This window comes from Mirounga angustirostris, unplaced genomic scaffold (genome assembly GCF_029215605.1).
Source record: "Mirounga angustirostris isolate CCGP_5_RB_7025 unplaced genomic scaffold, mMirAng1.0.hap1 SCAF_3, whole genome shotgun sequence".
Classification (NCBI taxonomy): domain Eukaryota; kingdom Metazoa; phylum Chordata; class Mammalia; order Carnivora; family Phocidae; genus Mirounga; species Mirounga angustirostris.
The window spans coordinates 173,950,528-174,067,990 of NW_026991711.1; the positions used below are offsets into that span (position 1 = coordinate 173,950,528).

Here is a 117,463-nt window from a genome sequence, read left to right on the forward strand (position 1 = left end):
CATTTTTGTCCCGTGTTCATAACTGTCTGTAGGAGGGTTAGTCCAATACATTCTCCTCTATCCTTAAGAGACTCAGGAACACATGAATATCATAGGAAAATTTCTAGTCACTGTTTCCTAAAAGTGTACTTACTTTTTGAAACATATAATCATGCCTACCTGCTGAGAGAGCCAAGAAATAATGATACCTCGATAGCAGTGAGCATACCTAGGGCCAGGTTCTTGGTTTCTAATGCCACTCCAGTAAAAGGATTCAGGACTCCTTGGAGGCATAGCTGATTCTAGGACTGGGGTAGGAAATAATATGAGATGAGATGCCTGGAGCACCTTACAGTGCCAGACAGTAAGGAAGGACTTTAAAAACAAGCACATGATGGGAGTATGTCAAAGGACATGGGAGCCATCTAAAAGGATTCCCAATAGCCAAAGCTGGAATCATTTGAGCAACAAAGTAATGTAACCCAATCTATGAAATATCTGAGGTCATGGCTGACCTAATAAAGGACTGAATAAATAAATGGAGACTCAATCTGTGCAGAATTTTAAGTATATGGATATTTCACTTTCAAGAAGATGAGCATAACTCCCCACCCCTTAAGTGTAGGCTGTGCATAGTGACTTCTTTCCAAGGTGTGTAGCATTGAAAGGGGGATAAAGGAGTAGCTGCAGTGGAGAGACCTGACCGATAGCATCTCAGCCAGGTGATGAGGGTTTAAGAAGCATGTCATGTTGATAGTATGTACCTCCAAAGGGGAATGGCACTTGACCTCTTTGGTCTTCTTTCCAAAAATCTACAACCCCAGTTTAGTCATAGGAGAAGCATCAGGCAACTCCCAGTTGAAGGACATTCTATAAAATACCAGTACTAAAAACTGTCAAGATCATGAAAAACAAGGAAGGTCTGAGAACATCAATGTAGAGGAGACTAAGGATACATGTCGACTAAACGTAATGTCTCCAGGATAGACCTCTTGAACAGAAAAAGGATGCCAGGTAAAAAGTCCCAATGAAGTATGTACTTTAGTTATTATGGATCAATGTTGATTCATTAATGGTAACAAATGATGATCACAAATTTTTTCTGTAAATCCCAAGTATTAGAAAATAAAAAGTTTATTTAAAAAAATACATAATCATACTTCAAGTATCACACTGAAAGGCATAACAGTTATTAATATCAAATACCCAGTCACTGTCCAGATCTTCCACATTGGCTTTCTTTTTTTTCCCCCAGAGTTTGTTGGTAATAAGATCCAAGCCTGAGACACACATTGCATTTGCCTGGTGCATCTCAAGTCACTTAGTTGACTGATTCCTCCTTTATTATTGATTGATTGATTGATTGCAGTCAATTATTGAAGATACCAGGTTTTTGGTTCCATAGAGTTTCCAATATTCTGAATTTTGTTACTGCATTCCTGTAATGTCATTTTATTTCATTTGTGGCTCTGTTCCTTTATTTCTTTTAAACTGATAGTTGTAGCTTAATGATTTAAGTTTGACCTATCAACAGTAGAGAAAGATGGATTGAAACCTCCCTCTGTGAAGATGAGTTTACGAGTTTCTCCCTGCAGATTTATAAATGTGCTTCATGTATATTTGAAGCTAAAAAAGTACTTTTCATAGTGATTTTATGTACTCCAATCCTACTAACAATTTTTGTCTTAGATAAAATAAGTTATTTAATATGAACATAGCTAGACTAGCTCTTTTTTGGTTTATATTATGTCTAATACCGCTTTTCATTCTTTGGTGCTCTTATGCTTTAGATGCAGATATATCTGGAATCTGTTTTTGTTTTTAATGTAACTTGCCAACTCGGCTTATTTATATTCATTTCAATTATTGATATATTTGGACCCTATTTCTACCATCCTATAGTTTGAACCACTTTTTATTCCTTTTATACCATTGCTTTAAATTGATAGCTGTATTTCTCCTGTAATAGGAACTTCACCTGCTTAATGAACATTTCCCCATTCCTACCCTTCAAAGCCCCCATAATGTCGATTCCTAGACTTTTCAGTTCTGTGTTAGAGACATTTTCTCTTAGGCTTTGTTGTTTTTTAAGACACGCTTTCCAAGGTTTCTGTTAACCTTTACTTCACATACCTCTTGCCATTTCTCCTGAGTTTATCTCTCCTCAGGTAGAAGCTGTATGCAATGTGGTCTGCTAAGAACAAATTCATTTTTAAAAATAAATTATAAGTCATGCCTGTGGAAAGTGCATAAAACACCTACAGTTTAAAGAATAATTTGTAGGGGCGCCTGAGTGGCTCAGTCATTGGGCATCTGCCTTCGGCTCAGGTCATGATCCCGGGGTCCTGGGATTGAGCCCCGCATTGGGCTCCCTGCTCCACAGGAAGCCTGCTTCTCTCTCTCCCACTCCCTCTGCTTGTGTTCCCTCTCTCGCTGTGTCTCTGTCAAATAAAGTCTTAAAAAAATAATAATTTGTAAACAAACACCTACGTCGCCTCTAGCCAGGCCAAGAAAGATAACTTTGCCAGTAGCTCCCATGGCCATTGATACGCCTCTTCCAGATTATTTTCCCATTTTTCCCTCCAGAAAACAACCTTGTGCCTTTTATGATAATCACTAACTTGTGTTGCCTCTCATTGGTTGGGTGATCTTGGGCATGTTGTTTGACCTCTTGCAGTTTGTTTCCTCACCTATAAAATAGGGATGGATTTGCTCCTGGAGAGGGTGAGTAGCTCTCAGTTAAAAGGACTTATGGTTAAAACCACAGGAAACTAGTTTGTCAGGTTCAAGTCCCAACTCTGCTACGTAGGAGCTGCGTGATGTTAGGTTGTTCACTCAGCATTTCCCTTACTTTCTGTTTGTAAACTGATGATGATAACAGTACCCACCTTGAAGGGTTGGTATGAGTAGATGAGACAAAGTTTGTAAGAACACTTAGGACACCATCCGGAACAAAAAATACCATTTGTAAAAAATGCTAGGGTCGCCTGGCTGGCACAGTTGGGTTAGGCGTCTGACTCTTGGTTTTGGCTCAGATCGTGGTCTCATGGTTGTGAGATCGAGCCCTGTGTCAGGCTTCATGCTCAGCGCAGAATCTGCTTGAGATTCTCTCTCCCTCTCCCTGCCCCTTCTGCTTGTGCTCTCTCTCTTTCAAATAAATCTTTTAAAAAATGCTAGTCATTATTCATAATGCTTTGGTGTATATGGAAGCATGGGAGGTAGTGGAGGAGGATACTAATGCGTGGAAATGGCTTAAAAAATAGTAAATGTATATTTATGGGAGTTTTTTTTCAGTTTCTGAATAGGTAGCCAAGAGATTTCTGAGTTCTTTCAACCTTTCATCTATTCTGTTTCCCCACACCTCACTTCTTACCATTAAACAAAAGGATATTACAGAGACTTCCTATAAGTAAAGTGCATTTTCTTTTTTATTGAAATAAGATTCACATAACAAAATTGACCATTTTAACAATTTCAAAGCGTACAAGTCAGTGATTTTAAGTGCTATATATTCACAAATTTATATCACCATCACCACTGCCTAATTCTGGAACATTTTCATCACCCCAAAACAAAGCCCATCCCCATGAGCAGTTATTCTCTGTTCCTCCCTTCCCCGCCGCCCCTAGTAACCATTAATCTACTTTCTCTGTTGGTTTGCCTATTCTGGACACTTCATATAAATGGACTCATGATATGTGGCCTTTTGTGCCTGACTTCATTCACTTAGTGTTTTCAAGGTTTATGTTGTAGCATGTTTCAGAACTTCATTCCTTTTAACAGTCAAATAGTATTCCATTGTATGGATATATCACATTTTGTTTATCTAGTCATCAGTTTGTAAACATTCGGGTTGTTTCCACCTTTTGGCTATTATGAATAATGGTGTGATGAACGTGTGTGTACAAGTTTTTTATGTGAACATATGTTTTCAGTTCTCCAGGATATATACCTAGGAGTGGAATTGCTGGGTACTGTGGCAGTTCTGGGGTTAACTTTTTGTAGAACCACCAAACTGTTTTCCACAGCAGCTGGACCATTTTACTTTTCCACCAGAATGTATGAGGGTTTCAATTTCTCCACCAAGGCGGCATGTTTTTGAGTCAAATACAGCTTTCAGCACTTGGCTCAGCATCTTATGACTAATGCTGAATTATACAGATCAGTAGATTTCATTGTAAACTCCTGTCCGGTGGTTTGCTGGCAGAGACCATGTTTCCTTCTGGAACAAAATGGCAGTTTCCAAAGTACCGTAATGTGAGGAGAGAAAAGAGAAGGCCAAGGGAGAATCGTTGGCCTTCGCTGTATTTTATGTAAGAGGAGCCTGCTGTGGTGGGCAGCGTGCAGGACATGGGATTCCAGCACCAGTGAGCCCAGGATGCAGTCGATAAGCCTCCCACAGCCTCCAAGCAGTACTACTTGGGAGTCTTCGGGGGCTCCACACCAGAGCTATTTTAGAGAGAGATTTGGCTCCCAAGATTGTTGAAACCCACATGTCTCTAAAGAGTAAGTAAAAAGGAATTCAAGGAAATGTAAAACATGCTTTAATATCTCATACCTGACTGTACTGAGGAATGTTAAAAAAGGAGTTTCCGTTTTTGGCTTTCAGCTGAAGCACCATTTCTCTGCTCTTTTATTGCGGTATTTTCTTCCCTTCCTTTGTAATTTATATAGATTTTTGTTTGCAATTCAAATTAATCTTTTATTTTAATAAAGCTACAGAGTGAGACAATGTGGCAAACTTTCATTTAAAATAGCACCATATACTCTTCAAAAAGAATTTTCTTAGTCTGAAAAACCCATGATAGTGCATGGTCATCTTTGTGCTGCTTCTGCTTTATCAGCTCTTATGGTTATCTTTAAATGTTCCCAAACATAAGAAGTCCCAAGAGTGGTCGTCTTCTTTTTCTTTTTAATGGTTGAAATGTATTTCCTGAAAATGGGATTTTTTAATTGTAGCCTGCCACTTTCCCTACCACAGTAATGGGAAGTTACTGAATAGGAAGCAATTTCAGCATTTAAATGTGCTGATGTGATGTTTCTTAATCACCTTAATGAGTTTCATGCAACTAGAAATGGAATAGAATTTTCAGTGGAACTATAATTAAATAGAAAAGTCATTTCCTATGCTTGTAATTTCCACCTGATCATTTCTTTATTCACCGCCTTAGAAAGTGTGCCTCAGAGACTTATAGTGATATTATTATACACACAAATTTGCATTATTCACTTAGGTCATCAGCACTGAAAACAATATAAAAACACAAATTTTGTTACAAATCGAATGCAGCAAGGCAAAGTAAAGCTTCAAGTCAACAATTTTTAAAATCTGATATATTTACTAGTTTTACCTAATTTTTTCTTGAATTGGCAATTTCTTGACTGAATCGAGATTGGTCTTTTAATTATGCCTTTTCAATTTGGCCTGTTTAAGAATTCTCAGGGGAAAAAGTATCACGAGTCAGTAAAAACTGTAAAAGAACTTTGGAAATCCTCTTGGTTCTCATGTTTGAATGATTTTACTGAGAAATGGTAAAAAAAGAAAGTTCTACCATTCTTGCATTTTGATGCCAAAACATAAAAGACCGTTTAAATTTGTTTAATTTGTTCTTACTATTTAAATATAGTTACTGGTCCACTATTGAAAGTTTAATTTGTAAGATTAATACACTGCTTTTGAGAATCTAGCAGACATGCTGGAAAAAGTGTATTTTAAAATCTTAAATGTGGAGCCTGTATCTTCTACATTTCATTTATAAATTGTCAGAAGCGCTTGCTATCCATTTAATTAATACAGTCCAAGTGGATTTACTTAAACGCACATTTGGGAAGACAGGTCTAGGTTTGCAGATAGGCAAGTGGTTCGAAGCACATTCTCAACTGATGGCTGTTCTTTCCTTATGTTTTAAAATACAAAGACTTTTAGGCAAGATGGAGTTGAGGTATAGACCTTCACCTGCATGTTACCTGGGCCTCCGCTTCACATATGAAGACGGGGGGACCAGCCTGCTTTCTCTCAGGCCTGCATCTTCAGTGGTACTTCCCACTGCATGGTGTGTAGATTTATGTTGAATCACATTTTCTCTTAAGTGATTAGTGATGACACATGTGAGACGGTCATATAATATCACCACGATCTGTTTCTTCTGTGATTTTTTTTTTTTTTAAACATATACAGAGCTGCTGCTGTCTTGGTCAATACTGGCCTAATGAAGCTGAATGATTAGGAAAGTTAAACAGAAATCTGGGCTTTGGGTCTGTGTCTTGCTAAGGAAAACTAATCTGAGCTGCATTCTTTATAAAATTAGACTGCAAAACCTCCTCCCAATGAGATACTAAATGTTAGGGCATTTTGTAAACTGTAAATCAATTCAAATGTGAGATTTCTTTTTTTTTTTAAACAAATGAATCCTGAGGAAATCTCTTTTTGAAGTTAGTCTTAATATTCATTGACAGGTGTTTATTGAAATATTTTTTTCCATTACACAATAATGTATAAAAATATTGTATATTATGAATTACTAATTTTTTACTAATTAAAAATCAGCTACCTCCAGTGCCATTATGTTCTAGATGCCAGATTTAATCTCAAAGTTTTGTCGTTTCCCCAAAGTTAAATTGAAAAGGAGGTGTCCTTTGTAGATCAGGAGTTTTGCAAACTCTGTCCTGCTGGGGCACCCTGAAAGTGTCAGCTGGCAGGCATCAAGAGGACCTGGGGTTGAGGTTCTTGTATCACACCACTGCCCTAAGACAAAGCTCCTCTAGGATGTGCTATTCAAGTCGTTTTAACATCTCATCTTTTTTTCTTCCTAGAAGGTAACCTCTTTGAATAGGTGTTTATTCAGTGAGGGGAAGAAGGGAAGGAGGGGGAATGATATTTGGAATAGAACAAAAAAAGATTCTTTCAGTCCCACTTCTGAAGAGCTGGCTAGCAAGTTCAACAATATTTGAGTCCACTAAAATCCGGGAAAACAGAGATATGAAACTAGCCCTATTACTGAAGAGATGAAATACCAAGAATGAATCTGTTCTTATAGTGACAGACTTGGAAAATTTTGTACTTAAATCTCCCAAGGAGAGAGCTATACACATCATAAGTTTTCAAATGTTTGCTGAATTGAAAAGGAACATTCATGGGGAATCTTCTTTTCCCCCAAATTTCTTTATGCAAAAAAGAAGCCACGACATTCAAGTTGTGGAATGTAAATCTTTTATTAAACGGTTGTCTTTCCACAGTAGTAAAGCTTTGGCACATACAGTATAAAAAATAATCACCAACCATAATTATACCAAATTCCTCTTATCAACTGCATACTAAATGTCTTCAATACAATTTTTTCCATATAAAAATACTGGGAAAAATTGATAAATAACAGATAAGAGAAAGATATTACTAGAATCATTTGAAAAAGGTGAATACTGTGGATATTTTAAATATCACAGTAACAAGGACATGCCGTTCTTACAATATCGCAGGCCAGTGAAGTGGAAGCAGAAGTGTTTGGGTAACTTTCCTACTTAAAATTTCAGAGGATACAATTTCAATGCATCTTTATGTTGGTTGGCGCCTGTGCTCCCTGCTGATCCCAAACCAAATCACAAGTGAGAATCATTTCATTTAAAATACTGAGCGGTATTGAATACTTCAGAGCAGAACGGGCAATGTACGGCCCCCACTTACGAGAAAAGTCTCAAAACACTCCCAGGGGTGATGCTTGGAGAAGCTGTGAGTTGAGCTGAAGCTGGAGAAGTTACTCCAGAGCAAAAGGGCTTAAGAGAGAAACACTCTAAGATGGGGTCTGCTAACATCACTCCAGTTTGGATGGACCTTGACAGAGATCCATGCTTGTTCCTCTGGGTCCGAAATACTACTCTCGGGAATCTTCTCTGTCAGCCTGTACATCTATAGGCATGAAGCATTCAATGGGGCAGTTGACGTTCTGTTAAAACAGAAAAAGGAAAAAAAAAGACAGCCTTCTGTTAAAATAGAAGAAAAATTCACCAAAAAAAAAAAAAAAAAATCCTGTGAGGCGTACGGAATAAAAGCGGAGAGGCTTTGATGACAACTGCTTACAGACAGGAGAATGTTTCTGGCTTCGGGAACTTAGCAATGTACTGGGCAATAGGCAATGTACTGGGCAATAGGAGATCTTTAAACGTTTTGATAAATTTGAACCTAAATTGTGTTACAGGGTACAGTCTTCTACTCAAGGCATTTAAAAGATGTTTTTAACAATAAGGAACACTTGGCTCATTCAGAAGAAAGGTACCTACAGAAAGAGACTCCCTACTAGGTATCTAACTGCGTTTAGGGGAGAAACACTCAAGGTGCAGGTGCACGTACAGTGTTAGTTCTCTGATGGTATCTTTGCGAGTACTGGTTGTAGTGGCCGGTGGAGCCTTCCTGACCGGGTTCAGCCCCTGGTCTGCGGCAGTTGTCACAGCGCCAGCCCTGAGAGAACACAGGCATGAAGTCAAACGGGGTTTACGATCACCCAAGAACATCACCATTAGTGCCTTCATTAAAGAAGAATTTCAGGTCTTAGCTCTTGGCAATGTATGAGCAGTTAATCTCTCTGATGCTGATTTTAGGCATTTATAACTTTTAGAATACATTTTGGCTTATTACTCATATCTTCTGATCACTCCTGTCTATTTATGATTTTCCTGAAATGTCCTCCCTTCTCTTCCCATTCAAACCCCATCCATCTGCTAAGGCTCGTTCCAGTCCCAACTTCCTAAGTACGCTTTCTGTACTAGAAGACACAGAGAAGTTTTCCCAGAATCCTAGAGCTTTCTACAAGGGAGTGGAGATCACAGGACAAACACCCTCATTTTATAGGAAATGCAGCCCCAAAGACTGCCCTGCTCGGAGCAAGTGGGAGGAGATCCACACAGTGAAGTGCTCTTGATTTGGGACTGCCCCCCAGTTGAGTGATGCCTGGCCATGCTCCTTCTGCTGTCCCTTCCTTCCTGCATTGCCATGGCCAGTGGACGCTATAGCTTTTCATCTGGCCACACCTGGGATAAGAGATGGGAACAGGACTGAGCTGAGCCACTAAGACTTCTCCCTGAGATTATTTCTAGAAATGTGAGACGTGTTCTCCTTCACTGTTGCTCCTAAGCCTGTAGGGGATAAACACAGAGCTAATAGAGGTCATCTTTTTCACTATCAGCAGGGGCTTCTGGAAAACAAAGCCAATACAAAGGAACAAAGCAGGGGCGCCTGGGTGGCTCAGTTGGTTAAGCAACTGCCTTCGGCTCAGGTCATGATCCTGGAGACCAGGGATCGAGTCCCACATCGGGCTCCCTGCTCAGCGGGGAATCTGCTTCTCCCTCTGACCCTCCCCCCTCTCATGCTCTCTCTCTGTCTCATTCGTTCTCTCTCAAGTAACTAAAATCTTAACAAAAAAAAAACAAAGGAACAAAGCATATGAGAGAGTGAGAGAGTGAGTGACACTCTGAATACCACTGTCGGACTGGTCCTGAAGCGGGTAGATCCTGGACTCTTGTTACGTCTTTCTTTTGCCTTAATCAACCTGAGCTGACCTTTCCTCTTACAACCAAAAGAACCTTAAATAATACAATCACTTTCTTCCTTATACTGTCACTTAAATATTCCAGACATATTTCTCCATTTAAAAGCATATTCCCCATAACACCTAATACAATACAGGTAAATACCTACTTACAGAGTCACTGAATCTTGCTTTCACATAAAAATTTAACAGTTTCCACTGCTGTCTTAAGTGTTTCATTTAGCACTTTCTTTAGAACAGAATAGGTGTCACAAATGAAAGGTCTCATGTGCATAAATACTGAGGAGATGCTGAAGTGAGACCACATCCTACAAATTCACTTTCCATCACACATTTCTATACCAGCCACTTACCAGAAAAGGTCCACCATCACAGTCTTCATAGGTGTTAATGAGAGAGCACCTCCACAGCTTTTCTCTATCAGAATGGGGAGCCTCTCCCTCCCCACCTAACCACTACGGGTGGAAGGAGATCAGAGTAGTTTCCATGGGCTGCCCCAGGTCCTCAGGTGGGGCAGAGCCAGACCCCTGAAGACCCTTTCCTGCTGCAGGACTAATTTTCCTAAAAACCACTTTCCATCATGCTCCCTTTCTTCTTGGGTACCTACAATTGGCTAATGCAATAGGCTTCAGCCAGTGAATCTTACCCTGGCGGGGGGAGCATGGTCTTCATGTATCAGAATGTGAGGAGCAGTTAGAGACGGTATGTTTTCATTGGAAACAAAGGAATGTTAAATTCCTTTGCTTTTGAGTTACATGAAATTTTATTTTGAAATTTCAAATAACATTAGAGGAAAGCATAGCATTTTTTTTTATTATTATTATAGTGAAGTAGGGCACAGATGAGAAATGGTTGAGAACTTCTCGCTTAAACAGTGGACTTCCGGGCCCTTCCATAAGTGCCCCCCCACCTTCTTCTCATCTGATTTGTTACAAGACACTGGGCAGTGGGTTGGCTCACTGGAACCCACATATAACAGCTCCTTCCCATCCCAGGTGGTACACTTACTCCGGTCTTTCTGCTTCCTCCTCTTCCCTCAACCTATTTTAAACATCCGAAACCCCAGCCAGTGTATGTTTCTCTTTTCCATGGAACCTCTCTTGCTGATTCCAGCCTACCTGGAAACTATTTGTCAGACCCACGAAGAAACTCACTTAATTAGCTTGACTCTCAATGTATGCTAACTTAATGCCTCCAATTATATCCTTAAGAGCCAGGACCATTCCACATTCCCTCTGTCCCATATTCCTTAGCACAGTGCTAGATCTGTCGCAGGAATCTATTATTGGCTTGAGAGAGGGTATTTTCTTAGACCCTTTCTTAGATCTTAACAACATTGCCATGTGGACATCTATCCATCAGCATGGATCTAGAGGCCCAATGCTACCCAGCATTTGACACTTCAGTTGCTGAAGAACAGAGACAGCCTGGGAATAGTAGGTTTGAGGGGGGCTGAGGCTGCCATGGAGTGGAGAACTGGGAAGGGGTGTAGAGTAGCCTCATGTTGGCAGCTCTGTGCCAACAGGAAAGGAGGTATTTCCACTTTCATAAGGGGCATTACCACACCTTTGTGTACAGCATACACACAGCAAGCTGACTTCTCAATCACCAGTGCAGGAGCCTCCCCTTTATCTTATCTCAATTACAGGGAGGCCGGCCTTACCTGCTGGCCTCCAAAGCACGTGCAAGAACAAATGGCACCAAGATATTCCTTCTGCCACTGTTCTCCCACGTGGTATGTCTTCCCATCATCATAACACGTGGCCTCATCTACATGGAGATACAAGTCAGAAGGTCACGTAAGACTGAGAACAAGACAGACTTCACCTTTATATGTAGGAGTGGGTTCTGGTTCTCTCCAAAATGTGCATCCTCACAGCCCAAATCCCACATGTTTATGGGAACCATTGGTAACAGAGGTACTGCTGTATAGAGCTTAGGGCAGCACTTCCAAAAACTAAATCTGATAACCTGAAGAGTTTAATGTTTTAAAAGTTGAATCTGAAGACCCATAAAGCTTTCTTGTAATATTTCACTGCAGATTATGGTCAAAATACTCAGGTCAGAAAAGTGCTAACCTGTCCTATAATAACGTTAAATCATGGCTCATTTTTGAAGCTTGTCTCCACTTTCCCAAATCAAAAGATTAACAAACCCACTGTTCACTCCTCAAGGAGACCTAAAGTCTCCAGTCATTTCTGTGAATGAGAGTTACAGCTCAGTAATAAAAGTGGGAGTGCTTAAGGCACTAAAGATGATCTATGGCAACGAACGTACGAGGATCACACTTGAATTCTCCTTTTCCATTTCCAAGACATGTGCAGCTCATCATCTGGCCATTTTCCCCCTGACGATCCCACTTCTCTCCAATCTTGTAGTTCACACCATTATCATGGCACCATTCTGGGGGGGGGGGGGAATCAGAGGCAAAGAGTTATCAGTGTGTTCTGACTCACAAGACAGTGCTCTGGGACATGTCATGGGATTTTAAAAGCCAGGTACCTGGAAGGAGTGGCAAGAAAAGCTGAGGGTCATGATCTCCATGACAGACTACTTTGTGGTTGGATTTAAAAATATTATCTTTATCACTTAACATTTTCCAGGACATTTTAAGATGCAATTCATTTCCCCATAATCATGTCACAAGAATAGTCGGGGACCTTCATTTGCATTCTCACTATTAAGGTTTAACATTATTGAAAACCAAAGTAGGATTTAAATAGTCTTTTGAGAATGGATCATAGACAAAAAGTCACTTTTTGGATTTGCAGAGAACCTGGATACGATGTAGTTCTATTAACCAAAAAACAAAGCTCAGCTGGCTTATACATGCCCTAACCTGTTTCTTGTAAATGTGAAAGAGTAAAAGAATAAACCTGTGTATCAAAATAAAGCAAAAACCAACAAAATGATAAGTCACTGGTTATTATTCCAACAGATAAGACTTGTTCTGAAGAATATCTAAAAGTCACAGTTGCATATCTTTAACTGCTGTCCATAAAAGATGACATTTTAATCTCTAAGGTTTTTACTAAAACAAAACACACTTCAGAAGTTTGTATAACAAGTCAGCCATTCATTAAACTTTTTTTTCATTCCTAAACTTTAAAAGTTATTTGACAATTATCATATCTAAGCAAAGAATATGTCAGTTGAGCCAGAGAATCACATAAATCACCTTACAGCTCTGTTCCCGCATTGTGCCTAAGTACTTACCTAGGTAATAAATACACAAACTTAAAATAGTTCAGTTTCAGAAATGAAAAACCACCTAACTGATGCCAAATTTTCAAACTTCCAACTCCCACATGGCATAGGACACATCTGTTCCATCTTTCCATTTTTAGATGGTCAAGCACAGTAGTCTACATTTGAAAAAATTACTTGTCTCCATATTTCAGATGGTCAAGCACAGCAGTCTACATTTGAAAAAATTACTTGTCTCCATATTTTAGTCTGAATTAAACCATTTCATATTTTAGTGTGAAAATCTTTAAAAAATCTGTTATGTTGGATTTCCCCAAATATAATTTCGGGGTATGTCTGTAGGCGGCTTGTTTATAAGCCATAATGGGTAACACCTATAAAAATAAACCAATTGTCAATAATAATCACATCCCCTAAAAAAGCATAAATGAAAGTTTTATAAATTCTAATATTAAATCTCAAAGCATAATAAGTTATCCTTAGGATTATTTTAACTGAAAATACCATTAAAAATGTTAAAATCTTTTTATAGTTTGAAAATCAAATATTTTTCCATTGAAGTTGATTCTTAATTATCTATAGATGATTATCAGTACTCTCTACATTACTTGGCAAGATTCAAGCTACCTGATATGTGTATGTGTACGTGTGATATGACAGTGTGTATATGTTATGATATGTGTATGTTTGGTTTGTACTGAAAGAGTGTGAGTATAAATGTTTACCTCCGAACTCACTCAACATTAAAGATTAAGAGCGATTTGGGATTCCTTTGTGTCTCTGATACTTACTCTTCATTAGACTTAGCTCCAGAGAGTTTGACTTTATTATCTTAACAGAAAATTTAAAAAAATCATTACCATCACAAATGTATTTTTAATTAATAGTCATATTGACAAAGAACCCCTGAAATGAAGCAATATTCAACAAGTAAAATTTCCCATCATTCTTTATGATGCAAAATGTTACTTTGAGTCAAGCAGTCTCCCCTCTTTTGCTTCATGTTTGGAAGAGCCTGTGTCTGCCAAACATGCTTCCTTGACACATTGTGCAAATGCATGAAACTGGAGGAGACAGACAAAGCAAGCTACTCACTAGATGAATCACATCTGAAATGACCACTGCCAAAGCCTAAGCACTGGCACGAGAGCTTAAAGCCAGATTCAGACAACCGTTCCCACTCCTCTCCAACGGCATAATGGGAAACTGTGTAGGGGTCGAAGCATGAGTCATCTGTAGGTTGGTTTAGGCCTTGATTGACTACATGAAAAAAGGAGGAAAAGAAAAAAAAAAAGACATCTTAATGGTGATTTTAGACCATAAGAAGAAAACTGAATTATTGTTATAATGACCTAGTCTAAAACAGAAATCCCAGCAGCATTAAGAAACATTCATTTGTTTTACCAATGCATCAGTTGCTCTAATAAACAATGCTTAGATGTTGCCAGAGGACACTTACCACGAGCACTTTAAAAGGACTCTAACTTCCATTTTTGCCATCAGTACTAAAAAAATCACCATTTCAGGTAAAACTAGTCTATAGCACCTGAAACATATCTTGAGGCATTTTTAAGCTAGTTAAGAACTCCAGTGGGATGCAAAGGCTGAAATGTCTCTCCATCACTACCTGAGTGACCTTAAGCTAGTTATTTTGCATTTCTCTGCCTTACTTCCCTCATCTGTAATATGGGGTTAATCATAAAAATATATCTGCTCAGGATCTTGTAAAGATTACGTGGATATCATGAATTCAAAGCACTGGTCCATTGCCAGCACTTAGAAAGTGCTCACCAAGTAAAGAAAATTATTAGAGAGCATCCTTTGGTTTTAATGCAAAAGTCTTAGCCATTTTTATATACTATTATAATGCAATATTCACTTTTATTATTGCATTTTTTGCATCATAGCTAGAGTTTATACATTAGTATGCTAGTAATAGGAGAGCTTTACTTTATCATTAAAATCAACTGTTCCAAATAAGAGAAAGCAAGTGATATGAATGACTTAAGAATACGTAATGTAGTCTCTTCGTGTTGTCTAGTATATCGGTTTTTATGTTTTGAGAAAACTTAAGTAATCTGTGAAACCAAAGTATGCTTCCAATGATTCTCTAAAAATTACATAAACTAATTTCTGTGACTTTGAATCCCACTGTGTGTATTTCTTTTTACAGTGCAAAAATCAAAAGCTCGAAAGCAATAGATATTTGAAGTGTGTAATGTTTAAAAGGCATCGACCTGGAAGAAAATAGAGTTTAGGAGAAACTAAGAAGTCTGACATGTCTGAAAGGCCAGAGAACCTGGCTAGAATGCAGAATATTGCTGCTGGGGATACGGGGTTGGAAAGGAAAATGAAAGGAACCTAAAGTGTTACTAGGGGTTTCAGTAACCCTCCTAAAAATAGCCACCAGTTAAAATTCCACCTGACTTAAGTTATGGAGATGGAATCTTTAAAAAAAAATGATGTGGAAAAGCACAAAGACTTTTGTGCTTTTGAAAATTCCTTTCCCGTGGCTTTCCACTAGTAAAACCACACAAGGCAGAAGGCATGCATCACCATGGATACATAATAAACAAGTACTATATGATCCCCCCACCAAACAGTCAACTGCTTAAATTCACAGATATTTATACATATAAAATATCACAGTCATCTGCAACCCTAGGAAAAAAGCCTGTCATTTGACAGAGACAGAATTCAGCACTCCCTGCTGCTGTGGGATAGAGAACCCTCTGGTGGGAAGACTGAAGATTCATGGTTTTGAGGATTCCCTATCTCATGTTCCTTGGTCAATCTTCAGCTGATGCAGGTTAAAAAGCCAGGTGATTCACTACTGATTTAAAAGGACTTTGCAGGTGCTACAAAGAGGGGTCCGTGATCATTTAACTTCTTTTTTGGCTTTGGGGTTATATAATTAGAAAAAGAAATTGAAATAACATTGAAAGAAGGTAGCTCTTTGAACAGAAATGGAGTATGTTTGTAGCATTTTACATCAGGAACAAAAACCAGCAGTCACTAAGGTCTGCAGATAGGGAATTTCCTTTATAGATAATCCGTTTCGGTACTTAGAGATCATGCAAGAGGATAGCAATGTGGTGAGGAGCAGAGGGTCTGGGGGACCAGTGCCCTGTATCAACTCAGACACTCGCTAGCAGGGAGTCAGAATGTTGGACTAAATCACGCTTGAGGTCCCTTCCAGGTCTATTATCATATCACTGAGACTACTTTACAAAGAAACTAGGATACTATGAGGGAAGAATAATTGAATGTAAAGTTGCTCATTTACTTCATGGCATCACTTCCCAAAGTTAAAAGGCAACAACAACAAAGGAACAGTGGAGAGAAAAAGTGTCTTTGGAGTAGTCCAGAGGGGAGCCTGCGCCTGAGTAACCAGGCATTCACATACCAGAGTTGCCAACAGTAATAACCTCCTCCCGAACCTTGTGCCTCTTCTGGTCTTTCAGGGCCTCCACTATGATGTTGTAAGTGGCCCCTCTGGTAAGGCCTGTCAGTGTGGCGCTAGCAGAGGTCCCAGGAACTCGGAACTGCAATCATTGGCACATCCAAAGTGAGGGAGAAACGTTATACTGAAGAATTGACGTGACTCTTTCCCTATTCTCTTATCAACAACCTGCACTATGTAAGTAAAGCAAAGGAAGACAAAGAAGGAGGGTATGTATAAACGTCCCAGACCAGCCCGTGGAGAGAAACGGAACTTGGGTGAGGGGCCATCTTTTCAATCTGCCAAATTTTCCTGTCAAAAATCTACCCTATGTGCTCCATAGTTACCAGGAGCCCTCAGTAATTCAACAGCCTCCTGTTCATCCTGCTGTGACTGCAGGCCTGTGCAAGCCCACTGGACTCCCCTGGCCATGCCCTTTTCACATAAAACGTGGACACTGCGCTGTGTGGGAGATATACTCATATCTGCAAGGTGGCATGTGACCCCGACATGGGGTCCTTAAAGCATTTGGGCAAATCCTCAAACTCATGTTTCTAAGCTCATAAATCTTTCACAGTGTAGTCAGTTTTTTTTTTTTTTTAATTCTGCCACTTTCTAAAAATAAGAAGCCACTAAAAATTGGTACCAGCAAGACAAATTAAAGAATAAAAGTTTTAAAGAGTCAGTCACTTATAACAGCTGATGTGCACAACTTCATGTAAATTCTTTTTCCTGGGACATACTGTAGATAATGGGATTCTTCAAGGACAAACTATAAGGATGGCATTTTATTTCATTTATTTATTTTTAAAGATTTCATTTTTAAGCAATCTCTATACCCAACCTGAAGCTCGAACTCACAACCCTGAGATCAAGAGTCACATGCCCTTCTAACTAAGCCAGCCAGGAGCCCCAAGGATGGCATTTTAGCCCTTCCTGCACAAATGTAAGTTCAGGCAGAATATTTATCTCTCTTTTCTCAGATCATTTCTTTGTCCATATTACTAAGGAGCCTCAAATGTGTGAGAATAATAGAAATTATTTTATTCTCTCTACGAAACAAAAGCTGATGCTACTCTTTGGTACATCCCCCAAAGCTCAGCCATACTGAGATCTAAAAAAGAGAAACCAGGGCTTAAGCATGCTAACTTTCTTTCTTTTTTTTTTTTTTTAAAGATTTTATTTATTTATTTGACAGCGAGAAAGACAGCGAGAGAGGGAACACAAGCAGGGGGAGTGGGTGAGGGAGAAGCAGGCTTCCCGCTGAGCAGGGAGCCCAATGCGGGGCTCAATCCCACGACCCTGGGATCATGACCTGAGCTGAAGGCATCCACTTAACTGACTGACCACCCAGGCATCCCAAGCGTGCTACCTTTCTAAGAGGCCCTAGAATGTTTATATTAGAGCTCTGGTCACTTCAGTTACCTAGCTTACTTATTTCTAGGCTGCCCAGAGTAAAGAGAAAAATCAATTACCTGCAAAGGTTCTTCATCAATGTCAACCGGATGACATGAAATGATATACTCAGAGCTTTCTTGGAATGGGGTCCAAGAGATGGTTGTCTGAGAAAGAGCTTCTTGTCCTGTAGAGGCATTTGGATTGAGTCCCATAACATGAGGGTAGAGGTGATGGTCAACGTCTCCCCTGGGGACATGACCAACTTGGATCTCCTCATTTACATTCGGCGGATATGGTCTTGGCCTATGCCTTACAGGGGAGGCCATTGTGGGCGGTGTGGTGCGCCTAAAGCCATGCTCCTCAAAGATCATTTGTTGCCCAACACTGGGCTGCTGACCAGAAGTGCCAGGAAGCTGAATACCGTTTCCAGTGTCATACCCAGGGTTGGTGATGAAAGGGGTCTTTTGAACTGTGGAGGGAACATCCAAGATCTCTGGTCCGTGAAGATTTGGGTGTGGAAGGGTTACCAGTTGGGGAAGCTCATCTAGCCAAGAGAGGTTAGAGCCAAAAAAGCAAAGCGTGTTAAGCTCCCAAAAGTAGCAGCAGTGGTCATTACCAATTCAGGCAACAATGACAGCTTATCGATCTAATCAAAGACTCTAGAACATTAGCAGCTCTTAGATCACAAGACACTTTTTCCAAAAAAGAAATCTTTATGATTTTTCTCAAAGGTTTCTTTATAGTTTAGAGTGAAAAAAGCGTTAGTATGAATTTATCATACACACAAAGCTTTGAACCGCTAAGCCCCACGGAAGCTACTTCTGCTCAAATTAAGCCTAATGGAACTGAAATGTGCAGGCTTTTCTCTTCTTTTCTTCATTTGAGAATCATGTTATAAGGACTAGAATCCAGACTAATTATTTCAGCATCTGAAGTATGAGAATTCCAGTTTTTCATGAATTGAAATGGTAAAAATAGATAAAAATACATACATGTTTATTTCAAAAATTCTATTAGTATAAATAACGAATTTTCTTCAAGTTAAACTGAAATTGGATGAAAAAGTATGATTATTTAGTTCAAGTTTCAGAAACCGGATGATAAATAAAGAGAACGGGAAGGATTATTTTCCCTACTATTTTTTTTTTTTTTTAACATTAACTTCAACAGAAGGTATAGAAGAATAGCAAAAACAGCAACCTGGTTTCTACATTTTAATATCTGGCTTAGATTTTTTAAAGGTGACTAGAAGGCTTTATATTGATTGGCGAAGAGAAAAATAAAACGGAAAGCTGCAGATTATGTTAGGTTATTGTGCTGTCAAAGAGCACAACATATATATGCTAAGCTGATTAAGAAAAAATTTCCATGAGAAAGTTATCAAAATCTGGAGAGCCTTTTCACTGCAAAATTGATCACTTCTAATTAGTTTTGTCTTCATTATCTTCCTATTACCCAGAAGGTGCCCTTTACCTGTCTTTTTCCTTCCAATCAGGGGCTCACTCTTCTGGTTATTCTTGAGGGCAATGACTTGGATGGTGTACTCGGTGCCCGGTTCCAGACCTGATGGAAGGACAGATCATCACGTTATGTCTGTGGGCTCAGCTAGTCAAATGGGAGTTGACCTTACCAGGAGATACAATTGGGAAGCAAGCGTCTTCTCTCTGGCTGGCCTTTTTGGCCTCCTGAAAGGTAAAATCGACTTCATTTTTTTTCCACAAAACCCAAATACTCCACATATTGTGGCCACTTGGTAAATTAATAACTTTCCTATCAAATCTGACACCTGAAAAAGCACTTTTATGCTAACATCTTGTGGGTATTCTTTTACCATGTCGTCTTATTCGCCCTTTTGAATTCAAGAAAATCTATCAGCACCGTACACCACCAGTGGGATATACATTTGGGAGAGATCATTGCAGATTGTATACATGAATCTACTTAGGGCCTAATAACGAGATGGTCCTCAGTGGCAGGATCAATGAAAAGGTAGACAAAGGTAAGTACTCTGTAGGAGAGGGTGGCCAATCTCTGTGTGGCCCCTGTAGGAAGCCAATTCAACTCCTTCCATGAGTGATTCTATTTTCCTGTCCCCAAAGTTTCTAAAAAAGCAGTGTCTCTTTCTGGCATCTCTGTGTTCTATAAGATTTTCAAGTCCAGATGATATCCTGAAGAGAGTTTAAAAATTAAATCTCCTGGACAAAAATAATACCAAAGGCTTATGATCTTTCCCACCGAAATGGACAACCCTGATTCCCCATTCCAGGCATGCTTTCCAGTATGGGTGGTTGGGAATCCCTTTGTCTCAAGACCCATTCTGTGAACCTGGGTAATGAAGGCAGTGGCAGGTGGCACTCTGGCAAGGCCTATTAGATCATCAGATCTTTAGAGAGCTAGTGGGGAAGACAGGATCTCAATTAGCTAGTTTGTTTTGAAAAATGTCTTTTTTCTAGGACAGGACTTTACAATTATCTGGCAAACATACAGCCAATAAAAAGATTCTAGTTATGCCATTAGACAGTATTAGAATTATTGTATTTTCATGAATCCATGTCTTTTGAGATGTACTGAGCTCTACAGCTCCTTGATAGAAGATGCTTTTTGAAGTTATCAGAAATGGGGCTTCTTATTCTCATGATACAACATCAAAGACACAGTTGGAATCTGCTAAGCACTTTGTGTGTCCTAGGGAGTCCGGCGGAAAATGGCAACAGGGAAGCAGCAATACCAGTGACAGTAGCCTCTGTGACACCAGGGCGGGGACGAGGGACCACTTCTCTGGGAGGGGACCCAGGCTTCTCATACTTGATGATGTAACCAGTAATCTTGGCACGGGGCGGTTGCCACGAGACCAGCAGGGAGTTGGGTGTGGTGGCCAGGAAGTGCAGGTTGGATGGTGCATCGATGGCTAAAAGAAAACAAGGTTAAGTCTCTAAGAAAGTGAATAACCAGGGAAATTATTCCCACACTCTTTTTCCACCCTTAGAAACAGACTTGAGAGAATCTGAGAGTTCTAATAACTATAAAAATGATTCACTGTCAGCCTTTTTGTTTCTTAAGTTCACATGACCCATCACGTTTAAGTCAGTGGCATTTCTCCAGTAAAAAAGTGGTTACCAGTGGAGGCGTCGATGACCACAGGGGAGCTCCGGGCGTTGTCATTCAGGGTGTACAAGTAGATCTTGTAGTCAGTGCCGGGTTGTAAACCTGCGATTTGTGAAGAGATGCTTTTTATCTGATTTTAATTTATCTGGAAAATTTTCAAACTCATCTGCAATTTTCATGGTTCCTCTATCATCCCATACGTATACAGACCACAGAAGTGGTCCACATTTGAGCGATAAATTAGAGCCTGGCATGGTTGTTAACTGTTAATGAGAAACATTATCTCAAAAGGAAATCACTGACGCATACAAAGATACTGGCTAAAGTAAATTTTAAAATTAAAGAATGCTATGTTAAAAGTAGCTATCTCAGAGAAGGGCCTGGGTGGTACAGTCGGTTGAGCGTCCGACTCTTGGTTTTGGCTCGGGTCATGATAGGGTTGTGAGATGGAGCCCCACGTCGGGCTCTGCGCTCAGCGTGGAGTCTGCTTGGGATTCTCTCCCTCTCCTTCTGCCCCTCTCCCGCTCTCTCTCTTTTTCTCTCTAAAATAAATAAGTAAATCTTAAAAAAAAAAAAAAAAAGAAGAAGTAGCCGTCTTGGAGAATGAGGGGCAAGCACCTACTGAGTGTGTTTTCCCTTTATTGTCATCAGTCACTGGTAACTGGAATCAGAATTTTAAATCACAAAAAGACCTAAATTGAGCCAGATATTGAATATTCTCTGACTACAACTTGGATCTTTATTTTATTTTAAAATTTAATTATGTTTTATAATAGAGGTTAATGTTAAGAACTGTATGCCACTATTGAGTTTCTTTTGGTTTTAAGCATTGTTAGATTTTTTTGATAAGAAAGGGTACATTGGGGCGCCTGGGTGGCTCAGTTGGTTGAGCGACTGCCTTCGGCTCAGGTCATGATCCTGGAGTCCCTGGATCAAGTCCCGCATCGGGCTCCCTGCTCAGCGGGGAGCCTGCTTCTCCCTCTGACCCTCCCCCCTCTCATGTGCTCTCTGTCTCTCTCATTCTCTCTGTCTCAAATAAATAAATAAAATCTTTAAAAAAAAAAAAAGAAAGGGTACATTGATAAAAGATTAAATTTAATAAATGGAACTCATGCCATGTCTCTGGCAAACATTAGACAAAATCAGGCATTCACAGAATACAACTATTTCTAATCATAGTATGAAAGTAGGTTTTTAAAAATTATAGCTGGGATTATTGTAAAACATTGGCAATAAATTTAATCAGTGTAAGTGGTAGAGTAACTGATAAGCTAATATATGTTGGGAATAGCAATCAACAAACACAGTCAGTACAGTGAATTCCCTGACCTGTGATGGTGTAGCTCCGGACATCTGGCTTGATGGTTCTCTGAATTGGAGTCTGGCCGTTTGCTGGGATGGCATCAACTTGGAAGCCAGTGATTGTCTCAGTCTTGGTTCTCCAGCTAATGGTGAGGGTGGTCTCGGTAGCATCTGTCACACGGGCCCTTCTTGGAGGGCTGACATCTGCACAAATCACAACCAGAGATCAATGCCTGGATGACTCCTTTAGGGAAAGTTTTGATATTTTAAAATGTGTTTTTATTATATACTAAATATATCCATTTCTACACATAACTAATAACATATAGATTTTCTCCTGTGGCATCTAGAAAGAAAGGTTGATAGTAATTAAAAAATATGAAAAGACTCACCTTGCATATCTTTTTTTTTTTTTAACTAAAAATCTTTACAGATGCTACCAGTGGTTCCCAAGTCTGGCTTTATACTCTCTACCAGTACCCCAATAAGTATTAAAATTATTAATATATTGGGCGCCTGGGTGGCTCAGTTGGTTAAGCGACTGCGTTCAGCTCAGGTCATGATCCCAGGGTCCTGGGATCGAGTCCCGCATCAGGCTCCCTGCTCTGCGGGGAGCCTGCTTCTCCCTCTCCCACTCCCCCTGCTTGTGTTCCCTCTCTCGTTGTGTCTCTGTCAAATAAATAAAATAAAATCTTTAAAAAAAAATTATTAATATATTTAACATAAAATAAGTGTAGTGGGAGTTACAATGATATGGCCAGCCAGCAATAATATATGTATGTATTGTTAGTACTTTGGTACAGAAATTGGGCCCAATTTCGCCCAATACTTTCTGTACCATTAAGGTACAGCAGAAGCCAGTGTGTCCTCCCCAGACATTATGAAAACAAATTCCAACAAGTAGAGCATAAACTAGGTATCAGTCCTAGTTCCGAACACTAACATGATAACGTTTGGAGTGATTCTATTTACGTGCCCGTGTACCACTTTCTGTCGGGAGGGGCATAAACGCTGACAGCAGCAATTCAGAGAGAGATGGGCAAGCAAATCGGTTTCCGAGCTGGGATTCCTTCTATGAACTTGGTGATCTAGAAAATCATTTACCACTTATGGAGAATGTTTGTTGATACCGAAAAGCTTGATTACTCACTCTCCAGAGTGGTGACGATTCCCTGAGCTGGTCTGCTTGTCAGAGTGTCCTTCAGGGCATAGACGCTCACTTCGTATTTGGTAGCCACCTAGAAAGGAGGACACAGTAAACTTTAGCAGAGTGACCTTCTAAAGCACAGGTGTTTTCACTACCGCATTAGAAAGACACAACGGTTGTAGAAGAAAAAATAAACCAGCAAACCCACAGCACTATAAATTCCTAGATGAATTTCATTCCTACACTGCAGATGACCAACAACACATGTAAATTATATGAATTTAAAAATGTGCTTAGGGACTTTTGGCTGCACTGGGCTGGTTGGCTCTTACTGTTGCAGTGGTGACCCACTTCATCCTGTCTTTCTGACTCTTAGCATCTGGAGGTCTTCCTACTCCTCGCGGCTCTTCCACCTAGATCCATAAGCCTGGGCCTTTCTTACAATCTCACTCTTTTTTTTTTTTTTTCCCGTCTACCCTCAACTCACCAACATGAGTGCACATCCAGCTCTGCCCCAATGCCCGCCTGGCCCCGAAGCACCCAGTTCTAGGGACTCTTCTCCAATGCCTGAGATTTATGGGCCTGAAGAAAATTATGCGTTCCTGCAAATGTCATCTGCTGAGACAACCCACGCGGAGACCGTCTCTCCTCTTCCTTCCTCCGTGGATCTGCTTGTTCAGGACAGCCCCGACTCCTCCACCAGTCCCAGGGTAAAACTACCACCCACTTCTGGAGAGGAGAGAACAGTGAGGAAGGAAGCTATGGCCCAGGGCAAGAAACAGAAGATCAGAACCGTATTCTCTCAGACCCAACTCTATCTCCTCAATGATTGATTTCAGAGACAGAAATACCTCAGTCTCCAGCAGATGCAAGAACTTTCCAACATTCTGAACCTTAGCTATAAGCAGGTGAAGACCTGGTTCCAGAACCAGAGAATGAAATGTAAGAGGTGGCAGAAAAACCATTGGCCAAAGGAGAACAAGAGTGTGACTCAGCACAGCAACCGCAGAACACCCAGGCTTCTATTCCTACCACCAGGGATACCTGAGGAACACTTCCGGAAACTTCCAATATGGAGCAACCAGACCTGGAATAACCCGAATTGGAGCAACCAGACCTGGAACAGCCAGTCTTGGAGCAACCACTCCTGGACCAGTCAGACCTGGTGCCCCCAAGCCTGGAACAATCAGCTCCAGAACTATGGAGAAGAATCCCTGCAGCCCCAGATCCAGTTCCAGCAAAATTCCATCAGCGATTTGGAGTCCATCTTAGAAACTTCTGGGGAAAGCCATAGTGTAATACAACAATCTGCTAAGTATTTTAGTACCCAGCAAATAATGGATTTGTTCCCAAATTACTCTGTGAATATACAGCCTGAAGATGTGTGACGATGAGTGTATTATTCGATCTCAATTCGGGCAGTGGCTGTATTACTTCTCCTAGGCTTTGCCTTTTGTCCTATATATCTCTGCCTCAATATTTTTGTTTCCCATTATTCCTATTGTGTCCATTGAGGGGGTACGATTGGAGTCAAAGAGGTTTCAGTAGCACTGGCTGCTATGGACAACATGATAAAAGGTGTTTCTGGCTAGAGATAACCAGATACAATCCTAATGTGGATATCTTTAGGCTCTAGAATCTAACCTCAAGAATAGAAAGTGAAGATACAAAGACGTGTGATGAAGGATAATTTGTATTTTCTGAGATTGTGAGGCTTTTCTTGTTAATAACCTCAATTTTTAATGGTGAAGGGTTAAGCTATAATGTGCTTCATTGATTTCCTCTGTCCCTTGTGATGTTTTACTAGAACTGTTAATTTGTTCATTATTCTAGTATTTGTAGAAAGATGTTTTGCATTTTAATGTCTCATGATAATAGTACCAGTCTGGCTGACTGGATTATAGGTTTAAGTACAAATAAATAAAATACCCACTTTAAAAAAAAAAAGTGCTTAGGGGTTAACACTAAGTAAGCTATAACTTACATTCTTACACTGAGCTGATCCAAAATGGGGGAAATGGGTATTAGCCTGTCTTTCTCCTTTATGATCTGACAGATGCCAATCATGAATTTGTGTGATCATGGACAGAGAGAATGCTCTATTCTGTCTCTGAAACCTCTTTCTGTCATTTCTCCTGAAATTGGCCTTATGTTAAGAAGTACATCAATTTCCTAGATTCCTGGCTAGTTTTCCACATGTGCGTGTAAAGGATTATAAATGTTTCAATGAAGGGAGGGTCAGGTAGGTTGGTACGAACTAGAAAATATTCCTTGCCAAGGTAACAGAGCTCAGAAAATGCATAACCAAAGTGGATTTATGCATTCAGCCTATGGACATATGAATTGCCCCCCCCCCCATACACACATAAAGCCTTTTTAAAATAAAGAAAATGAATATACATTTAGAGAGCTACGAAAAATCCAACACTATTTATAAAAGTCCATCCCAGACAATCATCTGGAAGAGCTTAGGTCAATATAGAGAATTCTACTTGACACAAAATTACAATAAAATTATTTGATGGCAGAGGCAAAGAACACAGTAAGATTTATTATGATATTTTATCTCCACCACCTTAAACTGTGAAAGAGATAACTACAGTTGATCCTTGAACAACGGAGGGGTTAATGGTGCCGACCCCCTGCACAGCTGAAAATCTGCTTATAACTTTTGAGTCCCCCAAAACTTAACTAATAAAAGTTGTACTGTTAACCACAAGCCTTACTGATAAGTAGTTGATTACCACATACTTTGTATGTTATTTGCATTATATACTGTATTCTTACAATAAAGTAAGCTGGAGAAATGAAAATGTTATTAATAAAATCCAAAAAAGAGAAAATACATTTATAAATCCTGTACTATAAAAAAAAAAAAAATTCCACGTCTAGAAGTGGACCCACACAGTTCAAAACCATGTTGTTCAAGGGCCAACTGTACTTTATTCCAATGAAAAAGGGCACTTCTTACCATGAGTCCTGACACAACCACAGATGAGCTGTCAGGAGCAAGGTTGATTTCTTTCATCGGTCCAGTCTTCTCCTTGGGGGTTACCCGTACTCGATATCCTGTGAGCTGAACATTGGGTGCCGTCCACTCGGCAGTCAGGCTTGTTGGCGTGACCTGAGTGAACTTCAGGTCGGCTGGTGCAGGAATGGCTGTCAGGAGGGTCATTGGTTAGAGTTATCTTATAGGAACTGGGGAAGAGGGAAAATAAAGTGAATTCCAAGAAGTTTGGTTAGGTGGGTTCCCTGGTCAAGCAAAGATTCAGTATGAGCAAGTACAAAAAGGGATGCAAAATAAAGAAAACGTTTGCTGAAAAAATGTGTTCTATATCTACCAATTCTCAGAATCACTGGAGGCACTTGGGTAACCATGCCAGAAGTCTAAGAGACTTTAGGTTTTAGAAGTCATTTTTTGTTTGTTTTGGTTTGGTTTGGTTTGGTTTGGTTTGGTTTTCTGCTTTCCCTTAAAAAAAAAAAAATCAAAATGGCTTATTGGCCATTAGGATTGATTTTCCATTTGTATGGAAAGATGAGCAATAGCCCTTTTCCTAGATAAATGATCTTTGCATGGAAAACCATTTCACAGAGTATTCCATCCCCAAAAAGATAGAATTATGTTTTTATCCTCTTTATTTGAACCCCACAGCAGATAGTGCTGCTAAATTTGAAGTATTCTCTGTGGTGCAGCATAAGAAGAAAACTGGCTCACAACAGAAGCAGAAAAGAGAAGCAAAGAGCAATAATACAGATAGTCCCCCCCAGGGTTTATGCTGTCACAGGGACACAAATTTAGCATTCCACTCTGCTTCAGAAACAAAGCACAAGCGGATAAAGTATTGTGGAAAGCATTCGCCCTAAACCAGCTCCTATGTGTCCGGTTCTCAATTCTTTAAGCAAATCACACACCCCGCACATGATCTCTAACCAGAGAAGGAAGGTCTTACCTACGTGTTCTCAGAATCATGCTGCTAGAAAATGGCCCAGTTTGGATTCCTTTTTTAGAGTAAGTTCTAGGATGCCAAACTTCTTTCCTTTATGCACAGTGAGTATAACCACAGGGAGTCAGAGTTTAGGGAATAATCCACAATTTTAGTATCATCTTCAAATGTCTCACTTTAGGGCCTTATTTATAAGCCAAGCCACTCTAAAACCTCCCTGTATTAGACTGTACCTGACTATCACCTAAACTTTATAGTTTATGACAATTCTTTTTTAAAGAGGGTCTTTCCTAATAGAGAGGCTGCTTTTTTTTATTCTTTTTTTTCCCCCTTTATAGGGACTCAATAGCCCGCTCAAGTAGAACTCATTCAGCAGGGCATAAAGCTGCTGTGCCCGTGAGCACCCAGTGGTGCAGTTAACGATATACCTGTGGACTGGGTTCCAATCAGGGGCTGGCTCTCCATATCATCGTGCAAGGCCACCACACTGACTGTGTACTCAGAACCCGGCCTGAGGCCTTGCAGCTCTGCGGTGTCTTCTTCACCATCAGGTGCAGGGAATAGCTCATGGATTCCATCCTCAGGGCTCGAGTAGGTCACCCTGTACCTGGAAACTTGCCCCTGTGGGCTTTCCCAAGCAATTTTGATGGAATCGACATCCACATCAGTGAATGCCAGTCCTTTAGGGCGATCAATGTCTGTTAGGCAAATTAATGGTAAGAGGTTATGTGAAAAGCAAGTTGTGAAATAAGCATTTTTATAACGTGCAAAGCAGTTCTGCAGATACCATTTTCTTGGATTAATTCAATTCCAATTAACCCACTATCAAATGGAAAAATTACTTGACACATGATTAAGTTTCTTTTGGTTTAGAAAAGATTTAATGTTACATCACTTATTAAGACGTAGGTGTGTGTGAGACACATAGGCACCTTGCAAAATGTCCCCACAGGGAGGATTTATTCATATTAATTTTACGATATTCTACCAAGATTCATTTTTGCAGTGTGATGTTAGTCTCACAGACCTGGATTTTCTATACCTTGGAAGTGGCAAGGTTGATTTTCAACGTTAGGTTCAGATTATTATAATCTTTCTTTAACTCTTCTCTCCCCCCTCTATTATTTACATTAAATGTGCTCCAGACAGTTTTCCAAATGCTCCGAACATAACACCTTCATGAAGCACGCTGCAATCAACTTTACCATCCAGTCGTAGAAAAGAAGGTCCAGGCAAAATATTTTTTGTAGATTTGCTATAAGCAAATGAGATTTTGCTGAGGCCATATGAGCAAAAGAAATTCGAAGCACAGCAACTAGGATAGTTCCACAACTTCTTTCCCTGGATGTTCATTGCTTAGCACCAAGAAGGAAAAATGTCTGTAAAGGGCTCAGCTCAAGATAACGAACTAACCGAGTTGGCTTTCTCTAGGTGTAATTGCAAAAGACATGAGGAAGGCATACAGATGCCTAAGAACAAAACTGACTTTGAAAATGGGAAAGAAGCATTGGTTACGTACTCGTTACTGCAGTTTGAACCAGAGGCTGACTTTCTCCATTTTGATTCTGAGCATAGACACTAACCACATACTCCACTGTGGGCTGCAAACCTTCAATGGTCATTTCTGTTTGATCTGCAAAGGGAGTAAAAAGCAAATGCAGGATCTGTGTCATCCACTGTAAGGCCAGTTAAGTGGCTGTCCGAGTTTGGTAATAAATGCCTGGTGGCCTGGATTTTTCATTTGTAGATTTCTCATGAAAACATGGATGAGTCAGATATGATTTCTCTTGGACAGATATGTTCATTGCTAATACAAATCGCCATATTGGAGTAAAGTCAAACTAAAGGATCCACTCTAAAATTTAATATGATGTCTCCAACAATGAATGATGCTGCTCTCGGAAAAAATGAAAATTAGTTTGACTTTAAGATATTGCCTTAGGATCCTAATTTTACCAGGATTTTATATGAAAACAAAAACAAGACCTAAAAGGATCTTAAAAAGTTAGGCCACCTCTCTCCTTTGTGTGCATGACTAAATAAAACCACAAAGAGAGATCCAATAATGCAAGATGTCCATACCAACGAACAGAACTACGCATGTAAAATGAGGAATGCACTTCTCCTAAAAATTCTGCTGTGGAGGGAGTCTGTAACAATCTCAAGCCCTGAATTCACAAATGGGGAAACTTTGACATATGATATGAAAATGTACAGTACTCAGACCTAGGTGGCCATGTATTTTAAAAAGCATATGTGTGGCCCTCTTCTGTTTATCCTGATGAATGGGAGATGCCGGTTATTCTTACCTGGACCTGCAGTTTTCGTTTTTGATGGTCCTGAGCCATTTTTGGGAGTTGTGGTCACTCTGTAACCAGTAACAGGGGAACTTGAAGGTAGCCACCTCACACTAATGCTGTTGTCCTGAACATCAGTCACTTGCATCTGGGACGGTTTGTCAATTTCTACAAATAAGAACAAGGAGAAACCAGTGAGGCCCCAGCCGGTGGGGACAAGAGCGGACAAGGCTTGTTTCCAGTCCTGGTAGGCACGGAAAGATCTCTCATCACTTTAATCACTCCCAGGTGTTTCTTTTGCAGAAACACCGAGATTGCCTTTGGGAGGTGGGGCACGCATCTAGGTACCATTACCTATTTTCAAGATGGCTGTTTCATTCACGAAGAAACTATGTTCTAAGTAGGTGTTTGTCTTCTTACCTTATCAGCTCATTCATTCATTCATTAACAAATATTTATTGAACACCCTTATGCCTGTCTCTGTTGTAGGCACATGGAATATATCCGTTAACAAAACAGACAAAATCTCTGCCCTTTGCGGTGCTTCTTCAAATATCTGGCTCAAAACTCTGTTAGCTGTCTGTGTTGCTTCATCTTATTCAAAAAGAAAAGCAATTCCACAACGAGGAAAATACCTTGGGAGAACATTGCAAACCTAACCGAGTAAATATTCCTCTGGCTCCCCGGAGGAGGAGTCAGTACCTGTTCGATAATCAATGGAAATCGGCTTGCTGCTTGCCGGGCTGTCTCCACGGCCAGTGACAGCATGCACGGTGATGGTGTAGTCCACTCCAGGTTTAAGGCCACTGATGGTAGCTGTGGACTTGCTCCCAGGCACAGTGAACTCCTGGACAGGGCTACTTCCTCCTGTGTGAAAAGGGGTTAGTTCAAAGCGTGAGGGGCTGAGAAATAGTTGGGGATTGCTGAGTCACAACATCCACATACTGAGACAGCAATTAGTCACACCTTTGATTATTCCCTTTAAAAGAGTATTATTAATAGGGCCCACACAGAAACATACTTATTTATGCATGTACTGAACCTTAATAAGTGTGTAAAAACTGGAAGAAAATTGCAGTTAATGCTATTTTAACATTCCAGCTTTCAAATGTCACTGAGTTGTGGATTAACATTAGAAGGAGAAAGAAGGTAAGTCCTCAACCCAGGATGGCATATATTGTGCTCCTTTTTCAAAATATTAATGTAACACATTCATGTTAAATAAAATTCTGAAAATACAGGAACGTAAAAAAAAATACAAATCACTTATTTCACCACTGATCATATATTTGTGAATTTGTAATTCTTTCTTCCTCAGCTCTACTGTTCCTCCTTTAGTATTATACAAACAACTTTGTATCTTGGTTTTGCCACCAATTAGAGCATACATATTTTTTTCACATATTCCTGGAAGAGACAAGTTTCCACTGAATGGACTTGCCAAAGTCTCTTTAAATATTCATCCGCCCTTGGGTTTTGAGGTTGCCCACAACAGAATCTGACTTGATTGGAGTGAAATAGCATTTTACTAACGCACCTGTTTCTCCATAGGTGATCCTATAATATCTCACTGTGACGGCAGGAGCATCCCAGCTGATCAACACGCTGGTGGGGGTTGCAGCAATGACTTCCAGGTCCCTTGGAACATCAGAAACTAGAAAAACAAGGGAAAGTTTCCATATCTATAACTTTCAAACAATGCCCAGATTCACTCTGCTCATTTTTCAGATAGCTGCCTTTATAATTCCTGCACATAATAATGTAAATATTATGTAAAATTAGCAGAAATAAAAATTATGAACAATTCAAGGTAAGCGGTTAAGGAGGCAATTCAAATTGTGATAAAATGATTATTATAAATTTATTGAAGCTTTTTTTTTTCCTTCAACTTTTTATTTTGAAAAATTTTAAAACAGAGGCGCCTGGGGTGGCTTAGTCGGTTAAGCGTCCGACTTGATCTCAGCTCAGGTGTTGATCTTAGGGTCGTGAGTTTGAGCTCCACGCCGGGTGTGGAGTCTACTTAAAAAAAATTAAAACAACAGAGAAGTTACAAAAATAATATAATGAATGCCTATATCCCCTTCTCTTGGGCATTTGCTAATTGGTAACATTTGCCACATTTGCTTGTCTCTCTTTCTGTGTCTTTCTCTTTTTGTTAATCCATTTGAGCCCGAGGTACAGGTATCATGATGTTACTTCTCCCCTAAGTACCTCAGCATCTATCTCCTAAAAATACTGACGCTATTTCATTAAAATAATTCTGTTTTTAAGGGAACTTTGAAAGGGGGATTTTCTTAATATTTTGAATAAAACTTTGGGTATTGGAAATGTATCAATATCTATATCCAGTGAGAAATTTCCTGTGATAAAAAAATTACCTTCAATAGAGTCTAAGAAGGAGATTTTCTCTACATATTCTCTCAATTCTCTCTCCATGCCTCATAACCACAATCTATTTTTTTAAAAGATGATGACTCAGACAACACAAAGCTGTTTCCCAGAAGATACCAGCTGCCCAGAAAGTCCTCTGAGTTTCTTTGCAGACCAAAAAACAAGTTACCTGTTGACTGTTGGCCAATCAAGGGAGGACTTTCTTCTCTGCCATTCAGAGCCACAATGCTGACCACATATTCTGTGCCCGGATTGAGATTGGTGAGGGTGATGGAATTCCGAGAGGGGGGCACTCGGTCTTCCCGAGGTCTTCCACCGGTGTGCTCGGGATGATGGCGAATGCGATAGCCAGTGATGGTGGCTCGAGGAGCAATCCAATGGACAGTGAAAGAGTTGGTAGTGATATCAGAGAAGTCAATGCCAGACGGGGAATCAAGGCCTGTTTTTCCCACCCAGGGGAAAAAAAAGACATCACCAGTTTAGGAGATGAGGAAGAACATAGGGAAAAATGTCCTTTCTCATTAGCACAACAAATTGCCATAAACCTTAGGCCATGATGCACTGATTCTAAGCCACACATAAATTTCAAAATCATAAACTGAACCAGTTCCAATGGCCACCTCAAGCTTTCTTTTCTTTATTCTAAGTAATCCGAGTGATTTATATGTGTCGTTACCAAAGGTTTCTGCATCACTTTTGAAGACAGGTGTTTAAGATATTCTGGGAATTGTTTTCAAATGCTTCAGTGTTCAAGTATTCTATGGTTCTATCCTGTAAGTGTGTCACTCAAAATAAGGCAAGATATGCCTGCTCTCAAGTTAAGTGTTTGGTTCTCAAAGAAGCTTTCTGCACTCAAGAGGAAATTGATAGGTCAACAGGGTAGTAATAATGCCAAACATAAAGCTCTCAAAAATGTCCATCATCCTGGACAAATTACAATGCAGGTAAATCCTCATGAATTGAAAATTTAGTGTACTGCAGAAAAATTAATAAGAATTTAGAGTTTATCTCAAATTCAAATCATTTAATTTCTCTGGGCCTTCCAGAACATTTTTATTTTAGTAAAAGTAAATTGAGATATCACAACTCCTCTTTGGAACCAAGTGGACTATAATAAATAAATTAATGGATACACCACATCGCACTTTTTTAAAAGGGAAAAATTAATAGAAGCCCTCATATTAAGGAAGAAATGTAATGTTACGGGATTCGGTTCAACTTATTTACATAGCAAATGGATATTTCATCAAGCAGAAAAAAGAGAGAAACTTGTTGGCTTAGCAAAGGAGGGAAAAGACTTCCATGACAATTTCAGTGTTGGGTCAGCCTTAGATAGAGCTGCCTAATGAGAAGAACTGTTCACCATCTCTAAAGTATAAGGATTATATTACTCTTGGGAGATTTTTTAAAAGGATAGACAACAATGTTTCTGGACTATTTTGAGTCCTCTCTGGAAGCCTAGAGTATAATCTTAGTGACTGAAAGTCAGGGTAATACTTGCGGAAGTGTCATTTAATTTTTAAGACCAGTGATCAGAAAGTCATGACAAGGCTCTAAACACCATTACCACCACAAAAATGGAGATACATTTTTAGAAGCAGCATTCCATTTTGCTATTTAAAATTGGTAGGTAAAAGCTATTTGATCTGCCTACTGCCAACATGACTCACCTGTTTTCTGTCTTCCTCTAAGCGGCATGCTCTCGTGCTGTTCATACACACTGGAGACACTGACCAAATATTCTGTGCCAGGCAGCAGATCTGAAGAGGCAAAGGGGACTTATTTTTAAATTGTGCTCACAAGCATGAAAAAAGCAAAGCGCTCTTAGGACTATTTCAATGGATAAAACAACATACAGAGAAGCTGAGTCCCGTAATCTACTTATACTGACGTGAATGTTGCTACCTGGAAGTAGGCTGTAATGAGTTGATAAGGAAAGGTCACCTTGCCCTCTAACGTCTCTAAGCCCTACCCTCAGACGCACTTCTCAGAGTATGCAATACTATGCATCTTATCTGCAATAAGATGGTTGCTGCCCCGTAGTATTCTCTCTGTCATCCACTTTATATTACGTCTGTTGAGGGCATGTGATGATAATGACCACGGCACTGTGGATTATCACTGACTCGTCACCAACAACCCTAGCAAGCAGTTTGCTACTATTTAAAGCAGACTTGCGGCCATACGATAAAGTGCAAATATTTAAAGTGTACAGTTTTGACAGGTTTTGGCATATGTATGAACTTGTGAAATCATCACCACATTCATGACAATGAACGTATCCATCACCTCCAAAACTTTGGTTTACAACTATCCCCATTTTACACATGAGAAAATGGAGGCACAGAGAAGTTGTCTTCTTTGACATACTTGCCTGAGATCATAAAGGATTTGACCTAGGCCAAGACCAGTGGCCTTAATAATTAACCTTTACTGGAAAAGAGTCATAGTCCATGGGAAAGTGATTGGTTCTGCCATATTAAAGTAAGAACAAAATACTGAAAAAATTACATACGCTTTCCTGAGTATCCTCTTCTCTCATTTTGAGGTCCCCAAAAAAGTACAGAGTAAGGGTTCTATTCTTTGATTTCTTACTCGGTAGACCCCATTCCCCTCCACACCATTTTGTAGAGGCCCCTGCAAGGCTTGTATGCTCAGACTCCACTTTCCTTATCCCTGCTTGCCCAGGGGTAATTTACTTAACCACTACAAACCTCAGTCACTTCATCTATAAAACTGGGTAATAACGGCTTCTCTGGGGGGAGACGGGACTTTGCAATCTAGAGCAGGATCTAGAATAAGATGTTAGAACACATGATGAACATGTGACCAGTCAGTGGGGCAGACAGTGGTCCTGAAGCAGGGGCTGCGTCCTGAGCGATGCTGTAACTACTTATTCCGGAGTGCTCCAGAACAGAAACGAGAGCCTGTCGATATGCAGATATAAGGACATTCTCACCCTCAGTCATGAAATGAGAAGCCAAGACTATGGTCATGTTGAGCTGCCTTTCCTGCTCTAAAATATGTTCGCAACATAGAGAATGTTTTCAGACCATCCTTTGGTACTGTACCTAAATGTGAGCTCTTTCTTTGCTTGTGTGGAAACCAAGGCTGTTCTCATGTGTTTACTTTCCTATTCCAGTGAGAAGGACGAGAAGAGACATTGACAGGAAACACAGCACCATGTCTCAGCCTCCTTCTATTTTCTTTAATCAACGATGTCTATTTCAAAAAGGTAGGCTCTAGAAAGACACAATTTCCATAAATGGTTGCTGTTTTTCTAGGTCCTCAGCCTTCAGAGAAATCCTGCCAACAGATTCTTTCTGAAGTACCAGTTACACTTCTGGCTCTTTCTTCAAAGCAGCATCCTGATCTATCCTAACAAGTCACTGTTTCTATGCTTTCAAACGCTAGAGATTACCTGCTCGACACCTTTTTTTTTAAAAAAAATGAGACTAAAACAGATATGGTGACACTATTTTCAATCCTCAATTGTTTCTCTCTCCAAACATTTAGATTTAGTCATACATTTCTCTTGACATTCGTTTATTTTTATGTGCTCATCTGGAAGCAGAATTTGTTTGAAGTCTTCGAACTTCGCTGCTGGTGTTTCTCTAGTGTGATCTTTAAAAAGTAGATCTCAAAGATACATACATGAAAATAGCAATAAACATGACATCCTTCAAAAGGCACAGAGCGGCACATCCTATTTGGAGTTTAGCTTATAGTCTTGATCTTAGTTGTTCCTACCTGAGAACTTGGAATTCTTTCCTGGGGCTCTAGCTTAGGATTTATTGAACAGATACAGTTGACTGCTTACTTGTTAAGACCACTGCACTGTCTGAAGGAGAGATTGACAGCTCTGCAACATCTTCATCATTTTTCACAGGTGAGTAGCGCACCAGGAAGTTGGTCAATTCAATGGACGGAGGTGGGGCCCAGGTGACACGCATAGTGTCTGGACCAACATTGGTGAATCGCAGGTCACTGGGAGAAGGGACAGCTGGTTTCAAATAAGAAGGAAGACCAGGTTAAGGTAATTTTAAAATGAAAGCTAACAAAAATAGCTGGAAAGGTAAAAAACAGTATTTCATGCATAAAGGAAATGAGTCATCATCATGCAAATAGTCTAAATCTAATCTAAATCATAGTGAACTACTGTTAAAAATAAAACACTACACACAGTACTGTTAGGCCCCTTTAACCTTTCTGCCATCAGTACATATGAACGAATAATTTGCATCTACTTTCAACTATGTGGATTTTAAGTACATTATTAATACCACTGACAGTTATTTTAACCCAGGCTGAAGAGGCTTAAGTTGCCACACAGCAAAGAGAAACACAGCGGTACTTTCCGAAGAACCACATGCACACAGACAAAAAGACAAGAGGGTCCTGAATTTCCCCTGACACGGGGTGACTACAGCTCCCGCCATCGCTACAATCCCACTCCGTGAATTCTACCTACAAGTGAAAAGGTTCATGCAAATTGGTTCTCGGCATGTTTCTTACCATGCAGGGCAGAGAACCTTTGTAATGTTGCATGCTCAGCCCCAGGCTGGTTAAAGAGGAGTTTCTTTACCTAGACAGGGCAAGGCAATCCACCGTGCTCCAGTTTCTTTTTCTCCTATGTCAAAACAGCCCCCTTCCAAACCACCCTAAATTTGACTGGGTTTTTAGTCAACTACAAAGAAGGAACATGGTAGGGTTTATCAAAGAGTAGAAGGAAGAGCATCATGGTACATTTTGGAAGTACCTTTCTTATTAACCGGTGCTCATTGCCTAACTTGGTATTCACGTAAGATATGTTGAAAAAACCCTCCAGGTCTGCAAATTCATTTAACCTTTGCCATCTTGTATGGAACAGATCAGATCTCTCTAGCTTTCTGCACCTTTGTGGTTTAAATGGAAGTGTATTTAAGACCACGTGCATATGCCTTTGACCAATCAGTTTAGCATATACATCCAATCCCCTACCGGCCCCCAACCCACCCTCCCTTTCATAATCGCTGGCAAATTGCTGGCTTTCCCTGTGAAACGTCCATCTTTAACCAGAGTGACTGGTGGCAGCATGCAACACCATCCATGTCTCAAACACAGAAGTTTTCAAAATTCACCCGTTTGCTGTGTCAGTGTGGTGGGGGCACTCTCTCCGCCATTAATGAGAGTGATAACGCTGATGTCATAGTCAATGCCCGGCTCCAGCCCTGTAACTGTGTAGTATCCTACTGAGGAGTCCACAAAATCTTCAAAAATAGGGATACCTTCTCCTGCCGCAACTACTGTGATGCGGTACCCAATAATGGTGGAAGAGTTTAGCGGGGTCCACCTCAGGCCGATGCTTGAATCGGTTATATCAACAAAGCTTAGGTCAGTGAGTTGGGGCACCTCTATTGAGTTACAAAGCAAGGGGGGGGGCAAAAGAAAGATAGAGGCAAAAAAGAGGAAAAAATAAAGCAGTGTACGTCAGGTTACTAGTGGCAAACTTGACAGAATGTTAAAGCAATGATGGTAATATGCGATCTTTTCCCAATGTTCCAAAAAGACGTCCTAAGCATCAGGAATATAGTTTGCTTCCCTGGGAGAATAAAACAGGTTACAATGTTCTTAGGGATTTTCTTGCATTTGAAAAGTAAACAGTAGGGTTTGAACCTCTCAGGTTCTTAAAAATTATAGGGCTGTTTAGGATGTCAAAACCATTCTTAGAACCTAGACATAATATCTTTAAGTATCAGCAATGCTTTTTTAAAAAAAGAAAAAAAAGCCAAAACTTTTTTAGTAGGAAAACAGAACTTGCATGAAGAAGGTTAAAAAAAAAATGGTATGTGAGTTTTTCTTTCCTTTCCCATAGAAAAAACTCAAGACAACATTATGGCCATAATGCTAACGCATTATGAACGTATGGTGTGAAATGTGCCGTTCAAAAGCACATTCAGGAGGAAGACAGACTTGAGTCCAAGACCACTGCCAATATTTTGTATGATTCATAATCAAAGTTATTTAATCAGCATTAGTAAAAGCATTCTACCAAATAGTGCAAAGGAGAACACAATCTGTCCAATGCTTTCATTCTGTCACAATCCAATTTTGGACAAATAACAAACCTATCCCTAGATAGGTCTTTTCAATGTCGTCTTTCAATCCACAAGAAAGAACACCCGAAGGTGTGGCCTTTCTTTATATTTTTTTTTCAATCTTATAAAGGAAGGATTTGAAACTGCAAGATGAAGAATTGAACGTGTCAACCAAGGGCTATGTCAATGCTCACATATGGAGATAGGTACGATTTTATAGACAGCTGTTGAAATTTGGTATGAACTGTAACATCAGGGACAAATGCGCCGATGGGATGCATTTACCATATTACTTTTAGCCTGTCAGTACTGAGGACAGACACATGAGACTGTTTTAGTAATATTTCCACGTGAGCGGACAGTACAGAGTTAATGCCATGGGAGCCACTCCATTACATCCCATCGCCACAAACAGCACCTTGGTGAAGCAGACAGGAAAGCGGTGTTAACAGCAAGCATTTGTCCAAACAGTTGCTTTGACTTCATGGTTTTGGAGAGTGTGGTTGGGAGGTCAGAACTAAATCCCAAATGTACTTGACACCCTCAACCACCTGGGGATTAAAATCTTAATCCCCACTCTCGTCGAACCTGCCACTCTCGGGATAACAGCTTATTTTTCCATTACCTGGGATGATGGTATCAGAGATAGGGACACTTTCCTTGTCATCTTTGACAGTGTAAACACTGACATTATACTCCAGGCCAGGACTCAGGTTTTCAAAGGTGCAAGAGCTCTGATCTGCATGGACCACTTCTTCCAAAGAGTATCCCTGTTGGCCATTTAGGGGCGTGGTGGTAATTCTATAACCAGTAATGTCTAGAGAAAACAGGAAGGAGGAAGTTACTGCACAGAGCCTTTGTGACCCAGGGCACATTAAACTTGACTCCCATGACGGACCCACGAAGGGGAAAGGAGGAAGACTGGACATTTATTGAGGACTCTCCTGCCACTCAGTGCCACAACGACCCTTTGAGGCAGGTATTAATATCCTCCGTTTAAAGAAACTCTTGGAACAGGGGAGTGATTTCCAATGGCTTGCCCGCTGATACATCCCAGGCTTACCTGGAGTAGTGCTCCTCTCCCAGGAGACGGTAAGCACTCCAGTGTCAGGGTTTGCCTCCAGGTGCAAGTTCGTTGGTGGAGACAATGCTATGCAGAAAAAATGTTTTAAATTAAAAGTTAAAGCTAACCCCGAGCATTTGACCTGTGGAAAGTTTTTCCTTTCTCTCTTTTCCTCCCTCCTTTCCTCCCTCTCTCTCGTTCTTTCTTTCTCTTCCTCCCTTCCCCCTCCCTTCCTTCTTTTCAAGAATCAGTAAAAATATAGAAGTTACTCTATAAAACCATGGTGGACAGGGATTCTCTGAGAGCATTTCTTTTTACGGTGAACGATTTTGCAATACTACTGAAATTCTTCCTGTCTTGCCAGTTCATAAATATTTTTGACATGGAAAGAAAAGTTCTGATGACACAGAATATATGACCATATTGAACTTGCTCCTCCAAATTTAGCAAATAGCTAGTAAGGTAAGTAGGGATGGGATCTTCCCCTTGCACCGTTATCGGAAGCAAAAAGTGGTACTAATAGCACCTATGTTTAAAAATCAGACCAGTTTTAAAAACTAAAAGAGGCAAAGAACTGCTCTTACGTGTCACCACTTTCTTTACAATCGGAGTATCTCTCTCTTGCCCATCCCTCAGGACTGAGATGGTGTACACGTATTCCACGCCTGGAGTCAGGCCAGACACAACGATGCTTCCTGACTCTGAAGTCACTTCTCGCGGTGCTTCCCCTCCCTGGCTTGGTCGTACACCCAGCTAGAAGAAGGAAAGCAAAATAAACACCAAGGACAAGTGTTTCCAGAGCTGGATCACTGCAGAGAGGTTGTGGTTATGCTGTGTATAATGTGAACTCCTGTGCACACTGCATACTGTACTTTTATTAGGGGATGAGTTGGGGTCTGCCTTTAGCTCTACTAGACACTTTAGCGGGAAGTTCCTTGGACTGGGGGGCCAAGGTGGGAGAGGTGTCTTCCAGAACTGCATTACATTGGCTTGTCATGGAAGGTTCTGGAAAAGTGTCATTACATGCTGTTTTGCTTGATCAATAATCTCCAGATATAAATCAGACATACACAGGGGCTTTGGGCCACATGGCAGTTCATTTCTATTTTCTCTGTTCCTGGAAGAAATCCTCCAGCACTCTCTTTAATGAGTTATGAACATTCAACTTAAAGGTAGCAGCCCCTTTAACATTTTGTACTTCAGAAACATTCTTTTTGAAGAAGTATGTCCATAGCTTAAACTGCAGGATAATATATTACAAAAGAAGAATTAAAATGAATGTGCCCATAATTTTCAGATTTTTAATATTTTATTTCAAAACCTAGGTAATATTGTCTCATCAAACAGTGTTCAACTCTAGAGACGTCCTTTGTAGGTTATAAGGCTTCTGAAAGTTAGAATGACACGATTAAGAGAAATTTAAAACGGCAATCTTCAAAAAGGGCTTCTCTATATTTAAGTAGCATAATCGTCAATATGGCCATTTGCATATTTCAAAAAAGAAGTGACCTTTGGTGTATTTTTTTAAACAAGCAATCATGGGGATTTAGTCTTGATTTCCAATTATAATAAATATTTCTCTCCCCACACTCTAAATGCCAAGGAAAGGAATTCTTTTAAACATATTCATTTGTATTCATCACTTCCCTAATATCATTACTTTAAAGAACATGAATCCAGATATCTACAGGGAAGACCTTAATCTTAACTTCTATTAAGAGATTCACCCAAGGGGCTTTGAACAAGTGGAGATGAAACTGATTGGATGGAAATGTGATTTTTAAGTGACTCTGAGCTTAATTAGTCTCCCTAAATTGGTTTTCATGAACTTGTTGACCCCCGTTTACAACAACACAACAAAAGGCATTTCCCTATATATTTTAAAGTGCAGTTCCCTGGGGAAAAGGATAGAGAAAATCAGATCACAGCAACAGTTCCATACTAATGTTTTATCCTTTGCAAAGCACTTCCACGGCCTCAGTCCATCCTTCCAGCAATTCAGTGAGGGGACGATCATGTTATACCTGGATGATGGGGTCAGAGAGGCACAGAGGGAGGCAGCCAGCCAAACCCAGGTCTCCTGACTCCCAAACACCCCGTTTCTACCACATCCAGAAACATGAGGGCACCTCGGGGCTATACCACAAGAGATTAGGAACATTTGCAACTTACCTTAAAACCAATCCTTGGAGCAGGTGTCCATGTGATCACAATGGTGGTCTCAGTGACCTCCGTGTTGTAAGGGGGAATGGAGCTGAGAGGCTGCACTGTGAAACAGAATCAATGCATGCGTTCAAACCTTGGAGTCACAGATGATGGCACAGAACGTACAGAACAAGTATTTTTACGGAGAACCTCGGTTTACCCAGCTAGCGGATCCTCAATGTCATAGCCTTCACTGGGTGGGAATTTGGAGTAGGTCAGTGCTTCCCAATCTTTCATGCACCACACAAATTATCTGACACCTGGCTAAAATGCAGGTTCTGATTCTGTAGGACCGAAGTGGGGCTAGAAGTTTGCATTTCCATGATGCCGAGGCTACCACTAGCCCACCAATCATACTTCAGTAACAAGGGCCTAAATGACCTCAGAAGACAAGTTCAAGTCCTTGGATTCCTTGATTTGTGTCTTTCCATCAAGTCTGGGATTTGAGTTTTATGACAATAAATTTCCCTCTACAGTCAGTTTAAAATCCCATTTGAAATGTAAAACTGGTCACCACAAATTGATTATCATTCTGCTTTTTAAATAATCAATTTGAGAACAATTGTTAAATTATAGATGTGATCTGAAAATAGCTCCATGCTGAATTATTCCATAACGATGGTCAATTGTTTTTGGTTGCAATGAGAAAGACCGTATGAAAGTTAAACAAAATCTGCCACCATGGATGTACTTATAAATCCTAAAGATTCCTTAAATATGTGATTATCCATTTAGGATAAACATATTACAAAATTTTAGTACTCTGCCACTGGCATTAAGAATTATAACAAGCGGGGCGCCTGGGTGGCTCAGTCATTAAGCGTCTGCCTTCGGCTCAGGTCATCATCCCGGGGTCCTGGGATCGAGCTCCGCATGGGGCTCCCTGCTCAGCGGGAAGCCTGCTTCTCCCTCTCCCACTCCCTCTGCTTGTGTTCCCTCTCTCACTGTCTCTCTCTGTCAAATAAATAAATAAAATCTTTAAAAAAAAAGAATTATAACAAGTTAATTTTCCAGCTCCTATCATCCTGACCTCGCTGTTATTCTCTCAGTAAAAACATTACTTTAAAAAAAAAAACAAGAAAAGAAGAAAAAAGAGCATGTGTACACACATTTAAGACAGACGTTTTCAACAGTCTACAAATCTTTTTACAGATTTAGAATCTCCAAAATATAAGGGACTGAACAACTAAATCTTGTAATAAGAGGAATAAGCATTTCAATAACTGGCTGCTGATGAGGTCTCAGAAGCCAAGACATCTGAACAGGGTGGGTCAAATTCAAGGGTTTCGAGTGCGTTACCAGGCTGGGTCACATGTTTGGTGCCTTCATAATTCCTTCCTTTTTATGTCCCAACCAAATTCTGTGTCCACTGGGGGAAAAAACCCTATTAAATGCATTTATGTGAAATTATGAATGGCCAGGGAGACCAGTTATCCTCCAGAGGTACACAATGGAGATTAAAAGTCCGAAGACCCTGCTCACTCCTCAGCTCCAGGCACTTGTCTTCCCTTCGACCATGTGGGGGTTTGGGCACCACTGTAATTCTCCCACTTGTTTCCAGGCTGCACTTGAATGTGTGATTTTAAAAAATTGTTCTGAAAATACTGTGTGGAAAAAAATAAAATATGTGTGTGGGCTACTCTTCAATGACTACTCTATCAGCTGACCTGAAGTTCTACTGTTTAGTGAGCCGTTTCCTAACTACATTATGATTTCAAGGGTGTCTTCGGGGGAACCGGGGCAGGTGACCCATGATGCCTTCCCAGGGTCTCTGAAATCATACGCCACTTGGCTGCTGCTGACTTTGCCAACATGCGGTGGCTTGCCCCGTGGAACCACATTAATGGCCACAAGAAAACAATTCGGAGAGCAAGTAGCTTCTTGCACAGAACATCTGTGAAAGTCACAACTTTTTCACAAATTACATTCTCTTCCACTGTCTTGGGCTTTAGGACTGGGTGTTTTCTATTGCTTGAGCCAGCCAGCTAGCATCTTCCCAAGTTGAAGATGATGCTCTCTGCCTGGGAAGACCATTACAGGAAAATCTCCAAACCACAAACCCACAAACTGATGTCAAACAAAGGATGTGACTGTAAGTATGAATTATGGGTTCTGGCAGGTCTTGTTAGGTGAAGAACAGCCTGGCTGTTAAAGAAATAAAATTTGCCCTATTTATAAAGGAGTAAGCTGTATTTTCCCCAGAAACAGCAGCCCCCCCCACCACCACTCCACCCTCACATTTGCTTTTAAGAATTTAGCACGTTATAAAATCCAGAAAAGTTATTCCCAGAATTAAGCATGGTAAGACAGTAAAAAGCTACAGAAACTTACAGCAACTGCAAAAATATGCAAGCCGTACTGATGTTTACAGCCTCAGAGAGTACTTCAAGTTCAAATGAAGTTGTGGAACTGCCTACTTAAGTAGGTTTATTTAAACTGAAGCTTTGCTTGGTTGAACTGTTTTCATTCTCATTCTTCCCTCAATCATCTATTCAGTGAACAGTTTTTGAACATGGGCTGTGAGCAAGGCAGTATGTTAACCTTTATCCAGTAAAATTAGTTTTGACAATCAGTACTTTAACTCAAATAGAATTATGTTTTATAGAAATATCCTGTGCAGAACATCAACGTAATATGGCCAATATATCAAAGTCTGCAAAAGTACTTGAAACACTCTATGTTGACTCACTGTACTTAATTATTGTTTCTTACTTAACAATACTTAATTATTGTTATATCATTAAAAATGCTTTTTCTCTTTGGTTTCTTTTGTCCATCAAAAGAAACTACAAAAAAAAAGTCTCATGTTAAGGAGTGAAAAAGTAAAAATAATAATTTGTAGAATTATATGTGGTCAGTAAAAGGTTAAATCTACTGAAATCTCTATTCTAATTCATGAAGGGCATCTGTAAGAAATACAAAAACACTGATTTCATATTAATAGATTCTAGAGTATCTTAGTAACATGTAACATAAAATAGCAAAATTTAGAAGTTAACTTACGAATGAAAAGCAGATTTTACTTGCTTATAATTAGCAGTTACTTAAGAAAAAGACTTCACGGGGCGCCTGGGTGGCTCAGTTGGTTAAGCGACTGCCTTCAGCTCAGGTCATGATCCTGGAGTCCCGGGATCGAGTCCCGCATCGGGCTCCCTGCTCGGCAGGGAACCTGCTTCTGCCTCTGACCCTCTCCCCTCTCATGTGCTCTCTCTCTCTCATTCTCTGTCTCAAATAAATAAATAAAATAAAATCTTAAAAAAAAAAAAAAAAAAGGAAATGAAAAAGACTTCACTAGCCAAAAACCCTATACCAAATTTAAGTGGAAATACATTTTTGGTAAATTATGAATTCTTACTGGGAAAAGTTTGTGGAGAATTTTCTTTGGGAAGTAAATTCCATAGTTATTTACAGCTAAACTTACGCTCGCTTTTTGAAGGCTCCTTAACATCTATATTTTTAAAACGTTTTTGGAAAAATGCAAACTAGTTCATAGTCGTGATATATGTTGAAAAGTGTTGGGTGCTTCTATAATTCAAAATGTTGAGTTAAAAATAACAACTGGTGTTCAGCTAGAAATTAGGGGTCTCATAATTCTTTGTAATGTAAATGAGAATGTTTTTAATAGAACTCAGTTTATGAATACAGGTCTTTATTGTGATGTAAATATGTAGGAGATTTAGGGCCACTTTCCATAAAGTGTCGAGCAAAAAAAGACAGACATGACCAAAAAATTGTCAGTCTTCTTCCCTCACTGGAACTTCAAGAGTCGTTTAAGAAAGATGAAAAGAAAAAAAAAAAAAGTATTCCGTTCTGCAGAAATACTTTAATCTGCTCCAGTCTCATAAAGAAATCCTTTCCTTAACTTCTTGTTCTATTGGTTTCCATTCAGTTTGTAAATGTTTTCATTCTACACTTACTGCTATCATTCAACACCAAAAGTAGCAGGACGTAGACATCCGTGCTGGTTTTGTTTCTTGCCTTAACTGATGTTTGGTACACTCATTTAATACAATAGCATTCGACTTTCAAATAACTGGGTGCTTTAAACCGCATTACTCAAAGTGGTCCCAGAGGAAATAAGAAGCCTGGTAACATTTGTAATTTAACCTTCATCAAGAAAATCTTGCTTCAGGGTGCCTGGGTGGCTCAGTTGGTTAAGCGACTGCCTTCGGCTCAGGTCATGATCCTGGAGTCCCGGGATCGAGTGCCGCATTGGGCTCCCTGCTCAGCATGGAGTCTGCTTCTCCCTCTCCCGCTCCCCCCTCCTGTGCTCTTTCTCTCTCTCACTCTCTCTCTCAAATAAATAAAATCTTTAAAAAAAAAAAAAAGAAAAGAAAATTTTGCTTCAGAAAACGATCAGCTGAACTGAATAGCGTGCTTCCTGATTTCTACTCCAGCACAAGCTCCTTAGGATCCAATAACAAACACATGGATCAAGGGGCTGGTCCATGACCACACTTTGAGTAGCACTGCTTTTAATCTTCCCTTTTATTTAAACCTTGTACTAAGGGTTTTTAAGTTAACTTTTTAAAAATTGGATGAAGCACGGAGAACGTAAACATAGGTAAAAACCGACGACATCACTAAGACCACGGAGAATGTAAACATAGGTAAAAACTGACGACATCACTAAGATGGGATGTTCAAACTTTAGCTTACGAGTGGTGAAGACTCCTGTGGCTTTGGGACTCTGCTGGTTGCCTTTGACAGCCACGAGGGATGCGGTGTACTCAGACCCAGGCTGCAGATTCCTCAGGGGGTACTGCGTGGCCGAGGGCCCCACGTTGTAGTGCTTGGGCTGGCCTCCCCGGGTCGGGCCCACAGTCAGTCGGTACCCGGCTATCTGGGCCCGAGTTGGAGTCCAGGTCACTAAGACAGTTGAGTCAGTTTCGTTGGTAAACTGGAGGTTAGTGGGAGCATCCAATCCTAGAAAAAAAGATGAAACACATCAAGAAATATTTGACCCTCAGGAATGATCATACGGAAAGTCAAAAGCTTGACTGAATTTTCTAAACCTTTCTTAAGGTGGAAACTAAGTAAAACTCAAAACCTTGGAAATGTGGAGCTATTATGAGATGGAGTGCTACACGGAACTTTGCAAAATGGTGTCAATCGTGAGAAATTGCTGACTTTTTTTTTTTTTTTTGCTTGACTTTGATCCTGAGGAAAGTGGAATTTTCCAGCATGACTTTCCCATCACCCTCTGAAATTATACTAACATTATTGAGATAGCATTATCAAAACAGAAACAATAACCAAAAAAACCACTTGTGAATACCACAATGTGCTCTGAACCAAACTGGTTAAGACATGAGAGACAAGGCCAATAAAACGAGGGCAAGATGAAACCTCTACAGGGAATGTAAAGAAAATTGTCTGCATGTATTGAATGAATAGTCCTTTGCTAGAGGAATAAAAGTAATTTTTGCATAATCCGTATTAGATAATAATTATAGCATATCTGTCAGAATCACGGTAGGATGCTGGTGAGGGTGCACTATCAGAAAGAATCACACAAACTGTGAGTTTTCTTGAGGGTGATAGCTAGCACTTTCCCTGCAGTAAATTAAAACACTTTTCAGATGAAGGAAGTGCTTAAGAGGTAGTCAAATATAATAACTGAAAGAACGGGACATGGAGTCACAAGGCAAAATTCTATGTGGATCCAGCTCCATTGTTTCCTAGCTCTTGGACTTCACAAACAGCAGAATTTTGTATGAGCTTCAATTGCTTCATGAATCCAAAGCGGATAAGAAGACCTTTTTCATTAGGTCAAAAAGAGTATTAACTATAAGGACCATGAACTGAGCAGAGACCCTGGGACTTCATATGCAATAACTGTTTTAGCAATTACTATTTATAAATAATTCTATAAAAGGGTTAGGAGCACACATTTGCAGTTTGATCTAGATATTTTTAGTTACAGAAAATATCCTCAAATTTACAATCCATGTCTCTGTCAGCAAAGAAAATCAGGTTCTCTTAAGTTCCCCTCTCTCGGGGCCATTACATGGATACGTGTATTTGGGAAATGGGTCACCGTTTAGCATCCATGGAGCTGATCTCCATTTTGTTTCGAAGTGTTAACGGGTTTTATGTCCACCACGCATTCTCTTCTCCACTGGGTAGTTCCCCATCTCTAACTGTACCCCTAGGAGTTAACGGTTTGCTGTGCATTCACCACAGATTGGAAGTCAGGGTGGAGAACCTGGGGTGGAGATAGTCAGAAGCAAGACATACTGGTCGTTTGCTCTGCCGTCAGAGGCTTGCTCTCCCGCCCTTGGTTCACAGCGAAGACTTTGAAGTGATAGGTGACCCCGGGGGACAGGCCAGTGACTTCCACAAAGGCGTTCCTGCTGATGGGCAGCCTCTGCCCGTGTTCCCCAGGCAGGCTGACGGGGATCACGTCCACACGGTAGCCGGTCACTGCACTCTCAGGGGGTGTCCACATGATGGTGACCTTCACATCTGTCACTTCCACAAACTGCAGGTCCCGGGGAGGAGGAACTTCATCTAACAGACAAGAGCCAACCGGTCATTCACAATTCCTCCTGAAGAGTATTTTTTTTTAAGCCAATTTCCCAGATGTGTATAGAAAATTCATGGTGCCTCTCATTCCAAAGCAATGCTAGGTTTTGTCTCTTCACCAGAAAATATGTGTTTTTGCTTATATTTTCTCTGGTTCAGTCATCCTGTTTACGTATGACATTTGAAGCGTTTTATTTTATTTTACCTAAAATGTGTAGCTAAGCAGATGAGTTTCCAATGTATTGTCCTATCAAGGAGTTTAAAATAAACACACAAAAAATAAAATTAAAAAAAAAATCCTAATTGTGACAACAGAAAAAATGTGGTTTGCATTTTACTGAACCATTTTGTAAAACTTAAAAGTAACAGATGACTGAACACTGAAGTTTCTGGGGAAAAATATGAAGGCTTTATGTGTCAGTTTGTAATCAGGAAGGCCAATAGCCAGCCTTGATAAGTTAGTTTATAGTGTGGACATTTCAGCCAAATTTCTTAAGTTGAGGGATAAACTAATCTATAAGATTACTTGCATATAGGAACCGTTGACAGAGACAAAACAACCCTCCCACAGAAATAATAATTCTTTCATCTTACACTTCTGGTCCTCCCCAGCAGGCTGAGGAAATGAGCGCAATCCAAGGGCAGTTTTATTCCTCCCACAAAAGTGAGGTTAAATGTGTTACCTGGGTAAACCCTAAGAGATATGATACCACAGGAGGTGGCTTTAAGTTACCTGAACGCGGGACGCCAGTGGTTTCTTGTTGGATGAAAACAGGAGTACTTTCTTGGTTTTCTTCCACCGCGTAGATGGTGATGTTATACTGAACGCCAGGTTGCAAGTCACTGAGGGTGACTGAGTTGGCAGTTTCAGGAAGGTTGAGTTCTGTGCTACTACCTTCTACCGACGGCGAATACACTATTCTGTATCCTGCAGATCAAGGGGAAAACGTTAGCCACACAGTTTTATGAAACAGAGGTTTAATGAGTCATAAATCCCTCTTCTCAGAAAAACCCTTAGCAGCTTGCTTGATTAGTTAAGAACTAGTGATGCTTTCTGACTCTTTAGATGTTGCCACTTCTTATAAGGACTATTCAGTACAAAGATAAAATAAGAGCAGCCATGCAATCCTTCTTAATAATAAATATCATCCTTGAAGACCTGATATCCTAATAAATGTCTATTAGAGATGCCATGAGGTGAAAATATTCATGTGAAAACGATTTCTTCTCTTCGAGCTCTGGGCAATGAAAGCAATTAATGAACCACCTTGAGTGCAGATTGTCTAGCATTGTCTGTGTCTTTTAGAAACTTCAGAGGCAGCTGAGTAACTTAATGAGCTAAGAAGGCAACTGAGCTACCTCTTTAAGACTAAATCTTAGAGTGAGGTTTTCAGAAAAATTACCCCTCTTCGATCTCAGAAATGCCTGGTTTAATAAGTCAGTGAGCTGGCTTTCGAGGTTGTGTGTTGTGTGTGTGTGTGTGTGTGTGTAGGGGGTCAATAAAGTGGACATGGTGGGAAATGATCTGTAAGAAAGTCGAGCAGTTAAGACTTGAAAATAATCACATTCTGAATTACTATTATACACACACACACACACACACCTTTACCCTAGTCTAGAGTTATGTAGGAGAGTTAAGTGGTATCTCTGTCCACAGATCAGAATTGGCTCCCTCACCACCCGTGCTGTCAAGATGAACTTGGCAGCCAAGGAGGCCAACCTCACCCGTGATGGGTGCCTGGGGTCTGCTCCAGCGAACAACAATCGAGGTGTCATCCACTCGGTCCACAGCAGGGTCAGGAGGAGCATCAGGTGCTAACAGAAAAAGAAAGGAACACCCAAGGAAAACAGTCAGGAAATATTGCTCTAGGCCTGTTCTAGAGAAAAAAGATTCTCTTCACAGCGCCTAGTACATGTGTACCTGTTGTCTGCGAAGTAGACAGGATCAGACTCTGTTCTCCTTCTTCAGATATCTGATAGACATTTACAATGTATTTTCGACCAGGAAGCAGGTCAGGGATGTTCACAGAAGTGGCCGTGCTTGGAAGATCTTTAAAATAAAAAGGAAAGGTTACCAGTCAGAGCAAACCAACCCCTGAAATCACTCCACAGACTAGAAGAGGGATATTCTTAAAACTATATATTCATAAGGGAAGGGGGCAAGTCTAGAAGGAAATGTGCTAATGGATAATCAGTAATTATCGATGCATTATGGGATAATTTTTCTTTTGTTTACCATTTTTCTAAATTTTTTCTCTAAAGATACATAATTTTTATAATCCACCCCCAATTTGTAAAAATAGCTCTCTGTAGTTAGAAGTCAGGGTGATGGTTATGGGCAGGGGACGATGGGGTAGGAGGGATATTCTTTTTCCTGATCTGGGTGCTGGTCACATGGGTGTGTCCACTTTATAAAAATTCATCAAGCTCTATGCCTATGATATATTTTGCTACAATAAAGTTTTTAAAAGTCCCCTAACCATGAGAATTTAAAAAGCATTAATGAGGGTACTGTGTACCCCCAAAGGCTAACATTTTCTGCTGTGGTCCTCAAAGTGGCAATCACTTCCCTAAAGAAAGCCCTAGGAGCACCTGGGTGGCTCAGTCAGTTGAGTGTCTGACTCGATTTCGGCTCAGGTCACAATCTCAGGGTCCTGAGATCAAGCCCCACATAGGTCTCTGCATTGAGTGCAGAGTCTACTTGTCCCTCTCCCTCTGCTCCTCTCCCCACGCTCTCTCCCAAATAAATAAATAAATAAAATCTATTTAAAAAATTATATATATATATATAAAAGAAAACACTATGGTTGTATAGACCTGTGCCCAGGCGAATGCATAATGCAGCTCATATTGGGGACCAGGAAAATGTGAGCATGGCTTAGGAAAAACCCAGCTCAGTTCTAGAAAGGTCATCTTTCCCTTCCTCACAGCGGAAGTTTGTTCAGTACGAGCCGTCAACTAGTTCCAAAGCTGTCATGATGGCACATTTAGCTTACCGAGATACTGTGGCTCATCTCCCTCCTCACTCAGCTCGTATTCCACACGGAATCCTGACACGGTGTCTGAAGCTGAGACCCATGAGACCACAAAGCTGCTGGCCGTGATTTCGGTCACAGATTCAGAAGTGGCCACAACGGGAGAAAGGGGTGTCGTCTCTCCTGTCACGGTGTTGCCTAGAGGGTGACAGAAAGGGGAAAGGGAGCCTTCAGCCACTGGAGAACATTTACTACTGTCATCCAAAGGACACCATTTTAAAAAAAAAAAAGTGTTGGTGCCATCCACGGAGGAATAGGACTTGGGAAGCAAACCACTTCCTGAGGAACACAGGAACCACGTGCTGAGGAACACAGGCACAGCCATGAGGATGGGTGGCATACATACTGGTCACCGCGGGGCTGGTGCTGGTGGTGGTGAAGTCAAAGCGTGTCACCTCTCGGTGGCCATAGTGCTGGACACTGATGAGCTGTCCCTCATATACCACGCCTGGCGTCAGGCCTTTGATGGTGTACGAATTCAAGTGGCCGGGAATGGTGGCTTCCTTCCAACGGCCTGGAGAATTTTTCTAAAGATTTAAAAGAAAAGAAGTCATATAAGTATTCCCAAGGATGAACATTCAGAGATGATACTGAGTAATCTTCAAAGAAGGAGGGACCTAGGCAGCGCCGCTGTGGAAGAAAATCATGGAAAACTGGAATCAGAATCTTTAGCAGAGATATATCTTTATCTCTGCTAAAGGGATAGGGATCTTTAGCAGAGTTTAATATTAATAATAATTATTATCATAGCTAATATTTACTGGTAGCTCTTTGTGTGCCAGGCTTTGTGCTGTTTTACTTGCATTCACTCATTTAAACTCCATCTCTCCTTTCCTCCAAGTTAATGGTATAATTACCCTCATTTTACAGGTGAAGAAACAGGGAGGTGTGACATGACCAAGGTCACACAGTCGCAGGCACTGGGCACCTTCCTTTTTTGCCAGACTGATGATGAACCCAAGTTTTGCCTCTCCCATTTTTTAAATTTCTACGATGAAGAGAGATAAATTCTTCTCTGAAGTGGGAAAAGGCTCTATACTCTTTCACTTAGTAGGATACAAATTTCTTGCCTTGCAGAAATAGTCAAAAATATAATACTGCTTTGTGACTCAGTTCCTGGGACCATCACATATAAGGTTCCACTGGTCTGGCTGAAGGCTCATTCTTGGATATGAATTACCCCATCAAAAGCAGTTCCCAACTTTGGGCAAGACTGAAAAAGAATGTGATTTTGGTTTATTTAATCTTTGATTCCAGTTTACATTTTCACATCCTGTCCAACTTCATTAACATGTCATGGATCACAAAACTCATTGCAATAAAATGTGTGGAAAAGAAACGGCCTTACTTCAAACAAGATGAGATCCTTTTAAGTGTAAATATTCTAAACTAAGTCAAAATACATTTTTAATGCCCAGTGAGTTTTTTAAATTATCCAATCAACCAGTTCCTCAATAATTCAAATACTCAAGTGTCCATTTATATTTTTGAAATCAATGAAACGGATCCTTGTATATCTTAAATTTAAATTTTAACTCAAATACCCTGAAAAAAAAAACACTGCAATTAATCATGACAATTAGCTCAGATTTAATGATAAATCTTTCATTCAATGTGAACTTTTCTAGACAATTAGCTATCAGAAAAAACAAACTCTCAGGTAACATCCATTGAGGAAAAACCTGAAAATTCTTAATTGTTGAAAATCTCAAAGAAATTCATCACTGCAGCTTCTTTGAAGATTTCCCAATTCAATGTACATTTTATACCTCTCTGTAAGTGTCCCAAATTACAGAGACCTCACATAACACTTCAGAGTTAGCTTTAAAGTAAATAAAATTGGTGATGAAACAAAATGATGAGAGACAAGGAGGTATCTGAGGGGACAATATAGTGATCTCATTGACTAACATCTACTAGATACAAAGTTCTGGAAATGGCTACTCCACATACTATGGACAAGAGTACTGAGTATACTACCAAAAAAAAAAAAAAAAAAAAGATTTCACAGCTTGAATTTTTCCCCAAGAGTTAACTGCATTAGTAAGTCAAAAGTTTTTATTTATTTATTTATTTATTCATTCGTTCATTCATTTATTCATTCATTTATTTATTATAAGAGACAGACAGAGTAGGCGCAGGTGGGGAGGCACGGAGGAGAGGGAGAACCAGGCTCCCCGCTGATCAGGGAACTGATGCTGAACAGAACCCTGGGATCAGGACCCGAGCTGAAGGCAGATGCTCAACTGACTGAGCCACCCAGGCACCCCCTCATTTTGCTTTTAATTGCTAGAATTTAATAGCTATGGCTAAGAGTGGGCATTTTTGTCCTGTGTTTAAAATAGTGTTTCTCAAGTTATGAGTCATGAATTTTGGAGGTATAGCAGACAGGTTTGAAGGGTAAGAAAAACTAAAGCTTACTAGACCAATATGATTTCTGTATGATTTCTTCAATTTCTAGATGGTTCTTGTTAGAAAATCACAAGGTTCACTTTTTAAACAAACCATCACTCCTCTGTATTCTTCCCTTGCACCATCTTTTCCCCTTCTATCTAAATAACTTCAAAGGATCAAAAATAATGTTTTAAGAAGTACTCCCTTCAAAAGTGAACCCAAAGAGCTAAAGATTAATTTTTCAATCATGGAAATGATGCCAATCATTGTTTTCCTCTGATAGAGTTGCAAGACATATAAAACCTTTAGATTCTCTTCCCATATTGGGGAAGAATTGTTTCAGGCATTATCATTTCTAAGTCCTTGTTAAGAAGATTTTCTAAATAACAAATCTTTCTAAATCCTTCTAAATACCAAAAAAGCTAAATCTGTATGTCAAGTCACGGATAGTTAATCATATTTATTGGCTCAAAAGCTGGAAAAAAAAATGTTTAGAATGTGTTAATTTCAGTAGTCTCAGTGTGCAGTTTCTGAGCGGGATACTCACAGGCTTCCATCTGAGAATGTACTTGGAAATGTGAGATGGTTCTGGGGCATTCCACTGGATGGGGTGAGAATTGGGTTGACTGGGGGTCTCAGTGATGATTACTTGGACGGGACCAGTTGTGCCTGAAAATGAAAATGTGAGATTCGGTGATCTTGGGTACTCACTTACTTCAGCTTAAAATTTAGTGCACATGGATGGCCATCATTAAAAGACAGTTTTACTTATCAGTAAATGTGAGTAGAGTAAAAAAAAAAATTCTTGGATTACTTTTTTACATCCTCACCCTGGAAATCAACACAACAAAATCCTTTCTTAGTCAATAGATCACTGTCCATCACATGAGAAATGCAAATAGAACTTGTTTATAGCAAATAAAATGTGAAAAATGCCTCTCAGTTTGCTTTCCTCTCCATTTTCAAAGTAAGAATTTTGAGAAAATTGCGAAACTACTCTAAGCCAAATAAAGTGACACAGAACCCAAACTCTATTTATTTATCATACTAAGCTTCTTTAAAGCAAATTCTCATTTGTGAAGGCTTTCATCAAGAATGCATCTACCCACTAAGAAGGAAACATTCCAAAGGCTATATGACATGATATAAAGCACACATATTTCTAAGTGGGGTAGAATCCTTAATGAATAATTACAGACTCAGTTTTATTTCTTTTTTTTTTAAGTTTTATTTAAGTAATCTCTATATCCAACGTGGGGCTCGAACTCATGACCCCAAGATCAAGAGTTGCATGCTCATTTGACTGAGCCAGACAGATGCCCCAAGACTCAGTTTTATTTCTTATCAGCCTAAGCATCCTATTAGTTAGGGGGAAAGTTTTAGTTTTAGTTTTACTCGATAAGTATACCCTAAAATCCTACTACTGAGTGCTCAAATTATTAAGAGGTCAAACTTTTTTTTTTCCAAAAGCAGTTTCCAACTGAAATGGCATTTTAAAGTATATACTAAATTCAGTATTTCCACATCTCGATATGTATGACTGTTTCCAACAAAATTCAAAGCCTGGTTTTGGTTCTTCTTCTTCTTCTTCTTTTTCTTTTTTTTTTAAGAAAAAAACATATAAGGTAAGTAGAATTAATTTCTTAATAGTGTAGACTCCATTTAGGATAATAATGAAATAGCTAGAGAATTTAAGCTTGAAGAACAGAACACCATCTTTTTCCTAAACACTGTCTTTTTTTATGATGCCAATCAGTGTTCTACTTATTAGAAATAAAGTTCCTTGTCATAACCTTTCCAAGAATTTCTAACTGCCACTCTATCAAAAAAAAGCAACGTTTTGCAAGTTTCATAAAGCATTTCACTTGTTAACAGATTTAAGTTTTCTGAAAGCTCTTAGGGAAAAAAAATAGTGATTTTCAAACTTAATTATTTTTTTTTTTAAGATTTGTATTTATTTATTTGACAGAGAGAGACACAGTGAGAGAGGGAACACAAGCAGGGGGGAGGGAGAGGGAGAGGGAGAAGCAGGCTTCCCGCAGAGCAGGAGCCCAATGCGGGGCTTGATCCCAGGACCCTGGGATCATGACCTGAGCCGAAGGCAGACGCTTAACGACTGAGCCACCCAGGCGCCCCTCAAACTTAATTATTATCTTTGCTGTTCAATTCTCTTTGAAAACAAAGTATTCTATGGCAGAACAAATACAAAACTTGCATATCTTTGTAGACTCAAAAGTTTTGGGAATAATTCAAAGAGTAACAACTATTCTCTGAATCTTAATTTCATTTAATGCACGTATTTCTAAGCCACCTGAACACCAAAATCCATGCATAAAATTCTCAGTTTTCCATTCTAAAATAGTGTATATTTCACAGAACATGGCAGGATGTTTGTTTTAATCAACTGGCAGAAGTTAATTTCATGTCACTTTTTAAATTACGCCTTCTGTTTATAAAGATCCTCACAAATATAAATAAGCGTACTTAAATTTATTTAATTTAATAAATTTAAATAAATAAGACAAATAATGAAGCAAAATGTCAGAGATGTGACTTCTGTGAACATCAGTAAATACAGAAATATCACGTCCTTAAATTATTCACAATAATTGGTGTAAGGCTGTTTAAATATCGATCCTCTAAAGAAGTCCTACTATAATTTCCTTAAGTAAGGAGACACCTGATACGTATTTTACTTAGTTTGGCAATCATGATTTTGAAGGAAGAAAAAAAGTGTATGATGCCACAGAATGTACAACACCGAGAGTGATCCTTAATGTAAACCATAGACTTTGGGTGAAAACGGGGCGATGCAGATTTCTCGGTTGTAACAAATGCGCCACTCCGGTGGGGGGTGTCCGTAATAGGGGAGGCTGTGCATGTGTGGGGGCAAGGGCTATATGGGAAAGCTCTGTACCTTTCAATTTTACTGGGAACCTAAAACTGCTCTAAAAAAAACCAGCTTTTAATTAAAAGCAAAAGTTTATGATGGTAAAATGTCTATTAAGTTTCACTGCTCACCTTTAACTCTAATCATGTTCCTGGGTCCATGAGGAGGGGGTGGGAAAAGGAAAATGCGACTCAGTGGTTTGTACCTCCGTGACGGAGCAAAACTACAGAAGTTTCTTTTCTTTCTAAAACTTCAAGCACTGGTCCGAAATTGTAGGTTTTGAAATTTACGCTTGCACCATAGCCCACCCTTAAGGAGGCTGCACTGAATGGCAGTGTGGATTTCATGCATTTAGTATATTTTTGTTCAGAAAGAAAAGAGACCAGACCGTGTCCATCATTTGTGAGGTCAACTAAATTCTGATTACCACTCTACCTTAATCTACATATGATCTGAAAACAGGAAATATGAAAATTCTGACATCATTTACGTCAGTTGAATTTGATAAAACTAAAATTAACCTAACTGGTATATACTAGCAATTACCATTGTAAAAACTTGACTCCCTCTCTTATTCAATCTGATCAGGCTAACCATAAGACAGTTAAGTAAAAATATGACACGATGTGTATGCTTTTAAAAATCAGCTTAAGGGCCCCTGGGTGGCTCAGTTGGTTGGGCGACTGCCTTCGGCTCAGGTCATGATCCTGGAGTCCCGGGATCGAGTCCCGCATCGGGCTCCCTGCTCTGCAGGGAGTCTGCTTCTCCCTCTGACCCTCCCCCCTCTCATGTACTCGCTCTCTCTCATTGTCTCTCTCTCAAATAAATAAATGAAATCTTAAAAAAAAAATCAGTTTAAAATAAGGCAGAAATGAATCATTTCTAGTAACGATGACCCTGGGGAAGTTAAATATTTATGAGTTTGCAACTCAGTCCTTTTTTCTCTATTTTATTTGCTGAGATCTGTGCTTTCCTAGCTGTTTATTGACAAACCAAATGCCTCTTATCTTCTGTTAGTTTGAACAACTCCACCAAATCCTCTCTGTAGAAGGAGCCAACAGGGCAAGGCTCCGAGACAGTCTGCTGGTCATCTGTGGCTCCTTTATTCTTCCCACACTCATAAAGCCCCGTGTGCTAGGCATGAACCCTTGAGCAAACCAGGCACAGAGATAAGCGCCCAACCTCGTACTGAGGGCAAACACCAATCCCCTCTCTAAATCCCCTCCTCCATGTTCAATGGGCATTCCTCTGACCCTTTTTAAAAAGTAGGAGCAAAGTCAACTTGTAAAACTCCAAAGCAGAAGGCTCCCTTCCTTTCCATTTGGATTTCACCCTTGTCACGTCCACCAAAATGCTTCCAGTGAGTTGCTTCGTGAACAGGCTCATTTTAAAAGAGTGAGAAAAAAATTTCTCTCTAAATTGGAGGACGATTTTTGACAAACTGCCACACCAATAACAATCCTAAACATAGAAACTAGAGAGTGTTTCTTTAAAAGTTTCTATCCTTTAATTGCCTCATTAAAGAAGAAAACCAATTATATAATTTCTGAACTTCAGGTTTTTCTGCAGTCAGATTTTTAAAAAAATTATTAAACAACAACAAAAATTATTTTAAGTGATTCTTACCTCCAAATCTGCCATGAAATACAATTTAAGAGCCAGGTTAATTTGTGCTGTGAGCCTGTTTAAGGCAAGGTCAACTTCGACAGCCCTGACAGCGACTGAGGGTTAGGGAGAGGTAGGTTTCTTCCAAGTTTGTGGAAAGGGTGTATCTGGGTGGTTAGTACTTAGGATCAGAGATCTGTTAGATGGTGAGTGCTAGAAGGAACCTTAAAGGCAATCAGCTTTAATCTCCCCATTTTACAAATGAGAAAATGATGAGTGGAGTTTGACATGGATCTCTTTCACCACACATACAGCAGGGACCCATGTCTTTGGCAAATTCTACCTTTGGCCAAATTGTTCCATACCTGGTTCTCCACGGTAGTGAATCTCTTACTACACTATGGAGGTATTTAGTTTACTTAATCTTAATTTCTGTCAGAGACAGGTTCTGACGTTCTGAAAACTTGTTTTTGTTTCTGAATGCTGGCCATGTTTCAAGTCTAAAGTTAACAGAGGTCTAGGAGGATTTGCACCTCTGTAGTTGCTCAAGAAACTGGTACCTAAAGATGAGAGCTTCATAATTCACCATGTCTTATCATAATTAAATTTTTAAAAATTGTTTTTTTTCCTAAAATGAGTTAATCACACCTACAGCTAGGCATTATGTCTTGTGACCTTAGAAAAAAAGAAAACCCCAGCAATAAACATTTGGGAGTATTTGAACTGCGTGGGCAGAAAATTGACCAAATTGCTCAACTCTTGACCCAGAATACTTTGTTCTAGACTCCAACTGATCAAACAAATGAAAATTTGGACACAAAGAGGCCCTGGCTGAAATGTTGAGTGAACACACGTACCCTACGTTGTATTCCATGACATCCCTGTATGCAACCTCTCTGTCGAGAGTCACGACATAAAGTCCCAACGCTTCGCTCCCAGCGTAGCTCACTGCACGGTTTCTATTCCCATGTGCAGACAGGAGATCAAATTAGCCTGAGTGTTTTAACCTAATGGAATGCTCTGCAGTGTTCAGAAACAAACTTACACACAGGCACATTTTCCCAGCCTGGCACATCTTGTACTTGACTGGGGAGGAAAGAAAATCATTTGAGTCAAAAATCTGATTCTTAGATCATGATCAGAGAAAAAGATGGCAAAGAGAGAGGAAGCTGATGCAGGGATCAGAGAATTAAAAGCAATGATGCCACCCCGTTTTTGCAACTCAGGTGGAAGTGGTCGGTTTGCATTACCCCAGCTACTTACCTGGATAAGTCTGCAATGGCTGGCAATGCCACTCCCCAATGCCACGGCCATAGCAGTAACATTGGTACCTGACGCCATGCACATACTTCTCCCACGAGTCTCCAATTTGATAAAATGTCCGGGTTTCTGAATCCTGGCATTGGTCTGAAATAGATACAAAGTGAAAGAAGCAGCACTAAACATGGAGAGCTACAAACCGAATTTCAGCATCTCCAGCAAGTGAGCAAGGAGCATACGTTCTTAGTTTCAATGGAAACTTGCAACTATCCTTACAAGTATACGCGGTTACACAGTATTTTGTTCCTATCTTTTACCTTACGGGACAACTGGCAGTAAATAGCGGTAAACAAGTGCCCACTGGAAGAAATGTTTAGTCTTCTAAAAAGACAGCAGTTCTAAATAAAAATTTTATGATTTAGATTTCAGGACATACTGACATTTTGAATATCAAGTTGAGAAACTAAATCAGATATTTTATTTTGCCTACATTATAATGCAACTGATTTACCATTTGAATAGTGAGGACAAAATAACACTTTATATACCTCTTTAAACATTGGAGGGCTTAATTTTACATGTAAATGGATGAACTAGATTTTAATCTAGTTAATACTTGCTGAGCAGTTTCTGAAAAGACCTCTCAGGCTTTGATCATCTCAGGTCAAACAAACTCATCTGACCAGTTTGGTTTCTTAGTGAGCAACAGGTCTCTTTTAGTAAAGGAATATTAAGGGATTACCTTAAAGCTGGCCTGCAGCTCTGTTAAGGCTCGACCTTCCCTATTTGCTTAGATCTATCAAAAAGGGCAGCCAAGAAAAATAAAGTATTTGGAAGGAGGTATTTAATGGCATGAGCATCTGCACAGTCAGCAAAGAAAGGTTCTCTTTCATAACATGGACTCTCTTTATAATTCAGAACCAAAGAACTGATTCCATTCCATTAAAATAAATCTGAATGGGTTACCAAACTCAGTAATAGATGACTACCAATATCAAGTTGATATACTGGGTCATGATTAGAGAAAAGATTTTACAAAGCTCTCTACAAACCACTGATCAAAGTCTGGAGTCAAATTCAATGATGTAATATGAAATAGCTCTCCTTATCTGAAGCTCGTTAACTAGTCCCAGCATCCAAAACCATCTAGAGACATGAGGGCTAATTACCAATGGGATCGCACTTCCATCTGCCCCGGCCCTGACCAAAGCAGGTACAATTCAGCATGTGTCCCTCTTCATGACGCTTGTGGAATGTGTCATTCACGTTGTAGGTGATGTCGTCAACAATGCACTGATCTGTTTAGGAACCAGTGGGAAGGTGGAGAGCTTTTTTAAGTTTCACGATGAAATTAAAAAATGCCATGCTTTTCTTTTTCTTTTTTTTTTTTTAACATTTATTTATTTGAGAGAGAGAGAGAGAGAGCATATGCAAGCTGGGGGAGGGGTAGAGGGAGAGAGAGAATCTCAAGCAGATTCCACGATGACAAGGAGCTCGAATTTACGACCCTGAGATCATGACCCAAGCTGAAATTAAGAGCAGGATGCCTAACCAACTGAGCTCCCAGGTGCCCCCAAAATACCATGCTTTTCTTTTTTTTTTTAATACCATGCTTTTCAAAGCATACAGTTTTTTCCACTAAATTATCAACACCTCCCACTAAAAGAACTTTTCTACGAGCATAGAATTAATACTTTTTCAAAGCTTGGTCAGGAATACAATTTTTGGAAAAAATAATTCTCTCTTTCTTAAACTCTTTCTTATAAACTTAAATATCAGAGGTCAAAGTACATACAACTACAGAATGTGGTAAAATATGCCTTCCTGTGGAAAGGCAATTTTTGAACAAATGTGTGTTTTACTTTTGGAAAAGTTCTTGCTTAGTTGATAATGTCCTTCAGGTCTCTGCTTGCTCTGAGAAATAGGGATGAAGATCAAACATACTTATGGAGCACCCAGCAGGGCGTGATGGTCTGATCATTTGTGAAATTAAAAAGAAAATTAGGCCAACTCTGTTCCTAACTCTCTGTCAGATCCTGAGAAAATGACTTTCCCCCTTTGGGTCTCTCAGCTTCTTCATCTGGAAAGTGAAGAGTTGGTCTGTATGTCTTTCTAGGATTCCTTTCAATTCTGCAACGTCATATGGAATTATTATTACTGGAGTGAGTTACCCACAAAAGGAGAATAAGTTCAGGACAATGTCAACATACCAGTTACATGAACTATTTATTAGCTCAGAGTTCTACCTAAATCTTAGTTTTCAAATCAAAGAAACAGAAGTACTAAAATGGTTTTAATGAATCGCCGTCCCTATATTAAATACTAGGATCCAAAGGAAAAAAATTGCACTGAGCAAAAGAAATAGGTCTCTCTATCACCTTCAGTTTGGATCTGCAAGGGTCTGATTGTAGAACAGCAAAGTCTCAGGGCACCTGGGTGGCCCAGTCGGTTAAGCGTCTGCCTTTGGCTCAGGTCATGATCTCAGGGTTCTGGGATAGAGCCCCTTGCCAGGCTCCCTGCTCCGCGGGGAGTCTGCTTCTTCCTCTCCTTCTGCCCCTCCCCCCACTTGTGTGCACGCCCTCTCTCTCTCTTTCTTGAGAAATAAATAAATAAAATAAAAAATAAATAAATAAAATCTTTTTAAAAAAACAGCAAAGTCTCTTTTCCTTACAGAAATTATCCAGTCTTTTCTAGACTCTAATGGCCTAACTAAAAGCTAAAAGGACCAGATGATTGCGTTCTAGCCTTTGGGGTCATCTTCTCAGCTCAGCGTAAGTACTCACATCATGGGAATGCTTCAGAATTTTAGAACTGCTCTGCCAGCTTTTCTCCACTGGCTGCCTAACCTAAGAAGCTCATCATGCACAGGAGACTCATGGCGTGGCATTGCATACTTGCTCTCCTGCTTTTGGTAAAGTACAAGTTTTCACCTACAAACTTGGTCCTCTCTGCACTCTTGTTCCTATCAAATGTTCTCATTAATGAGCAAGCATACCTCGGAGTTGGGAGTAGGCAACACAAGTCCATTCTCCACGACCATTCCCAACGCATGTGCACCTCATCATGTGGCCCATATCGTGCTGTTTGTCCCACTGATCTCCAATGCGATACATGACCCCTTCGTTGGTTGTACAGATTTCTTCGTGGGCTGTAGGGAAATGGATGGAGAAATGATCACAAGGTCTAAAAACATATGCAGTATTATCCGTCCAGCTTGGTTATCCTAAGAACTCTCACTTGGGAAGCAGTCTGGCGTGCCTCAAAGACGTCTCAGTGCTGCTCTGGGCATATGTAGAGTTTCGAGTCCCAGAGAGAGCAAACCTCGTCCAAAGGTGAAGCATGTTGTGGGGATTCATTGCAGGAAGGGTGGGGGGATGTTAAACCATGATAATACCTACACATTCACACAACAGGTCTGCATTGTTCTAGAAGACTGATGTTGATGACTGCCCCATAACTTTTTCTACTTCCAATCTATTCTATCCCAAAGGGAAACTATGTGTTTGGGTAGAGAATTGCAAGCAAAAGCATGGTTTTCTTCTAAATCCAACAATCTCTTTTGTTGAAAGAAATGAAAGTGAATATAAGTAGTGTTCTTGGGTTTCATTGCCTTATACGAACAGTTGACGATAGTGCGTGGTTCTTGGTTCTATAAAGAGAAGATCAAATGTAATCTACGGGGTTCTTGAAATTTGAAAACAAAAGGTATTGGCTCCCCTTTCACCATGCATACTAACTAGATCCCCCTTGAAGCCAGAAAAGGTCCCATGCTTGTCAGAAAACATAGAGTTTGGGCCATTTTGGTATTTCATAAGTGAGACAGTTTATTCTAGTTGAACCACAGTTATGTGTAAATATTGTAGGTCTGTGACTACAGTAGTTACACATGAAATGTGCTAAGCAGCCCAGTTGTCTGCTCCTTACAAATGACAAACCTGTGAAAAATTGGCCTTTCCAAATGTTTTAAAAAGTATTTTTAATGTATTTATATATTTTTGGACATTAAATTATATCAAAACAATCTTATAATAACATAAATAATTATATACTATATATAATAGATATATACTATATATTATTATATATATACTATATAATATATAATTATATATACTATATAATAATATATATACTTACACAGATGTGTAAGTATATCTTATGTAAGTATATCTTATGAAGTTTTGTGCTGTCTGAAAATTAAGACTGAATGGGTGAACTGGGAGTAAAGTGGACACTATTCTTCTGTCTTACTCCATAAATGGGTGTCTACAGGGCTCCATCTTACCAGCCATGGGGCAGAATCCAAACTTCTGGTCAGCGTCGTAGTTCGGCGTGGTTCCACACCACTTCATGTTGTCCCTCCTGCCCTCAGAAGTACAGTCCGTGTAGTTGTGGTTGTTGTACAGGAAGGGGAAGTGACATAAGGCACCATTGGAATTCCCACCTCGAGTCTGAACCAAAACTGCCCAGAAGAGGACACAAATAGGAAGACAAACATGACCACAGAGCTTGGTGGCGCACAGTGGGGCATAACTACAGGGAGGTTCCGAGTGAGCCGGGTTTCTGGAGCTAATTCACAGGAAGTCTACCCCTGAATAAAGAATGCCTGATCATAGAGCTGCAAGCTTCCTTAGCGTATTCACCTTCACCTTCAAAATAGATTTAAATCCAATTTCACTCTCATTTTCCCAGCCAAAAGAGAAAAGACCGAACGGTTGCTTTGAAAAAGACATAGTTTTCACCAGAAGAGCAGCAAAAGCTCTCCGGCGTCCATCCTGTGTATTCTTGAGCCCTGTGGGATTGCCTGTGGACTTTAACATACCTGTATATTTAACCACATCATAATCCCAACTGTGTCAAAAATAATGGAACTGGAGGGCTTTCCCCTTGGTGTCATTTCCCAAGGGGACTGGGAAACACGGAAGGATCTTCAGCGGTTAAGTTAGCTTCACATCTCTGAGGTCCAGATTGAACAAAAGTGCTACTTCTTCGGCAGCCTCCAGATGGAATGGCTAGAAGGCTGGCCGATGAAAACCGGGATGAGAAATGGCTTTTTCTCACTGTTGCATTTTCCCCTGGGGACACTCACCGGTGTGGTCTGTACAGAAGGAATACTTCTGGTCTTGCTCGTAATTGGAGGTGGTGCTGCACCATAGATGGCCGTCCTGTCGCCCTTCGGTGGTGCAGGAGTAGAAAGTTCTGCCGTTGTAGGTGAACGGTAGGACACACGGCTCCCCGTTGGAATTGCCACCGTAAGTCTGGGTGATGGCTACAAGCACAAGCCAAAAGGGTCTCGGTAAATAGGGCTGCATTTCTCTCCCACCAGTGGCGGCTTCTTTCTAGCTTAATTGAGATGGAAGCATGTGCCCTCGAGCTGCTAGTAGAGATCACCACCGCGTTAATATCGGTCAAAATGTGTTGCTCAGGAAACCTATCCTTTGCGCCTAGAGGGATACCTGGGTTCTTTTGCCCGTGTCCTTTGTTGCCACCGCTGCTGCCATGCCTCAGTTTCCCCATTTGTAAAGGTATATCAATAGCGGTTCATTAAGAATGCTGCTCAAGGTATACTGGAGGGATGTAGACAACTCTGTTGGTGCCTTAATAATTAACACATGAGGCTATTCTCGGGGAAAAGTCAAGTGTACTGATTGTTACTGTTATCGTTACTACAGCGTTGTAGCCCAGAGGAAATGCTTTAGGTTGTTGAGAGGTTTACACCACGAAGCTCCAGAAATTGGCGATTTATAGTCTAAGGTATGGTTGATTTGCTACTCAGAAGGCAACCCTCTTGTAACAACAGTTTAGACAAATAAAGATAATACATAGCAGTTGAATTCCCACTACAGGAAAGAAATATACATAGATTAAAAAGATTAGAAGAAAATATATGAAATGCCAACCCTGTTTGTTATCACAGGGTGGAAAGATTATAAGCTTTTCTGGTTTGTTTTGTTGTTTCTTTCTTTCTTTCTTTCTTTCTTTCTTTCTTTCTTTCTTTCTTTCTTTCTTTGGTAAATGAATGTATTGCCTTTCAAAAATTAAGTAATAAAAAGTTATCAGTACTATTTTTTGAAAAGTTGATGCAGACCTGTCTCTTGGCAGCTGACTCCATTGCCCAGGCAAGTGCAAAGCATTTGCTTATTTCCTTGTGTCTTCAGCCACTGCATCCCCACAGAGTAAACCACACCACTGTCTGTGATACAGTGACCATACGGAGCAGGCTGGGGGTGAGGCTGGGGCTGGTAAATAGCTGTTCGGACATCTGTGAAGGGGCCAGATCCTAAGGGCATGAGAAAGGACAGTCATAAAGCTGGATAAGAGAAAGCAACTAACCCCTTCTGGACTTGGGATCTTCAGGGTCCCATACAGATCACTCTGAAATCCATGGTGTTACTGACCTGAACTGGAAAGAAATGACCCTCCCTTTCTGATTAGCTTCTATACTCAGCCTAGGAAATAATCTGTACGAGTCCACCAAATGGTCTCCATCTTCCAGCTCATCTGGAGCTACTGGGATTATATTTCTAAATCACAGATATTATCCTGTCACTCAACAGAGCAGATGCCCTTGACAATTCCTCACTCATCCCAGGAAGCTCATGGTCCACTCCTTCATAATCCTCCACACCTAAGTCCCTTCCACTTCCTTCCTTGCTCTATGCCTCATCTCCTCATTGCCTCATGTACCCTGTGCTGTCTTCATGCCTCTCCCTTCTGCTGGAAGGGTCTACTTCACCCTCGCTCTCTTAGCCGCTCCCCTAAGTTCAATGTCACTGGGCATTTCTCTTCCTGATATTGTTTTTGAGAAGTGCCGACCACTCTGTAGCAGACCCATGGTCATCTGTGTAACTCTGAACTCATCAGAGAATGCCCTGGAATTCTCTAGAAGTTGCCCCTCCCTCCACATTTTGTTTCTCCCCAGGATTATTTGGGAATTTGTGTGTGTGTGTGTTTCTAAAACCAATCAATCCTCTTAACACATTGCCTTTCAGAGTAAGACAACAGAATATGTTGATCTTTTCTTTAAGCTTTTGGAAATCTGTTCTTCCAAAGGCCAGGCCCACAGAAGAAGAGCCAGAACTGATGCCAGGATAACTGGTAGACTGAATTCAGCATCTACCTAAGTGCTGCTCAACCTGAGAACTCAAAGACACTTCACAGACAACAGGTCCCAAGGTCCCACTCACGCAAGAGATGGCATCTGTATTTATATACTCCACTGAAGGAAGAGTCACAATGCAAAGGAACATAAAGATCCTACAGAAGGAGGTTCCATTTTGTTTATCCCAATGTTTCCCAAACTTTTTTGAATAACAGAACCTTTTCCATAAATAAAAATGGACAACATTTATTGAATCTTTACCCCATTAAACCCCAATTACCCTCTTAAACTATTTCAGGAGATTGATATTTGTAATTGTTTCTTTTTTTGGTTGGCAGTAATTTCACTGATAAAAATCAAATAATTCAAAGATACTGTCAAATCTAATCTTGTTCACCTTTGGAAGTGCTCAGAATAAGATGAAAACTCATCAAAGGGAGAAAAATCTAAACAAATATTTTTAGCTAAATGACTGGTCGATAAAAGGCTAAGCAACAATGCTAGTACCTTATGTAGTGAAAACCTAATGAGAACATATTAAGAACGGTAACAAGCACACATTCTCGATCGTCATATCTCTGTCTTCAGACTCTTACAAAACAAGCTACAATGCAAAGATCTTGTTCTTGTACTAGAAATAATGAAAACTTTTTTTGTTTGTTTGTTTTAAATGCTTAGACATTGTGTCTTTCATTCTCTTCTCTAGGCCTCCTCTGAATTTCTCAAATTGTGAATGCCAATACATGAAGAAAATGACTGTGCATTATTTTATGGAATGCCACAAAGTTTGCTGGAGCACGGAAACCACACATAAAGGATTGTTTCCGCTACAAAGAAAGCTGAATGTCAGGACAAGGAAATATATTCCATTTTGAAAAAGAACAAATGTACTTTTTTTCCCTTGTCCTAGCAGAAGAATCAAGTAGTCATGTAACTCATCATAACTCTTTCGTTTCCACTAAAATCCCCTTTAGGTATTAAAAATGCATCTGCATGGGAATGTATATGGGTACATATATATATCTATATATAAATTGTGTAGGTCTTATAATATTAGCATTTCCTTAAAGGTCCATTTAATCTCTTGGGGCTAAAACTGCTTTTTCCCCCCTAAGACCTATTTTTATTTCATTTTTATTTAAATTTAAAACCTGATATGAAACAAAGTCTTAACAACCAACAATCTGTCAATGAACTCAGATGATTAGCAGAAACCCTGCAACTCATCCTCAAATGGCACATCAAAGGATAGATGGATCTGCAGAAATATTTTTTGAAATGCCTTCCTGTGTCCGGCCCCGCTAATTCTGCGCCTCACCGGTGGACGTGGTCTGCAGAGACGCGTGCCTTTCACACTTCCACTCCCCTCTGCCATTGCCCGTGCAGATGCACTGAAGCAGGTTCCCCCGATTATCCTTCTTGCTCCATGTATCTCCAATTCGGTAGGATGTCCTGGTGTCCTGATCATTGCATCTGTCTGTGTCAGAAAGGAAGCATTTAAATATGCAAATCAGGTCAAGCTGGGAAAAGGCACCAGAGTCGTCAACGCAAAAAGAAGAAGGTTGTAGTTTAAAGTTTGGTGAGCTATTCTTTGGTGATACGTTTATATCTGGCTAGGATGCACAGGCTTGGACCTTCTGAAAGACGGGGTTCCATTTGTTCCAGCAGAAAGGGAGATGTGTGATTTTGTATGATTTAGTCTTGTTTCACTTCCCTGTTTGCCAAAATACTTTTTCATCATCTTTCATTCGTTAATTTTTTTTTAAAAAAATTGTTTTCACATTGGTCCTTTGATCAAATTCATTCCCTGGCTTTCTGTTTTTCCCCCTCTTTCCTTCCCAGGCTCTCCCCGCTTTCTCCCAGTAATTACTATATATGACCCAGCCTTTCAACAGGGGATCATCTTTAGAAAATAAGAAGCAATAGGGAGGCAAGTAGGTTTCAAAAGGTCTCCCCCAATTGCCCCAAAGAAGCTATAAAAAGATAGCAGCATCTCTTTTTTCATTTGTTATGTAAGAAAATTCAGGGGACTACCAACTTCTTTGATTAAAATGTTCTCTTTTCCTCTTCCACAGCACACACCTACTTAAAATCACCAATAAAATGGCTTCTTTTGAATTGCTCGGTGGTAACCCTCCATGGAAAAATGGAATTTTATAATTTGTAACTAAACTTCTGTCAGTCTGTGTGGCAAATAGATTGTTTCAGTCAGAATCCAGTTTGCCCATATGCTACAACGACAGAAGAGAGGATTCGATTTGTGTATGAATCAGAAAGTCACTGCACTGGATGAGAGAAGGTAAGTAGACGGTTGATGTTAAGTCCACACACATCCACATCCACATTTATCTACCACCAGAAGAGAGGTCTGGATAAAGATATTATGGCTGCTTACAGCGTTTCCTCAAATCCCCAGCTAATAGGATGGTCTTCCCTGAACCCCCATAGCGCTATTCTCAGTATTTGTCTTGAAGTCCTTAATATTGGGCCTTGTAGAAGATGAATATGTATAAGCCTTTCTCATCTCCCTGACATACTTACTAAGTGCTCTTCGGAGGCTGGGCTAATGTCCAATTCAGTTTTGTGTTCCTATACCATCCTGTACACAGTGGGGACTTTGGAATAAATGACTTTTCTTTGAGGCACTTCTCTCAAACTTGTTATCAGAAGAGCTTTAAAGGATAGAGGAGGGTTTGAGTCATCGCCACCAAGGTCTTGAAAGTCTGACGATCGTAATCAGGTTTTAAATGCAAAAGATCTAATGAACCAGCAAGTTTCTGGGAAAGACTGTCAGAATTACTACCACTTTCTGTGAAAGACTTATTTTTTTTATTAGCAAAGAATTCAAATTTGGATGATGAATATTTTAAGATGGTTAAATACTGGGGCACCTGGGTGGCTCAGTCGTTAAGCATCTGCCTCCAGCTCAGGTCGTGATCCCGGGGTCCTGGGATCGAGCCCTGCATTGGGCTCCCTGCTCGGCAGGAAGCCTGCTTCTCCCTCTCCCACTCCCCCTGCTTGTGCTCCCTCTCTCTCTGTTTCCCTTTGTCAAAAAAATAAATAAAGTCTTTAAAGAAAATAGTATCTACGTGCCCAAAGAGGTATTTGCATGTTATTTTAATGATTTCTTTGCTCTTAATGCTTGGAAAATACCTCAGTGATAATTTAGATTAAACATTTGCAACTAATCTTCAGGTCCACAGCACATTTGGCCTTTACATGAATATCTGGGTTCTTTCTTAGCAGCTGATAGCCTAAGACCTTATTAAACTTTTTCCTTTTCTTTGAGGTAGCAGAATAAGTTGATGGTTGGATTTTTCTCGACACCCAAATGTGACCAAAGCCTGCTGGCTTATCGGGTGTGCGCCAAGTGACATCACATTACAAGTCTCTCTAGGATTCCAGAAAACAACACCTGGCCTCATCTTGAGCATAAAGAGTTAAAACATACTTCTAGAAGTACAGGTGATACGTCCACTGCCTTCTCCCAGACAAGTGCAATCCACCATCATCCAGCCTTGATACGGCTTTTCCCAGGTCTCTCCAACAACGTAGGAAGTCCCACCAGAGTGATCAAAACATTTCTCAGCTGTAGGGAAATTTGGATGAAAAACGGGGGAAAAAAGGGTTATTTTGAAACGTGCAGTCTCCTTGTAATTTAAAGTATATCGTGTAAGCAAAAATCCAGCCGCATTTTTTTTTAAGTGGTACTCTGTTCAAAAAGAAAGGCACGCCCTGTGACTAAGCACACAGTAAGTAACCAAAGCGAAAGAAAGCTCAAGCCGAGTTGGCAGGCAGAAATCCTGTTCTCCTAATAAGTACATGGACCATGTACATTCAGCTAGGACCACTGTTCACACCACTACTGGAGTGAAAATGATCTATGTATGTGTTTGTCTGTGGGAGACTATGCACAATTCCAATCCTAATTATGAATGCATAAAAAAAAAGACAAGAAAGCTGTTGAAACCTTGATTGCTGTAAAAACAGCTACAACACAAAGCAAAATAAAAGCCTTTGAATTCACAAACAAGTAAACAGAGTAAAGGTTACAGGCAGAAACTTAGATTTGTATTTATAGAGTTCAACTGAGGACTAAGGCCAAAAGAAGCTCAAAAATTTTTATTGTGAAGAAAAAAATCACCAAGGTGTGACAGAGGACACACAATATTGTTTCGGTCCAGCATATTCCAAGAAAGAAATATGTCAAAAGCGCCATTGTTGGGGCGCCTGGGTGGCTCAGTCGGTTAACCGTCTGCCTTCAGCTCAGGTCATGATCCCAGGGTCCTGGGATTGAGCCCCGCATTGGGCTCCTTGCTCAGCGGGAAGTCTGCCTCTCCCTCTGCCCCTCGCCCCCACTCGAATCTGTACTCTCTCTCTCTCTCTCTCTCTCTCAGATAAATAAAATTTTTTTTAAGTACCATTGTTTTTTTCTTTTAAATAATTTATGTCTTGACCAAGGAGAAATCTGAGACCAGGTATTAGACAAAAGAAATGACTTTTTCCTAAATCTTTCAATTCTATCTCGTGCTTTTGAAACAAAATTAAGACTTGCATCAATGCTTAGTACTTTCTGATCTGATTCTTTCAGGACTTCAGGAATACTAAGAATCTTAGTCCTTCAGGATTATAAACTATTCCAGTATTTGAAATAAAATTTCCATTTCATTCTTTTTTGAATTGGAATTCGGATCTCGTCTCCACGTGGCTTTTTATTCACCCCAACATTGTGACCGTGACTTCCCACCTCTCACTCATCCCTCAGAGCCACACACCTATGGGCTTGCATGTCCATTCTCCTTTCCCGTTGCCAAGACACACACACTCTAACATGTAACCACCAGTCTCATGCGGTCTCCTCCAGGTGTCACCGATCTTGTAGGACTGACCCCCTTCATGGCAACGGTCTGTTCAAGACAAAAAGCAAATGTTAAAGACAGAGACAGAGAATATTAAAAAAAAAAAAAAAAAGGAAAAAGAAAAAGAAAGAAAAGAAAAGAAAAGGAAAGAAAGGAAAAGAAAAGGTCTCATGTTCCATCCATGTACTAAGTACATACTTAGGTTAGCCAAAGTGAGGACCCAGAGAACAGCTTTCTCATCAGAGGCAAGGGAAAAGTTAACAGGGCTGGTCACTTTGGGTCGTTCAATTAAATGTCTTGTTTAAGCACGATGGGAAATCACACAGAAAACTGAATGGCAAAGAAAGAGGTCATAAATCCTGGTTCCTTGGAGAGATCACAGGAAATTGGGTCCTAAAGCTGAAAAGAAAGACTGGCAGGCATGACCTCCCCACATCCACAGCAGGTTGAGCCTGATTGAATGAAAAGGCCACCTCACATCGGGTAGAGCTTTCCAGCTTTCTGGAGTGGGAGAGCCCATATTTTACTCGAGGATAAAAAATGTCATATTGGTGGAAATCAAATAGCATCTACTTCTCAGGTAAGGAAATCTGGGTACTATTCTAAGCTGTTAAACACAGTGGCCCATCCAAAGGCTGATGCTCACTAGACTATAAACACTACGGACCACTGACTCTTAAGACTGCCAACAAACTTGAATAAACCCTAATGTTAAATGTGGGAAAAGCTGATTGGGTCTGTTCACAAGGGACTGCTTTGTTCTTTTGGACAGAAGCCTTTCAAGTAACTTATACTTAAAGGATGGATTAAACAAACAAATGCTTTGTTAATAGAGCCTATTGGTAATCCAGTGAATCATAGAGGAAAGATTGCCTTGGCTAAACTAGACTTGATGAGGGTGAACACAGTCCCCAAAGGTCCTTGGAAACACTAGTAAGCTAACCATTCCATACTACCCCTGGGGATAGAGAGATTTGCTTCCTGGGTAAAAACCATAGGTTACAAAGAAACCAGACTGTATCCGTGAGATGCAACAGGTCTCTGTCTCACAAGCAAGAGCAGAACACACAATGACTAATTCACTCTTCTAGACCATCTTCCTAATCACTGCAGATAATCACTGAATCAGCCTGGCTTGAGGAAGATGCTGAGGTAATATAAAATGGACAACTCCTCTGAGCATATCTTACTGAAATGGAACTCAAGAGATTCCCCTTGGTACTCCTAAGTCCACACAGACTCTTTCCACCTGTGCACGCAGCCATCTTCCAGAAGCACAGGAACAAGTTGGGTGACCACAGAAGAAAATTAGTCCGCTAGGGGTAAACCAGTCATGCATAACAGAGAGTGATAGCGAAGGTAATGGAGAAATTCACATACATGATATTTTATCGTTAGTTTACAGAATGTCTTTCTTACTTGCAATGGTGCAGCTTATCCGCCCTCGCCCAGCTCCGATGCAGGTACAGTCCCAGATCATGGAGTCTTTAGGGCGCTCGTAAGTGTCGCCCACTCGGTAAGTGTTCCCCGTGTACTTATCAAAGCAAGTCTCTTCAGCTGAAGAGAGAAGGAAAGTCCATGTGAGCCCCACATATGTAAAAGCTTTTCTATTCCACTAATCCCATCCAAAGAAACACTCAGCCTTCCATTCTGAGTAGCGTGGTACCACAAAGTATGTAACAAATTAAAACGGGAGATCTAGATTCTACCCCAGGCTTTAATGAAGCTCAGCTTTTGAATTTTGACCAGTTCTCCACTTTTAGGTAAATGACTTTCTATTGGGAAAGGATTCTCAGGCCCTTAGGAAAAAGCCATACTAAAGTCCTACTTTAGGACTGGCAGACTGTGAAGGAAGGCTTAAGATTCTGACCTCTGACTCAGTCAAACCAAGGTCCACATGAAAAGCAAACAATTTGAAGAGCCCCACCGCCCACCAGGCACTGTCATTTCTTAATCCTACTATTTCCATTCTAGACTCATCAGTGCTTCTCTGTAGGAGTTGCTATAATTTACAAGAGAAACAGAACAATGGTCCTAAAAGAACAGACACTTTGAAGTAAGTGGTTAGGTGGTTTTTTTGCAGCTGACAAACCACTTTACAGTATTGTGCCCAAAGAGTTTCCTGGCCCATAATCTTACAGTTTAAGATCTGAAATTCCTTTCTAATGAATTAAAATTTTGTAAACAGTTCTTTTGGAGGGAGAACACGAAATCTTCCTTTTTCTCATCAACAACTTTGGGACAATAAAAACAAAAAGAAGACTCTAGGAACTACGTTGGGACACATTGGTTCTTTCGTTTTAAAGGTAGAAGTAACATGTGAAAGGCGAATAGAAGCAGTTATTAACAGTTTTTAAAGAGGAAACGACAGATAATTCCATTGGGAAAATTTATTACCAATGCTAAGTTTAATTAACAGGCACCAGTTCTCCATATATTAAGAGATACTAACTGCCAGGCTCCCACCACTTACGTTCAGGTTTGCTCTCGCAGTTAAAGCCTCGACTCCCTCCATAACAGGTACAAACCAAGGCATTTCCCAGGTAGGTGCGCTCCCATTGTTGGTTTATCTGATAGTGTTTCCCATTGTCATAACAACCAGCTATAAATGATTGAAGAAAAAAGTGATTACATCTGCATCCCTCTTTTTTCCAAAGTATGGAATTTTCTTGCACAACTAAATCGATGAGACTAAGCAACAAACATAGAAAAATAAGTTAATCATCAGAACATCAGAATTAAAAGCAATATTCCGTGAAAATATATAGAAATTAGCTATCTAAAATGTTAACCACAATTTGTATACATAGATAGTTAGGTATTCCTTTTTTTTTTCCTTTTAACTTAGCTAAATGTTATATTCAATGATGTCATTTCCATCTAGCCAGGGGTCTACATCAAAGGAATGGAAACATTTTGGAAAGCAGATACCTGGAATTACATTTTAAAATATGCAAGGACCTTCAATGCTTGGGGGTTGGGGGGATAAATCAAGAAGGACTTTAAGCAGTTTCCTTTAGCCAAGGCTAAGGGAGGGTGTGTCTTTGAAAAACTGGAAGAGGAATTCCGATCTCTGTTCTTGGAGAAGTACCCTGAAGGGCCCCCAAAGCAGAGTGAACCAATTGCATGTCTTTCAAGTTAGTTAGGAACCACAGAGCTATCTAGCCCCCCTCCTCCCACACCCATTTAAAAAAAATAAATAGCCAATTATTTAGTAACAAAGAAAATCCAAAGCCTAAGAGCCCGCACAGTAATCCCAAATGGAAAATTTAAAGGCATACATCATTTCCCTCTTTAAAGACAAGTTTGGATGAATGCATAGGAGGACGACTTGAATATGTAGAGTTGACAAGAGCGCTGCAGGACATCGCAAAACCCCTGTCCTCCAATGCATTAGTTTATTCTAGGGCCCTCGAAACCAGCCTGCTCCAACCATGAGCCTTTTGTGTCCGCGGTCGGTTGCTCTCATTAAGGCGTGCACAGACGCCGCTCGCGCGCGCGCTCAAAACTTCAGCCCAACTTTGGTTGGCTGTAGGTCCCATCCCCGCGACAGCCCGTTTCAGCCGGCGGTCAGTACTCACGCTTGCTCTGGCTGACAGCCACTGGGGTCTGGGGCTGAACGATTTGCTGAGCCTGCCTCTTGCTCTTCGAGGCTCCGGTGGAGGGCACCGCTGTCCCCAGAGACAGGACGGCCAGCAGCAGCAGCCGGGGCCCCGGACCCCTGAGCATCTTGAGACGGTGCGGGGAGAGACGCCCTCACCAGAAGGCAAGTTGCCACCAAGTTTGGCTCCCTTTGCAACCTGCGGGAGGACTCCCTTCCAGTGCCTCCTGCGAGTTGATGCCCCCCAAGAAAGTAGGGGCCGGGGGACGGGGAAGGGGACGGCTGGAGGGACAGGGGGACGGAGAGGACTAGAGAAGTTGGGGCTTCAGGTCCCCTCTCCGGCTCGCGCCTGGGGCTCCCTCTCCTCCCCCTGCAAAGCTCAGCCGGCGCGGGCAGCCGAGTCCCGAACACCGGGGTTTATATGGGACGGTCCCCTGCCGCCCCCCGCGAGGTCCTGGGCGCCGCGGAGGAGGGACGGCCCGGCTCCCCCCACCTTCGGGCCGCCGCCGCCGCCGACCGCGCGCGGATTGGCCCGGGCTCCCGGTGACGTCAGGGGGACTGTGGGTTCGCCGCGAACAAAAGAGATGCTGATCGCCCGCCAGGACTGGGGCTACAGAACTTTTTTCGGTTTCCTTTGCGGTCGTCAAACTTTCTTGGGGCTGAGGGGGAGGGATGGGAAGCGGCTGGAAAGGGGTAGACTGGGAGGAAAGGGAGGGGCTGCCGTTGTGCAAGGCGAAGGGGTTTGAAAGACACCCCTCCCCCCGCTTTCCTTTCCTTTCCTTTTTTACTGGGGGGGGTGGGTAAGGGAGTTGAGGAATTGCATCACCTCTGGAAAAAAAAGTCTGCTCACTGGAGTGTATTTTGGGGGGGAGGAAAAACCATAAAGTAGCCACCACCTTGCAGCTGTAGGAATGTAGACTTCGCAGTCCCAGGGCGGGGCTGGCTCTCCTCCTGTTCCCTTTTTTTGGTCTAATGTGCACTGATTTGGGACTCACTTTCTTTGCCTTCACAGCTTCCCGTTCAAGACCTCTCCCCTTCTGAACACTGTACCGCCCCGGGTCTGAGGAAGGGCTAGCTGGGGAACCGGGGGGTGGGAAGCGATTTTTTAATGAGCTTCTATTAAGTTCTGCGGGGTGCTTGGAGGATCTGGCGGAAATTCAGAGAGCGAGTTTTCTTTTTGGAAGGACAAAGCAGCACTTTGCTTTTTAAAATGTGCAGGAAAGTCTTTCCTGGGGATGGGGTGCCTGTTTCCACTCGAAGTGAAATCAGTCGTGGATGATCTGAAACCTGGAAAGTTGGACCAGCCATGGAGAGAGAAAAGTCTTCGTGTCGTTGCCCACGTTCACCGTGCCCGTTACACACAAAGCAGAGATCTTGTTTGACTCACTAAAAGCTAAGAAAAGACTGTTTACAGCCTTCCTTCCCCTAGTCCCTTCCTTGCTTTTATTTGGCATTTTCGTTTGGTAGACATCAGTTTCATCACAATGCCCTTTCTCCAGCCCCTGTTGCCAATTTTTTTTTTTTTAATACTTCAATTGTTATGTATTCCAAGAATGTGGAAAGTTCCCATTTAAGGTTTCTCCCTCTTTCCCTCTACATGCAGAGGGTTGAGAGGGAATCTGAGCAGACTCAGAGCTTTAGCAACTCATCACATCAGTCTGTTTTCAGACAAACACAAATCACACTTGCTTTAAAAGATCTTCAAAAGGAGCACTCCACAATTTTCATCAGCGACTCCCACGAGACCCCAACTCAAAGCTCTGCCTTCCAGTGATGTTAGTGGCACAGACCTCTTGTTTGCTTTGAGAACCTATGAAAGCTACTGGCAAAATATTTCTGCAAGTACTTGTTTTCTCCAAAAGTCCCACCTCCAGTAACTGCCACGGGGTAAAGAACTCTATGGTCTATAAAATGCCCAACACATCAAAGACACAAAACTAACATTTGTTTTTATTAATGCACGGATTTAAAAAAAAAAAAAAAAAAGCCCACAGCAAATATCAGTTTCTTACAAGTAGTATAAAATAACTTCATGAGTAATCTTTGTGACCAACATTTCAAGTTGAGAGAGTGCCATGGATTTCCCCAAATTTAGAGTCCTGTCTGGGTTAGAGGTTTGTTATTTTTTTGTTTTTTTTTAAATTTCTCATCATCATTTGACAAAACAGTTTTCTCTTTCAAATATAAAAGGGCCCCTTGTAAAATTCCTAGTAAATTTCTGGGAAGCCAGAGGGAAGGATACCTGGAAATCAGAATGTAAGCAAGATAAACCTGAAGCTAAAGCTTTCTTAAAATACATAGATTCTAGGGGAAGGAAATAGGTGGTTAGAAAAATATTTTGTAAACAAAAAGCATGATAGTTTGATATATTTACTGTACTCAAAATACATTAGAATAATATACATATGAGAGCTTGGAGGAAAAAGGACCACCTTATATTTCAGAAGAAATTTTATATTTCAATCTTATTGAAAAATAATTTGTTTAAGGAAATAGCATTTCTCTTTTAAATTATAAGCAAAGATATAAAAATATTTGACTGAATTTTATAGGAATGTTTAGAAGTTTACCCTTTTACTTGAAATTTTTTGTTGTTATTTTTATTACACTTTGCAGACAGAGACATTTCCTTAGTTAAGATAACAAGGCTTACTTTTTTTGGTATTCTTCTATTATCAAAATCCCTTGTAACTATGTAAGTCTATTATCTCTAACTGGAGAGATAATTAAATATTGAAGACCTCACTGACTCTGTTCTAATTCAACTGATATGCCTGGGGTCCAAGATTCCCTTGCATTTCTTAAGAATGCTAGAGACTATTTTGATAGGGTGGGTTCTTCAGTAAGTAGTGTCCTTCTACTTGTAGGATGTATCCTTGGATTTCTTTTTCTCTTCTCGGTTTGGAGAGGGAAGTGTGACAAAAGAGACAAAAAGTAAATTCGTAGGTGTCTGGGGCTGGGGCTGGGCCCGGGGAATTAATTGTAAATGTGCACAGGAAATCTTCCTGGGGTGATGAAAATAAATGTTCTAAAACTAGATAGTGATGGTAACTGCACAAATTGGTAGAGTTACTAAAAATCATGGGGTTGTACACTTCAAATGGGTGAAATTTTATGGTATGTAAATTACACCTTGACAAAGTTGTGTTTTAAAAAATTGATTAAAAAGTAGTATTTCTTTATTCTTTTTACTTGCACCTCTTCTGATTTAGTTTCAAGGACACACTCCCAAGAGGCCTCAGCACACACAAGGCAGCCGCATTTCTTCGTTTTTCTGAGAGCGAGTTTGCCTTTAAAAAGTAGCAGATTCTTTCCTCTCCACTTGAAACTCCTTATTAGACCCAGTATTTGTGTGATGACATGTGTGTTTCTTTCTTTCTTTCTTTTTTTTTTTTTTTTTATTTGACAGAGAGAGAAACAGCGAGAGAGGGAACACAAGCAGGGGGAGTGGGGGAGGGAGAAGCAGGCTTCCCAGGGAGTGGGGCTCAATCCCAGGACCCTGGGATCATGGCCTGAGCCGAAGGCAGACGCTTAAGGGCTGAGCCATCCAGGCGCCCCGACATGTGTATTTCTATACAGAGCAAATCCTCACTTAGAACTGTGCCTTGTTTCTCCATGGAAAGGCCATGGCGATAGGATTTCCCTAGAATTTAGAACAACTTAAAATTTCAGTAACAGAAAGTCGCACGTGTATTTGTGTGTTGGGAGGTGGAGTTGTTATTTGGATGTTTTGTTATTAGAGGAGGTTATTGAGGATTATGAACAATTATGGAAATCTGAACTGAATTGACTTCATTAGTTGAAGATTATGGTGAAGCACAAAAAGAATTTATCAGATCCACTCATTTAAAGAGAATTGAAATTAAAACAATTTTAAGGGATAAATTTTAAAAGGCAATTTTTCTCCAAGTGAAAATGAGTTTCCTTTAAGAGTAATACACGCATTGCAGACATTACCCTTCCTAGTTGAAACCCTTGCCTATTGAAAAAAAGTCTTACCCTGATAAGAAATAACTCCTTGACCCAAAGTTTACTTTAAAGGAAGGTAGGCTTTTTTTTTTTTTTTTTTTTCCTGAAAACCTTTGGCTTTTATCCTGTTCTTAATCTCTTTGGGTCTGGTTAGAAGGGAGGCCATTGACAAGTGACCTTTGGAACTTTCTGCATTCAGAGCCTTCAGAGTGTCTTTTTCTATCTCATGGCTTTCTATTGGAAGGCTGGATGGAGATAAATTGCAGCAGTTTTGTTTCTTATCTTGACTGTATTTTTTCGGCATGAAATCCTTCCCATCTTCTTCGCTTGAAAACGGCCAAGCTTGCAAAACTGCTACTCATTAAACACAGGTGTGAGAAGGAAAAGTAAACTGCCCCATGGGCAGCCCTCATGGGTAGAATGTCTGAGCAGTTTGTCTGCAATTGACCGGGTGCCTACAACCAGGGAAAAATACATGATAAGGGCTTTAATTTATGCCTTGAAAGCTAGCCAGTTTCCACTTAATAAGCATTTTGTTTATATTTTAAGTTACATTATTACTTAATCAGCACTTTTAAAAGCCTTCATCTATGCCCTTTGTTTTTTAACAGGAGTATTCTTTTCTCATTAGAGTAACTCCCAAAAGGCTTTGCAAAGGAGTCTAATTCATCCAGTAAAATGAAACTAACTACTGTGCAACTGGAACACTTCACCGAAACTATGATAGAGAACATTTCAGCTTCCCAAGAAAAGTAACAGTGTCTGGGAAAATTTTTATTTTTGTATGTCGCTCCTTTTTCCAATTTTATTTTATTTTATGTTGGTGGCTTTCAAGGTTGTGGGTTTTTTTTGTTTTTTTGTTTTTTTTAAGACTTTATTTATTTATTTGAGAGGATGAGAGAGCAAGCAAGAGCACAAGAGCAGGGTGAGGGAGCAGCAGATTCCCTGCTGAGCAGGGAGCCCCATGTGGTGTGGGGGCTGGATCCCAGGACACCGGGATCATGGCTGGAGCTGAAGGCAGCCGCTTAGCCCACTGAGCCACCTAGGCGCCCCTAAAGGTTTTTGAAAGGCTGAAAATTTTTTACAAACTTAAAATATTTTTTAAAAACTTAAAGGATTTCCACTATTTAAATTATTTTCTATCCTTACACATTCATATACTTTTAGTATCTCATATGCAGCTAATCATGAAGGTTGTGTCAGATGCTTACAAATAAGTGTACACATTGTGAAATAAACTTTCAAGCCAACAACAGAATACTGTGATACAGGTGGTCAGTAGATGCCTTTTCTATCAACTTTCTTTTATTGCTTAGTTATAATACATTAAAGTGATGCAACTGAATTATGAAAGAGAAAGTATAAATATATTTATCTCTAAATCCATGCTGAACCATTTTCTAGATAAAGTTGAGACACTTTCATTGACTATGAAAATTTTACTGAGATGCAACAGATATTTAAAATCATTACTACATTGGGGCGCCTGGCTGGCTCAGTCAGAAGAGTATGATTCTTGATCTCTGGGTTGTGAGTTCAAGCCTTATGTTGGGTACAGAGATTACTTAAAAGTAAAAGCTTAAAATAAAAGAAAATTCTAAAATCATTACTGTGTCAAAGTGCCCACATCAGGTCATAAAGATTCTAGCACCTGAAGAGAAATACATTTAATTAGCTAGATTTCATTAAGCACTTATTTTGAGCCAGACCCCATACTAAGTGCTTTTTGTATGCGCTTTGTTTTTTGTTTTTTGTTTTTTTCATTTAACCATCAACAACCCTCTGAGGTAAATACTGTCCTCCACTCACTCACTCTTACAGACAAGGGTCTGAGGCTTAGAATGATGTTTTGTAAATCACCAGCCTTGTTGAAATGGTGGTATCACTTAATGATCCCCCTCTGGCACAAAGGTAGAGGAAGAGCAATTGGCTCAAGAATTTAGTGGATGATTTCTTCAGCATGAGACTCATTTCTTCAGAAGATGTCACACCCAACGCTGCTACCTGATAGGTCAGCTGTGGCATCCAGGGCCATTCTTTTGTGAACCAATTTCCTTCAAACAGTCTGACCGTGTTTTGATATTCTGAATCGCACGTGGAGGACTGTTACCTCAGACTCCACTGGACTAACAAGCATGGCGGGAGAGAATCTCTGTAGTGTTTACTGTGTGCCCAACACAGAGCATAAGGCACCGTTGGGTAAGTACTTAGCACGTATGAATGAAAGGAAAGAAGGGCAGATGAGAAGCGTGCTCGAATTCACATTTAGGGAATATTTATCCAGCCGGTCACGTTACTAAGTGCTCTGCCTATGTTATTTTAGTTTACTGTCTAAACAACTGCCAGAAATAGATATAAATAGGCCCATTTTTCTCTCTGAGGCTTAGAGAGTTTGAAGATGGTCCTTAAGCTTGTGCAGTAAGAGAGGGACAAGGCTGGAAACTCAATCAAGGTCTTCCTGACAAAAATCCATGTTCTTCACCAGGACGCACTAGGCTTCCTACAAAGAGATTTGCCTCACATAAGTTTTTTTTTTTTTTTATTTTTTATTATCATGTTGATCACCATACATTACATCATTACTTTTTGATGTAGTGTTCCGTGATTCACTCTTTGGGTATAACACCCAGTGCTCCATTCAATACGTGCCCTCTTTAATACCCATCACCAGGCTAACCCATCTCCCCATCCTCCTCCCTTCTAGAACCCTCAGTTTGTTTCTCAGAGTCCATCGTCTCTCATGGTTCATCTCCCCCTCTGATTTCACTGCCTTCATTTTTCCCTTCCTACTATCTTCTTTTTTTTTTTTTTTTTTTTAACATATAATGTATTATTTGTTTCAGAGGTACAGGTCTGCGATTCAACAGTCTTACACAATTCACAGCACTCACCATAGCCCATACCCTCCCCAATGTCCATCACCCAGCCACCTCATCCCTCCCACCCCCTACCACTCCAGCAACCCTCAGTTTGTTTCCTGAGATTAAGAATTCCTTATATCAATGAGATTATATGATACATGTCTTTCTCTGATTGACTTATTTCGCTCAGCATAATACGCTCCAGTTCCATGCATGTCGTTGCAAATGGCAAGATCTCATTCCCTTTGATGGCTGCATAATATTCCATTGTATATATATACCACCTCTTCTTTATCCATTCATCTGTCGATGGACATCTTGGCTCTTTCCACAGTTTGGCTATTGTGGACATTGCTGCTCTAAACATTGGGGTGCACGTACCCCTTCGGATCACTACATTTGTATCTTTGGGGTAAATACCCAGTAGTGCAATTGCTGGGTCAAAGGGTAGCTCTATTTTCAACTTTTTGAGGAACCTCCATACTGTTTTCCAGAGTGGCTGCACCAACTTGCATTCCCACCAACAGTGTAAGAGGGTTCCCCTTTCTCTGCATCCTTGCCAACATCTGTCATTTCCTGACTTGTTATTTTAGCCATTCTGACTGATGTGAGGTGATATCTCATTGAGGTTTTGATTTGGATTTCCCTGATACCGAGCAATATTGAGCACTTTTTCATGCGTCTGTTGGCCATTTGGATGTCTTCTTTGGAAATATGTCTGTTCATGTCTTCTGCCCATTTCTTGATTGGATTATTTGTGCTTTGGGTGTTGAGTTTAATAAGTTCTTTATAGATTTTGGATACTAGCCCTTTATCTGATATGTCATTTGCAAATATCTTCTCCCACTCTGTCGGTTGTCATTTGGTTTTGTTGACTGTTTCCTTTGCAGTGCAAAAGCTTTTTATCTTGATGAAGTCCCAATAGTTCATTTTTGCCCTTGCTTCCTTTGCCTTTGGCGATGTTTCTAGGAAGAAGTTGCTGCGGCTGAGGTAGAAGAGGTTGCCGCCTGTGTTCTCCTCTAGGATTTTGATGGATTCCTGTCTCACATTTAGGTCTTTCATCCATTTTGAGTCTATTTTTGTGTGTGGTGTAAGGAAATGGTCCAGTTTCATTCTTCTGCATGTGGCTGTCCAATTTTCCCAACACCATTTGTTGAAGAGACTGTTTTTTCCATTGGACATTCTTTCCTGCTTTGTCGAAGATTAGTTGACCATAGAGTTGAGGGTCCATTTCTGGGCTCTCTATTCTGTTCCATTGATCTATGTGTCTGTTTTTGTGCCAGTACCATACTGTCTTGATGGTGACAGCTTTGTAATAGAGCTTGAAGTCCGGAATTGTGATGCCACCAGCTTTGCTTTTCTTTTTCAACATTCCTCTGGCTATTCGGGGTCTTTTCTGGTTCCATACAAATTTTAGGATTATTTGTCCCATTTCTTTGAAAAAAGTGGATGGTCTTTTGATAAAGATTGCATTAAATGTGTAAATTGCTCTAGGTAGCAATGACATCTTCACAATATTTGTTCTTCCAATCCATGAGCATGGGACGTTTTTCCATTTCTTTGTCTTCCTCAATTTCTTTCCTCATATAAGTTGCCTCATATAAGTTTTAAGAAATTTGGAAACATTCTTGGATGGTAACTTTATTTTAGTTCCCCCAGATCTCCATGCTGTGCCCTTCACGGCCTTGCTCTGCCCCTGGGAGCTGACCCTTGGATGATATGGTAGGATCCTCTGTTTGCTGGAGGGCAGGAGGACAGAGAGGTCAGGGTGCTTCTTTTGAAGCCTGCTCCCTGCTACAGGGCCACAGTTCAGGTGGCAGCTGCCTCTCTCTAGACCATTCTCAGAGAGAGCAATAGTGCCCCCAAGAGGGTGAAACCTGGTTCTTAGGTGTGGTTAGGGGTAAAAAAACAAACAAACAAACAAACAAACAAACAACTCAACCTTACCTGATAAAATCTTATCTCTTCGTTGTTAATTTATTTCATTAGGTAGAATTTGAATTAGATTTAATTTTTGGAGGAAGGGGGGAGGTTGAGGTAGAGGTAATAACTAAAAATAAATGGGGAGGAACAGTAGTCTGGAACCACATATCCTGCCAGACTGTTCTCTGAGGCTCCAACTCTCACTGGCTCCCTCCTATGATGGCAGCTCTAGAAGTGATAAAACTTCATGCCTTGCCAGTCCTTGGGAGTCTCCAACATCCCTATATCCCTTGCCATGCCCACACCTCTTTACCAGGGCCTTCGCCAACATCTTTCAGGGGAAATCATTTGAATTCTGTTTCCTGATGAACTCTGACAATACAGATTCCAACAGTTTCTAACGATGACATGAATAGTTCACATAAGCTATGGTTTAAGTTGTAAATTATAGCCACATAGATTTAGGGCACATGAATTCTTTTCCAAACTTAGTAAATAATATGGCTCAGGGCTTTCTCCTTGGATTTCCCATGTCTTGGCCTTTTTTTGGTCTCTCTCTCTCTCTGCTGAATATGTGTCCCTCAACTACTCTATCTTTCCCAGAGCAAAATGCTCTCATGATTGGAACAAACGATCTAATGGTTATACAATTATAAAGAAAAGAGGATTTTATTTTTGAGTATACATGTTGTAACTTCCTGACTCCCTTGGAAATAATTTGATTTATCCACCAAGAAATTTGTTAAGACAAAGAAGAATCAAGAGCCTTACCACATTAGAAACAGAAATTTTTCTTTAAAAGTCCCTCGTGAATCTACAAATGTCATATATGTACAAGCTAAAGATTTTTACACGTTTTCATATATGTAAAGATGAGTTTTGCTTTTGAATTCATTTTAGATACTGAAATAACTTAGCTGAGAGCTTGTAAAATCGAGGAAAGCTTATTCGGATTTCTCTACTTCCGTGAGCAATAAACTCCAAGGTCTTATCAATATTTAGTGTACATAAATTCCTTATGCGGAAACAAAACTTTCTTGGGCAGACCTGATGGATCAGTAATCATTTAAGCCTTTCAGAGACTCTCCATCAAAAACAAGCAATAATCTGTCATATCTTTAATTTTAGAATACAACATGATATTTAGGAACACAATTTTTCATAAAATGTTTTGAAATTCCCATAGTGTTCGGTTGATTTGTCAATTTACTCATCTTTTAAAACTAGACAATCCATTTATTTTTAGGTTAATTTGGAAATTAAAAATAATTATAATGTCTTTGTCAGCTCTGTGTGATCAGTTATGGCTCATCTTAAAGATACTTGGTAGTTTATCCTCTATTTTTTACAACATAGTGGTCACATTTTTGTCAACTGTACACAATTCTAGAAAGATTCCTGATAGCTTACCTACTTACACATTCAATTAATCATCCCATTTCCTTTGTCCAATTAAATTTTGAAGCAAAATCATACAAATGTTTACAGACCCAAATTATAAATTCATTTCAGTTTGGAAGGGAGCAATACTAAGTATGAATTATAATTAGAGCATCAAGTTTGTTCTGATACTTTCTAACCTCTCTGAGGAAGTGAGTTTTTCAATTTAGGCACACAATATATCAAATTAGAAGGTATTCTCCTTTACTTTATCTGAGAGAGAAAGAAAGTGTGAATGTGCGAGCAGGGGGAGGGGCAAAGGGAGAGAATATCCAAGCACACTCCCCCTGAGCCCAAGGCAGTGGTGTGGTGGGGCTTGATCTCACAACGTGTGAGATCAGGACCTGAGCTGAAACCAAGAGCTGGACGCTTAACTGACTGAGCCACCCAGGAGCCCCCATTGTGTGTTCTTTTTCAAATTTATTTTTTAATTGTGGGCTAATTAAAATTGCCTAACGTTACAACCTAGACAACCAACTCTAATATTCCAGCAAACTGTGATTTTGGTTATTCCCAAATAATAACAGATTATTTAGAGAGAGCTATAGTGAGAGAATTTTTAAATATTTTATTTATTTATTTGACAGAGAGAGACACAGTGAGAGAGGGAACACAAGCAGGGGGAGTGGGAGTGGGAGAAGCAGGCTTCCCACGGAGCAGGGATCCCGGTGCGGGGCTCGATCCTAGGACCCTGGGATCATGACCTGAGCCTAAGGCAGACGCTTAACAACTGAGCCACCCAGGTGCCCTGAGAGAATTTTTAAAAATTTAAAAAACATGGACATATAGTTTTCTCTAAAATGTTCCCTTAAGATTTTTTAACAGTTTAATGGTATAATTGACATATAATAAGTTGCATATACTTAAAATGTACAATTTGATAAATGTTGGCATATGTGTACACCCAAGAAATGATCACCACAATTAAGATAGTGAACATATCCATCACCTTCAAAGGTTTCCCTGTTCCCTTGGGCAATCCCACCCTCCTGCCTTGTTTATCCCTCTAATCTGTTTTCTGTCACTATGGATTAGTTTGCATATTCTAGAGTTTTATATAACCAGAACCATACAGTATATGTACATATATATATTCATTTGTACCTGACTTCTTCACTCAGTATAATTATTTTGAGATTCATCTATGCTGTCGCTTATATTGATAGTTCATTCTTTCTATTACTAAATAGTATTCAATTAAATAGATAAACCACAATAGATTCATCTATTTATCTGCTGATGGACATTTGAGTGGTTTTTCATGACTAAAAATAAAAACTGCAAAAAATATTTGCTTGTAAGTGTTTGGATATATACTTTCTTTTCTTTTGCGTAAATGTTTAGGAGTGAAATGGCTGGATCATATCATAGGTATATTTTTTAACATCTTAAGAAAATGCCAAATGGTTTTCCAGACTAGTTGCACCATTTTATATTCCCACCAGCAATGTATGAGGATTACAGTTTCTTAATATCCTTGTCAACACTTACAATGATCCATTTTTTACATTTTAGCCATTCTAATAAGTATATAGTGACTTCTTTGTGATTTTATCTTGCATTTTCTTAATGACTAGTGATGTTAAGCATCTTTCAATGTGCTCACTTGCTATTTATATATCTTCTCTCATAAAGTAGCTCTTCAAATCTTTTTCTCATTTTTAGGTTTTTTTTAATTATTGAGTGTTGAGAACTTTCTATGTATTCTGGATACAAGTTATCAGCTCTATGCTTTGAAAATATTTTCTCCTGGTGTATAGCTTTTTTTTTTTTTATTCTACAGAGGTGTCTTTTGAACTGCAAAATTTTCAAATTTCATTAAGTACAGTTTACAGTTTTTTTTCTCACTTCATTTGTTTTGGGTCTCTTAAGAATCACTGTCCTTTGTTACCTGATGCCCAGTGCCTTGAAGACCATGGTTTCATATACTTTTTCCCAGTCTCTCTCAATTTCCCTCTCTCTCCCTACTTTTTTTATGTTTGTTTTAGGTGAGAGTGTAAATTTGTTTCCTATGATCCTATGTTAGCTGAAAGTGGGAGTCCTCTTCAGTTTTCAGAGATTTTAAATATATTAATCAGTAAGTTGAAAAAAAATACTATGCCTTCCTTTAAATATAACTTGAAGTTCTATTATACATTTTTAGATAGTTTTGTGTCTCTTTTATTTTGTGCCCAATAAAAGTATTACTTTTTTTTTAAAGATTTTATTTATTTATTTATTTGACAGAAAGAAAGAGAGAGAGCGCAAGCAGGGGGAGAAGCAGGAAGTGGGAGAAGCAGGCTCTCCGCTGAGCAGGGAGCCCGATGTGGGGCTCAATCACTCTGGGATCATGACCTGAGCCAAAGGCAGACGCTTAACCTACTGAGCCACCCAGGCACCCTAAAAGTATTACTTTTGACAGTTTTTTATTACATAGATTCTTTTACTATTGTCTTACTATTTCCTTTTAGCTTATAAGACATTATTTCATTTTCTACCAGTTTGCTCTTTGAAAACAAATTTTATTTCTCTTGGAACATGATGTCAAAGACTGAATTTGGAAGGAAGTCTAAGTTCAAATCCATGGAAAAGACACCACAGGAAACAAATGCTATAACCATGGCTTCTCCAGGTGTTGAATTAAATGGTTATTAAGCTAATTGGTAGCTAATCCTGGCATCTATTACCATTTAATATAATTAGTGTGTAAATAAGGTGATATAAATTGTGTTCTGTGTGAAGTTGTTACTGATGATTGTTATCTCTGTGTGCAAGTGAGAAAACCAATAAGAAAAATGATGATTATTAGTGACAATGATAATAATTATAGGTCTTCTCTGATTATTCTAGCCCAATCTGCTCTTTTTCTTCTCATGTTGATTATACTTATATTCTTTTCCATGTAGAATGGCATATTGTTATGGCTCCTTAAAAAATAAGTTAACATGGATTCTTTTCTCCCAAATAACACTATAAACTCTTTGATGGTAGGCATTGAATTCACTCCTACAAAAAGACTTTTTAAAATTTCGGGACACCTGGGTGGCTCCGATGGTTGAGCATCTGCCTTCAGCTCAGGTCATAATCTCAGGGTCCTGGGATCAAGCCCTGCATTGGGCTCTCTGCTCAGCAGGGGGTCTGCTTCTCCCTCTCTCTCTGCCTCTCTCCCAACTGGGGCTTGCTTGCTCTCTCTCTCTCTTTCTCAAGTGAATAAATAAAATCTTTAAGAATAAATACATTTCTATTATTTGAGGTTCTATAAGGAATATGGTGGAGACTGTCCACCCAGATCCATTCTCTTCCTCCACAGTTAGGCCCTTTGTGCACAACTAGACTATATTTTACAGCTTCCTCTGCAGTTATAAGAGTTGAATGGAAATACTTCTCACCAGTGGGATGTGAGAAGCAAGGTGTCCCTACTGTGGGGTCTGGGACTTAATTCAATGGGCATACCTCCTCCAGATTATTTTATTCCTTACCCCCAGCTGAAATGCAGGCATGGAAGCCATCTAGCTTTTTACCATGCAGATGAAGAAAATTTCTTGGGAACAGGTCAGGACCTGAATCATCATGAAGAGCAGAGCTTCTCCACTGACCTGGACCATTCATACCGAGACTGTTGCATGAGAAAGAAATGCATTCCTTTATTCTTTAAGCCTCTGTGTGGTTGATCATCTTTTTCCGGTAGCCCAATTCCATATTAACCGATATGGTGGGGTCTGTCTCAGTCTTCCTTACATGGCCAGTAGTTGAGTTGCCCTGTTGCTGGTGACTGCATGGGCTTGGTTTACCAGCTTTGCACTGCTGTTTGCAGTTCTACTTCAGTTTTTTTCTCTTTTTCTGGCTATCCATGTGTACATGGAGAATTTTAGCTCCTATGATAAACTCGTCTGATATTTTACCATTTATTTATAAATAATATATTCGGGTCATCCATCAAATGTTTTAGAGCATCTGCCTAGAGCATTGTTATGGGTTGAATTGTTTCCCTCCAAATTCAAATGTTGAAGTCTTAACCCCTAGTACCTTAGAATGTGACCTTACTTGGAAATCAGATCTTTACAGAGGTAACCAAGTTAAAACAAGGTCATTAGGGTAAGCCCTAGTCCAATATGAATGGTGTCCTTGTAAAAAGGAGAAATTTAAGATAGACATATACAGGGAGAATGCCATGTGAAAATGAAGGCTGAGATTGGGGTGATGCATCTATAAGCCAAGAAATGCCAAAGATTGCCATCAACCCACCAGAAGCTAGAGGAGAGGCCTGGAACAGATTTTCCCTCACAGCCCTCAGAAGGAACCAACCCCGTGACACCTTTATCTTGGACTTCTAGAACTGGGAGACAATAAATATCTGTTGTTTAAGCCACTCAGGTTTTGGGGTGCCTGGGTGGCTCAGTGGTTAAGCGTCTGCCTTCGGCTCAGGTCATGATCCTGGGATCGAGCCCCGCATCAGGCTCCCTGCTCAGCGGGAAGCCTGCTTCTCCCTCTCCCACTCCCCCTGCTTGTGTTCCCTCTCTTGCTGTGTCCCCTCTGTCAAAATAAATAAAATTAAGTTTAAAAAAAGGCCACTCAGGTTTTTTTGTGCTTTGTGAGCGCAACCCTAGCAAGCTAACTCACACACCTAGAATATTAATACTAAGAAGAGTGTAACATTGAATTCAGATTAATAGCCAGAGTTCTGGAGGAATGACATAACATGGCCAAAGGCAAATTCTTAGTCACTGAAGGGCTGGGATGGTTGACTTTTTGGTCCATGCTCTTTCCTGCAGATGTTTCTGTGCCAAACATTGTGTGTAGGAGACAAAAGTAGGCAAGATACAGGTCTTACTCTTAAGGAATATAAAATATAGTAACAAATTGGCAAGGATGAAAAAGTTTGATTCACATACTATTGGCAAGTGTGTTTGTTGAATAAAGGTATGCATGTGCACAGATTTGGGAAGTGTAAATTGGTGCATTCTTTTCAAAGGGCATTTTGGTAACACTCAAAATGCACATTACTAAAACATGGTAGTCAGAGCACATGCATTTCCTCTACACACTCCTGAAACCACACTAGTATGATATTTCAGAGAGAAAAACAGTAAAAAACCACAAGAGTAAAGAGACAGCAGATAAAAGAAATCAACATTTTGGAAGAAGGAAAGCAGATGGAGAAGTGATTATTAAATTCACAGAATAAATGTCTGCAAGCCAATAAGAAGGAAGCCGATTTATATTCAAGAAGCACTCAAGAACCCCTGTCAATAAGTAGAGGCACCAGATACCTCTGAAGATGGGGAAGAAAAGGACTGAGAAGTATTTGAACGTCTCTCTGTAAGCAGGAACTTGACACCCTCTTCAATCTCTACCCTACTCCACCCAGCCAAGGACCAGTTGACCCCTCCCTCACCTCATCAAGGCAGGAGCCAGGAATTTGATTGACTGTATAGGTAGAGCCAGAAATACCAAATGCAGTGGCAGGAAGAGTGGTAGAGGAGAAACCCAGGGCTGAAACAGGAGGATTGACTGAAAGTCTACATGTTTACTCTCCATGTGGCAGATGGGAGACTTTCTCTCTGGACTGAGTCTTTTTGGAAAGGGTGATCTGTAGATACAATGAAATAGCCAGATGCCGACCCAGTCACCTACAGTGATTCCAGTCTGTCAATAAGCTCCATCATGGGCACAGAGTTTCCAATTAGATCTTTGGTGCCTCGATTCTAAATCTAAATAGACAGCCATAGGTCACCAAACATTTAAGGAAAACCTCTGACATGAAGAAAGATCAGAATGGACTTACAGAAGACAAAACAAAAAGATTTGGATGAAATAAATGAAAACCTGAAAATCAGTGACTGTAGAGAGAGAAGAAGTTTATTGTATGAATAAAAAAGTATTTATATCTGTATGGGCATTCAGAGGGCAAGAAGTAACACTCAAATTAAAAAATTAGGGTAGCAGAAACTCTGAATATTGATTTTGCTAGAAATTATGGTGGAATTGGGAAGATGAGAGAAAAGAAAGTGTGCTTAAGGGAGTGGGTAAGGTGATGGAGGAAGGAAAGATGTGGAGCGATGGGGTAAGAACAGCTGTTTTTCATTATTCACTTTGTACTAATTATCTCTTGATAAAAATAGAATAAAATTATAAAAAAGCAAAATAATAAGGAAAAAGAACTGTCAAGACACTTGATTTCAACTGAATGTTTTTAATTATTCTAGTACTGGAGATAGATGTTGTCGTTTTCTCTAATTCAGTAGCTTTTCAAGTTGGAAGGACAACGAGAGGGTAAGACAAGTGAGAGAATTCTGCTACCCAACCTACAAACTGTCTTTGGCAAACAAGATTTATTTCAGTTCCTTGGGAAGGACACCAAAGGCTTGTTCCTAGAGCTCAGATACCTCAACATGTCCTGACCAAGAGGACATTTCAGCAACGAGGGGATGGTAGACACTAGATCAGAAATCAGAAGGGAGGACTTGTGATTATTTGTAGAATGTGCAGATGATCTAATGTATACCTATTAAAAATATTCAAAATTATGCCATATCTATGCTGCATTAAAGAAATTAAATAAGCACTAAAAATAAAATACATATGCCTTTTAATGCAGCAATCCCAAATTCCTGTTTTTTGTTGTTTTTTTTTTTTTTTTTTTTTAGATACCTAACCTAACCCAGAAATCCAGCAAACCTAGGGGCCAAGTCTAGCCTGTCGTTTTTTGTTTGTTTGTTTTTTGTTTTTTGTGCAGCCTGTAAGCTAAGAACAAGTTTTAGATTTTTAAAGGGTTGAGAAAACCAAAAGAACAATACTTTATGGGGCGCCTGGGTGGCTCAGTCAGTTGGGCGACTGCCTTCAGCTCAGGTCATGATCCTTGAGTCCCGCATCGGGCTCCCTGCTCAGCGGGGAGTCTGCTTCTCCCTCTGACCCTCCTCCCTCTCGTGCTCTCTGTCTCTCATTCTCTCTCGCAAATAAATAAATAAAATCTTTAAAAAAAAAAAGAATAATACTTTATGATATGAGACAATTACATGAAATTCAAATTTCAGTGTTCCTAAGTGAAATTTTACGGAATACCGCCATGCCCATTTTTTAAAATATTGTCTATGGCTGCTTTCTTGCTACAGTAACAGAGTTATGCAGCAAGAGAGACCATATAAACCACAAAACTGAAAACATTTATTATTTGTTGCTTTAGGAAAAAGCTTGCTGACCCTTGATGTAGACCATCTGAGTGAAGTATCTTTCCAGATTACTATTTTTCCTCATTTTTTTAGTTGTCTTGCCCACACACAATTCAAAAACAGTATTTTAAATTCTCCACTTGCTGTCTTTCCAAAGGAATTCAAATTAATTTTCAAGGAAAATGCTCTTTTTCACACTTCGATTTCAAAGGTTCAAAAATATTTAATTAAATCGCATGATTATAAAGACAAGTACAAATGGAATAAACACTTTGTTACCCGACAACTGACCCCTGGTAAATATGGAACCCAAGGGATGGGAGCAGAAGAGCATCAGTTGGCTTGCTGGACAGGACCATGGGCTTCGAGCATGTGCGGCATCACCGTCGTGTTCTATGGAGGGAAAGCCGAGTGCAGGTTAAGGTGGTGCACGGATGGATTGAGCAGAAGTTGTTTAAGAGATTTTACATTGAAATTGTGGTCTGGTTATTTCAGCTGCTTAGTTTTCTCGCCCCAACTAAAGTATAAGCCCCCAAATGGCAGGGGATCCTTCTCACATTCCTTTGTATCCTTCCCCCAAGCATGGGGTGTTGAACTGAGTACAGCACCAACGTTCAGCCTGAGCCTCCTGAACCGAGGTTAGACAATGAAGCTCCCGCAAGCCCGAGGTGACAGTTCCTCGGGCAAGTCAGTTCTCACAGCCACATAGAAAGGTCTGCTCACCCACTGATTGCAGGCCATCGATCTGTTTTGATTTGCGATGCTGTATTTCTTTTTTGCCATTCTCCCAAATGACACTTCAGCGTTCCTGATTCATTTTTATGCTTTCGCGTCTACCGCTTCAAGGTTGGACTCTTGCCTAAGCAGCAAAATTCAAAGAAAAGTCTCCTGTCAGAATTGCTGATGTGAAGGAAGACCGTAAGGTTCAAATGACTTCATAGCGCATAAAACGATGTGAGTGAAAATGGGCACATTATTTATTGTTCACGACCAAGTTGGGGATGCAGCGAAAGCTTGCTCAGTTTGGGTGAGATGGGAGAGCTTGCTGCAAGCTACCTAAAGCTTGAGTTACAAGATGTCATTAATATTGACAACAATAACAACAAAACTGTGTTGAAGGCCCCTTGTTATATATAATTTGCATAATTCTTGCCTTAACTGTTTTCATTTTTCTTTACTGGGGCATATGATTAAGAACCTAAGTCCTGCAGCCTAGTCTAAAGGTCCTTGTTTCCCTAAGAGGAAAATGCTTTTGTGTTGAAAATTAACCCAACATTTTGTATATATACAAGGTATATATATCTCAATGTATAATTACTCAGTATGTGATGAACTGTCAGAAGTTAAGCATGTGTGATCTGGTATAGGAAGCACTGATAAAAATTAGGTTATTAATTTTATTCTTCATTTGACTTATGATTTCAGGAGAAGTACTGATTATTACTGAATCACCCTCTTTTGTTAAAAACTGAATAAAATTATATCTGTCTACATCATTAGTATATTGCAAAGATCCATAAGAGTGGTCTGCAGAGTGGCATTTAAGGGAGCTTTTGGTTTCTTATTTATCAGTTAGCAGTTTTATATAATTGGCACTCTGGTCCTTGATTTATCAGTACATATATCTGTGTCACCTTGATTACACTTAAGGAAAAAGAAAAAACTCTCTGGTCCTCAGTTTCCTTATATGTAAAACAAGTATGTTGAATTAGATTATTTCTTACTCCTGGGTTAAACCATTACGTAGTTACAAAGCAGCTCTTATCAATTATAATTTTTTAACCTCACTTTCAACAATGGCTGAATGTAAAGTAAGGACACATTTTACTTGCTAAGTATTCATGTACATATTTTACATATACCCAGAATATTGAAATATATATCTTAGCAAGGAATATGGGCTTGTATCCCAACTCACTTTGTTTCTAAGAGAAAAGGTGAAGAAATAAAGCTTTATCTCTAGCAAGAATAAAAACTTCGTTTCTCCCCTCTGTTTAAGTCATCAGAAAATCTTTGTTACTCTACTTCATGATTTCCTCTTCTTGGGATTCCTGGAGGTGGGCAGTGCAGCTCATAAAACAGTCATCTCTTTCCTGCCTGCTTCCTAAAGAGAAGGCCAATGAGGGCTAAGATGGAAGAAGTGATTCACGATGGAACTGACGTGGGCCTGCTAACTGTGCCCGGAATAAGGGAGGCTCATCTGCCCATTGAAGGCCCCACTGGACTGGAGTGACCCACAGAGGGCATGTGACTGTCGCAACAAGACCAGATGCATGGAGGAATAGGGAAGCAATAAAGAGCTCAATGACCAGGCTCCATACGTAGGGGTAAAAGGAGTACAGAGTTCAGCTGGCTTGCCTGGTTGTTCTTTCCAAATTCACCAATTCAGTAAGTCACTTCACTTCTCCAGAGGAGAGACAAAATGAGAAAAAGGTCAACCAGAGTCACCAGGACTGTGCTTATGGAAAATCATCAGGAATAGGGTAAAGAAGCCTCTTTTCTAAATCTACAGTCCTAGTCATTACTAGCTACATTCTCTAGAAATAAACCTTTGTGATTTTTTTTTAATCTTATAGAATGCCAAGATACGGCATGTAAAGCAATTTAATGTAACTTTCCAGGTAGATTTGTCCATAATGAAACCACTGTTGGTTCTACATTTGCCAATGCTCTTTGCAACGAAATGTGTGCACATGTTTAACATTTATCTTCAGTATTAACTGTGTTAGCATTACTATTGCTTACTCTGACATTTTAGTTTTAATATTTCTATTTGGAGGAATTAAAACACCCTTGACTTCAAAGGCACGATAACTCATTTCACAATCTGAGTTCATGTGGAGTGTTTCAGAGGAAACTTGAGAAATGGCTTTGCATGAATTTCAAGAATGAAATGGCTTCGGAGACAATGTTTAAGACTATACCACTTGGAAATTAAAATCCTACTTCTGGGAATTTCTTCTGTAGAAATATATGTCAGTGTACAACGTAGAATGTAGTTTGATAGAATGAATGTGTTGGCCAGAATTTTCAGTGACTAGATAAAGACCTATAATGAAATAATAACTAGCAAGTTAAGAACAAAATAGCTACAATCTGAAGTACAGTTTGACTTTCGTAACAATGGATAGAAATTATAGGGAGGTAAAGATTTTATTTCAACATAAGGATGAACTTCTCAATGGTAAGAGCTATCCAAGTCTGAAATTGGCTGCTGTAGTCACAAAAAGGCTGTACAATCACTCTGTGATGGTACTTGAAGGAGAATCATTCATGCTTGTATTGTGTTGGGTGACTTCCAAATTCTCTTCCAATTCTAATATTCTGTAAGAGCTATTGAAATACATAATGATGTCAACTCTTTCAAAGTTTTTTTTTCTTTTATATTAGTTAATAGAATATACAAAAACTAACTATCATGCCTCTGCTTGCAGTAATAGAAAAGAATCAGGACCATTTAAAATAGGCGAGGGGAAGAAGAGGACCATTGGAAATGAATTTTTGCAAATTGAAGTATTGAGAATCATATCTATTTTCTAATGAGATTAAAAAAGATTATTGCAAGTATGAAGTACCTTATTTTATTAGTATTCCTTTATTATTTCTGAAAATAGTTTCTATGTATAATCCTTAAATAATACTGGAAATGATCAAAATTCTGTTGGTAAAATTACCTGGCAGATTCTAAAATTTATAAGAGGAAACTCATGAATGAAAGCTGCCCGAAGAATGGACACTATTATTTGGAAGTATGTATGGTCCTGAGGATTTGCTAAGTAGATGGATTCTACTGTATGGGCCATAAGTTTTATAAGTTAGTCACAGCTTCTTCCTGGCTAAACGGAGGGAGCAACATTGATTTAGAGTCATCGGGGCAACAATGGTCAGAACACATGACTACTTTCTTTATTGCATCTCAGAGTTAAGCTTCACCAGAAACACATTTCCTGATTTGATAATAAATGCCACACCCTCAGTGACAACTAGGAGGAGCTGTTTGGTCTTTACTCTTCTCAAAATCTTCACTGTGGCAACAAAACATTGTTACCTACTTGCACAGAGTCCTCCTTTTATGTAAAGAGTAAAGAAAAATACATGTTTTGTAAGGAAAACACAATTGCTGGGATTCTTTCTGCCAGTGAAGATTCTTCTGCCCCTTTTTGTTCTTTTAAATGTTTTCCTGAGCTGTTTTGAAAGGATGGTTTGTTGAATTTTCAGCTCAATCATCAGTTCTTGGAGTCCTGTTTCTGTGCATAGGAACTTACTACACCCCTCAACTGCTCTTTTACTTTGTAGAACAAAAAATTTAAGTTTCAATCTATGAACAAGCCCCCAAGGTCACGCCAAAACAAAACCCCCATATCACTCTATATAACTGAGTCATATACCCGTTGAATTTCGAAGGGTCATCATTGGAAACCTGAACATTGAAATATTCATTTACTAAGTGAGCATTATGTAAAAAAAATTATACTGGAAATAAACATAGAGTTTCTGACCTCAAATACTTGAAGATTACATTTGAAAATAGACAAAAGCTTTACTATGGCTCAACATTGGTAATAGCAGTAGTTGGAAACAGCATAATTAGAGGTAGGAGACATTTTCTCTGGTGTAAGACTGATGAAATGATCAACATATATACATGTTTTGATGTGTGCATTTTGGAGAATAAAGGATAGGGAGTGAGTAAAGTCTGTGAATATATATATATATATTCACATATATATATGGCTGTCTTCCTAAGCTATCAAGGCTCTAAGAACCCATCAGCCAAATAATATCAGATTGAACATATCCAAATAATATTAGTTTGAATCAAATGAAATCATTGTTTATGTTGATAAAAACCAGTGAATATTGGCATTTTATATGGGTCAACCAATTAAAAAAAAAAAGCCTGCCTTAGTTTTTTATTGCTGCATACAAATTGCCACAAAATTTAGCAGCTTAAAATAACACTTATTATCTCACAGTTCAGTAGATCAGAAGTCTGGGGGTACTTGATTGGATGGGTCTTACAAGCCCCAAATCAAGGTGGGGCAGGGATCTTTTTTGGAGGCTCTAGAGAAGATTCTGCTTCCAAGCTTAGATTATTGGTAGAATCCAGTTCCTGTGGTTGTTGCCAGGTGCTGGTCTCAGAAACTAGAAGCTGCTCTTTGGTCCTTGGATGTGGCCCCCTCCATCTTCAAGCCAGCAGTGGTGTGTTGAATCCTCATGCTTCAAATCTCTGACTTCTTCTGCCACCAGCCTGAGAAAGTACCCTCTTTTAAGGGGCTCATGTGATTGATTAGGCCTGCCCAGATAATCATTTTGATTAACCCGAAGTCAATTGATTAGTGACCTTAATGATACCTGCAAAATCCCTTTTGCCATGTAACATAACTAATCAGGGCTTGATAGCTCATCATATTGGAGTGGGAAATCTTAAGGAATCATTTTAGACTTTTGCCTACCCCATATACTGAAAATGACCCCAAATGTCTCGGATGTAAAGTTCTCAGTTGCCATAACTGTGTTATCTATGACCTGGGATCTTTCTCTGTGTACAAGATGTCCATGAGAGGATGGGGTGTATTTTCAAAAATGACAAACCTTGATGGATTTTTCTAGTGCATTAAATGTAGTCAGTGTTCTCCTAACACACTTCAGTTCTAATCTTAGTTCTACTCTAAATTATAAAATAATACTCATTATTTCATGAGTCAGCATTAAAAATAGCTGGAAAATATTATGATAAAAATAAAATTAATCTCAATAAAATAAAATAAATCTCATTTTGCAATATATATATGTATCAAATCATTACATTGTACCCCTTAGACTTACACAATGTTGTATGCCAATTATATCTCGATAAAGCTGGAAATAAAATGAAATAACAATAAATCTAATGAGAATCTGAGAATGTGTTCTAGAGAATCCATCCTATATTTTTTACCTGGCACCACTTTAAAAAAATGGCCAAAAATATTACCCATAAAAAGAAGAATGAAATCTTGCCTTTTGCAATGACATGGACAGAGCTAGAAAGTATTATGCTAAGCGAAATAAGTCAGTCAGAGAAAGACAAATACCATATGATTTCACTCAGATGTGGAATTTAAGAAACAAAACAAGCAAGTAAAGGGAAAAAAGGCAAGAGAAAGAGACAAACCAAGAAACAGACTCTTAACTATAAAGAACAAACTGAAGGGGCAGTGGGTAGGGGGATGGGTTAAATGGGTGATGGGGATTAAAGGGTACACTTGCTGTGATGAGCACCAGGTGTTGTATGGAAGTGTTGAGTCACTGTAGTGTCCACATGAAACTAATATTGCACTATATGTTAACTAACTGGAATTTAAATAAAAACTTAAAAGAACTGGAAGAGTTGAGCAAGGAAGGTAACATGTATGCAATAATTAATAACAGCAAATCTAACATTAAAAAAAAAAGGCCAAGAGTTGAAATAATTAGTACATTTATGAAACTGAAAAAATTACAAAAGATCTCTGCTTCTTAAATTGGAAAAAAGTGTGCATTACTCCTACTAGTCGACATAATGATATTTAGCAGATTTCCACTTCTGGTCTATTTGATAGATTAAATCAATAACACATGAAGTGTTATGCATACCTCACAAGTTGTAGGGGGCTATGCTATGGGGAGAAGAAAATACAGGACATTTTTTTGAGAGCCTAACATTGTAATGTAATAATAAAGAAAACAATGACATTTACTGAGTGCTTACTACATGCCAGGCACCGGGCTATAGATAAGGGGCACAGATTAAAGTGCTGTGCGAAGTTGTGCAGGGAAGTGGCTGAAGGTGTGGGCTCAGGAATCAAGCTGTCTGGGTTCAAAGCTGGGCTTGATCACTAATTATGTGATAGTGGACAACGTTTTTTGCCTCTCTATTTCTGGGAAATAAGCATTATCGTCAATAACCTACTTGTTGAGTGGGTTAAATTAGATCATCTATCAATGAAAAATATTTAGCACAGTGCCTGGCACATAACAATTGTTCAACGAGTAACACATATAATAAAATTATTGGAGGAAAAGAAGATGGAAGAAAAAGTGGAAGGAAATTGATACAGGTAGAATGATCAAGAAAGGATTTATAAAGGAGATGAAGCTTGACTTGAATGGAATTAAATTGAATTTTTATACAGTTGACCCTTGAACACAAACAACATGAGTTTGAACAGTGTGGGTCCACTTGCATGTGGATTTTTCCCCCCATAAATACAGTACAGTACTGCTAATATATTTTCTCTTCCTTATGATTTTCTTAAAAACATTTTCTTTTCTCTAGCTTACTTTATTGTAAGAATACAGTATATGATATACGTAACATATGTTGTAATTGACTGTTTATGTTATCAGTAAGGCTTCTGGTCAACAGTAGGGTATTAGTAAAGTTTTGGGGGAGTCAAAATTATATGTGGATTTTCAACTATGTGGGGGTGCTACCCCAACCCTCATGCTGTTCAAGGGTCTGCATTCATTCTAAATTATTTCAAATTTACCAAAAAGAGTTTTTATTTTGTAGAAATAAGAAACTGATTATATCTGTTTCTTTGGACAGTGAATGGTACTATAGGCAATCCACACATTCTGCTTGTTGGCAAATACTAGGTCTGTATAATTTCATTTTCTTCAAAGATAAGTAAACAAGTGTCTCATCCATTCAGACTGCTATAACTAAATACCACAGACTGAATGACTCATAAACAAAAGAATTTATTTCTCACAGTTCTGGAGGCTGAAAGTCTAAGATCAGGGTGCCAGTGTGGTTGCATTGCAGACTGCCAACTTCTTATTGTGTCCTCACATGGAGGAAGGGACTAGAAATCTCTCTCTGGTCTCTCATAAGATATTAATCTCATTCAAGAGGGAGTGGTCTGATCACCTCCCAAAGGTCCCATCTACTAATACCATTACACTGGGCATTAGGATTTAAGCATATGAATTTTGGGAGGACACAAACATTCAGACCATAGCAACAAGCAAGCAAACCAATTAGGCCCACTGGATCAATAGGCTACCACGTTAGTTTGGATAAGTAGACTTGTTCCCAATACATGAGACTTAACCCAGGAAATTGGTAAACCAAGTTTTGATATTTATCTAGACTATGAAGGAATACTATGTATGTTTTTCATCATTATTTGATTGGCCTAAATGCCTTAGTCATTCCCTTCCAACAAAATCCAAGTTAAGATGAACAATGACCAATCAGTGAGGCTCAGCCTCCAGTCAGAAGATTGGGAAAGCATCATGGCCATTTAGATCACAAAAAGCCTAGGTTTATAGCCATCCAGTCCATCCATTCTGCTAAGAAATTTTTGTTTATATATTTCCTTTTCATCCCTAGATGGCCCGTCCATAGACCAATTAACCAATTAACAATCACCTCTTTTTCCAATATATAACCCTATGATAAGATAAAGCACCTTGACTTTCCTCTGAAGAACCATTCCTTCTCCACTTTCCATCCATGGGCTTCAGGCATAGCTGACCTCAAGTGTGGGGTTTTGACTTGGTTCTGGATAATCAGAGCATTGAAATACCTTAGCCTTTGCTCTTGGTTCGTGGACTCAAAATCCAAAGTAGGCCAATAAAATCTTCCTGAGAATTTTTATAGAATTAATTAACAATTGTGCTTTTTTTTTAGGGTTGCTAAAATGGTAGAATATAGGTATGAATTTCCTGGTGGGTAACATCCTCTATAGGGGAAGAGGTTGCCTGGGAATGAAGACAACCCAAAGAAAACAAACTCAGAAATGGAGAAACTCATTCCTGAAGATACCATTTGAACACCGATATCCAGCCATGCAGTAAACATCATCCCTCTGGACTTCTAAGTTTATGAGCCAATAAGTTATTTATATGTTGTTTAAGCACATCTGGATTTTCATTTCTGTTACTGTCAACCAAACATGTTCTAATTCAGATTTAATATTGCTGCATCACCCATCCAGATTGATTAATTAATTTCAGTCCCAATTATAGAATCCTGGAGGACAGAATCTTTATCTCCTGGTCCAATCAGTTGTGTTTAGTATCAGACATGCTCACAGAACACAAACATGCCTGTTGTTAGTGCTTACTCCTGGGTGGGTAAGGAGAGGTACTTTTCATCAAAGAGGGACAGAGAGATATACCAGAAGTCATTTGGTTCGTTGTCTAAGAACATTTTGGAAAAGAGTAATTATTAAAGGGAATTTTCTCTAATTATCATAAAACTCTAACAAGCAAAATGTGTGTGACTTTTATAATCAGAGAATTTTAAAAAAGGGGAAAAAATCTTGCTTTTTTGTTACATTCAGTAGCTGTTAGGAGTTTTTATTCTTTTTAGTTAACATTTAATAATGGAAATCCATGCAACAAAAATGTTTCCTCTAAGTCATTTGAAACAAGGGGAATAGTCCTGAGATGATATCTGGAGAGCCCAAATCAGGTTAGACATTCTTCCTTTCTGTGGAAGTCTCTTGAATCTCATGCCCGTGAGCCAAAGTCCTGTAGCCAGTCCCTAGGATCCGACTATCTCTAACTACTTCTCTCCCTAAGGTACACTCTTTCATGAATTCATCTGATGTACTGCTAAGTAGAATTTAGAGACTATTTAAAACAACTTTCATTTGGGATATGTTTCTAAGAAGTTAATAATTATCAAATATAAGAAAGGGAGGAAACCTAATTTGATAAAAAATTCCCAAACAACTTGATATTGCAGGTGTTTATCGGTCCTAACGCAGACTGTGGCTAGTTAGGTCCTCAGTCCTTTATTCCTAAGTCAATCTTTTTCTCTGTGGGAATGAGTGGTCAGGCAAGCTCAGTCATTACAGAGGAGAAGAGCTGTTGGAAGTTTTTCTGGTCTAACACCATCATTTACAGAAGACAGGACCCAGCCTCAAAAAATGAAGTTTAATAAGTGAAGCTAAGAGAGAAGAGCATTCCAGGAAGGAAAAACTACTTGAACAAAGGCACCAAGTTAATAAAAATTTAAGCTCAGGGACAACATTTTTGACAATGAATTTGGATGTGGCTTCCGATGCTTGAGAAGTGGACTGTAAACTTAGGAAAGGTAAATTATTAGGTCCAAGTTATAGAAAAATTTCCAAGTCAATGTAAAGAGTTTTTCTTTCCTTTTTTAAAAAAAGACTTTATAGGGATGCCTGGGTGGCTCAGTCAGTTAAGCCTCTGCCTCTGGCTCAGGTCGTGATCCCAAGGTCCTGAGATCCAGCCCTGCATCTGGCTCCCTGTTCAGTGGGGAGTCTGCTTCTCCTTCTGCCCCTCCTCCCTGCTTGTGCTTGCTCTCTCTCTCTCTTTCTCTCTCTATCAAATAAATAAACAAATAAATCTTTAAAAAAACTTTATAAGACATACAAAAGTGGGTAAAATCTGATCATGAACCTCACGGAGTTATCACCCATCTTCCAAAATGATCAACTTTTGACCAATTTTATTCCATCTGCGTCTCACCTCCTCCCTCCTTTCCATGCTCCCCAGGTTATTTTGAAGCAAATCTCAGCCATAACATCAATTTATCTATAAATATTTCAGTATATATTCTCCAAAGGAAAAAAAGGTTTTTAGCTATCCTATAGATAGGAGGAAGCCTTTGAATAATTGTAACCTGGGAAGCAACATGTTCAGAACTGTGCTCTTTAGAAAGGCTACTCTGACAATTTATGTGTGGGTTGGGCTAGGGAGGAACAGGGCATGGTAAGCACTTCATATTCCCCATTGCTATCATCACATATGCTACTTTAAAATTAGTTCCTATTTTCCAAATTTAAGATATGCTGTATGGTTTTCTATGCTGGTATTGAAAGTAGAAATAATTTATACATTCTTGGCCAATGGAGCTATTTCCCTTTTGGAGGTTTTGTCATCTTGACATTTCAGTTTCATGGTTTGTAATTCTTTTATTCATTGAGGTGTATGGCAATAACGTAAGTGTGAATTTTTCTATTTCTACTTATATACTAAATATTCATCTTTTATTTTATTATATTGCTCATAAGGACATTCTGAGTACTAGCTTGATGTTTATGGGGGAAAAAAGCTTTCTTAGCTCTAAAAAATTGCTTTTGAGTTCCTCATCTCTATAAGTAGCAAAATATATCACATAAATTATTCAGGTGATATGAAAATAAATAAATACATTTCAAATGGCCATATAAGAGATCATTTCTCTGTGTATTGAGTCCTCTTTCATAGAGACACTGCAAAACCATGAAAGACTGAAATATTTTCTGAATGAGAAAACTTTCAGCATGATGCACCTCCCAGGGTGTTGTGAACAGAAATTAAAATAAACCCTATCTGGCCCTAGGGTTTATGTTGAATATTTAGAAGCTGGAAATCCTCATTTCAGGGTACATTTTTCTTTAACACCATCATCTCAACATGCAACAACCGTACTAGAGAATAGATAAGAGTGTCTGTCTGGCCAGCTAAGTATGCTGTCCTTTCACATTGCTGAACAATTTCCAGAGTACAGTAGAGGCTTTTAGATCCTTAATCCATACAGTACATCTTCTGCTTGTAATTTATCCTTTGAAGATAAACACAAATGGAAAGACCAAATAACTCACTTTCCAGTCAAAGTGCTCACATTTTCCATCTGGTGTATTGTTGGGCATTACATAACAGCACATTTTTCATATCAGTGCCTGTCTGCCATATATTTATAATCAGAAATGTCACATGATCCATTGAGAAGAAATCAGAATTACACATGATTGCTATATTTACCTCCTTATTTTCCTACTAGAAGCTTTTCCCAACTGGTTATTTCTATCAGTTGTGAGGAATCATTAGAGAAAAGCCCAAGGGGAGAGCCAGCAATTTCATAAAATTGTAAAAAAAAAAAAAAATTATTTGTCTAACCATCACAATAGCTTATTTTTGAAACTCTTACGTTTTTCAATGTATTTTTCCAATTTTAATCAATCAATCAATTAATTAAAGTTTTAGAAGAATTTTGCCTATAGCACTTATTTATTTTTTAATTTCAGCTTTTTGAAGTACAATTGACAAAATTGTAAAATTTTTAAGCATACATCATGGCAATTTGATATACATATTCATTATGAAAAGATTCCATCTAGTTTATTAACACATTTAGAGATGTATTTTTAAATCAAAACAGAAGATTGATAGATGACAGATAATCAAGAATTTTCATAACCGAATCTCTCCTAAATGCTTGAAATTTCAGACAGAGCATCAGGAAGTGATATGAGCATGTGGTGACTGGTATAATTTGTCAGGCCAATAAATACATCATGCTACCAAAAAGTCTGTCTTTGACTGTGGAAGTCATGCATGTTTTCTGAAAAAAGAATTCTAGTTCCCATATAGGATTTCAGGCTTAAAAACTCAGAGATGTGCCCAAAGCTCTCCCAAACTTCTAATTAACACCGAGGAAAGGCAGGAAACCCAAGTTCTCACTACTCCTCACCCCCTGGGGGGTTGCACTTAGCCATGTTGCTGATTTTTTTTATTTTCAAATAAGGTAGGACTTTAATCATAAAAACAATTTTAAAAGAGCACACACATAGGAGATGGTAATTGCTGTCCTTTTTATTTACCTAAATCTGGGAAATCAAGATTGCCAACAATCATTCAGCCACAAAATTTATTGACTGTCCATTTGATAAATTGTTCTTGCAGCTGGGGATTTAGTAGTGAACCAGACTGCATCTCTGAGGGAAGTAGAGAGGGGGAAGTCAGACACTGAGGAAAGTAATTTCATCTTCAGGGCCACAAATATTTCAAAAGGCAGAGGAAAAGGCTCTGCGGGACTGAATGATAGGGTGTGCTAATCAAATGTGGGCAGTCAGAGAAGGCCTCCTCGAAGAACTGATGCAAAAGTTGAGTGAAGAGTTGGGGAATAGTAAAAGCCCAGAGATGGAGGAGAGGCTGATGCATTTGTGGAATTGAAAGGAGATCAGCATAGCTGGAGTAGAGCAGGGTTGACAGGTATTTTTTTAAACCATTGCAAGTGTAAATGGTCCAAGTTTGTGCCTCTGGAAAGTCCATCTTGGCATATCTGCAATCCATTTGCAGAAATGCTTTGGGCTTTGGCAAATTCGTTGGGAAGTTTTAGTTTGGCATTCAACAGAGGACTTGGCATGAAAGGATGCTGACGAAGTAGAGACGGGGCCGGACAGGAGACGGCTGGGGGGCAAATGGGAGGTAAGAAGGGGAAGTTAGTGCAGGCAACACCTTCAAGGTAAACCAAGATCATGGAGGCCTTGTTGGGGATGCCTGACTATACTGGGGGCAAAGGAGAACCATGGAAGTGTTTTAAGCAGGAGAGAAGTTTGTCTGGAAAAAGGAGGAAGTGATCCAGAGATGCCTTTAAGAAATCCGCTTGTCGATGTTATAGGTCTGGAGCTCAAAGAAGAGTCTGACCCCAAACCCAGTTCTTCAGTTTCTTGCTGATTCTAGGAAACCCTGATATTCTTTCAATACATTCCTTTCTGCCTACAATAGCCCAAGTTGGTTTCTGCTGCTTGCAATGGAAGAACCCGAACTAATGTGATAGTATACAAGTAACAGTGAAGATGGCACAATTAACACAAGATAGATACTCGGTTTAATTGACTGAATAAAGAAACAGAGCAAAATGGTCAGAGTTTACCGACACTGTGTCCCTGTTGGGAGCGTGTCAAGCCACCTGGCCTGCGAGGCCTCTGTGCCCAGTTGAAAGATTACACGTGCATGTTCTTCAGGGGAAAATGAAATGTAAGATATTCTCTCTAAAATGGATCATATTCATTGTCATTAAAAATAAAAGTTCCAAAAAATACAGATTATGTAGAAAAAAATTACAGTTAACACTATGCATGAACTTTATTAAAGAAATATCTATTATGAGATATCAAGTCACATATATTGGACATACAGTTAAAAAGCTATCAAAATTTTTGTCTCATTTTTATAGTCATTAGGGTTTTTTCCCCTGAGTATCTGGGAATCTAATTTTTAAAGCTAATATTGAAAATTTTCCATCAGTTAACATTTGATAGGTATGGATAGAACCCAAATTAGCTAGACTTTCTCCCCAGGGTAAATAATGTCATTTTACTTGGCTTCTTTTCTTTCCTTTTATAGCTTACACCATTTTATTTTTTTAATTTTTTAATTAAAACCTTTTTATTACTGAAGTATAGTTGATGTACAATGTTGTATTAGTTTCAGGTGTATAACATCGTGCTTCTTTTTTATTTTACCTGAGTTTTTTTCCAGTTCCTGTGATAAGGAATAAAAAAATCAATTTGTCTTACTTCAGCAGATTAATTTTCCATTTTATCCACTTCATGACCAAAATGGCAGCATCCCTATGAAAAATCTCTTACTAAGCACATTCATGAAAAGGTTTGACTAAAATTAATGAAGTGAAGTCATTCAATTTTGACAGTGACTTTCAGAGGTAGGATCAACAATGTGTAAATAGCCTTAAGAATCCATTGAATTTAAAAGGAAGAAAGAAAACCTACAAAAGCACATAAAAATTTATGAACTCTAGGGGTTATCTGATTTACACATGATTTCTTTTCACAAATTCAGGCGTAAGAGTAGCCTATTTCTCATTCCCATCTTTTGTTTATTCTTCCTGTTCCTATGCCTGATTACGTGTGGATTCAGTCTAGACATACCAACCATTAAGCAACCAATTTCACAGTTAAGTGAGTTGTCTGTGTTTAGATTTCCTGGTCTCTTAAGCCCTATTTTCTTCTTCCCTTGTGATCACCCAATTATGTACCATGGTGGGTACGCCATTTCAGAGATCTGACCCAGTGACTGATGCTGGTGGAGAACATTTCTAGTAGAATCCCCATCCTTTGCTGTGCCACGTGATTTTCTTTTGCCCAGAGGAAAATTCTTTCTCAATTTTACAATTGAGTCTTGATAAGGCAGTCATTAGGAACCTTTTCTATGATGATAGGCATAGTCATACTCCTAAAATGTTAACGAGACAGACACGAAATCAGTTTTACACTCTTAATGCTGTTAATTTCTAATTAATGTGCCTTTTCTTCTGACACCTTCTTGAAGGAAGCATATTTAATTTTTCTATCACACTGCTTTCAGTTCCCATTAACCTCTTAAGCTTGTGCTAATGGTTTGCAACTTTTGAATTTACATTTTATCTAATTCGGAAACAAATTAAAAAGCAGATGTTTTCATGACTGTGATTCAAGAAAAACAGCCCTTCCCTAAACAATATTGGTCATGTCTCTTTCGATGCAAGGGTCCAAAACCTAACTAGCTTGAGCAAAAGAGGGAATGTGTTGGCTCCTATAACTGAAAAGTACACAGGCATCAGATCCAGCTGGATACAGGTGGTTAATATGTGGCATCAGTATCCCTGTCTTTCCAACACTCCTGACTCTGCCTTCTTCGAATCGGCTTATTTTCAGAAAGGACTTCCCCCATCTCCAAATACAGTGATGAGATGTCTATCAGCAACTCCAGGTTTCTCATCTGCTAATTTAGTAACACCAGCAGAAAAGAACACCTCTTTCCCTGTTGACGGGATCTTTCAGGGGCTCAGTAAATAGCATTGTTCTTTTCATGCCTAGGTTCTGAATCAACTGAGAGACAAGATAAACACCAAAGGACCCAAATATCACCTTTATTACTGGCAAAGTCTGTCAGTTGGCATTAAAGCCCCATGGACTTTCTAATAGCAACTGTAGAATTGGGTATACTTTTCTACCCAGTCCTGGGTCCAGACAGTGCTGCACTGGTCTGGGCTTCCCAAAGGGGCCTCAGTGAGCAGGCTAGTCTGGTGAATGTACCCAATTTATTCTTCTTTTTACCAATTAAGTAAGTCATTCTTCCTCTGAAAACTTGGGTGGGGTTTGGGGAGGGGGAAGAAAGGCCAGGACTGCTCCGCAGCTAGTGGAACAACTTCAGTATGGAAGGAAATGTCATGGACATGGAGGAAGTTCCTTCCTAGTCTTTCCTGGATCTTAGTTCTCTCAATCCACTGAATTTATCATTGAACCCATAAGCAGCCAAGAGTGTGGCTGTCCCCCTCTGGGGACAGTCCTACTTCCTCCTTTATGTGGCCACTCCTAATACCAAACACCCTTCCATTGAGGATCCTCCTGAAACCCCCAGTGGGCTTGGTAGTTTTGATGCAAGAAAGCTCTGAAGTGGGTCAGAGAAATAGATTAATTCAACTAACTCCAGAGCCAGTTTGTATCCAAGGCTGAATGTTCACTTCCTGTTCTATTTCCCCAACCACATGATGTTCCGGGTCATTTCAGAGATCAAATGCTATCATAAAGATGTTCCAATAATGAAATGCATAGAAATTCCAGAAGTACGATTTCAACAATTTAGAGATTTCACAAATATAAATATAACATTCTTTCAATGATCCCAGTCCTAGGAAGGAACTATAAAGTCCATAAACAAAGTCTCCCTTTTATTTTTTTTAAGATTTTTTATTTTATTATTTATTTGACAGAGAAAGAGAGAGTGAGAGAGCACAAGCAGGGGGAGCTGCAGGCAGAGGCAGAGGGAGAAGCAGGTTCCCTTCTCAGCAGGAAGCCGGATACAGGGCTTGATCCCAGGACCCTGGTATCATGACCAGAGCCAAAGGCAGACGCTTAACCAACTCAGCCACCCAGGGACCCCCGAAGTCTCCCTTTTAAAATCCATAGGACACCTAGGTGGCTCAGTTGGTTAAGTGGCCAACTCTTGATTTTGGCTCAGGTCATGATCTCAGGGTCCTGGGATAGAGCCTTGCAAAGTGCTCCTCACTCAGCTGGCAGTCTGCTTTAGATTCTCTCTCTCCCTCTGCCCCTCCCCCCCATGATCTCTCTCTCTCTCTCTCTCTCACAAGTAAATAAATAAATCTTTAAAAAAATAAGTTAAAATCCATAGATGTTAAAATCTAGCAAAATTCAATTCTATAAATAAATGTCATTATCCTTGTGAGCTAAAAGGAAGTTCAAAATTCTTAACATTAAAATTAAAACTCAAAAGCTGCTCTCTCCAATTTACTATTCAGTTTATTGGTCTCTATGGCAGGGGCGGGGCGGGGGGACGCTGCTCTTGGTATCAGGGGAGAGGTGAGGTTCTCTGAGCATGAGCATGTGCAGCCTGGGAGGGGTGTGGTTCTTTTCAGAACCTCAGAAGTTGTATTAGTTTAATGCTAAATCTCTCACTTTCTAAGGAACCCAAAGAGTTAATAGGACACACAAGATTTCCATAGCATGGGCCTCACATTTATCATTTGTAGGAAACAAGGTAATACTCAACCCCCTAAAGCAGTCATCCCCGGCAAAATGTTGTACCCAGAACCGAGTATTTAGTGCTGCAAAAGAGCATTACAGAGACTTAGAGATGTCTGAAGAAAACAGAGTAGAGGAAAATCTTGGTTTCAGCATTGCCAAATGCAGGGCAGTCAATACTGGGTACCTGGAATCCACAGCCTGACAAGAATTTTATCATGGAGAGATGATCCTGGATTATCTGGGTGAGCCCAATGTAGTCACGAAGGTTCTCCCAAGAGGGAGGCAGGCGGATGAGACGCAGAGAAGGGTAAATGACAGAAGCAGAGGTGGGAACAATGTCATTGCTGGAAGGCGGCCAGGAGCTAAGGAATGTGGGCAGCTTCCAGATACTGGGAAAAGTCAGGAAAAGATTCTCCCCTTGAGCCTTCAGGAGGAGCACAATGCTACCAAAAACTTGACTTTAGCCTAGTGAATCCCTTTTTGGACTTCTGACTTCCAGAATTGGAAGATAATAAATTTGTGTTATTTTCAGCCACCTGGTAATTTGTTATGGCAGCAACAGGAAGCTTATCCAATCCCCCATGTCTGTGCTCTTTCCCCTCACCTGTGCTTATCACCGTATGACACAGGAAATGTTTTATTCACTTATTTTATTTACTTTCTATCTCCATCTACTAGAATGTTATTCCATGAGGGTGGGGAATTTTTTTGTTATTAATCCCCAACATCTAGAACAGTCCATGTCATATACTAGAGCCCCAACAATGATTTGCTAAAGGGAAGGATTAGTTGTCTTTAAAAATCCTATCACATCATATCATTCTTAGTTGCTTTTTTTTTTTTCTGAACAGCTTTTTATTTTTATTTTTTTTTAACTTTTTGGTAAGAATGGTGTTTTCTTCTTTATAATAAAGAATTCCTTTCTGCATTTTCAGCTCTTTCAAATGTAAGACAATTGGCAGCAATCTACTACTGATTTTTTTACAGTTACTTTAGATGAATGTTAACAGTTTCATTTACAAAGCTTACCCCCATCTTTTAAATGTTTTCAAATAGAATTTTCCCCCCACATTTTAGATTTTTGAAAAAAGACTCATGTTCCAAAAGCATTAGTAAATTCAGAAATTATGTTCTTACCTAATAAAGAAAGCAGTCTTTAAATTCCTGGCCAAGTATCAATTTCCTGAACTCATACAGCTTTAAATCTAAGGATCTTAGTATTCTAGTGAGAATTCCAAAATCTGTTTCTCATGGATTTAGGGGAAGCAAATCATCTTAGAATAAGTACATCCCTCCCACCCTCCCTCCTTACTATTACATAGTCTTTTTGACATTTCAGGTAGAGGAAAATGACAAAGTGTGCTATGTTCTGATTTTTATGAAATCTGCCATCATGTATTTTACCATTATGACCCTGAGTCCCAGGTTGGGTCTATGGTATCGCATTTCCTGCCTATGCAATTGAAAATATTACTTTTTCCTCTACCCTTGGAAAGGGCATAAGTAGTATTACATGTGATCATTCTGCTCCAGTCTTTCTTGGAGTTGTCAGTGACTCTTCATGCCCCCAGTGTTAAAGAAGCAGTTATCTACACAACAATTCTTTCCATTAATTTAAGAATATTTATTAAGCACCCATTCTTAAGGAAGGTGCTAGTGGTACAAAGACCACAGTCTCTGATCACCTTGAGTTCTCAGTCTAGTGAATATCTTCTATCCTGTTCTCAGGGAACCAAAGTGTCAGAGCTTGTTGGTGTGTAATGAATTCCAATGGGTAAGGAGAGAAATGTAGGAGAAAACTGAAGAGAACTGCTTACTAGGGAATCTTTATTTTTCAGATAATAATTTTTGAGCATATTATTTAAGCCTGTTTCACAGAAAAAAATACAATGCTTCAAGATGGCAATCAGAATACATACATTTGAATCCTCCTTTTCCCCAAATTCCCATGAAAATGCAGAGGAAACTGGAGCATTGCTGAGACCAGAAAAGGCACCATTGCTTGTTCAAATTCAATGGAATTTATGAGAGACACTATGCAGCTAAATTGGGTTGAGTGATGGGCCAAACAACCAATGGTTGGTTTACTGCAGAAGAAGGCAGACGTACAAGTAAGTGGAAGTACCTCCCACCTCAGAGGGGTAGGAACTGGAGGAAAGGTGGTTCGGTGGGGGGGAGGTGTGCTTTGAGAGGTCTTTGAGGTACAGATATCTGTGACAGTGATCATAGCTCACACAGAGCATGATACCTGCCACGACTCTTTTTTTTTTTTTAAAGATTTTATTTATTTATTTGAGAGAGAGCTAGAGAGCACGAGTTGGGGGGTGGCACAGGGAGAAGGAGAAGTAGGCTCCCCACTGAACAGGGAGCCCAACTTGGGGCTCAATCCCAGGACCCTGAGATCATGACCTGAGCCAAAGGCAGATGCTTAACCAACTGAGCCACCCAGGTGCCCACCTGCCATGACTCTTAAATTATTTGAACTCACACTTGCTGTAGATGTCCATTTCTAGGCGAAAACCCAGGGCTCCCTTAGGAGGCTCCCAATGAGGGCAGTTGTGCCAGTCAGAAAATGGGAAGGCTCATCTAGCTGCTACCATGCCAAAGAGAAAAGAAGTTCTCCCAAACTGAAGGGAGCTCTTGGGGATAATAACTTTTGCCTTGGTGTTCCCTTCTTAGTCCACAAGCTAATGGGTCACCAATCTGAGAAAGAGCAAAATTTTCTGGGTTCTTTGTTTGTTTGTTTTTTGATCAATGATTTGGACAGGTACACTTGCAATTTCTTTTTATTTCTTTTTTTCTTTTTTTTATTGTGTTATGTTAATCACCATACATCACATCATTAGTTTTTGATGTAGTGTTCCATGATTCATTGTTTGCATATAACACCCAGTGCTCCATTCAGTACATGCCCTTTTTAATACCCATCACCAGGCTAACCCATCCCCCCACCCCCCCTCTCCTCTAGAACCCTCAGTTTGTTTCTCAGAGTCCATAGTCTCTCATGGTTCATCTCCACTTGCAATTTCTGATGAAAGTGTTTAAACCCACAGCAATGGATAAACCTCTTTCCTTTTGGAAAGATGGATAAACAGGTGAGAATGCCCGGTTGTCAAAAGGAGGGGGACCATTCTGAGATAGATCTGTTCTTGTGAGATGGTGATCATAAAAAATAAGGTCAAAATGTCTAAAAGCTGATCCTTCACAACTGATCAAATAAATTACAGTGTTCCATTACCACAAAAAAAATGGTAGCCATTAAAAAGAATATCATTGGGAACTTTTATTGGTATAGAAAGAGTTTTACAATATACTACTAAGTTCAAAAAGAGAGAGAGAGTGACAAACCAGGTAACAAAACAGTAAAGTAAAAGCATTGTGTTTATGTGCATGGGTGGGAGGCAGGAGTGGGCATTATTGATGGTAAGAAGATAAATACTGGAAAATTATAAACCAAAATAATTAATAGGTAAAAAGTTAATACACATGCTAGAATGTGTTATTAAGATGATTTTATAATCTTCTTTTTAATGGTTTGTAGTTTAAAATTTTTTTATAAAATCATAAATGGTCACATTTCTCTTATATAATTATAAGGAGTAAATATTGCTTCCTGGAAAGCTTACTTCCAAAAAAAGTGTTGGACTGAGACAATTTTATAGATGAGTTCTTAACACTTCACAGAGATGAGTAATTTTCATTTTATTTTATTTAAAATTTCATTTTATTAAAAACTCAAGGGCGCCTGGGTGGCTCAGTTGGTTAAGCAACTGCCTTCGGCTCAGGTCATGATCCTGGAGTCCCGGGATCGAGTCCTGCATCAGGCTCCCTGCTCGGCAGGGAGTCTGCTTCTCCCTCTGACCCTCCCCCCTCTCATGTGCTCTCTCTCATTCTCTCTCTCAAATAAATAAATAAAATCTTTAAAAAAATAAATAAATAAAATAAAATACTCTACAATGCAGGAAAAGATAAAAAGTGCACAGATTTATTACACAATTATATATCAAAACATAACAAAGAGCTGAAAAAAAATCAACCATGAGCCAATTTCACTTGTGAATATGAAGCAAACTTTCAAAAATGCTAAAAAATTTAAAATAATGTTTGCAATTTGTTTCCAGTATTTAAAGACATTCCTATTAAGAGAATATTATCATTAATTGTAGACATAATATATAAAAGCCAAAAGGTATCCACTGAAAAAGTTACGCTAGTAAGGTTTAAGCAGTTGGTCAGTAACAAAGTAGAATATATAGAAAAGAACTGTAAGATTGGATAAAACAGTAGGTTGGACCTGAATTAATAGAGTAACTCAACCCCACTTATACATTTTAAATACTTAAATCTTTATGGTAGCTTAATTTGTTACTCCTTTTAGACAAGTAACTTTCTTCCTACTCTGTTTCTTTTATTAAATCACACTGAGGTAATTGGCCTTCCCAAGTGTGCTGGAGCAGGAGTTGGAGGCAAAGGTAAGCACTCATGTGCTTAAAGACATGTACGTGGAAGTTTAAGCTAAGACCCCAAAGACGAATGATCTCATGACACATAGAACAATAGAAAATGGCTTTCATTCCAATCTTGCACTTTTCTGGCAAAGTATGTTGTTAGGTTTTTTTCCTTCTAGCTCCGACTAGCTATGACACCAACTGGGGGTTCCTACTATTCGATTCAATTCTGACACTAAATACACAGAGTTAGCCGCCCTCACTTCAGATGTCAGTCAAAAGTATTGGGTCTCCGGGTTACTCACACTTCTGTCTGAAGTGGCTACAAATTGGAGGTCCCCCTCCCACCCTGTTTAGGTTTGATAATTTGCTAGAATAATTCACAAAACACTTAACTTAGGTTTACCAGTTTAATGGTGTGTGTGTATATATATATGGTTTACATACATGAACAAGGGATAAATATAAATGTCAGATGAAGAGGTACACAGGTGAGATCTGGAAGGATCCTGAAAGCAGAACTGGAGTGGGGTACACCAGGTTCCTGGTATGTGAGTGTGTTTGACAACTTGGAAGCTCCCTGAAACCCACTGTTTAGGGGGTTTATGGAGGTTTCATTACATAGGTATGATTGATTAAATCATTGGCCGTTAGTGATTTAATGCAACCTACATCCCCTTTTTCCTTCCTGGAAGTCAGGGGGTGGGGCTGAAATTTCCAGCCCTCTAATCATGCCTTGGCCTTTCTGGTAATCTGAAAGTATCTAGGGTCCCCCAGCCACCAGTCATCTCGTTAGCATATAAAAGATATTGTTATCACTGGAGATTAAGGACTGGGGACAGAGACCAAATATTTATTTGTATTATACCACATACATTCAAAGAAGAAGGAGGGCTCTGTCATAGCTAACCCCAAACATGGATTGTGTTGCCAGTCAGGCAATGGGACAATGGTGGGCTGCCACAGTTATCAATGAGAAGAGACTCCAGCTCAAGGGTGATGCCTTTAAATGTTGTGCATGCTTTCTATTTCCCTCAGAAGGTCAGTCCTCTAAAACAACTAAATAAAGCAACAATAACAACAAAAGTCTAAGTTTTATCCTGCTACCCTCTCCTGACTCTGAAAGACTCATGCAGGGATTTCCACAGTCTCTGACAAAATCCCCTATAAAATAGACAAGGGAGAAACAAAAGAAAATTTTAGAAAATATGTAATTAATTTTCTTACTAGAAATTGTGAGGACATTTGATTTATAGCAAGGCGTGGGGTCAAGAATCTTGTCCTAGAGTTGAGACATGATGGCGAAGGAAGCAGTAAATGGCAGATTTAAATGGCAGACATAAAAACCAGTGAATTGGAAGACAACTCAGGAATTCTCCCATTACTGAAAGAAGATTAAAGAAATAAATATGAAGAGAGAAGAGGTAATAGACTTGGAAGGGAGATTTGAATGTTTTAGGATATGCACGAGGACTTTCAAGAGTTAATGATAGAAACCCACAAACCTCAGTCAATAAAGAATTGATTTCTGTAACAAAAGGGCTAAAAAAAATACCAGGCACATTAATCAGCAAACTCCACATATACTCATAAACATAGAATTTCTGAATTTCAAAGACAAAGGAAATTCTTTAAGCAGATAGTTAAAGGTATCTGATATCAAGAAGCAAAGACAGAGATTGTATCTCCATGGGAAGGACCCCAGGCCCCGAGGGGAGTGGGTGGTAGAGGAGAAGCAGAGTTTGAAATTTACAAAGCTGAAGTGAGTCTGTGACTATTTCAACTGCGCCACTCTATATGAAAGAAACTAGACAGTGATTTTCCCAGATATGACAAGGATCCAAAAGAATTATGTCACGTTATCAATGACAAGTTGTGAAATTAAAAGTAATTTTCGAAGTTGTCAGTAATAAGAAACAAATTTAGATCGACTATGCTATAGGGATTCTCATATGCTTCCCTGTATAGAAAATATTGTAAAGTTGTCATGTAGAGGTAAATAAAGAAGATGCAATTTAAAAAATGGAGAAAAATGGGTACATTATAGATGTATACCAGGCAATTAATTACTATAAATGCTATGTTATTTTCTGGATTTTGTGACATTTGTAGTATTTGTTCATATTTTAAGATTCTGTAATTTGTTATTTCTTATCCTGAATAAAAATTTTTTTCATACCTAATTTTTCGCCGTATTACATACAGTAAAATGAATAATCACAATTGTGTATTATTTTTCTCAAATAAAACTAAAAGTTTATGTTTCAAGCCTCCCCCCCCAATCTAGCTGCCTCCCCTGTATACTTCTCAGGTTACCTTCCTGTATTTCTCTATCCAATCAAGAAATGAATCAATGTAATTAAATAAAATAGTACTTTAAAAGAGGAGAAGATTAAGAATTAAAAACATTCTGGGTAATATCAAGACCAGAAAATGTATTTACTGTCTAAATAATTGTTAATATACTTACCAAACCTAGTATAAGTGTAAAAAAAATGATCCTTGAAAGAAAAATAATATACAAAAAGGTTATCATAGTCATAAATATTGGATCATTTCCACAAAATGTGGTACAGAGTGGGAGGAGATATGAACGGAGGGCTGGTTACATTTCTTATCTTCCATAAGCTTTGTATTTAGATTCTGTTTATGATGGTATGTGGTTTTGTTTGCGATAAAATGGGCATAATATTCTAAGTATGTAATAACTGTATATTATGAGAATTTTCCAATCAGATTAGAAACAAGTTGTAACACTCATGTGCTCACCTGGTGCATATAGAAGTAATACTATCTTGGTTATAAATGGTCATCCATGGTAGAAAAGGTAGGAATTTGCAATTTCTAAATCATTAGATTTTTTAAAAAGTGAATTTCTTTGCCTTCAGTGATCATCCAGTCATTTTTCAGTGAGAACATTGGCTTTGGGGAAATAGTAAGTATTCAGTGGATTAAAAAGTTCCTATATTTGATTTGCTATCTTGAGGCCCAGGCAAACATTCAGGTAGAGACTCATTATCGACTCTACTAGATTGTTAGAATACCAGTGCTCAAAACACAGTAAATAGAAAGCCTCTGGTGCTTTCGGCACTGGCTTCAAAGAGAGGAGTTGTGGTAAATTTCTGTGAACTGTTGAAGGGTTGATTTTACTATACAGTCACTTTCTTTTCTTCCAGGAATGAAAGCAAAGCTTTTTTGGGAAAAAAAAAAAATCGTACATCTATCACAGCCTTGACTTTGTTCTTTTTATTACCAGTTCATTGGTTAAGGAAAAAAGTATTTGCTAAAATCAGCAAAACCCAATAAACAAAATTCCCAAACCCCAAACAGCACTATTTCCTGGTTACTGTTAACTAATTTATGCATTTGTTTTACAGAAAATGTTGGAATTGGAATTGGAAAAGTAGTGAACCTCAGACTTGGAACCTGGAAACAGTGACTCTTTCCTATGCAAGGTACAAATTTTAATATTTAGGACCTCGAAGTTTTACATTATATTTCTTTATTTGTTAGTGGTTATAGAAAATAGAACTCTAGAAATATGTCCCGCCTTCCACTTAACTTGGAATCTCATTTCCATGCTTTATCACTTGTAGGTTTTGGCATAGAGCTGACATCCCAATTATTCATTTTTCTGAGCATGACAATGGTATATTTTCCCTTCTTTTTCCCTTAATTATGAACTGGGTAGCTACTGGATACCAATTAGCTTGCTGGCTATAAGGGTGTATATGTGTGTTTGTGTATCCTCCGTCTGTCTCTGTGTACAAAATATTCAAGTAACTTAAGAGTGATAAGTAAGACAAATGTTTCCAGCTTCCACAATCATTTTTTCATGGGCCTGTCATTTTTTTGGCTTTGGCTTAGAATAGTTTGGTTCAGTTGCTTGGGTACAGTTGATTGAATACAGTTGCAACAACTAATAAAAATCTGTTATAAGTTAGGGGCACTTTATATTTGTACTCCATTGTCTCCAATATGATGCATTATTTTCAACCCAGAATTTAGTGCCTGTACAAATCTTCTCTCCATCTGAAGCCTTGACT

General features: G+C 39.4%; 1 protein-coding gene and 1 pseudogene across 12 annotated transcripts; one reads left to right on the top strand and one right to left on the bottom strand.

Moving 5' to 3' along the window:
• Window positions 1–7,172: 7,172 nt before the first annotated feature.
• FN1 (fibronectin 1) lies at window positions 7,173–74,821 on the bottom strand. 12 transcript variants are annotated; one of them, XM_054506023.2, is made up of 46 exons: window positions 74,351–74,821; window positions 73,243–73,371; window positions 72,189–72,326; window positions 70,686–70,817; window positions 69,362–69,499; window positions 67,229–67,387; window positions 64,897–65,088; window positions 63,898–64,077; window positions 63,094–63,270; window positions 61,804–61,956; window positions 59,978–60,106; window positions 58,812–58,955; window positions 53,601–53,722; window positions 51,006–51,186; window positions 50,621–50,797; window positions 49,546–49,674; window positions 49,350–49,439; window positions 48,358–48,552; window positions 47,337–47,609; window positions 45,756–46,022; window positions 41,064–41,158; window positions 39,476–39,644; window positions 38,892–38,978; window positions 38,454–38,645; window positions 36,872–37,144; window positions 35,572–35,754; window positions 33,422–33,511; window positions 31,921–32,190; window positions 30,898–31,014; window positions 30,063–30,227; window positions 29,373–29,528; window positions 28,583–28,696; window positions 27,492–27,761; window positions 26,091–26,278; window positions 23,123–23,210; window positions 22,000–22,176; window positions 20,683–20,772; window positions 20,294–20,473; window positions 19,039–19,128; window positions 17,643–17,749; window positions 16,132–16,270; window positions 13,821–13,985; window positions 11,796–11,921; window positions 11,182–11,288; window positions 8,324–8,431; window positions 7,173–7,919 (listed from the first exon to the last, which is right to left on the bottom strand). In XM_054506023.2, the coding sequence occupies exons 1-46, from the start codon at window positions 74,496–74,498 to the stop codon at window positions 7,848–7,850; spliced, it is 7,071 nt and encodes a 2,356-aa protein (XP_054361998.1). In that variant the 5' UTR covers window positions 74,499–74,821; the 3' UTR covers window positions 7,173–7,847. The 12 variants fall into 12 exon arrangements, with proteins under 12 accessions (XP_054361998.1, XP_054361997.1, XP_045724014.1 ...); XM_054506022.2 differs by having other exon boundaries at window positions 17,643–18,034; XM_045868058.3 differs by having other exon boundaries at window positions 17,643–18,109.
• On the top strand, window positions 19,092–24,652 carry LOC135363917 (homeobox protein NANOG-like; annotated as a pseudogene).
• Window positions 74,822–117,463: the final 42,642 nt, after the last annotated feature.

Bases quoted from the DNA above. Each gene is read 5' to 3' on its own strand.
- FN1 (XM_045868058.3), bottom strand. From the start codon at position 74,498: ATGCTCAGGGGTCCGGGGCCCCGGCTGCTGCTGCTGGCCGTCCTGTCT. The intron at 23,211-26,090 runs GTAAGAAGTGCC...CCTCCTTTCTAG, and splicing joins TGGTTGTGTCAGGACTCATG to GTGGCTACCAAATACGAAGT. The intron at 18,110-19,038 runs GTAAAGGGCACC...TCTCTTGGCTAG, and splicing joins GATTGGAAGGAAAAAGACAG to ATGAGCTTCCCCAACTGGTA.